The 144179-nt window shown below is 42.3% G+C and overlaps 4 protein-coding genes across 4 annotated transcripts in view; all 4 read left to right on the plus strand.

Moving 5' to 3' along the window:
- LOC139383989 (filamin-A-interacting protein 1-like) overlaps nucleotides 1–2125 on the plus strand; it is a 13346-nt gene extending 11221 nt beyond the window's left edge. Inside the window, exons 4-5 of the mRNA XM_071128619.1 lie at nucleotides 1–1464; nucleotides 1928–2125. The exon at nucleotides 1–1464 is cut by the window's left edge and continues 1396 nt beyond it. Coding sequence (XP_070984720.1) covers nucleotides 1–1464; nucleotides 1928–2125 — 1662 coding nt within the window. The remainder of the gene's footprint in view (nucleotides 1465–1927) is intronic.
- Nucleotides 2126–12218: 10093 nt separating this feature from the next.
- Nucleotides 12219–22445, plus strand: LOC139383273 (cell cycle control protein 50A-like). Its single transcript, XM_071127719.1, has 7 exons — nucleotides 12219–12725; nucleotides 12888–13007; nucleotides 19816–19923; nucleotides 20043–20130; nucleotides 20451–20594; nucleotides 20679–20888; nucleotides 21196–22445. Exons 1-7 carry the CDS (start codon nucleotides 12477–12479, stop codon nucleotides 21387–21389), a joined length of 1113 nt encoding a protein of 370 aa, XP_070983820.1. The 5' UTR covers nucleotides 12219–12476; the 3' UTR covers nucleotides 21390–22445.
- A 255-nt stretch (nucleotides 22446–22700) lies between these two features.
- On the plus strand, nucleotides 22701–34830 carry LOC139383274 (cytochrome c oxidase subunit 7A2, mitochondrial-like). The gene is made up of 4 exons (XM_071127720.1): nucleotides 22701–22859; nucleotides 25791–25880; nucleotides 34314–34398; nucleotides 34603–34830. Exons 1-4 carry the CDS (start codon nucleotides 22842–22844, stop codon nucleotides 34656–34658), a joined length of 249 nt encoding a protein of 82 aa, XP_070983821.1. The 5' UTR covers nucleotides 22701–22841; the 3' UTR covers nucleotides 34659–34830.
- A 6641-nt stretch (nucleotides 34831–41471) lies between these two features.
- LOC139383512 (collagen alpha-1(XII) chain-like) lies at nucleotides 41472–113408 on the plus strand. Its single transcript, XM_071128077.1, has 66 exons — nucleotides 41472–41666; nucleotides 42676–42784; nucleotides 49241–49357; nucleotides 49463–49606; nucleotides 49976–50032; nucleotides 51044–51307; nucleotides 51575–51739; nucleotides 51899–52072; nucleotides 52273–52563; nucleotides 52709–53311; nucleotides 54271–54549; nucleotides 54757–55032; nucleotides 55166–55441; nucleotides 66134–66403; nucleotides 69312–69578; nucleotides 69894–70086; nucleotides 71340–71461; nucleotides 75302–75451; nucleotides 75621–75740; nucleotides 76093–76257; nucleotides 76529–76675; nucleotides 77510–77649; nucleotides 78288–78417; nucleotides 79124–79269; nucleotides 79853–79982; nucleotides 80190–80326; nucleotides 82091–82220; nucleotides 82381–82520; nucleotides 82703–82835; nucleotides 82961–82984; nucleotides 83167–83306; nucleotides 84963–85092; nucleotides 85367–85506; nucleotides 85736–85865; nucleotides 87663–87805; nucleotides 89434–89563; nucleotides 89670–89812; nucleotides 89976–90105; nucleotides 90582–90701; nucleotides 90875–91021; nucleotides 91114–91230; nucleotides 91887–92039; nucleotides 92225–92299; nucleotides 92418–92557; nucleotides 92736–92859; nucleotides 93067–93210; nucleotides 93485–93649; nucleotides 93772–93810; nucleotides 93944–94082; nucleotides 95104–95246; nucleotides 95753–95862; nucleotides 101080–101238; nucleotides 101590–101667; nucleotides 102540–102626; nucleotides 103197–103250; nucleotides 103774–103869; nucleotides 104226–104279; nucleotides 105529–105582; nucleotides 106027–106080; nucleotides 106511–106582; nucleotides 106921–106956; nucleotides 107048–107114; nucleotides 107215–107397; nucleotides 107924–108001; nucleotides 109365–109535; nucleotides 109964–113408. Exons 2-66 carry the CDS (start codon nucleotides 42715–42717, stop codon nucleotides 109972–109974), a joined length of 9216 nt encoding a protein of 3071 aa, XP_070984178.1. The 5' UTR covers nucleotides 41472–41666; nucleotides 42676–42714; the 3' UTR covers nucleotides 109975–113408.
- Nucleotides 113409–144179: the final 30771 nt, after the last annotated feature.

Genomic DNA, 144179 nt, shown 5'->3' on the forward strand with positions numbered 1-144179 from the left:
AACAAGGCCCACATTCTCTCCCAGCAGGTGGAGGAGATGAAGAGTCAGATTTCCCTGAATAAAGGCATAGAGAAAGGAGAGGTAGAGAGCCAAGAAGTAGACCTACGACAGCGCTACAAGACAGAAGAGGCCAAAACCAGAGACTTGCAGAATGACATAGTAGCCCTCAAGGAGAAGATCCATGAGCTGATGATCAAAAAAGACCAGCTCTCTCAGCTCGAAATGAACTACTCCTTCCTCCAGCAGAGGTTCCTAGAGGAAAAGGAGAAGAAGAACAAGATGAGCATTGAGGTCCTCCACCTCACCAAAGAGCTGGAGGTGACCAAGCGCCACAGCCGCACTCTACGACCCAGCCTGAATGGGAGGAGGATGGTGGACATCGCAGTGGCGTCCACTGGAGTGCAGACTGATGCACTGGTCACTGAGATGGCAGAAGAGGACACCCCAGCTGTGTTCATCAGGAAGTCTGTCCAGGAAGATAATCACATCATGAGTAACCTTCGACAGAAGTGCCTCAAGAAACCCACAGAGAAAGCTGGTGGTCAAGAACACTTCTCACTGTCTGCTGCAACTGACCTCAGCATGAAGAAGTCTTGGATTCCCTCGATGCGGAAGAGGGAAAATATTCCTCAGGGTGGTAATGTGGACAGGTCTGTGGGTATCGACAGTGAATCCATGCATTCTGAGCTAACCATGTCCCAAAAGGAAGGGCAGCCTTTACGCATCAGAGTGACCCCAGACCACCAGAACAGCATGGCTACCCTGGAGATCAGCAGTCCCACTGCTGAGGACCTTTACTCCAGCTCCACCCTACAGGTCCACCAGAAGTCTCGGATTACCATCATTCCCACCCACACCACCACCTCTTCAAGGGGCAGAGCCAGCGCCAGGCCAGGGGGACCAGAGATGGCCAAGTCCCCAGTCAGCATCACCACCATCTCCAGGGCCAAGTCACCAGAGTGCAGCAGGGCCTCCTCATCTTCCTCCTCCTCTTCCTCCTCAGGCAGGCCCATGTCACCTATATCCATCATGACGGTCAGCACATCCATGCTGTCCAACATGTCCGCCTCCCCAGAGCTCCATGAGATGACAATGGCCCGGGCAATGTTCAAGGTCACCCCTGAGAAACAGATGGTCCCCACGCAGATCAGGAAGTACAACTCCAACACCAGTATCATCACCACCACAGAGGACAATAAGATCCACATCCACCTGCATGGCTCCCAGTTCCATAAGAGCCCCTCTGAGGGCCACAACAACAACGACAACACAGGCCCCAAGGTGGTGGTTAGGCCTGTCGGCGTGGCAACGGAGTGTAACAGAGAAATGACGTTATCCACGGGCACAGTGTTGCGCTCCCCTCGCCACAGCACTACAGCCCTCAAAACCACACCCAGTAAAGTGATGAGCAGCATCACTATCACTCCAGTCACGTCCACCCCTGCCAGACCAACACAAGCTGTGGTGAGTGTCCTCAGAACACAAATTCCCCTGGGTGTTATGTTAACCTGTAACTCACTTATTCAAGCTTATACATTTTGATGTTGTATTAACCCTCTTCACCCCCAATTAAAGGAAATGTATGAAATTATTATGTTTATAATAATTTTGGAAGATTGTGGACATGTACTTTCCTTTCTGTTACGTAGCATATTGATGGGCGACACAGTGGCGTCTCACTGAGCAGTCCCGTCTTTGTTGGGCGGATGGGATAGTCTGACAGAAACAGTACTCCTTCACTTGGTCTTGAAAGAAGGACTAAATATTTACAGGTCATATAGTAAATGTTCTTGAAGAGAAATGTTGTCATATATTTTCCCCCTTAGTAATTGATAATTTTCTTCTACCCTTTTCTCTGTTGTGGCCTCCTCTTCTCTGATCCTTGCCACTTTCTATCCTCTCTCTATCCTATCCCCGTATATCCCAGCCTGGGCATGATGCCCAACCATCCCGGGCAGGGCTCACCCGTATCCCCATTTCCAAGAGCCTGAAGACGGGCAAAACCATGCTGGGAGTTCTGGGGATGTTTGGAGGAATGAGAGCAGAGAGCCAGTCCATGAGGATAGAGCTTAAGAAATCCTCAATCAGCAGCACAACAGCCTTTCAAAATGGAGGGAAAAGTTGATAGAGACAGAGACACTAACAGGGAACATTAATCAAACAAGCTGCCAACCATGGTAGTGTTCTATGGGTCAGAGGTGCTCAGTGTAAAAGTTCAAATTAAGTACCCTGAGGCGGACAGAGAGAGGGGGTATATTCAGACAAGAGAAAGTCATTTGGCTCCTCTCTATTGAGCAGGAGGCTGAGTTGACCATTGTGTTTTCGTCCAACTGAAACAATATACATATCTAAACATTATACGATAAAATGTTGTACTTGAAATTATGTATATATATTTTTTTAAACAAATTCTATTCTGTTTTCATGTCGATGAAATCAACTTCACTGCTTTCTTAGATAACAATTGGCATGTGTGCATTTTTATGGGAATATAGCCCATGTGGATTGTTAGGTAATGCTGCTACTAACTGCTTTATGTACTGTATTAGTTATGTACTGCTTGTTACAGCATTTAGTACTGAGGCCAAATCATTTGGTTTGCGGCAAATGAAATGTGTCCTTTTTATGTCAAGGTTTTTGTAATGACATGCCATTTAAATAAAATACTTTTTTGAAAGATGACCAACTTCAGCATATTAAACAGATAATATTGCTATGAGCAAACATGCATTGAGTTCATAATATTTGTCACACCCTGATCAGTTTCACCTGTCTTTGTGCTTGTCTCCACCCTCCTCCAGGTGTCACCCATCTTCCCCATTATCCCCAGTGTACTTATGCCTGTTCTCTGTTTATTTGTTGCCAGTTCATTTTGTTTCGTCAAGCCTACCAGCGGTCTTCTCGTGCGTCTGTCGCTAGTGCCTGGTTTCTAGCTTTCCTGGTTTTTGACCATTCTGCCTGCCGTTCTGTACCTTGTCTCACCACCCTGGATTTACTGACCTCTGCTTGCCCTGAGCCTGCCTGCTGTTCTGTACCTTTCGGACTCTGCCTGCCCTTGACCTGTCGTTTGCCTGACGACCCCCCCCCACCACCGTTTCTGTAATTGTTACGTTCCCCCGTTTCTGTTGTAGTTTGTTTATTTGAGTGTGTATTTCAGGAAATGGCTTCCTGATATCCCCCAAGCAGCTGATTGGTTGACACCATGGCTAATTGGAGAACTGACCCTGCCCCCTCGTCAGGACGCAGCTGTCTTCAATTAGATTCCTTCTGAAGCTAAATAAGCTAGTGTTCTGTTGCTCAGAGGAGAGCTTGATTGTGATATCTAGAGAGATGATTGTGATATCTAGAGAGATGATTGTGATATCTAGAGAGATGATTGTGATATCCAGAGAGAGATGATTGTGATATCCAGAGAGAGATGATTGTGATATCCAGAGAGAGATGATTGCAGAGAGATGGATGTGGGTTATTTACTGTGTTGGTTGTTCTCAGAGGGAGATGATTAGTATGTCCTATGTTTTCGTTGTTGCGCAGAGGTATAATTTGTTGCCAGTATTTTTGCAGCTGGTCCTACTAAGGTATGTCCATGACAAAAGGCCTGTGTTTTTGATTGTGAAATTGTTTGTAAAATTCTGTTTAATTTGTTCCCAGGGGGGAAGGGGAAGGCACCTAGGGAGTGCTTCGGCAAGAGGCCCGCGGGCATACATATACACGTAGTATATTCACTGTGTTGGCACACTAGGTAAGACCTGGGCGGACCACCCCCTGTATTTTGGTTAGTGCACCAGGTGGTGCTAAATTAGGTAAGTAGTGGGTAGGCAGGTAAGATAGGAGAGGGGGCTTTGATATTTACTTTCTTTGCTTTGGTTCCGTCCAGCCCCTTTTACCCATATTACCGTGTGACGGAATAAATTCCTTGTAAACGGTACCATGCCTTTGTCATCCTTACTCACACCTACAGTCCCATACCTCTTTCACTTCACGGGAAGTTGAGTTGTAGCAGGGTGTTGCGTTCCCTCTTCACAGAGGCGTGTGTAACAGTAATAAACATTTGTTACTTCAAAACTGTCTGTCTTCTCCTGAGCCTTGACATGTTAAAGTTATCTAAAATCACTTTGGATGCATTTTATGCCCATGTGCATCAGTTGAAACAGACTGTAGCAAGTCATTCATCTCACATTCATTTACTTAATAGTCAGTGTTTGAATTGACTTGCTGTCTTATCAAATTGAAAAAATGAATCAAAACAAATGGCCATAAACAGCCATATTTGTGCTGTGATACACTAGAGACAAATGATCATGGTCATCTCGCAATTGTGGAGCGCTCACTTACATTGGCCTTTCAGAAGTTAAAAATCAACCGAGTTAACAAGCTGCCTGTGTCTACAATCACCAACCATGTGTCCTCTGAGTGAAAAAATAATATTGTTTCCAATCGAGCAGATGAGTTACATTTGCTCAATCAACCAATGACAGACAATCAAACCAGTGTCATTAGCTGTGTTTGTTGTGACTCAAAGGGTAGCGAGACTCCATGCGGAAAAGTACTATATTGAAATGTAGGAAGTGCACAAAAATATGTTTTGTAATGTCTAAAATATAAGTGTAATATATACTTGTCTGTAATGTGACGCAATTAGCTTTGTAAATGATGATAGAACACATCAAATTAATGTGAACATGAGGACACAAAGGAGAGAGAGAATTAGAGTATTTGAATAAAAGTTTTTTTTATGCAGAAAAATCCACTTCTGGATATGGGCAAATTCACTCTGGGCAAATGGCCTGTGCGACAAAAAGAAAACAGTTAACATCCCTGCTACTTCAGCCATATGCCATGTTAAAGCAAAAACTCACTTAATGATTGGATTAAGTTTGGAAGGATTTTCCAGAGTCATACAGCACCTCAATAGGATAGAGTGTCAAGTGGCACAACCATTGGTGCCATGAGGTCAAAATGTGAGGGAGAGGGCAGGCCAGAGAGCTGTTGAGGGTGTGGTCCAGGCCCCTGGCTTGGAGGCTTTGAGTTGGTCCCATCAGTGTAATGCATTGTAGGGTATCTGCTGCCCCATAGACCTGCTGGTAGGGGGAAATATGTTAGCAGGAGATCACCAGAGAAAGCAATGATTGACTGACACAGTCTTGGAGTTAAACCTCATGTAGTCTAAAACAATATTCACCTGCTTTCATGGAGAAAGAATTCCCTCCTTTGGGGCAACAGATATCTGTTACAGGTTCCAGTTTTGGGAATGGTGCAGCAGATAATAGTTCCTGTAACACAGGATAAATTATGAAACAGGAGAACGTGGCTTCACTTTCAAAGGTTCTCTGCATTATTTTATTCAACTTTCTCTCAAGTGCAAATAATATTTTTCTGTCTTTTCATTGTGTTTCAAAGTTGTTTTTATGTTTTTTATTTAAAGTGTATTTAATGTCTCATAAATCCTTGACATATTACTTCATAAACATATATAAAAATACAGATATTTACACATTAAAATGATTAAATTCCAATCTAATTTACATTTTAAAATGCATTACATTTATTCCCCAAACACATTTACTCTTAACTTGAAATAATTATAATTATGTAGTTGACTGTAGCCCACTGTAGCCCACATAGGAGACTCTAAAACATGAAAGCCTTCAAAGACTGGTATAACTCATTAGAAGGTACTTTATACTCATGCTCAAAATACATTCACCCAGTGTAAGAAGGACTAATAGAAATATAAATGTCAAAGCCCCCTCTCCCATCTAACCTGCCTACCCACTACTTACCTAATTTAGCACCACCTGGTGCACTAACCAAAATACAGGGGGTGGTCCGCCCAGGTCTTACCTAGTGTGCCTAGACAGTGAATATACTACGGGTATATGTATGCCCGCGGGCCTCTTGCCTAAGCACTCCCTAGGTGCCTTCCCCTTCCCCCCTGGGAACAAATGAAACAGAATTTTACAAACAATTGCACAATCAAAAACACAGGCCTTTTGTCATAGACATACCTTAGTAGGACCGGCTACAAAAATACTGGCAACAAATTATACCTCTGCGCAACAATGAAACATAGGACATATGACATGAATGCTAATTATTGGAAAATGACTGAACAAGCTAGCATAGCGCTAACTGAAGCTAGCAACCAACTGACCAGAGCTAGCAAACAGCTAGCCCGAGCTAGACACTTTTCTAAAGCTAACCACTTTCCTAACATTTACAGTACATCAATTACAAAGTTCTTAAACATCACAGTTACAACATAAAATTCTCTAAACCCTGAGGATATTGTCAGAAGTGTCTTTTTCAAAAATACAAATGTTCAGGAGTTAATAATTTGTTTTTTTTCTAGATCAATGGAATGCACCGCCATCATTTCATTTCACACTCGACATGCATTTTCTGTCTAGTACGAAGTTACACAATTAGTATGTTGTTCAAAACCATTACATTCACTTCAGCAGACAAGTTACAAAACTACATTGTGGTATTCAGTGCATTTTATCACTTCAACAGACAAGTTACAAAACTATATTGTGGTATTCAGTGTATTTTTGCACTTTTCTGACCTGTAACACAGGATACATGATAAAATAGGAGAAAGTGGTTTCTCTTTCAAAGGTTTTCTCAATTATAAGAACACACAGGTGCAGGATCGTATATGGCCCCAGTGTGAAGCGAACACGTCTCACTGCCCTCTACTGGACAACAGTAGTATAAATGCATCTCAATGGCAAAACCTTGGAGGACTGACCTTTCAGTAAAAGCATTCTTCCAAAATAAAAAGAAACAATACATAAACACAAATGCGACCATACATTTTGTGTGCATCACATTTCCATACACCCCCATCGGTGGAGGTGGTGGTACAAGCTTGTTCTGTAAAACACCTCAACACATTTTCAAAATTGTTAGTAACATTATCACAGTTTAAATACATTGGTCATTCACTCATTTAGATTTAATTGAAAATCTCAGCCTTGGGCTCAGTTTTGTCAACCCACTTGTGCAAAGTTGGATCCCAGACAATCTTTTTTTTGTTTTGTATTTCTTTTACCCCTTTTCCTCCCCAATTGGTAGTTACAGTCTTGTCCCATCACTGCAACTCCCCTACGGACTTGGGAGAGGCGAAGGTCGAGAGCCATTCGTCTTTCAAAACACGACCCTGCCAAGACGCACCTGCTTCTTTACACACTGCTCGGTTAACCCGGAAGCCAGCCGCACCAATGTGTCGGAGGAAACCCAGTCCAGCTGGCGACCAAAGTCAGCTTGCAGGCACCCGGCCCGCCACAAGGAGTCGCGAGAGCGAGACAATTGCATGGCATGCTTTCGCTGTAAAGCCTATTGTAAATCGGACAATGCAGTTAGATGAACAAGACTTTAAGCTTTTAACCGATAAGACACTTGTATGTACCTGAATGTTTAATATCCATCATTTTTATGATTATTTATATGAATTGCGCGCCATCCAATTTCACCGGAAGTTGTCGACAGGTGTCCCCCCAAGGCCCTTCTCCCCGATTGCTCAATTTGGCCAGGAGGCCAGCTCTAGGAAGAGTCTTGATGGTTTCAAAGTTCTTCAATTTAAGAATGATGGAGGCCACTATGTTCTCTGCCTCGACACAATACTGTCTCGGACCACTACAGGCAATTCCTTCGATCTCATGGCTTGGTTTTTTCTCTAACATGCACTGTCAACTCTGGGACCTTATTTAGACAGGTGTGTCCTTTCCAAATCATGTCCAATCATTATAATTTACCCCAGGTGGACTCCAATCAAGTTGTAGAAACATCTTAAGGATGATCAATGGAAACAGGGTGCACCTGAGCTCAATTTCGAGTCTCATAGCAAAGGGTCTGAATACTGATGTAAATAAGGTATTTCTAAAATCCTGTTTTTACTTTGTCATTATGGGGTATTGTGTGTAGGTTGATTTAATATTTAATCCATTTTAGAATAAGGCTATAACGTAATTTTGGGGGGAAAAAGTCAAGGGGTCTGAATATTTTTTGAATGCACTGTATTTGCATATGTTGTGGTCTTGTGAAGGCTGGAGGAATTCTGGCAAAGAGTATTTTCTTTAATCTCATTATGTCTACAGATTCTCCATTCTCCCTGTTTTTGTTTGCTTGGAAATGTTGATACTGGTGACTGTTATCAGAAGAAACTGTGTAACCTAGCATTTATAGTGGCTAATAAATGTATTGCCATTAATTGGAAGGATGGCTATCCTCCCACAATGTATGGAAGAAATGTCAAGTTATGTACAGTATCGCTAGATTTGTTATAAGAATAAGGGTATACTGTGCATCTTTCATAAGGTCTGGATGCCTTATATGGAATTCTGTATGACAAAAGGAGTCTGTATTGAAAACATGCCCACGTCAGGGGAGATACCTATTTAGACAATCCCTAGCTGCTGGGCTTCTCAGTCCTGGCCTTGGGGGTCAGCTGTAGTCTTGTCACTCTGGCCTTGGTCTAACACACCTGAAACCAATAATTAATGTTTCACTAAGATCCTAAAGATGAGTTGGGTTGTCTTGGGTTGGGGCGCTACAGGGCCGTGAGCCACTAAGGGCAAGACGGGGCGACCCAGCTATATTGTGTGCAAATTAAAAGAGGTCTACAGTACTATTAGGCCTATGATATGAATTATATGTAGGGTGTACTGTTCCTGTGTGTTAATGTGTAGATGCATGTGTGTTTTCATTCAACTTTTGTTTTCCAAACCTTTCCATTGAGACTGAGACATTAAAAAAAATGGTAAGGAAGTTGGTGAAAGAGTTCAGTTATTGACTAGACTGGTGGGGGTTGGCGTGAAGGCGGCTCAGGTTGGCTGGGTGGTCTGGCTGAAATTTGATATAGAGGATGTCTTAAAAACCATCAAAAGTTAATTATTTTTACTTTATTTGTAAGAGATTTGTTAGGCTATTGTTAGGCTATTGTTAGGCTATTGGTTAAAGGTTAAAGGTCTCTTACCTAGCTTGATGACTGTGGGCATTTTTGCTTACTTTTTGCTGTTCTAAATAAAGATGGCTAGAAGGGCCATGGGTCATATTAAATTGTGTAGAAATGCAGGACATGTGCTTTAGATGCCCCCAAACATGGGAGGAACCCCAGACCCTCTTCTTGTTATGTACACCTTTGCAAATTATGTACACCTTTGCAAATAGCACTGCTGGTTCATTTAAAAAGTCATAGTCAATCGATCAATAATATAATAATACTCTGAGCAATTTTTTTAAATGTAAATGTACAATATGTAGAATCTATGAGAATAGATAGGTTTAGAACTTCTGTGAAACATCACAGCTCAGTTGAAAAATATATGGCAAATAGAAATCAAAACTGGATGGTGTTCAGAGAAAGATGGGAGGGGTTGAGTGGAGCTGGGACTAAAAACAAACAAAAGATAACTATTGTAAAATATACTGTGGCTGTAAAATGTATATAGTATGTATAAACTGGAAATAGAGGCTTAAGTGTTGTTAGTTTACTCCAATTAGGGGAGAGATGATATTAGGGGAAAAGGAAAATATATATTTTTAAATATATTTACAAAGAAATATATAGGGGATTGGAAATGATGCAAACAATTACATTGATCTATCTGCAATATTGCCCCCTAAAAAATTTTAAATAAATAATAATAATAATTCTGTCCCCATCACTTCTAAAACCAAAGTTACGCCCCTGGGACAAGGTATGACAGAAATCCATAAATCTAACTTTTTAGCATTTGCGGCACAAATCCAATGCAAATCAATGATACCCATATTAGCTTTTCCGTGCTTCATATCCAAATCATCTATAAGTAATATCATTGAGTTACAAAATACATTTTTATCAGTGGAGGCTGCTGAGGGAAGTACTGCACATAATAATGGCTGGAACGAAGCGAATGGAATGGCTTCAAACACATGGAAACCAGGTTTGATGTACTGTATTTGACACCATTCCACGTATTCCGCTTTGTGCCACAAATGCTAAAAAGATTTCATTTGAAACAGTGGACAAAAAAAACAACTCGTGGATTTCTTTAATACCTTGTCCATAGATTAAATCACCTGGAACAGCGCCATCTAGGGGTAATATCAGAATGGGACATAAACCCAACAACTTCAATTACTAATTTATCTGAACAGGGGGAAAATATCATCACCAAATTCACTGAGAATACATTGCATAGGTTGAAGAAACACATACCCTGAGCCATAGCTCCATACTACTTTTCAGACATAAAAATTATACTATATAGTTGTTGTTGGGGTGTGATTGGCGTGGAGTCTGAAGGGTCCGTGGGGGGCTTTTGAACATTTATTTGGATTCCTCATGTCTAACTCACTGTTCGAAAAAAAAGTCTGATCCAAATCAGATGTTAGGTACTATATTTATTGAATATTATATGAATCCCATAAATTAAAATGGCCACATTTGGGTGCAATCAAATAGCTTAATTTCTCAGTGATCAAATTATATTTCAACAAAAGAATGTTGCAGGAATGCTAATCTTAGCCGTTTCTAACAACAGAAATGTCATAACAATTTATCTGAGATGGTGGATGACAAAATCCTCTTTCTTGTCCCTTTTGAGTGCTTACCGCCATGAAAATCTTGTCCCCTGTTATTTTGAACAACATTGTCCCACGTTTGCCCAATAGTTTCCGATTGTGATGCGCTGGCCTTAATGAAACAGTCAGGTAAACATTTCAGAGAAAGAACAATAACAATTCGACATGAGACAGTGCTTCCAGATATTCCAGAGTCAAACTCAGGGGTCCTTCTGAGGTAAGTAAATAATCTGGTGACTGACTAAATACAGGAAAGGTATCCATGATTCCAGATTAAGCTAATCCTTTATGTGATGCCCATCCTATCTGGGTCAGCAATGTAATGACTGCTACATCAGAAAAGACACGTCTCCAGGCTACAATATGTTTAGGGTCTGGAAAACATAGAAACATAATAACTATTGTGATGTATTATTGCCATGGTAATTTGTAATGTTCAGTCAATGATCATTCCCAATGGCCAAAGCTGATTTTGGACTATGATACCCTGGGCTATTTTAGAATGAGCCAGTAATAGGCATAGATATCATTGGGCTATGTATAATGCATTGCATGAGTCAGTGTCTGGGTAAATGTACCTGTCCAATGTACCTGTCCAGGTTGGCATGTAAAGTTGCAATTATGTTCAACTCAAGTAATGATTGCAAAAGTTTGTTGTTTTGACTGAGCCTTTTGAACTAAAACATTAAAAGTAGTAATTGTAGCTTAACCCATATGCCTACCTTGCACACGCTTATACAAAAGGCCCGTCCAATCCTGAATGAAGATACCGTTGGGCAGATAAAAGCACAGGGCCATTTACCTCAGACACTCTGTAAAGTGAATCATACTGATGATATCAAAGCAAACCCTTATTTATAATTTAAACTCTAAAATGCCTTTTAAGCCAATCAGAATCAAGTATTTAACAATACCGTGGGTTCCATATAATGCCACAATCATATTAGGCCACTTTACTTCACAAATTACAATCAGTGAACATGGGTAAATATAATGTAATAAAATATAATATAATATTGTAATTTCTCCCAGATGGACTTCAGGGAAGTCTGATTAGCCTACATGTATATGCACAGACTGGGGGCAGACTGACCATCTTGGCTGGTCCATTTTTTGCCAAGTGGGCCTGTCTAATTTGTTTATTTTTTGCAAAATGATAATTATCTGGATAATAATGGGAGCTTCAAGGAATAAAATGGGCCTCAAGGGAATTTTTGTTTGTTAGATATGCCAGAGGCGATTTCTGGTCCCAGTCAGCCCCTGCATGTACTGCATCACTGAAATCATATGAGGATAATCATAACAATAGTAATGTATACATCATCATGAGTAGCCTAGCTTTAGTTATGTCAACCAATAGAGGCCAAGTCTTTGAGTGCATGTATCCTCCAAAGATGGCGAGGGACAGTTCATATGATATGATGACATGTCCTGAAACACGGAGAGACACAATGAAGTGATCAATTCAAAATGATTGATTACACTGTTGTATAGGATTTATACAATCCTTGAACATTTTCTGTTCGTATGACTTCATAGTTTCGAACCTCTGCCACATTTTTTCTGATGAATTTATATGGCCTCATTGGCTAGTGAGTGTCTTTTAAAAAAATGTTGCATAAAAGGGACGTGCTACTCAACTGATCACGTGCAACACCATTGGTTTAGGAGCTTCCGGATTCAATCTCATCCTTAGCTGCCGACTTTCGCAGTAGATCGAAATCCTCTCAAAAGCGGATCCAAAATGTTTGTATGTTTTAAGTGATTACATTTAATGTTACGTAACATTATAGAGAAGATAACTTTAGTTTCTAAGGGAATCAATCAATCTGCTTTCTCGCGACATAGCCAGCTGTCACTATTGTTGACAGTGTGGATTATTTTGCTCGACGAGAACTGCAGCCATGATGGCGTCTAACTACAACGCTAAGGAAGAGGACGGGCACCAGCCTGCTGCTATTGGCCATGGAGGAGCAGGAACTGTCAAAAATAAAAAGCCGGACAACACTGCTTTCAAACAACAAAGACTGCCCGCTTGGCAACCTATTTTGACAGCCGGCACTGTTCTTCCTGCTTTCTTTGTCATTGGTCTCATCTTTATCCCAATCGGCATTGGCCTATTCGTGACATCAAACAACATCAAAGAGTTAGAGGTAACGTTAACCAACTAGCAAGCCAACACAACAGGAAGTAGCCAATTTATTGTGTATGTATGTATTAGCTCTGTTTGGCTAGCTATCTTTCAGTTCTTGTCTGTATTTAGTGTATAACACTTATTTATATACACAAGTGTCATTGATCATTTTACTTTACAGATCGATTACACTGGTGTTGACATGTCAAGTCCGTGCTATAACTGCTCTCAAAGCTACAGCTGGAACAGCACAAAGCCATGTACCTGCTCTGTTCCCTTCTCTCTGGATCAACCATTTGAGGTAAGCTGAGCAGAACCTGCAACCTTTACGGTGCCCAAACTACTGCATAATCACAGTTAAAAGTGTAGGCTAATCATTCAATAATTGATGTTAGTGTTTGCAGAGCAAATCAGTTTATTTGTCACATGTGCTGAATACAACTGGTGTAGACCTTACAGTGAAATGCTTACTTACAGGCCCTAACCAACAGTGTGATTTTTAAGTAAGAAATGGGTATTAGGTGAACAATAGATAAGTAAAGAAATAAAAACAACAGCAAAAAGACAGTGAAAAATAACAGCAGCAATGCTATATACAGGCACCGGTTAGTCGGGCTGATTTAGGTAGTATGTACATGTAGGTATGGTTAAAGTGACTATGCATATATGATAGACAGAGTAGCAGCAGTGTAAAAGAGGGGGGTGGGGGGCGGGACAATGCAAATATTCCAGGCAGCCATTTGATTACTTGTTCAGGAGTCTTATGTTTTAGGGGTAAAAACTGTCAAACTTTTGGTCCTAGACTTGGCGTTCCGGTACCGCTTGCCATGCGGTAGTAGAGCAAACATTCTATAGGCTGTCTCCTCGTTGTCGGTGGTCAGGCCTACCACTGTTGTCTTTTGCAAACTTAATGATGGTGTTGGAGTTGTGCCTGGCCAAGCAGTCGTGGGTTAACAGGGAGTACAGGAGGGGAATGAGCAACGACCCCTGAGGGGTCCTATGGTGTTGAACACTGAGCTGTAGTCAATGAATAGCATTCTCACATAGGTGTTCCTTTTGTCCAGGTGGAAAAGGGCAGTGTGGATGCAGTAGATTGCATAATCTGGATCTGTTTGGGCGGTATGCAAATTGGAGTGAGTCTAGGGTTTCTGGGGTAATGGTGTTAATGCGAGCCATTACCAGACTTTCAAAGCACTTCATGGCTGCGGACTTTAGTGCTATGGGTTTGTAGTCATTTAAGCAGGTTGCGTTAGTGTTTTTGGGCACAGGGACTATGGTGGTCTGCTTGAAACATGTTGGTATTACAGACTCAATCAGGGACATGTTGAAAATGTCAGTGAGGACACCTGCCAGTTGGTCAGCACATGGCCGGAGCACACGTCCTGGTAATCCGTCTGGCCCCACGGCCTTGTGAATGTTGACCTGTTTTAAGGTCTTACTCGCGTTGGCTACGGAGAGCGTGATCACAGTCGTCCAGAACAGCTGATGCTCTCATGCATGCCTCAGTATTGCTTGCCTCAAAGCGAGCATAGAAGGGATTTAGCTCGTCTGGTAGGCTCGTTTCACTGGGCAGCTCGCGGCTGCGCTTCCCTTTGTAGTCTGTAATAGTTTGCAAGCCCTGCCACCAATGTCCAGCCATTGTTGTTCCAAACACTCACTACCCATTGGGCATAAGACATGATGAAGTCGTCTTTACTGGTTGAAAACTGGTCAGGATGTCTTATAACCAGATCCTGTTGTTGCAGATTTCAAAGTGCTATGTGTTGTCTTCTGCAAAATTCTCTAGAGGGCAGAATTGGAAAACCTTACTGATCACACACAAATAAGGGGGGAGGAGGACTGATTTCCCCCAGTCCACAACAATGCATAAACCACATCAGGGAACCATTTTTGAGAGAATCTGAGAAATTTAGTTTTTTTTTGTATAGTTATCCTTTAACTCAGGTGTGTACCAGCCACACAGTGCACTTGTGATGATGTTCTCAAAACACATGGCTACTGGATTTATGCAAATAATCATGATTCTGCCAGGTAGGCAAATCTACTTTTAATTGCCTTTCCATCTACCTGAAAATGCTACGACCATCATTAGCATCGCTAACGACTACACAAAGTGGTAGACGTATAGGCCTTACGCGCACCTTACACAGCAGGGTTCGATATTCAGGTATATTTGCCAGTGGCACACTGGGCCAGTGCCAACTGAAAGCTACTGGCCCGGAAGGAAAAAACGAAGTATATATTCTTGACCCATCCTGCCATGGGTCAAGATCTGACAGGAAAGTGAATGATAGGTGCAGCATTTCAATAGCAGGTGGTTTATCTTTCATTTGCGGGCTGATCAAGTAGCCTATACAGGGCTACCTTTTTGTATTTTTTTATATACATTTTATATTTGTTTTAATAGCAAATACTGTTGACGAACCACATTCCGTACAAATTTGCGCAACCGCGGCATTCAAACGAGGCTGCAATGAAAACGAATGGGACTCTAGCAACTGTGTTGGCATCAAAATCTGGGGAGTGAACTACATTTCTATTCAAGCATTAATCGACATGGTAATGGCCCGATTAGTATTGGAGAAAAGTAGAATAAACTGACCCCTCCGACGCTATGCATTAAATTGTGACGTGTCATGACGTAACATATAACTCATTCTGTGTCGTACAACCTCTCTCCACCAGGTGTAGCACGTCTCTCTCAGTTTAAAAATAAGACAGGGTAAGTCATACAACTGAATGCAAGCCATCATGACTCTTAAAAAGCCGCAACAGCCGCTGTTTACTTCTGAAGATAACTTTAGCGCGCCGCCCCAAAAATCGCACTCAAATTTGAAACAACTTCAATTAGGTATGTAATGACACGTTATATAAACTCTTTATAGTGTTTTATTTACTTTTTAGACGTGAAATAGTTGGACAGATCGGGAGGAAAAAAGCTGTTTCCCCACACGGCTTATCTTTCTCTATCACGCAGCAGGATTCGCTTCCCCACCCGCCATTTTGAAAAAGCACATTGCCTTCTTCAATCATGCAGAGGCGGGCAGCGTCAAGGTCTCCTCATTGATTTTGCTGGAAAGGGGAGAAATGTTGCTTTACAATGGTAATCTTATTACAGTTGGCCTGAAAGCATTACGCTTTCTTGGGCACTAAAACAGCGCAATGTACAGAAATACGTTAGCTCACAGTATAAAGCCCTTTTTACATCAGCAGATGTCAAAGTGAAAAACACACTAATAAAGTCTGTCCTTGTGATAGCGAATCCGTCTCCCCATTTGAGATGTTGAGTTTAGGGCTGTCCCCGACCCCCCCCCCCCAAAAACTTGGTCGATCGAAAAGAAGCCATCCACCCTTGACGTCAATGTCAGATTTTTCTTTTCACTGAATATCCTTCAGGATATTGATTAGGCTACAATTAGGCTGTGGAATAATGTAGCCTAAATAAATAAGGAGTAAGCCTACTTTGCTCAATTGTGTACAGTATAGGCAAAACTTCAAACACCTGCAGAGGTTGTGAAATACAGTATGAACAGAACACTCACATGTTGCGGTTCATTTATTGTTTAATTATTCAAGGGCCCCCTTCATTTATTTTTAATGTTATAAGTAAAATGCTTGAACTAATTTAATTATTTAGAGAGAGATCGATATAGAAGTAGCAATTGAAGAGAACTCTTTGGAGATTATGGGGCATTTATCAGACCAAATGTGGACACAACAGTTCACCTGATACAAGACTAAAGTTGGAAATGTATCAATATCACAGGCCTGCTTTGCCCTAATAAAAAAAATACATCAAATGTATTATAATCCACATTATAGGTAATAATTTACATTGGAGAAAAAAAGTATTTAGTATTTTGTGCAAGTTCTCCCACTTGAAAATTACAGGCCTCATATTTTTATCATAGGTACACTTCAACTATGACAGACAAAATGAGGGAAAAAAATCCAGAAAATCACATTGTAGGATTTTTTTATGAATTTATTTGCAAATTATGGTGGAAAATAAGTATTTGGTCACCTACAAACAAGCAAGATTTCTGGCTCTCACAGACCTGTAACTTCTTCTTTTACAGGCTCCTCTGTCCTCCTCTTGTTACCTGTATTAATGGCATCTGTTTGAACTTGTTATCAGTATAAAAGACAACCTCAAACAGTCACACTCCAAACTCCACTATGGCCAAGACCAAAGAGCTGTCAAAGGACACCAGAAACAAAATTGTAGCACCTTGGTCTGAAGAAATCAACTGTGGGAGCAAATATTAGGAAATGGAAGACATACAAGACCACTGATAATCTCCCTCGATCTGGGGCTCCACGCAAGATCTCACCCCGTGGGGTCAAAATGATCACAAGAACGGCGAGCAAAAATCCCAGAACCACACGGGGGGACCTAGTGAATGACCTGCAGAGAGCTGGGACCAAAGTAACAAAGCCTACCATCAGTAACACACTACGCCGCCAGGGACTCATATCCTACAGTGCCAGACGTGTCCCCCTGCTTTAGCCAGTACATGTCCAGGCCCGTCTGACGTTTGCTAGAGAGCATTTGGATGATCCAGAAGACGATTGGGAGAATGTCATGGTCAGATGAAACCAAAATATAACTTTTTGGTAAAAACTCAACTCGTTGTGTTTGGAGGACAAAGAATGCTGAGTTGCATCCAAAGAACACCATACCTACTGTGAAGCATGGGGGTGGAAACATCATGCTTTGGGGCTGTTTTTCTGCAAAGGGACAAGGATGACTAATCCGTGTAAAGGAAAGAAGGAATGGGGCCATGTATCGTGAGATTTTGAGTGAAAACCTCCTTCCATCAGCAAGGGCATTGAAGATGAAACGTGGCTGGGTCTTTCAGCATGACAATGATCCCAAACACACCGCTCGAGTGGTATGACGGCTGCGTGGGCCCATGGTGTTTATACTTGCATACTATTGTTTGTACTATTGTTTGTACCTTCAGGCGTTAGAAAATTGCTCGCAAGGATGAACCAGACAGGTCTTGGCTGATTTCTTATGGTTTTCCCATGATGTCAAACAGAGGCACTGAGTTTGAAGGTAGGCCTTGAAGTGCATCATACAGGTACACCACCAATTGACTCAAATGATGTCATGGCTTTAGAAGCTTCTGATAGGCTAATTGACATTTTCTGGAATTTTCCAAGCTGTTTAAAGGCACAGTCAACTTAGTGTATTTAAACTTCTGACCCACTGGAATTGTGATGCAATGAATTGTAAGTGGAATAATCTGTCTAAACAATTGTTGGAAAAATTACTTGTCATGCACAAAGTAGATGTCCTAACCGACTTGCCGAAACTATAGTTTAACAAGAAATGTGTGGAATGGTTGAAAAACAGTTTAATGACTCTAACCTAAGTGTATGTAAACTTCTGACTTCAACTGTATGTTTTCAAACACTTGTTTTTCATAAGTTTAGCAGGTTGTTAACTCTATCAACGTTTCCACTCTGAGAATGGTTAACGACTGTAATTAATACGTTCATTCAATACATTGGAATACAAAGAAGCCCCTCCACCCATGATGGGCTATTAGCAGGACAATGGACTCTTGCCAAGTTGATTTCTATTTTTAGAAGAAGTTTTGAACCACCAAGACTCTTCTTAGAGCTGGCCTCCCGGCTAAACTGAGCAATCAGGGGAGAAGGGCCTTGGTCAGGGAGGTGACACCAAGATTAAACTCTTTGGCCTGAATGCCCATTATCACGTCTTGAGGAAACCTGGCACCATCCATATGGTGAAGTGTGGTGGCAGCATCATGCTGTGGGGGTGTTTTTCAGCGGCAGGGACTGGGAGACTAGTCAGGATCAAGGTAAAGATGAGAGGTCCTTGATTTAAAACCTGCTCCAGAGCACTCAGGACCTCAGACTGGGGCCACAGTTCACCTTCCCACAGGACAAAGACCCTAAGCATGCAGCCAAGACAATGCTGTAGTGACTTTGGGACAAGTCTCTGAATATCCTTGAGTGGCCCAGCCAGAGCCCGGACTTGAACCCAACCGGAAAATAGCTGTGTAGCTATGCTCCCCATTCAACCTGGTGGAGCTTGAGAGGAGAAGGAGAAACTCCCCAAGTACAGGTGTGCCAAGCTTGTAGGGTCATACCCAAGAAGGTGGTTCAACAAAGTACTGATTAAAGGGTCTGAAATGTTATGTAAATGTAATGTTTCGTAAAAAAAATATATATATAAAAATTAGCACATTTCTTAACCTGTTTTTGCTTTATCGTTATGGGGTGTTGTGTGTAGATTGAGGGGGGGTGGGGGGAATAATTGTAAAATAAGGCTGTAACCTAACAAAATGTGGAGAAGGTCGAGGTCTGAATACTGAGGCGCTGTATGTCAAGAAACGGGCCTATTTTTCTTAAATACGTTATGTCACGATTCCAAAGCTATACGATACTACAGATGGCAAGTTAATTATCTCATATCTTGGGAAATATTTGTCATGTTGTACTTCTTCTTGATGAGATTTGTGCTAATGTTGAGTTTTTGAGCTAGTGCCCAATAGACTCCTATTCACTCTTTAAAAGGGGAGTGCTCTTTGTCCCAGAATCGCTCAGAATGCACTCCTCTGTTAGGCACATCGGTCTGCAGGTTGAACAGGGTGAGAGCGTTGTAAAAATCACCTAAACAAACTGCATTCACTAGCTTCGTTACATGCTTATATTGTCTTTGGTATTATTGTGTGTAGCTATGTTTGCTTGCTAGCCAGCCAGCCCATAGAGAGAGCATTGTGGATGTTGTAGTCGTATGTATTTTTTTTCCCTCCCCAACGCTAAAATGAAAAAAAATAGTTTGTAGTGTTTTAAAAAAAAAACGGGTGTTTTTTTTTCCCCCTTTTTATTAGTCAGGCTCTTTCATCAGAATCGATCATTACTATTTAAAACATTGTGTTGAAAGTTATTTCACAAACACAGCTTTTATAGGAGGATGTTATTGATTGCAGGAATTCCTTTAGACTCACCCAACCCCCTGCTCTTTCATCTTAGGGTTGCAATGTTGCGTTGTCTTATGAAGTCCTACTCTCTCATCCGATGAATAACTAAACTAATTCATTGGTCCTTAATCTGCAATCCTTCCCCTCTAGAGCAACGTGTTCATGTACTACGGATTGTCAAACTTCTATCAGAATCACAGACGCTATGTGAAGTCCAGAGATGACAGCCAGTTGAATGGAGACAAAGCTTCTCTGAAGGTATGTTTACAGGTGCACTTAGTAGAGAGAACACAGGCCTACATCCATTCAATGTAATGGTTAATTGTTTGATTTCAACAACCTGCAGTTGCACTGAAACATCTTGACACTCTTTACAGAGCCCCAGCAAGGAATGTGAGCCGTACCGCACCAGTGACGAAAAGCCTATCGCTCCATGTGGTGCAATCGCCAACAGCCTCTTCAATGGTAAGACCAGAGGGATACATTTTCTCTTAGCAAATAGTTTTCCCATTTCCAGTACAGGATTCAAGTAAAAATAATACACACTAATGCTCAACCACAATCTTATCATATTTTCCTGTACTTACTTACAATGCTATTTAGATATGTGTCTGCCAATTTGGGCCAACTCTTGTATATGGAGTCTTGTCTGCTTTTTTTAAATAGATTTTTTTCAGGTTGAAGTGGTTTTGCTTTAGTTTACCATGTAGCACATCACTGTTGGTCTACTACTTAAGAGACCTGTCTTGCTGTTGATTGCCGTGTGGTACTGTTTTTCTCATCAGACACTCTGGAGCTGTATTACATTGACCCCAATGGCTCCAGAACTGCGATTCCTCTGGTGAAGAAGGGTATTGCATGGTGGACAGACAAGCATGTGAAGTTTAGGAACCCCGGTGGAAACGACAACCTCACTGTAGTTTTCCAAGGTGATTTGCATACCATGCAAAATGATACAACTGCCTAGTAGTAATCAAATTATCATGACTAACTAGGCCTTTTTCCTCCTTCAGGTACCAGCAAACCTGTCAACTGGAGGAAATCTGTCTATGAGCTGGACCCTTCAGACCCTGACAACAATGGCTTCATCAATGAGGATTTCATTGTGTGGATGAGGACAGCTGCCCTGCCCACCTTCCGCAAGCTGTACCGCATCATCCATAAGAAGCCCAACATGACCCCGACTCTGCCCCTAGGACAATACATCCTGGAGGTCACCTACAGTATCCTTTTGAGAACGATCGCAATAAATCACAACACAGAGGTTCATGGCAGGCATATAGGTTTGTATTGAGAGAACATTGCACATGGAAGGCATAGAGACGAGTTTGTGTTCAGTTATACACTTATTCCATTTAGGTTTACTCAATTGTAATTATATCTATGTCCAAATCCATCTTTGACAATGTTCACTATAGTTGATCTGTATAGTTTTTTTTTATAGATCACAAGTTCTACACATGATACAAAACATTCACTGACCCATCTGTATCATTCCAGATTTCCTTTCCTTTAACCATATGTACTCAGATTATCCCGTGCGGAGCTTCGAGGGCAGGAAGCGTATGATCCTGAGCACCATCTCCTGGATGGGTGGCAAGAACCCCTTCCTGGGCATCGCTTACATCACCGTGGGCTCAGTCTGCTTCTTCCTGGGCATCGTCCTCCTCATCATCCACCACAAATATGGCAACCGTAACCACAGTGCAGACATTCCCAGCTAAGTCTTCCTAGTATGGAGACCGTACCTCCTCCTCCCTCTGCATGCCTGGGTCTAGCCACCACTGGTCTGGCCCTGCTCTGCTCTGGACTGCTTGCTGATTTAGCCTGGATGCATTGGTCTTTGTTTGTGTTTTGTGTTGTAATGTTAGCTCACTCATCCCCACCTCCAGGGGAAGGCTGCAGTCTGGTGTTTGTTCAGAAGGTTGATACATTCAGCACATTCCAGATAGATATATTTTGTGTAGAACTGACACAATTGCTGATTCTGAGACTATAGTTTGTTCTAAAAAATATATTTCTAACGTTGTGCCCTCCTGAATAAGCTCAAGGTGTGTGTTGTAGAGTTAGTGACACCCTGTAAACTAATGGGATGAGACACAAGAAGGCTCTGGGAGCTTAGGATACTGTGTCTTTGTATGACATGACTGCTGAAATTGTTGCCTGTGTACCTTAAGTACATTGTGTATTTCTATTTATCCATATGTTGTCTCAAAGGAGAACATGTATATTATTTGAGCAATGCTTGTCATGATGTTTGTCATTGTCTTATATTTTTAACTTAAGTTCCACACTCTTATGTAATATGTCCTGCTGGTGAACGTACTAATGTATTTCATTTACATACATCTGAGGCGTAAATGGGGAACAAAAGCTCATAGCCATGTTGCTCTGCTTTGTTCGTAATGAGGGCCAACCATTTTAAGGGATAAAAGCAGTCATAGATTTTACCTAATGTTCACATACAGATTGTATTGACTCTCACCAATGTATAATCAAAAACATTTTTTAAACATTTTATGTGAAGGTTTTTATGGACCAATGCTACTGACTTTGTCTCTACGATGATGCTTGACTATCAATCTATTTCAAAACAAATGTATCATTTCAATGTTGACCAAATGCTATGCATTTTACAAGTGTCACATTTTGTTATGCAGTTCCTACATTTTTCATTTGGTCGTTATTTCTTTCAAAGCTAATTCTGCCTTTTTATTCTTTATGGTGTTGGCTAATTTACTGATATTACAGAAGTTAATAAAATAAATGTTATTGATTCGTTTTTGTTTCCCTCACCAATGGTGTTCAAAGTCAATTAAATGTAAGGTCCAGTCCTTGGTCTTGCCCTATAACAAAGTGTAATTTCCCACACACAGGGCTGCTCTCACAATTTACACATTTTAGATGTTTACTGCCAGCCAGCAGCCTACTGAATGTCGGACCATGCAAAACGAGCTCGCCCATTGTCACTCAATGTAAAATGTTTGCGAGCCTTGTGCAATCGAATAAAGATCAAGAGTCCAGCCTTCGCACACCAACCAATGAGCAGCCAGTGAGCATGACCGGAAATGTAGCAATTTTCTCGCCGCAAAGAATTTTGGGATATCACCGGAAGCAGTGGCTAGGTTTTCAAAGTGTCCTTGCACACTCACCTCGAAATAAACACGTTTGCCAAAATGTACAAGCAACTTATGGTAAGTGTTCAATATTATTTGTTCGAACTTTTCATGGCTAACGTTACTGCAAGTACCTGACATCTCAATTAACTAGCTAGCCTAGATAGTTACATCAGGGTAACTAGCTAGCATTCTTAGGCTGCTAATGCTAGCTATCACCGGTTAATTTAAAATGTCTTGATAAAATCAAGGTAGACTTCTGATCTGAACACACCGTATTTTATTGTTAGTTTGATTTGCTATTAACGTTAGTAGCAAATCAATCAGCTCGACATAGTAAAAGCGTGCCCCTTAATCTCAACTACAGTGAACAAGTATTTACAGAAGTGAAAAACAGTGAGGGCAAGTGTAGAGGTCGCATAGGGGGCTACTAAAAGTCGCATGAGAATAGTCACATTTCCTTGTTTTTTTTAACAATACGTTTTATTTGATCACAAGGTCATAAAGGTACAATCACTGTATGCGATATCCACATAAATAGTTAGATACATCGGTACCCCAATTCTGATATACCTTCCACCAATCGGTCCCCATCCACACCAGATCTTTTTCAGAACTGGGCCACTATTTTTTTTGAAAGTGAAAAACTGACAAGCTTTTACTTTCGTCAAAAACAACTGCATCGAAGTAGAGCGTTTGATATGACGGCCTGCATATGCGCAGTTTGGGGCGTGACGAACGTTAGACCCGATGACGTGTTTATACGCATGAGTTTTGCTCGCCGACGTTGCCATGACATCGCCTACAAGCGTGATGAGGGATTTAATTTTTTTTTTTTTATCTCACACATTTATCAAGACAACAGTCCTGGTCCTCCTTACTGCCTCTGATCTGCGGACTCACTAAATGCAAATGCTTTGTTTGTAAATTATGTCTGAGTGTTGGAGTGTGCCCCTGGCTATCCGTAAAAAAATATATAAATTAATGGTGCCGTGTGGTTTGCTTACTATAAGGCGAAATTATTTATACTTGTACTTAAGTATCAAATGTCGAAGTAAATTTGAGCAATTACATTTAATTGAGTACCTTTTCCACCACTGAGCAAAAGTAACACCTTTGTAGAGGTCATAGTAATTTCACACCATTTTGTCTCCATATATAATTTTGTCTGCAGGGGATGGTGGAAATAGATGGTTACAAACCTAAGGGGAGTAGAGAAGAATCTCTCTAAGTTCAGCCTTACATGCTGACTTCACCGGGCACGTGGATGGTGATTTTTGTCCATCCACACTAGATGCGATCAGGACACGCAGGCTGAAATATCAAAATGAACTCTGAACCAACTATACTGAACAAAAATCTAAATGCAACATGCAACAATTTCAAAGATCATATGAGGAAATCAGTCAATTGAAATATTAATTTGCCCCTAATCTATGGATTTCACGACTGGGAATACAGATATGCATCTGTTGGTCACATGTACCTTTAAAAAGATGGGCCTCAGGATCTCGTCATGTTATTTCTGTGCATTCAAATTGCTATAGATTAAAATGCAGTTGTGTTTGTTGTCCGTAGCTTATGCCTGCCCATACCACGCAACGCGGCCGGTGAGGTCAGCATGTTAGGTTATTCAATATCTTTGAGTTTGTCTGACCAGGTAATTCTTTCCAAAGGCAGTTGCAAGGGGAGAGCATACGATAGCTCTTAACGATGTGGCCATACAGGATTTGATTCTACGATTGCCCACTCTGGAGTTAGTCATGAGGATGAATCCAAAACATATTACAAATGTTTGCAGCCCCATAATATTTCTGAAAATTAAGGAGCCCCAAACCCCCTAGTTCTTTTGGTTTTTGCAGTATGGCTTTACGGAATTGTGGCTTTTTATTATTCCATATAAGCTCTGAGCTCATTGTGTCCAGCACCTTTAAAAATAGTTTTGGGTATAGCAATCGGGATACACCGGGAAAATGTAGGAATTTCAGTTGGATAAAATGTATTCGACCCATAACTGATAACTGACCATTGTATCAGGTCTTTCTTAGTCATTTCCTATTGCCGCATGAGATTTTCCTTGAGGTATGATGAGGTTGGCTTAACAGTAATTCCTAAGCATCTAAAATGATCTGTAACGACTTTAAACGGGACATTTAAGAGTAGTATTAGACAGTAGTCTTTGTAATTGGGTTCAGTTAACTTTTGCTTTAATTTAGTTTGTATCCTGAGATTAAGTAAAAATGTTAAGGACCAGTGGAATGGAAGCAACCGGTTCTGAAATTTATAAAAGCAATACTTTTACCAAAGGAAATGAAATTGCAGCCAAATCCACATTTTCATAATGTTCCAAAGCGGTAATACCATTTTTTGTAGTTGTATAAGTCCGATGGGAACCCGTCAGGTCCAGGTGACTTATTAGTTTGCGTTGATTTAATAGCTTTATTTTTTTCAATGGCACTTAGCACTTTGACAAGTGCTATCTCGAGAATCAAGAGTGTGTAATGAGTTTTTTTTAAATTTTTTTTAAGAATGATTCAATTAAAATTAAGGGAGTGTTTCCAATAGATTCTGATATAAATTAATATGTTTTTAAACGCTCTGTTTATTTCATTGTCACAGGTGGCCATACCATTACTGTCATTTATTTGTGCAATTGTATGCGATGCGGCTTATCGATGTAGTTGTTGAGCTAGTATTTCACTGGCTTTTTCTACCTGATTCGTAATGTTAATGGGTCTTTCTATAAGTAATGGGGACGTTGGGGTCAATGTTTTGAAACAAAATAAGTGAAATATATATATATATATATATATATATATATATATATATATATATATACAAATTAACCCATAACAACAACATAAGTCTAGGACTATACATCCTTTAAGCAGGGCTCATCTACTGTATCTAGCAGAAGAAGTAGCTATAGGCCACTAGTTGGTCCACATATTACTTCAGTAATCATTGACAAATATTTGTATCTTTTCCTGATCACCTGTTTTTTTTCAGGGTCTTCAGCAGCTGTCCAGACGGACTATCTCCAGTAGTGCCCGCAGACAGGTGGACAACATGGTCAAAGAGAAGCAGAAGCTGTTCCAGGTAAGACCTGGGTCGAGGCAAACGGGTGACAATGCAGCCGAAAGTTCCCCTGAAGAGCAGTAGAAATGTGGAACTGAACACCTGTCTCCCGAAGCTGAAATACTGTTTTCAGAAGTTAAAAGTAAACCAGGATAGAATTGTTATTTACCTAATTTGACAGTCAATATGTGTTGAATCTTGTTTGACCAGTATTGGTACGGTAATGCTAAGGTTAAAGTTGGCACTTTATTCCCAGGTTCTGGAAACAGAATCTTGTTTCCCCCCTTTGTAGCCTGAAAGATAAGTATGTGGTTGCTCATAACGTTCACTCATAGTTTGGGCTGGACTAACACATTTTTGCATGCAGTATGATACGTAAACAGGCATCAGCCAATGCAAAATCAGACTTATGATATTGAATGCTTTTCTGATTCTTGTCTAACCTCTATGGTGTCCACAGCTGGCACTCACTCTGCCTTAAAAATCATAGAGCTAAAGCAATGACTGCTTCTCTGCAATTTGTTGTTGAAATGCATTTTAGCCTAAGAAATTCCTGACCCTTTTAAGGGCACATGTTTATGGTATGTGTTTCCGTTTGTATTAGGTTCAGTTATAACATCTCCCAAGCAGCACCTTGCTCTCCAAGAAGTAGCTAAAACCCATTTTAGTTGTTTTAATTGGGGTTATATACAGTGGCTTTCACCCCCTTAGCATTTTTCCTATTTTGTTGCTTTACAACCTGGAATTTAAATTAATTTTGGGGGGGGTGTATCATTTTTTTTTTTTTTTTTACACAACATGCCTACCACTTTGAAGATGCAAAATATTTTTTCTGAACAAACAAGAAATAAGACAAAACTATTCAGCCCCCTCCCCGAAAGTTTATACTTTGTAGAGCCACCTTTTGCAGCAATTACAGCTGCAAGTCTCTTGGGGTATGCTTCTATAAGCTTGGCACATCTAGCCACTGGGATTTTTGCCCATTCTTCAAGGCAAAACTACTCCAGCTCCTTCAAGGTGGATGGGTTCCTTTTGGTGTACAGTAATCTTTAAGTTGTACCACAGATTCTCAATTGGATTGAGGTCTGGGCCATTCCAAGACATTTCAATGTTTTCCCTTAAACCACTCGAGTGTTGCTTCAGCAGTATGCTTAGGGTCATTATCCTGCTGGAAGGTGAACCTCCGTCCCAGTCTCAAATCTCTGGAAGACTGAAACAGGTTTCCCTCAGGAATCTCCCTGTATTTAGCACCATCCATCAGTTCTTCAATTCTGACCAGTATCCCAGTCCCTGCTGATGGAAAAACATCCCCACAGCATGATGTTGCCACCATCATGCTTCACTGTGGGGATGGTATTCTCAAGGTGATGAGAGGTGTTGGGTTTGCGCCAGACTTAGCGTTTTCCTTGCTTCCTTGTTTTCCTTGCCAAAAAGCTCAATTTTAGTCTCATCTGACCTTCTTCCATATGTTTAGGGAGGCTCCCACATTCCTTTTGGCTAACACCAAACGTGTTTGCTTATTTTTTTCTTTAAGCAAGGACTTTTCTGGCCATTCTTCCATAAAGCCCAGCTCTGTGGAGTGCTTGGCTTAAAGTGGTCCTATGGACAGATACTCCAATCTCCGTTATGGAGCTTCAGCTCCTTCAGGGTTATCTTTGGTCTCTTTGATTAATGCCCTCCTTGCCTGGTCCGAGTTTTGGTGGGCGGCCCTCTCTTGGCAGGTTTGTTGTGGTCTCAAATCAAATCAAAGTTTATTTGTCACGTGCGCCGAATACAACAGGTCCTTAGTGAAATGCTTACTTACAGGCTCTAACCAATAGTGCAAAAAATGTTAGGTGAACAATATTACATGTTATGTTAATGTTAGGTGAACAAATATTAGGTGAACAATAGGTAAGTAAAGAAATAAAACAACAGTAAAAAGACAGGCTATAAAAAGTAGCGAGGCTACATACAGGCACCGGTTAGTCAGGCTGATTGAAGTAGTATGTATATGTAGATATGGTTAAAGTGGCTATGCATATGATGAACAGAGAGTAGCAGTAGCGTAAAAGAGGGGGTGGCGGGACACAATCCAGATAGCCTGGTTAGCTAATGTGCGGGAGCACTGGTTGGCCGGCCCAATTGAGTTAGTATGTACATGAATGTATAGTTAAAGTGACTATGCATATATGATTAACAGAGAGTAGCAGCGGTGTAAAAAGAGGGGTTAGGGGAGAGGGGGCACACAATGCAAATAGTCCAGGTAGCCATTTGATTACCTGTTCAGGAGTCTTATGGCTTGTGGGTAAAAACTGTTGAGAAGCCCTTTTGTCCTAGACTTGGCACTCCGGTACTGCTTGCCATGCGGTAGTAGAGAGAACAGTCTATGACTGGGGTGGCTGGGGTCTTTGACAATTTTTAGGGCCTTCCTCTGACACCACCTGTTGTAGAGGTCCTGGATGGCGGGCAGCTTAGCCCCAGTGATGTAGTGGGCCGTACACACTACCATCTGTAGTGCCTTGTGGTCAGAGGCCGAGCAGTTGCCGTACCAGGCAGTGATGCAATCAGCCAGGATGCTCTCGATGTTGCAACTGTAGAACCTTTTCAGGATCTCAGGACCCATGCCAAATCTTTTTAGTTTCCTGAGGGGGAATAAGCTTTGTCGTGCCCTCTTCACGACTGTCTTGGTGTGTTTGGACCATTCTATTTTGTTATTGTTGTGGACGCCAAGGAACTTGAAGCTCTCAACCTGCTCCACTACAGCCCCGTCGATGAGAATGGGGGAGGGGACTGAGCATGCACCCCCGGGGAGCTCCAGTGTTGAGGATCAGCGTGGCAGATGTGTTGCTACCTACCCTCACCACCAGGGCAGCCTGTCAGGAAGTCCAGGATCAAGTTGCAGAGGGAGGTGTTTAGTCCCAGGATCCTTAGCTTATTGATGAGCATTGAGGGTACTATGGAGTTGAACAAATCAAATCAAATGTTATTTGTCACATACACATGGTTAGCAGATGTTAATGCGAGTATAGCGAAATGCTTGTGCTTCTAGTTCCGACAATGCAGTAATAACCAACAAGTAATCTAACTAACAATTCCAAAACTACTGTCTTATACACAGTGTAAGGGGATAAAGAATATGTACATAAGGATATATGAATGAGTGATGGTACAGGGCAGCATAGGCAAGATACAGTAGATGGTATCGAGTACAGTATATACATATGAGATGAGTATGTAAACAAAGTGGCATAGTTAAAGTGACTAGTGATACATGTATTAATGTGGCTGGAGTTGAGTCAGTGTCAGTGTCAATGTCAGTGTGTTGGCAGCAGCCACTCAATGTTAGTGGTGGCTTTTTAACAGTCTGATGGCCTTGAGATAGAAGCTGTTTTTCAGTCTCTCGGTCCCAGCTTTGATGCACCTGTACTGACCTCGCCTTCTGGATGATAGCGGGGTGAACAGGCAGTGGCTCGGGTGGTTGATGTCCTTGATGATCTTTATGGCCTTCCTGTAACATCGGGTGGTGTAGGTGTCCTGGAGGGCAGGTAGTTTGCCCCCGGTGATGCGTTGTGCAGACCTCACTACCCTCTGGAGAGCCTTACGGTTGAGGGCGGTTGCCGTACCAGGCGGTGATACAGCCCGCCAGGATGCTCTCGATTGTGCATCTGTAGAAGTTTGTGAGTGCTTTTGGTGACAAGCCAAATTTCTTCAGCCTCCTGAGGTTGAAGAGGCGCTGCTGCGCCTTCTTCACAATGCTGTCTGTGTGAGTGGACCAATTCAGTTTGTCTGTGATGTGTATGCCGAGGAACTTAAAACTTGCTACCCTCTCCACTACTGTTCCATCGATGTGGATAGGGGGGTGTTCCCTCTGCTGTTTCCTGAAGTCCACAATCATCTCCTTAGTTTTGTTGACGTTGAGTGTGAGGTTATTTTCCTGACACCACACTCCGAGGGCCCTCACCTCCTCCCTGTAGGCCGTCTCGTCGTTGTTGGTAATCAAGCCTACCACTGTTGTGTCGTCCGCAAACTTGATGATTGAGTTGGAGGCGTGCGTGGCCACGCAGTCGTGGGTGAACAGGGAGTACAGGAGAGGGCTCAGAACGCACCCTTGTGGGGCCCAAGTGTTGAGGATCAGCGGGGAGGAGATGTTGTTGCCTACCCTCACCACCTGGGGGCGGCCCGTCAGGAAGTCCAGTACCCAGTTGCACAGGGCGGGGTCGAGACCCAGGGTCTCGAGCTTGATGACGAGCTTGGAGGGTACTATGGTGTTGAATGCCGAGCTGTAGTTGATGAACAGCATTCTCACATAGGTATTCCTCTTGTCCAGATGGGTTAGGGCAGTGTGCAGTGTGGTTGAGATTGCATCGTCTGTGGACCTATTTGGGCGGTAAGCAAATTGGAGTGGGTCTAGGGTGTCAGGTAGGGTGGAGGTGATATGGTCCTTGACTAGTCTCTCAAAGCACTTCATGATGACGGAAGTGAGTGCTACGGGGCGGTAGTCGTTTAGCTCAGTTACCTTAGCTTTCTTGGGAACAGGAACAATGGTGGCCCTCTTGAAGCATGTGGGAACAGCAGACTGGTATTGATTGAATATGTCCGTAAACACACCGGCCAGCTGGTCTGCGCATGCTCTGAGGGCGCGGCTGGGGATGCCGTCTGGGCCTGCAGCCTTGCGAGGGTTAACACGTTTAAATGTCTTACTCACCTCGGCTGCAGTGAAGGAGAGAACGCATGTTTTCGTTGCAGGCCGTGTCAGTGGCACTGTATTGTCCTCAAAGCGGGCAAAAAAGTTATTTAGTCTGCCTGGGAGCAAGACATCCTGGTTCGTGACTGGGCTGGATTTCTTCTTGTAGTCCGTGATTGACTGTAGACCCTGCCACATGCCTCTTGTGTCTGAGCCGTTGAATTGAGATTCTACTTTGTCTCTGTACTGACGCTTAGCTTGTTTGATAGCCTTGCGGAGGGAATAGCTGCACTGTTTGTATTCGGTCATGTTACCAGACACCTTGCCCTGATTAAAAGCAGTGGTTCGCACTTTCAGTTTCACGCGAATGCTGCCATCAATCCACGGTTTCTGGTTAGGGAATGTTTTAATCGTTGCTATGGGAACGACATCTTCAACGCACGTTCTAATGAACTCGCACACCGAATCAGCGTATTCGTCAATACTGTTATCTGACGCAATACGAAACATATCCCAGTCTACGTGATGGAAGCAGTCTTGGAGTGTGGAGTCAGCTTGGTCGGACCAGCGATGGACAGACCTCAGCGTGGGAGCCTCTTGTTTTAGTTTCTGTCTGTAGGCAGGGATCAACAAAATGGAGTCGTGGTCAGCTTTTCCGAAAGGGGGGCGGGGCAGGGCCTTATATGCGTCGCGGAAGTTAGAGTAACAATGATCCAAGGTTTTACCACCCCTGGTTGCGCAATCGACATGCTGATAAAATTTAGGGAGTCTTGTTTTCAGATTAGCCTTGTTAAAATCCCCAGCTACAATGAATGCAGCCTCCGGATAAATGGTTTCCAGTTTGCAAAGAGTTAAATAAAGTTTGTTCAGAGCCATCGATGTGTCTGCTTGGGGGGGGGATATATACGGCTGTGATTATAATCGAAGAGAATTCTCTTGGTAGATAATGCGGTCTACATTTGATTGTGATGAATTCTAAATCAGGTGAACAGAATGATTTGAGTTCCTGTATTTTTCTTTCATCACACCATGTCTCGTTAGGCAACCTTGCTACGCTGAGCTACGCTGAGCTTTAGTCGATGAATAGCATTCTAGTGTTCCTTTTGTCCAGGTGAGAAAGGGCAGTGTGGAGTGCAATTGAGATTGCATCATCTGTGGATCTGTTTGGGCGGTATGCAAATTGGAGTGGGTCTAGGGTTTCTGGGATAATGGTGTTGTGAGCCATTACCAACCTTTCAAAGCACTTCATGGCTACGGACATGAGTGCTACGGGTTGTAGTCATTTAGGCAGGTTGCCTTTGTGTTCTTGGGCACAGGGACTATGGTGGTCTGCTTGAAACATGTTGGTATTAGACTCAATCAGGGACTTGTTGAAAATGTCAGTGAAGACACCTGCTAGTTGGTCAGCACATGCTCACATTACACGTCCTGGTAATCCGTCTGGACCCGCAGTCTTATGTATGTTGACCTGTTTAAAGGTCTTACTCACGTCAGCTACGTGATCACACAGTCGCCCGGAACAGCTGATGCTCTCATGCTTGCCTCTGAGCGAGCATAGAAGCGATTTAGCTCATCTGGTAGGCTCGTGTCACTGGGCAGCTCGCGGCTGTGCTTCCCTTTGTAGTCTGTAATAGTTTGCAAGCCCTGCCACATCCATCGAGCATCGGAGCCAGTGTAGTATGATTCAACCTTAGCCCTGTATTGATGCTTTGCCTGTTTGATGGTTCGTCGCAGGGCATAGCAGGATTTCTTGTAAGCTTCCGGGTTAGAGTCCCGCACCTTGAAAGCGGCAGCTCTACCCTTTAGCTCAGTGCGAATGTTGCCTGTAATCCATGACTTCTGGTTTGGGTATGTACGTACAGTCACGGAGGACGACGTCCTCGATGCACTTATTGATAAAGCCAGTCACTGATGTGGTGTACTCCTCAATGCCATCGGAAGAGTCCCGGAACATGTTCCAGTCTGTGATAGCAAAACAGTCCTGTGGTTTAGGATTTGCTTCATCTGACCACTTTTTTTTATAGACCGAGCCACTGGTGCTTCCTGCTTTAATTTTTGCTTGTTAGCAGGAATCAGAAGGGTAGAGTTGTGGTCAGATTTACCAAATGGATGGCGAGGGAGAGCTTTGTACGCGTCTCTGTGTGTGGAGTACAGGTGATCTAGAATGTTTTTCCCTCTGGTTGCACATTTAACATGTTGATAGAAATTAGGTAGAACTGATTTAAGTTTCCAGGCATTAAAGTCTCCAGCCACTAGGAGTGCTGCCTCTGGGTGAGTGATTTCCTGTTTGCTTATTTCCTTATACAGCTGACTGAGTGTGGTCTTAGTGCCAGCATCTGTCTGTGGTGGTAATTAAACAGCCACGAAAAGTGTAGCTGAAAACTCTCTAGGCAAGTAGTGGCCTCCAATTTATCACAATATGCTCTACTTCAAGCGAGCAAAATCTAGAGACTTCCTTCGATTTCTTGCACCAGCTGTTGTTTACAAATATGCACAGACCACTCCCCCCTCGTCTTACCGGAGTGTGCTGTTCAATCTTGCCGGTGCAGCGTATATCCCGCTAGTCGAATATCCATGTCGTCATTCAGCCGCGATTCCATGAAACATAGTTTTTGATGTCCCGTTGGTAGGATATTCGTGATCATACCTCGTCTAATTTATTGTCTCGCACGTTTGCGAGTAGTATTGATGGTAACGGCAGCTTTCCCTCTCGCCTTCTCCCGGTCCTGACCAGGCATCCGGCTCTTTGTTCTCTGTATCTGCGTCGCTTCCTCTTGCAAATAACGGGGATGTCAGCCCTGTGGGGTATTTGGAGAATGTCTTGTGCATCCTCCTTGTTGTAGAAAAAATCTTCATCTAATCCGAGGTGAGTGATCTCTGTCCTGATATCCAGAAGCTCTTTTCTGCCGTAAGATACGGTTGCAGAAACATTATGTACAAAATAAGTTACAAATAACGCGAAAACAACCCACGTAATAGCACAATTAGTTGGGCGCCCATAAAACTGCTGCCTTTTCTTCCGGCACCATTTTACTGCCACCACCAACAGACCTGTACCCAGGTGCCATATTCTTTCAATTTTTTTTATAATGGATTTAGTGGTGCTCCGTGGGATGTTCAAAGTTTTGGATATTTTTTTTATAACCCAACCCTGATCTGTCCTTCTCCACAACTTTGTTCCTGACCTGTTTGGAGAGCTGGGGCCTTTCAGAACAGTTGTTCTGTAATATACTGAGATCATGTGACAGATCATGTGAAACTTAAAGTCCACCTGTGTGCAATCTATTTGACTAATTATGTGACTTCTGAAGGTAATTGGTTGCACCAGATCTTTTTAGTGGCTTTATAGCAAAGGTGAATACATATGCACTCACCACTTTCCTGTTTTTAATTTTCTATAATTTTTTGAAACAAGTTATTTTTTTCATTTCACTTCACCAATTTGGACTATTTTGTGTATGTCCATTACATGAAACCAAATAAAAATCAATTAAAATTACAAGTTGTAATGCAACAAAATAGGAAAAATGCCATGGGGGATGAATACTTTTGCAAGGCATTGTATGTCCCACTGAATATTTGGGGCTTTGCCAGGTCTAATTATAGTGCTGTGCTGATGAATGAAATGCATAAACAAACATATTCAGGTGGTGCCATTTTTAAAATACCACTGCCACCACCAACAGACCTGTACCCAGGCAGAATCATTTATATTTTGGTTCATTTATGTTGCTCTAAAGGGCTTGTCAGTTTTCTGAATGCCGGATGATAATTTCCTCTTTGTGCAGGCAGATAACGGGATTCCAGTCCATCTGAAGGGAGGAGCCAAGGATGCTATTCTGTACAGGCTAACAATGGCCCTTACAGTCTTTGGTAAGTGCATTAACCTGAAATTGGGTATGTGAAATTGTACAGCCCTGATTTAACCCACCTTGATTGTAAGTGTTAATGGCATCTTTACGGAAGTAATCTTGACTAGAGTCATGTCTAACCACAAACAGTGGAGTCCAATGCCAGTTTCACACACATTTCTTGCTTTGCCTGTTATTTAAAAAAAAAAATCCTATCTCTTCACAGGAAGTGGATTTGTCGTGTATGAACTCCTCAATGCAGCCATGCCCAAGAAGGCATGAGTGCCCTTGTCCATGTCCATCCCTACATTAATGTTCTCTGTTGTGCAGATGTATGATCTGGGAGATTATTTGTCCTGTCAATAATGCCAATATGTTTCATGCCTGGGATCAATATTTATTGATTGTACAATTAATGTACCATAGATAATAAAACAACTACAATATGAAGTCATATCCATGTGTATGTCTTCATTTTAAAATCTCAATACATCTGATGTTGTCATAAACAGACAGCTTTAAAAAAAAATAATATATATATATATATATACAGTGCCTTGCGAAAGTATTCGGCCCCCTTGAACTTTAGGACCTTTTGCCACATTTCAGGCTTCAAACATAAAGATATAAAACTGTATTTTTTTGTGAAGAATCAACAACAAGTGGGACACAATCATGAAGTGGAACGACATTTATTGGATATTTCAAACTTTTTTTAACAAATCAAAAACTGAAAAATTGGGCGTGCAAAATTATTCAGCCCCTTTACTTTCAGTGCAGCAAACTCTCTCCAGAAGTTCAGTGAGGATCTCTGAATGATCCAATGTTGACCTAAATGACTAATGATGATAAATACAATCCACCTGTGTGTAATCAAGTCTCAGTATAAATGCACCTGCACTGTGATAGTCTCAGAGGTCCGTTAAAAGCGCAGAGAGCATCATGAAGAACAAGGAACACACCAGGCAGGTCCGAGATACTGTTGTGAAGAAGTTTAAAGCCGGATTTGGATACAAAAAGATTTCCCAAGCTTTAAACATCCCAAGGAGCACTGTGCAAGCGATAATATTGAAATGGAAGGAGTATCAGACCACTGCAAATCTACCAAGACCTGGCCGTCCCTCTAAACTTTCAGCTCATACAAGGAGAAGACTGATCAGAGATGCAGCCAAGAGGCCCATGATCACTCTGGATGAACTGCAGAGATCTACAACTGAGGTGGGAGACTCTGTCCATAGGACAACAATCAGTCGTATATTGCACAAATCTGGCCTTTATGGAAGAGTGGCAAGAAGAAAGACATTTCTTAAAGATATCCATAAAAAGTGTTGTTTAAAGTTTGCCACAAGCCACCTGGGAGACACACCAAACATGTGGAAGAAGGTGCTCTGGTCAGATGAAACCAAAATGTAACTTTTTGGCAACAATGCAAAACGTTATGTTTGGCGTAAAAGCAACACAGCTGAACACACCATCCCCACTGTCAAACATGGTGGTGGCAGCATCATGGTTTGGGCCTGCTTTTCTTCAGCAGGGACAGGGAAGATGGTTAAAATTGATGGGAAGATGGATGGAGCCAAATACAGGACCATTCTGGAAGAAAACCTGATGGAGTCTGCAAAAGACCTGAGACTGGGACGGAGATTTGTCTTCCAACAAGACAATGATCCAAAACATAAAGCAAAATCTACAATGGAATGGTTCAAAAATATACATATCCAGGTGTTAGAATGGCCAAGTCAAAGTCCAGACCTGAATCCAATCGAGAATCTGTGGAAAGAACTGAAAACTGCTGTTCACAAATGCTCTCCATCCAACCTCACTGAGCTCGAGCTGTTTTGCAAGGAGGAATGGGAAAAAAATTCAGTCTCTCGATGTGCAAAACTGATAGAGACATACCCCAAGCGACTTACAGCTGTAATCGCAGCAAAAGGTGGCGCTACAAAGTATTAACTTAAGGGGGCTGAATAATTTTGCACGCCCAATTTTTCAGTTTTTGATTTGTTAAAAAAGTTTGAAATATCCAATAAATGTCGTTCCACTTTATGATTGTGTCCCACTTGTTGTTGATTCTTCACAAAAAAATACAGTTTTATATCTTTATGTTTGAAGCCTGAAATGTGGCAAAAGGTCGCAAAGTTCAAGGGGGCCGAATACTTTCGCAAGGCACTGTGTATATATATATATATATTACACTGCTCAAAAAAATAAAGGGAACATTAAAATAATACATCCTAGATCTGAATGAATGAAATATTCTTATTAAATACTTTTTTCTTTACATAGTTGAATGTGCTGACAACAAAATCACACAAATTATCAATGGAAATCAAATTTATCAACCCATGGAGGTCTGGATTTGGAGTCACACTCAAAATTAAAGTGGAAAACCACACTACAGGCTGATCCAACTTTGATGTAATGTCCTTAAAACAAGTCAAAATGAGGCTCAGTAGTGTGTGCGGCCTCCACGTGCCTGTATGACCTCCCTACAACGCCTGGGCATGCTCCTGATGAGGTGGCGGATGGTCTCCTGAGGGATCTCCTCCCAGACCTGGATTAAAGCATCCGCCAAGTCCTGGACAGTCTGTGGTGCAACACAGTCTGTGGTGGTGGATGGAGCGAGACATGATGTCCCAGATGTACTCAATTGGATTCAGGTCTGGGGAACGGACGGGCCAGTCCATAGCATCAATGCCTTCCTCTTGCAGGAACTGCTGACACACTCCAGCCACATGAGGTCTTGCATTGTCTTGCATTAGGAGGAACCCAGGGCCAACCGCATCAGCATATGGTCTCACAAGGGGTCTGAGGATCTCATCTCGGTACCTAATGGCAGTCAGGCTACCTCTGGAGAGCACATGGAGGGCTGTGTGGCCCCCCAAAGAAATGCCACCCCACACCATGACTGACCCACCGCCAAACCGGTCATGCTGGAGGATGTTGCAGGCAGCAGAACGTTCTCCATGGCGTCTCCAGACTGTCACATCTGTCACGTGCTCAGTGTGAACCTGCTTTCATCTGTGAAGAGCACAGGGCGCCAGTGGCGAATTTGCCAATCTTGGTGTTCTCTGGCAAATGCCAAACGTCCTGCACAGTGTTGGGCTGTAAGCACAACCCCCACATGTGGACGTCGGGCCCTCATACCACCCTCATGGAGTCTGTTTCTGACCGTATGAGCAGACACATGCACATTTGTGGCCTGCTGGAGGTCATTTTGCAGGGCTCTGGCAGTGCTCCTTGCACAAAGGCGGAGGTAGCGGTCCTGCTGCTGGGTTGTTGCCCTCCTACGGCCTCCTCCACGTCTCCTGATGTACTGGCCTGTCTCCTGGTAGCGCCTCCATGCTCTGGACACTACGCTGACAGACACGGCAAACCTTCTTGCCACAGCTCGCATTGATGTGCCATCCTGGATGAGCTGCACTACCTGAGCCACTTGTGTGGGTTGTAGACTCCGTCTTATGCTACCACTAGAGTGAAACCACCGCCAGCATTCAAAAGTGACCAAAACATCAGCCAGGAAGCATAGGAACTGAGAAGTGGTCCGTGGTTATCACCTGCAGAACCACTCCTTTATTGGGGGTGTCTTGCTAATTGCCTATAATTTCCACCTGTTGTCTATTCCATTTGCATAACAGCATGTGACATTTTTTGTCAATCAGTGTTGCTTCCAAAGTGGACAGTTTGATTTCACAGAAGTGTGATTGACTTGGAGTTACATTGTGTTGTTTAAGTGTTCCCTTTATTTTTTTGAGCTGTGTGTGTGTGTGTGTGTGTATGTATGTGTATGTGTGTGTGTGTGTGTGTGTGTATATATATATATGTGTGTGTTTTTAGCTTTGATTGTGCACATGAACCAATAAATTAACTGTTCTATGGGAAAAACCCCTGGGCCTGTAGCCTAGTGGTCACTTCTGCACGTGGATGACTTTCAATGTGCTGTCCTATATGTATGTACTGCTTTTAAACACTAGAGGGCCTCACTGACCATGAAATGAGTGACATAATCTAGATTTGGTTTAAGGAAACTGGACTGACCATTTCTACTCCGCGAAGATCCATTCAAAACGTTTACAATGAAAGGCAACACTGCCTCAATAATACCCAAACTGTTCAAGGCTGTTCACATGGCCTACCTGACCTGTAATTACTTAATCAGCAAAGTGACAACTTTGAAGAATCTCAAATATAAAATATATTTTGATTTGTTTGACACTTTTTTCGTTACTACATGATTCCATATGTGTGATTTCATAGTGTTGATCTCTTCACTATTATTCTACAATTTAGAAAATAGTCAAAATAAAAACCCTTGAAAGAGTAGGTGTCCAAGCTTTATACTGATGCTGTATATATAGTATGTATGTATGTAAATATATATGTGTATATATAGCCTACATGTTAAGTTCCTTAGGGTTGCCCATTAGGCACTTGTAACTCATAAGATCAATGTGCCAAATGAATTCAGAAAAGAATGCAGTTTCCAGAAGTGTATTCCCACTTTGGGGGATGTTTCATATATCAAACCATTGCGAGGTTTACCAGTGGAGTTTCGTAAGAGCTTATTGTAAAATGAGAGTTGGGAACAGCCCCCTATTAAGTAAATATCCAATAAATGTCGTTCCACTTTATGATTGTGTCCCACTTGTTGTTGATTCTTCACAAAAAAATACAGTTTTATATCTTTATGTTTGAAGCCTGAAATGTGGCAAAAGGTCGCAAAGTTCAAGGGGGCCGAATACTTTCGCAAGGCACTGTGTATATATATATATATATTACACTGCTCAAAAAAATAAAGGGAACATTAAAATAATACATCCTAGATCTGAATGAATGAAATATTCTTATTAAATACTTTTTTCTTTACATAGTTGAATGTGCTGACAACAAAATCACACAAATTATCAATGGAAATCAAATTTATCAACCCATGGAGGTCTGGATTTGGAGTCACACTCAAAATTAAAGTGGAAAACCACACTACACTACACTACTATATCAAGCGAAATGGTACTAAATAAGTAATATATTTTGTTGTTTGTAATTTTCATTAAATGTTGGACTGTTAGTGTGTTTTAACATCGGTGGCTCAACTTGGTTTACTACAATTTTCAATGCGTAAAAGTTGCCTGAGTGAGCACATCTCAAGATCCACAAGAAAATCCACGGACTGATCTTTGGATGGTAAATTCAACAGATTTTTATTGATTGAACAAATACTTCAAATGAAATATAAAAATATAGTTGACACCTTTTTGACCATTATTTATTTATGTATACACTAACGTTCAAAAGTTTGGGGTCACTTAGAAATATCCTTGTTTTTGAAAGAAAAACACATTTTTGTCCATTTAAAATAACATCAAATTGATCAGAAATACAATGTAGACATTGTTAATGTTGTAAATTACTATTGTAGCTGCAATCTGCAAACTGGCTCTAACCAGAATAGAAAGAGGAGTGGGAGTCCCCGGTGCGCAACTGAGCAAGAGGACAAGTACATTAGTGTCTAGTTTGAGAAACAGATGCCTCACAAGTCCTCAACTGGCAGCTTCATTAAATAATACCTGCAAATTACCAGTTTCAATGTCAACAGTGAAGAGGTGACTCCGGGATGCTGGCCTTCTAGGCAGAGTTGCAAAAAAAAGGCCATATCTCAAACTGGCCAATAAAAAGAAAACATTAAGATGAGCACAATAACAGACGCTGGACAGAGGAACTCTGCCTAGAAGGCCAGCATCCCGGAGTTGCCTCTTCACTGTTGATAGTCCCACTAAGCGCAAACCAGATTGGATGGCATATTGCTGCAGAATGCTGTGGTAGACATCCTGGTGAGGTGTGCCTTGAATTCTAAATAAATAACTGACGGTGTCACCAGCAAAGCACCATCACACCTCCTCCATTCTTCACGGTGGGAACCACACATGCTGCGATCATCCGTTCACCTACTCACTCTGCTTCTCACAAAGACACTGCGGTTGGAACCAAAACTCTAAAATTTAGACTTGTCAAATCAAAGGACAGATGTCCACCGGTCTAATTTCCATTGCTCGTGTTTCTTGGCCCAAGCAAGTCTTTTCTTCTTATTGGTGTCCTTTAGTAGCAATTTCTTTGCAGCAATTCGACCATGGCCTGATTCACGCAGTCTCCACTGAACAGTTGGTGTCCGTTACTTGAACTCTGTGAAGCATTAGTTTGGTCTGCAATTTTCTGAGGCTGGTAACTCTAATGAACTTATCCTCTGCAGTAGATGTAACTCTGGGTCTTCCTTTCCTGTGGCGGTCCTCATGAGAGCCAGTTTCATCATAGCGCTTGATGGTTTTTGCGACTGCACTTGAAGAAACTTTCAAAGTTCTTGAAATATTCTGCATTGACTGACCTTCATGTCTTAAAGTAATGACGGACTGTCATTTCTCTTTGCTTATTTGAGCTGGTCTTGCCATAATATTGACTTGGTCTTTTACAAAATAGGGCTGTCTTCTGTATACCACCCCTACCTTGTCACAACACAATCAAATGCATTAAGAAGGAAAGAAATTCCACAAATTAACTTTTTAAAAGGCACACCTGTTAATTGAAATGCATTCCACGTGACTACCTCATGCAGCTGGTGGAGAGAATGCCAAGAGTGTGCAAAGCTGTCATCAAGGCAAAGTGACAACTTTGAAGAATCTCAAATATAAAATATATTTTGATTTGTTTGACACTTTTTTCGTTACTACATGATTCCATATGTGTGATTTCATAGTGTTGATCTCTTCACTATTATTCTACAATTTAGAAAATAGTCAAAATAAAAACCCTTGAAAGAGTAGGTGTCCAAGCTTTATACTGATGCTGTATATATAGTATGTATGTATGTAAATATATATGTGTATATATAGCCTACATGTTAAGTTCCTTAGGGTTGCCCATTAGGCACTTGTAACTCATAAGATCAATGTGCCAAATGAATTCAGAAAAGAATGGAGTTTCCAGAAGTGTATTCCCACTTTGGGGGATGTTTCATATATCAAACCATTGCGAGGTTTACCAGTGGAGTTTCGTAAGAGCTTATTGTAAAATGAGAGTTGGGAACAGCCCCCTATTAAGTAGCAGATTGTGGAAAGATTCTTCCCACTTGGAAAGAGACTTTCTTTCTGGAACACATGCTGTTGGATCTTCCAGTAGCCAGCTAGAGAGAAGTGTCCACCCAGAGCTCCTGAAAGTTCTCTATCAGTTTCTAGAAGGGGGAGTCTTCAAGGCGGGTGCACCTACATTTTTTGATTTTATTCTGTTAAGATTGACCAGGTGAGCAACATATTTTATTTTCTTCTATCTTGCTGTGGGTTAGAAATAATATAAGATTTATACAAAATAAATGGTTTTCAATTAATCAAACATTGTGCTTAGCTGTATGTGCTATATTTATGAGCTTTTTCTAATGAAAGGACTGATTTATTCTTTTTCTGTGAATAACTGCCAGACAGGTGAAAGATTTTTTTTGTGCTTGGTTAGTTCTTCAGCCTGTATTTTTCCCATAAAGGAACATATATGTTGGATTATGACGGTACCCCTGTGTGGAATCAATAAGTATACTGTATTAGAGTATGAACATTGAATTAGAATAGCCTAGCCAAAGTAACAAATAAATTAGTTGATCATTAGTCATTTGCTAATAGGCACATTGTTTAGGCAAAAGTAATTTATACTACATATACTACATTTTTTTATTTATCTATGGGCCTGATGTGTATTAAGTTGACATTCATGATAGGATATATAAGGGCCAATTCTGAGGGTCCTGGGAGCTAAATGGGATAACTGAATGAAATGTCCTTCCAGTTTCAGTAGCCCTATATGAGCTCCTGTGCCACTAGGCGGGGTGCACAACCTGTAGGACCAGTAGCCTATTTCTGATATTCCAGGCAGGTTTGCTTTTGACGAAATTCTCAACCGTTTTCAATGTCGAGCCTATACGACAGGTCGAATTATGATTAAATTATTTACTAAAAGTACGTGATTTAAAAAAAAAAAACTAATGGTTATTAACGAATAGAGTTAATATAGTTATGATAATTCTTGAGACCGTCATTGTAAATAAGAAAGTGTTATTAACTGACTTGTAAATGAAAAAATTTAAAAGACAACGCATGCATGAGGTGACAAAAATTAGGTCGTTACTTTTCACTCCTTTGAACCCAATGTTGCCTCTTCAGTCACGTTCATTTAATATATTCCCTGTCAAAGGCTCGTGACTTTTTGCCCATTCTCTTCTCAAAGCTAAACCTAATGGGTTTGAACGCAACTCTCTCCTCAGATTCATTAATGTGCTGCTGCTGACCCATAACTTCTAAAAATGAAGATAAGGCTGTCATTGGCCGTGTCGGCTTTCGTTGCAGTGTTATTCGCCTCCGTTGAAGCGCAAGGTAAATGTGCCTCCCTCCTGCCCTTTTCACATACCCCCACCCCCAACTCTGGCTCGCTTTCTCTCTCTCTCTCTCTAGTTGTTTGATATAAACCTACAGGATTTAGGGTATTTATTGTGTGAGAACCATCACATGGAAACAACCATAATGCATTGTACAGTATGATTAATAAAATGATACCCAGTTGTGTGTATTTTACTTGATATGACTTGCCCTGCACCCAGGGGCACCATGCACCCCCAAAATCTGAGGGCACAAAGTACATGTTGTAGGGGGTGGTCGGGAGAATTTAGCTGAAACATCTTCTTCCTGGAATCAAGAGACATAATCATTATGCCTAATTTGATGTAAAAAAGAGAAAATAATAAAGCTATATTTTCTGCATAGGTTATCTAAGCATACTGCCTTCACCTGTAAAATTGTAATTTTAATAAACTTGTATGCCTTTAGTACAACTGCCACATGGGTATATAGTATCATTACCCCATAATTAAAGCTATTTTATTCAATTGTGTATATATTTGTCATTAGAGTTTTGAAAATAACAATCTAAATATCTGTCAATCGTTGCATGCATAGCTCTGTCTATTAAATTCAGTGGTTACATTTCCCCAGCCCCTGCCTGCATCTTTGCTAAAATATGGGTAAAATAATAGAATATGAGTCTTATTCAGTACATTTAGTAATTGCTTGCTTTTTTAAAGTCTTGCAATTGCCAGCTAAGATAGTTAGATAAGCTAGCCAAGCTTGCTCAAACTTGATTGATAGGCTGAAATGGCTTCTTGGTAGCTCGTTATGAGGTTGGGAGATTGGTAGCCCTTTTATAGATGGGCTACCCACTTGGCTAAATCCAACTTGATAAAATTGCTAGCTACCTGGCTAGAATTACAGCAAAACATTTGTTTTATTTTGAATCAAGAGGGAATCGGCAATCAATATCTTGATCAAATTAATTTACAAACATACCTCCTGTGAGTTCTGCACACCAATAAAATCAAACTACACTATATATACAACGGAATGTGGACACCCCTTCAAATTAGTGGATTCGGCTATTTCTGCCACACCCGTTGCTGACAAATGTATAAAATCGAGCATACAGCCATGCTATCTCCATAGACACACAATGACAGTAGAATGGCATTACGGAAGAGCTCAGTAACTTTCAACGTGGCACCGTCATAGGATGCCACCTTTCCAACAAGTCAGTTCGTCAAATTTCTGCCCTGCTAGAGCTGCCCTGGTACACTGTAAGTGCTGACATTGTGAAGTGGAAACATCTAGGAGCAAGAACGGCACAGCCGCAAAGTGGTAGGCCACACAATCTCACAGAACTGGACCACCGAGTGCTGAAGCGTGCGGCGTGTCCTCGGTTGCAACACTCACTAAGAGTTCCAAACGGCCTCTGGAAGCAACGTCAGTACAATAACTGTTCATCGGGAGCTTCATGAAATGGGTTTCCATGGCCGAGCAGCCCCACACAAGCCTAAGATCACCATGTGCAATGCCAAGCGTCGGCTGGTATGGTGTAAAGCTCGCCCCCATTGGACTCTGGAGTAGGGGAAATGCGTTCTCTGGAGTGATGAATCACACTTCACCATCTGGCAGTCTGACGGACAAATCTGGGTTTAGCGGATGCCAGGAAAACACTACCTGCCCCAATGCATAGTGCCAAATGTAAAGTTTGGTGGAGGAGGAATAATTATCCGGGGCTGTTTTTCGTGGTTCGGGCTAGACCCCTTAGTTCCCTTAGCATTACAGCATACAGTGACATTCCAGAATGTTTCTGTGTTTTCAAGAAATTGACTGGCCTGCACAAAGCCTTGACCTCAACCCCGTCAAAGACCTTTGGGATGAATTGGAACAACAACTGCGAGCCAGGCCTAATCGCCCAACATCAATGCCCAACCTCACTAATGATCTTGTGGCTGAATGGAAGCAAGTCCATGCAGCAATGTTACAACATCTAGTGTAAAGTCTTCCCAGAAGAGTGGAGTCTTTTCTAGCAGCAAAGGGGGGGACCAACTCCATATTAATGCCCATGATTTTGGAATGAGATGTTCGATGAGCAGGTGTCCACATACTTTTGGCCATGTAGTGTATGTGCGTGCAGCGTGTCACTCTAGTCTACAGCAAAGATGGTGGGGAGTCTACTCATACTCAGGCTGTTTACCATTGAAAAAAAATGGTCAGTTCCGATCTACTTAAGGGGGGTGCTGTCCCATAGACACTAATGCAATAGCATCTGGGTCTGATCTACTTAGACTTCCATTGAAACAATGAATAGGTTGGTTGTTTATCAGCAAAACCGATGCTCGCGCAACCATGGGACAAAACAGACTGGGTTGGCTTAGATTGTTGACATGTAAACTATATTTAGTCTCCAATGTTTGTTGAAAACACAAATACATTTGCATAATGAGCACTTGTCTCTGAAATACATTGTTACAGTTGTTGGTTAGCTAGCTAGCATTTTTTTTTGTGCCATATTAGCGTTGACATGAAATCATTCAAAACACCTCAAAACAAGACATGACATCAAGAACAAGACGAAACTATCTGAAACAAGTCACGATTCCCCACATGGTAGTTTCTTGTCATTGTTGGTAGCTATCTGGCCATCCAGAATCACAACAACTTGCAGACTTCTGGCCGAATGAAGCGCCTGCATTGCTTTCGTGACGTTGTCAGCTAACCCATCTATAGAGAATGATAGAGAAAACATCTCTATAAAGTTCCCATTGTGGTGTATGTGAGCACATGGGCAGAGCCATTGAGGCAATCTTCATTTTGAAGTCGTATTTTTTTTTTTAAATGATTAGGTGATCCCTCCTAATGACCCGGTTGGACATGACTCCAACAGGGTCATCAGGAGGGATCAGCCAATAAAGTTGGAAGTCCCACCCAGTTGACTACATTAAAATGGTGGAAGCCCTCAATGGCGCTGCCCATGCTAAAACTGCCTTTTGGCCACTAGATGGTAAATCTTTATTAAGTTTAGTAATTCATTTATTAATGTATGTTTTTTTAGCAGGACAAATCTGAGAGGGAATGTGCCCCTGGGCATGACGCTTCTGTCTACACCTCTTCCCTTTCTCTGTGATGTAATATGATGCCCCATTCTAGGAGTCCCATTCTAGGAGTCCCATTCTAGAAGTTATTTCAGGATAATTACAATTTGATTAATTTATTTGACATTTAGTCCATCTTGGTGTGTATATATATATATATATTACACATATACTGTGTGTATATGTATATATATATTCTCAATTTGTTTTTTTAAATGTAATATCCCAAATTTTGGAAATGTTTCCAACTTTACCAATGAGAAAACTCATGTTCTCGCTGGACTGAATCCTAACTTGAGAAAACTCAAGTGACTCATGTTGTCAACTGTAACAGTTGGATCTGACTCTTACATTGATGTCAGTGTCTTCACAAGGCCAGGTAACTATGTGTTACCTTAGTCTTATTGATGTTATTGTTTGGTAGAAGAATCTAGGACCCAATAGTCGGTCCTTTAAAAATTGGATAGGATTTTTTTATTTTTATCTTTCCAGTTTTGTTTTCTCAAACAAAAATTAAGTAAAGTAAAACTACAATTATTTCATGGTTTAGCTATTCCCCTCTGTAATTATGTTGTTACATTGACGTTACGGTAGCTGTTCTAGATTTGATTGTTTCTCATATTTCAATATCCAAACAAAATTAGTGGTCTTGATCATTTGTAGAAATGTGACATCATAGTTTCAATATCCTTGATGTTCAAAAACTGGAGCATTCAATTGTTCCCTTTTTTGCCCTGAAAGCTTTTTGGGGGAGTCCAATGTCTACTCCCATATATCTTCACTAACGGAATGGAAAGATGTAATATGAGAATCGCTAATTAATGCTCAGACAGGGCAAAGACAAAGAGCCTTTTTAGGCTTTTTACGGACATTCTCAAAAACGCTGAGTTGCAATCCATATAGAAAGTTAATATGCAGAAATGTTTAATGTCAGCACATGTTGCGGAATTACTTTGGCATCTGTTCTGCCTTTTTGGGAGAGTCAGAGCTCTTTCTTTGACTGGCTGGCCTGGCAGTAGAGCAGGCCAGGATGAATGGCTGACTGGCCGCAGACTGAGGTTACTGACAGTAGCCAAAGTCTGGCCATGGGTAAGGCAGAGGTGTCTTCTGGTCGGGCAGGGTGCTGTGATATGCATCCACACCTGGCAGAGGGAACGAGTCTGAAAAGATATCTGCTAATGTTTATTCTGATTATTTAATATCTTCAATGTATTTTTTTTCAATGTCTTGTTTTAGAAAATTACATTAAAATGCAACATGAGAAGACTGAAAAGAAAATGTGTGAAGTAACAACTCTGTCATGAATGATTCCAACTACTTGCGACTTTTTGTACAACGATGATCAAACACCTTGAGTGAGGTGACACAGCTCTTTGCTCTTGTGAGTGAAGACAATCTCCCTACCCAACTTTCCTCCCCACTGCCCCTCCCAACCCCCAAGTGGGTATATTGATTCTTGTTCGAGAGACTTTGTTGGAGAGGAGGGCAGCTTACCCGGGCCCCCTAAATTGATGTGGCAGGTTGGTGATCCTCCTTTACCATGTACCAATACCAGCTTGGCTCAGGTCCTAGATGTTGTCTGCCTGTACATTCAGTGTGTCCTGAGCTGTGGCTTGTCTCAGCAGGTATTTTACAGTGATATTCTTGCATCCCATCCCAATGCCCCTCCTCAGCAGCTTGCATGCCGTCCACTCGCTGACATAGTCTGAAAGGCCAGCCTTTGTATGTATGTCTTTATCACATCCTCATCATCATCCTGGACTATAGTATGTAGCCTATGAGAAGTACATATACAGCCATAGGCTACAGGAAGAATAGAAACTCATACATCACCTGATAGATATTAAGACTTTCTTATATTCTATGCAGTTAAAGCTTGTTATGCTGTTTACCCTTAAGTACAACCTTGTCTGTCCAAAACAAAAAATAGTATTTTTTAAACACTTTGTTTCCACTCTCCTTTAACTGCACTCACATAAAGGTGAAAGGTCAGCCAACACTGATCTAAATAGGTTGCATGTGAAACCCCAGTGAGGAAGAATATCATTGTAAAATACATTTATTGTCTCTCTGTGTGGTCCCTCGTGTACATGGAAACACCTTCACCCAATTTGTCAAGTTGTTCTGAACAACTTTCTCATGTACACATGCATGGTGCCGTGGCAACCTGCTCAATGTGGACACGCGTGTTGTCGGACTGCATCTGTCGCAGTTTTTGTTTGTTTATTTTGAATGTGTACACTATTTTTCCTCTGTATCTTAACTCTCTCTTCATTTTGACTGTGTACGCAGTGTGCCTTCACCTCATGCCATCTTGTGCACTCTGTCAATGAAAAGAACATACACAACAGTCTCCTGTGACACATTGTGTATTCTTTTTGCAAGGTTTGCAATGGATCTATGCCAAAGACTTGTGCTTGAGTCTCGCTCTCTCGCTCGCTCTCTCGCTCTCTCTCTCTCTCTCCCTCCCTCTCTCTCGCTCTCTCTCTCTCTCTATATATATATATATATAAATATACATAAACACTTCATTTTGTCAAAATATGTATAAATACTCTGTATTTTTATTTATTTAAACAGGGAAATCCCATTGAGGCCTCTTTTACAAGGGTGCCCCACACACAATCATACAAATTCACAATATTTACAATTCCAACACAATAAAAGCATACAATATTTACAAGTAATTTAAGATAAGTAACTTACAAAACACCATCATGAAAAACAAACACATTCCTCAGTAAAAAAAGTAATCAACCAGCTGTCTGAACTGCTTTAGCAAAACATCCAACTTTAGAGTATATATATAACATTGGGTGTTAAATTCAGCAAATGCCACCCTCAACATTACCTGGCAATCTTGACTCCATTGTATAATCAATAACGTTGGAAGGAAAATGTTGCTGTAATTATGTGTTGTTCATGTCAACGTGTTGGTGCTGGTTGGTTGGGCATGCGTGGTAAGGACTGCACTCAGCATGTATTGGATGGTTCACTCAATGTTTGCACTCAGGGGAGTTTTGTGTGGAGTTGGTCTGTATTAATGTTGTGTACTCCAGACTTCCGGTGCTTGAGTTGCTGACTAGGGTTACCTGGTTGTGCAACTCAAACAAATGCCATTTTGTTTTCCAAAATGGCTACTCACACTTTTTAAATGTTGTTGTGTGCTTCTTTTTTTTGTCACTTTTACCATGGATGTTGGTTCTTCTTGTCTCCCTCAACAATGAACGTCTCAACTTCAGTCATGAAGTGTTTATCGTTGGGCTAAATGTGAATGCTTGATATAAAATGTCTTGCTGAAATACTTGATCAACATTTTTAAACTCATACACACGTTTTGTTATTCATGTATGCAAGTTAACATCAGTTCCTCTTTTGTTTGCAGTGGAGCCCCCCTCAGACTTGAAATTTACAATTCTAAATGAGAACACAGTGCAAATGTCATGGAGAAAGCCATCGCATAGGATACAGGGCTACAAAATACAAGTTGTATCGGATACAGGTTTGTATTTATTGATCTCATTAGTTCATTGATGTTTGCCTGACTAGTTATAGCTTTTCATGCCAACCCGAATGATCTAATAGCAACCCATTCTCTATATCCCAGATGAACCAGCCAAAGAGTTTAACCTCCCAGCCACTGCTACAAAGACATCTATTACAGACCTAACTCCTGATCTGGACTACTCAGTGTCCATCAACTCCTATGATGACACAGAGGAGAGTATACCCATCTTTGGCCAGCTCACTAGTAAGTGTTCAAGATTCTGATGCTTTTACAAGGTTAAACATAACTTTGGGAAAATCCGATGGCTTTCTCAAAAGGCGGATATGGACTGATATGAAAAGGGTTTAATCTCAGATCAGATTCTTCTGTCATAAGGAACAAAGGACCCATTACATGGTTTCAAACCTCCAGCTTGTCTGTTAGCTTCTAGCGACAAATACATCTGTTTTTAAAACTCGAATAACACTCTGTTCATCACCGATTAACCAGGACAAATATGTTTATATGTATGTGATTGAAGAGGCTTGATGATTTGTTGAATGTCTAGGATTTATTCCCCATACATGGCACACAGGATGTCATGGTAACAGTCCAAATTATTTTGTGTTTCAGTTCAGTCCAGTAACACAAGTGAAACAGAAAGGAGGCCGCAGACTTCAGATGCAATCAGTAAGTATGTTTACGTCAATGTCAACCAATCTGCACTATGCCCATTGCCTGTCCACATAGCTTTATGATCTTACCAGTCAATTTTTTTGTGTTTTTCCAATCCAATCATAATATTGTTCACTGGAATAATTTCCTCAGACTCAAATACCCCATCTGTACTGCTGAGTTGTTCATATTTGAGCAGACAGGGGGTTCCGACAGTGGCTGAGAATTAGTTTGTGATTGAAAACAGTCTTCACATCAAAATCTAAGAGTGAGAGTCTTCTGTTATGCGTATAATCCAAGGAGAGTGATGATGTCACTGTCGTGCCAGCTCTGTGCATTTCCGTCTATTTAAATGGTGAAAGAAGTGGAGAGGATTACTGCTCTGACCAGAAGTCCTTTTACTGGAGTTCTGTGCCTCTCTCTGTGAGTTCAGTCTGTGGATTGACAGGGAGACATGCTCACTTTTTCCCTCACCATGTATGCTTTGGGTGTAAATTCAACCCAAAGTTCCTGATGGTTCAAAAACCTTTGTTCCTATAAGCTATTTCTAGTGGAACGCTCATAACACTCTTTCACAATTGACCCAATTGGCCAGATAAATCCATAGAACTTGATATTTGATGTTTTGTCAAGAAATGCTCAAAAGGCGTAATAACAAGATGTGAGTAGCGTGGAAGGATATTCAGTCAAGTGGACCTACGAGAGCTAGGATTTGAGACATTCACAGAAGTCCAGCCAATCATCTTGGATGTTCCAGAGAATCTGAACTACCCACGATAAACAAACAAAAAACCACGGTGGTTTGAAAACACAAAACCAAACAATGCCACTGAAAGTTTTAGTGATTATTTGGTCTATAAAAACACATTTTTGTCATCATGTCTGTTGAAATACCTTCTGTCAGAGACCGTCTGTCAGATATACAGTATTCATTAGAGTACCGAAAAGTTGTGCCAATCTGCCAGATTGTGTCCAGACAGTTGATTGTGTTCCTGCTCTACCCCATCCCCCTCTCCACCCCTCCAGGGTGTTCAGTCAATGCCATAGCAGACCTGGTCTTCCTGGTGGATGGCTCCTGGAGCGTTGGCAGGGAAAACTTCAAGCACATCCGCAGCTTCATCAGTGCTATGGCTGGGGCCTTTGACATCGGAGAGGATAAGACCAGGGTGGCTGTGGTCCAGTACAGCACAGACACCCGCACTGAGTTCCTCCTCAACCGCCACTCCAAACGAGGAGAGCTGCTCAGAGCCATCAACACCCTGCCCTACAAGGGAGGAAACACAATGACAGGTATACATGATAGGTGGGACTAGACAGCATGGATATACAGTACTGCCGATATTTTGTAAATTCTCGCTGGACTGAATCCTAACTTGAGATCTGTGTGTGTAACTAGAACATTGGTGCAAGTCTTCCGTTGATTGAGGTACATGTTTTGGTTACGCGCTTGTTCTCAAGGTAGGATTTTGCCCACAGACAGTAAATGTTATAATAAGCAAAAATGTTTTAAGAAACGCTATTTTCTTAAAGGTTTAATATGTTACACTCTGTGTCTAGGGGACGCCTTGGACTACCTGCTGAAAAACATCTTTACGGAGGCGGCCGGCGCCAGGAAAGGCTTTCCGAAGATAGCCATGATCATCACAGATGGAAAATCCCAGGACCCAGTGGAGGAGTACGCTAAACGACTCAGGAACATTGGAGTGGAAGTATTTGCTTTAGGTACTGTGTGTTTTACCTCTGAATGCTAATCTCTCTTGAGAACATCTCTATAATGCTTTTAGTTTTTGAATGCCTGGAAATCCTGGAGATTCCGTAGTGGCTGATTTCCACAGTACTCCATTTGTCAGGCTAACTTCTGAGATGTTTTTCACCATTTAGGCATCAAAGGAGCAGATGAGGATGAACTGAAGGAAATGGCCTCAACTCCCCACAGCACACATGTCTACAACGTACCTAACTTTGATATGATCAAGGCAGTGCAGCAGAAGCTCATCATGCAGGTGTGCTCCGGTGTGGAAGACCAGCTCAACTCTCTAGTGAGCGGAGATGATGGTAAGACATTATAGATGATTCATTACATCACATTTCCGTTGATTGATTTAAATCGTCACATATTTCAAGTACATTGTCTATGGGCGGTCAGTGTAACAAATCGACAACAACTATGTAACTGTAAATGTATTGTTAAAGTGTTTCCCAACCATACTACAGTACATTCCAACCTCAACAGTGTTTATTTGTTGTGTCTCTAGTGGTGGAACCGGCCTCTAACCTCCAGGTGCTTGAGATCTCCTCAAAGTCCATGAGGGTGACTTGGGATGCCTCTCTAGGGGAGATCACGGGCTACAAGCTGACCCTGATGCCCATGATGACTGGGATGAAGCGCCAGGTTGTATATGTGGGGCCCACCCAGACCACTGTCAACATCCGGGACCTGTCCCCAGAGACCGAGTACGAGATCAGCCTGTTCGCCCTGAATGGCCTGACCCCCAGCGACGCTGTCCTGGCCATGGAGAAGACTCAGCCCGTTAAGGTGTCATTGGGTGAGATAAAGCTCTGTAACAGCATATCAGTGATCCAGTACCTCACTCACTCGCTCACTGAAATATTACATTGTTGCTTTAAAAACAAAAGCAAATCACGATGTAGACCATATACAGATGGTATCTAATGTCCTTCCCTCCCCAGAATGCTCTCTTGGAGTGGACGTACAGGCTGACGTGGTCCTGCTGGTTGATGGCTCCTACAGTATCGGATTACAAAACTTTGCCAAGGTCAGAGCTTTCCTGGAGGTCCTGGTCAACTCCTTCGACGTCGGGCTCGACAAGATCCGGCTCAGCTTAGTCCAGTACAGCAGAGACCCCCACACAGAGTTCGCCCTGAACACTTATAATGACATTGCTTCAGTGGTCAAGGCTGTCCGGACGTTCCCCTACCGAGGAGGCTCCACCAACACGGGCAAGGCCATGAACTACGTCAGAGAGAAGATCTTTATCCCCACCCGAGGATCTCGCAACAGTGTCCCGCGTGTCATGGTCCTCATCACTGACGGGAAGTCCTCTGACTCCTTCAAGGACGCTGCAACCAACCTGAGGAATATAGATGTGGAGATCTTTGCTGTGGGTGTGAAGGACGCTGTGAGGTCCGAGTTGGAAGCCATTGCTAACACCCCGGCAGCCACCCATGTGTACACTGTGGAGGACTTTGATGCTTTCCAGAGGATCTCCAAGGAGCTCACCCAGTCCATCTGCCTGAGGATCGAACAGGAGCTCCTCAACATCAAGAAGAGGAGTGAGTAGCCATTTAACATACCCTTATAACAAAAGGCCAGGGTTTTCTCGGTCTGGGCATGTGGTCAACTCCTAGGCCTACTCATAACACATACCCCTGTTTGAAGTTGAGCATGCTTACCATGGACCATACATGTGCCTGTAACTATAGCTATATAACCATACATTCTGGTTAACTTTAGTGGCAGCCGCTAAATTACCTCAAACTCCAGACAGTCTATTGTAATCAGTTATTTGCGATGTGGTACAGCAGGTCAAACTGAGCGGTGCTACTGAAATAGTGATGTCACGATGTAACTACATCTGCACAGCACAAAAAGGCTGTGTAATTATCTTCATCTCTTAATTCCCAATGCCTTGGGTCTGTTTCAGGCAGGCACAAGCGAGACATATTCATTGTTTTAACTTTCCCTGACTGATCACGCTGCCTCAAATACCACAGAACCATATGCCTGCATCTCAGGGGAGCCCGTTACACCATTTGTCTTTGTTTACTGTTTTTAAACACTATAGTAACTGACTGGATACTTTTATTCTGACCTAATTGTCCTGCTAATTCAAAGGCCACCTGTCTCTGAAAGTCAGCGGGACTGTGGATGGTTTTCAACACCATGGTAGCATGACATGAGTTTCTCCGCTGCACATATTGGTAATGATCCCCCTGTCACAAGAACACAGAACATTTAGGCATTGGCAATGTCCAGGGGTTTGTAATATAAATGTGTTGCAACCTTGTCGACTGAATGCATACTGCTAGCATACGAGGAGTGTTTTCTATGGCTAAGACACTCATGAAAAAGAAATGTTCAGAGATGGAACTGTGAACAAAGTTGAATGAGTTTTTCTGAAGGAATGAGATATATAGCTCGGCTTAATGTTACCAAAAGCCATTATGATGACATTGTCTATGAGGACAAAACAGAAACCAGCCATTTAATTGTGTTTTATCCCGCTCGTCAGGTCTGATTGCACCCAGGGACCTGGAGTTCTCTGAGGTGACGTCTAGAAGCTTCCGTGCCACCTGGGCCACCGATGCCACCAACGTCATGTCCTACCTGGTGCGTTTCCGTAAGGCCGAGGACATCACTGAGGATTACATCTCCCTGGCTGTGCCAGCCGACACCACCAGTACAATCTTGCCACACCTCACTCCCCTCACCACCTACGAGGTCAACGTGTTCGCCCAGTATGACAAAGGAGACAGTTTCCCTCTGTCGGGGGAGGAGACCACTCTGGAAGGTAAGGGGTTGAAGGCGTACACGTTCAGGGGTTTCACAGCATAAGCAAGTGAAGAGATTTATGTTTTAGTGCTTTAGTTTTTTTCACAAGAAACCTACATGGCTTCTTTAGATGCAAAATCATTCAATAGGTTATCCAGAATATTTATTCTTAAAAGTTATATTGACAAGCTACTGCTAAACAAAACCTAAACATTCTCCATTCCAGAGCAAGGGACTGTGCGGGGACTGAGTGTGTCTGAAGAGACCACGGACAGTTTCCGGGTGTCATGGCTGGCGGCGCCAGGGCCCGTGGTGAGGTACCGGTTGTCCTATGTCCCCTTGACGGGGGGAGGAGAGAGGCTGGAGGCCCAGACCAACGGACCTGACACCACCATCGTGCTCCAGGAGCTGTTCCCTATCACCACCTACCGCGTGTCTGTGTCTGCAGAGTACACCTCCGGCCTGGGAGACGAGATGCAGGTGGACGGAACCACCAAGGAAGGTCAGTAAGTTAGCCAGCATGGCTGCTAACATTTAAATTCCTTACCTGTAGCTAATGCAGTTTTTTAATTTACTATACAGTAAATAAGTGAAGATGCAGTAATTGGTTGACCTCTATGTCTTTTCCCCCTCAGTCCGTGGTTCTCCCCGTGATCTCCGCGTCTTCAACGAGACCGTGTCCAGCATGATGGTGTCATGGCGGGCCGCTCCCGGGAATGTCCTCCAGTACCGCGTGGCCTTCAAACCAGCCGACGGCACCGGGGAGAGGAAGGAAATTGCCGTGAAGGGAGACACCACCGTGGCCCTGCTGAAGAACCTCCAGCCTGCTACTGAATATGAGCTGTTTGTCAGTGCCCGCTACACCTCTGGGCTGGGAGACCCCCTCCTGGGTACAGGCACCACCCTGGAAGGTACAGGAACAACCTTCTTGTGTCTGTCTTTATTACGACTGTCTGCTCTTTGGCTGCTTTGAAGAATGGGGGTTGTGTTTCTTTGACAGCTGATGTGAGCGAGAGTGTGAAAAATAGCTTGAGGCCATCTTCAAAGTGAGTGTCTATACTGGCCATCTCTGTGTACTGCATAGTGTCCTGCTCCACTTTTAAAGACTGAAAGAAGTATAGTGCCATTAATTGTGTATGCCTCTGTTTCTTAACCTTCCATTCTTTGTAAAGGGAAAATTGTCTTCTTTTTTTAAAAATGTTCTTTGTTTTCGGAGTGCGATGTGAAAGTCTTTAGAAAAACATACTGCCCTAGAAATCCTTCCTAGATATCTCAGGATCCCTCTTCTCTGACTCAGTGTATAAGGGAAACTGTGCAAAATCTGGAATGTGGAGCTTTATGTCATTCCTGTGGCTCAGACAGAGTGTAGGTTAGTTCTGCTTTTACCGCCCATGAAGCTGGAAGAGATGGAAATGAGTAGGGGTACTCTCGTAAACCTATCAAATCTGGAACAGCCAACACATGCCATGCTAGGCTAGCTCATGCAGTTTTATACACTCCGGGGACATATGGTTTATTCAAGATTATTTTATTTGGCACATGGGGAGTTGTTTAACAATTCTTCGATATCACTTTAACGATTTGTAAACCATTTGGATTAGCAATGCTGCTGAGCAGAGACGGCTACCTCTGCTATTCTGCTAACTAAGATCCTCAACCATAGAGTTTGATGCATGCGTAGGCCTACGTCTTCAAGAATCTAAATGAACAGCATTAGCCAACATTTACCAAACCCTTTGAAGACTATACCCCTCTCTCTAACCCTAGGGGATAGTGTTAGAAAACTGACCATTATTCAGGACTGACATGTAGTGAATTAGTGTGGAGGGACATCTGTTAGTGCTATATAGGCTTTTCAGTAGGCAGCTCTGCCTAGAGGAAAACCTTCAAGCCATGGCAGCAGGGGGTTATGGTCCGGGTCACGCTAGCTTGGTTCCCAGGGCGCCCAACAACCACAAAGACCCCTGTATCCTACAAGCCAGAACTACACGCCTCCACAATCCATTCTGCTCACTGCAGCCCAATCACAGGTCTCTGGATAGCTTCATGACATTAGTGGAGTTCCATCCTGAGGGTGGTCTAGGAGAGAAAGCTCTGGGGAAGGGGGGCTCAAATAGGACTGGGGTCAGGCACTCAGGATGTATGTGCTGTGCTTTAGTTTGGTTTGGGGGTCAGTAGTATGTAGTATGTAATGTTTGGACTAGAGATATATAGTCCTTGTCACACGAATTAAAGATCACTCGAATGGAAATTAATTGAGGGCAGAGAGGAAAAAAAGATTTAGCAGTGATAGAACTTCAACCCTAACTGGCTCTGAGCAGAATCCAGCCTTCTCCCTTTAGTGTCCCCTATCTCATTCAGAGGCCAAGTTGAAAGCAGGTAGTGGATACCAAATGTGAACCATTTCAGGAAACTAGGTGTATGTCGTAGGTCACTACTTTACAGGAGAGCCGCTTGAACATAAACTTGATTTTTTTTAATAAAGGTGCATTTTTTTTGGCAGAAATGCCTTCTTGAACATGTGAACTCTCATGTGCCTTAAAACTTCTTAGGGCTGAGATCCCGCTAATGGGATCGATATGACAACAGCCAGTGAAAGTGCAGGGCACCAAATTCAAAACAACAGAAATCCCATAATCACAATTCCTCAAACATAGAAGTATTTCACACCATTTTAAAGATACACTACTTGTTAATCCCACCACAGTCTCCGATTTCAAATAGGCTTTACGGCGAAAGCACCACAAACAATTATGTTAGGTCAGAGCCAAGTCACAGAAAAACACAGCCATTTTTCCAACCAAAGAGAGGAGTCACAAAAATCCGAAATAGAGATAGAATTAATCACTAACCTTTGATGATCTTCATCAGATGACACTCATAGGACTTCATGTTACACAATACATGTATATTTTGTTCGATAAAGTTATATATATTTATATATATTTATATGTATTTATATATATATATATTTTTAAAAATTTTTATATAAAAAAAATCTCAGTATACATTGGCGCGTTATGTTCAGTAGTTCCAAATACATCCGGTGATTTTGCAGAGAGCCACATCAATTTACAGAAATTCTCATAATAAATGTTGATGAAAATACAAGTGTTATGCATGGAACTTCAAATACACTTCTCCTTAATGCAACCACTGTGTCAGATTTCAAAATAGCTTTCCGGAAACAGCAAACCATGCAATAATCTATAGACCTAAGCTCATTACCATAACGCAACGTTAACTATTCATGAAAATCGCAAATGAAATGAAATAAATATGCTATCTTCTCAGAATGCACTCCCAGGAATCCCAGCCTTTTGTTAATGTCCAAATTTATGTCCAAATAGCTACTTTTGTTAGCTGGTTTTCAAAATATGCTTTTCAAGCGCCATAGGAAAACAATCAAAAAGTTTGTTACAGTCCATAGAAACATGTCAAACGATGTATAGAACCAATCTTTAGGATGTTTTTAACATAAATCTTCAATAATGTTCCAACCAGAGAATTCCTTTGTCTGTAGAAAAGCTACCTCTCACGTGAACGAGCATCAACAGTAGCTAGCTAGCGTAGCATTTAGCGTTAGCATTAGCGTTAGCATTTAGCAGGCAACTATCACAAAAACAAGTAAAGCCTTCAAATAAAATAACTTACCTTTGAAGAACTTCAGAGTGTTTTCTATCCAAATATACTAATAATATGCGTATATTAGCAACTGGGACTGAGTAGCAGGCAGTTTACTCTGGGCACCTCTGAGCACCTTATTCATCCAAGCTACTCAATCCTGCCCCAGCCATAAGAAGTTTTAATAACAAACTTGTATGCCGTTTGTAAATATAAATAAAATTGTTAAATTACGAGCCTAGTTGGTTTAGCCAAAGAAAAATCAGCAACCTTTCTGCTAGCCATGATTGGCTGAGATAATGAGTGGGCTGGACATGCCGAAAGATGAGTTTGGATTGGTCTGCCATATAGGATGCTTCTGTCTATTTGAGCTGGTCAGTATGTCTAGGTAATTCTCTCTAACGCGGCTTTTTTAAATGTATCGTGTAGGAAAACTGCTCAAGTCTAATGTCAAGTTAAGGTGTACCGTTAGCTAGCTAATGTTATGTGTATGTTCTCCACTTTCTGGAGGACTGAGTTTTGAAATCAGTTGAATTCAAGTATGATAGCTAAGGAGATGGAGAAAACACCAGTCTAGCTTGGGTGCTTGACTGCCGTTGTGAGGTCAGAACACTTGGATCAACCCTACTCCTCAGCCAGAGCGTCCAGTGTGCGCGTAATGTTCAATGAGCTCTTCTTTCATTTGTGTCTGGAAGTAGCTAGCAAGTTAGCTTGAGTGCCTGACTGCTTTTTAATTTTTTTTGTTATTATTATTATGAACAAAACAAATACAAAACAGAAATATACAAACAAGAGTACATAAACCTAACAGACAGGGGTAGATCAGATCGAGATCCGTTTTCAATTTGTTAAAATGTTTTATGGTACGTATGGCTTTTTAATTGTTTTTGCACTTTTTAATTGTTTTACACTTACTGATACACCCACTTCATTTTATGGATAAAGAATCTGCCATGAAAAATAAACAAATTAACAATGAAAGTTAAATCAGGGTCCATTTAATTTGGATCAAAATAAAACATAATATCGGAGTCTTTCAAATTAACATTAATAGTAGTTTATTTTAAAATAAAATCTTCTAACTCACTTACATCTTCTTGCAAAAGAACAGTCCCAAAATAAATAGTCAAGAGTCTCTGGGTCACAACCACAAAATACACATTTGTCAATAGCTATTTTGAATCTGTGTATAATAAAGGTCTTTACAGGGGTGCTTGACTGCTGTTGTTAGTACAGAACGCTCGGATCAACCCTTAAAGTGATGGGTGGGGCAAAAGCTTAAGATGGTGTGAACGATGCTGAATGGGTGTAGACGAAGAAGGGCTCTCCAGTAGTAGTACCAGGCCATTTTCTCAAATGTGAGTTTATCAACTTTCAAAGCAAAACTACTTTCCAATTGTTCCTCAGCTGTAGTGTATGATATACTATGTTGTAGCTCTGAGTCTCTAATTTTATCCAATGTAAAAAACACAATTTCAAATTTTGTTACATAAGACCGATTTGAGCCTGTCACAAATGGTCTCTTCTCTTAAAAGCAGTTTGAGCCCTCTACACATCAAAGCTTATATCATTCATCATGACCAAACTGTGGAGTCCTTGTCTCTCAATGTCACCTCCTACCTAAATGACAACATGTCTAGCAGATCAAATGGCTTCTACACAAGGGAATATCAGAAGCCTTCTCGTGCACTAGAGGACAATGGAGAGGTGTCCTACTATGAAGTATCATGTAGCTATTTTCAGTTCACATGCTGAATGGTGCACATTCATTCTTTCCCCATGGGACTCTCCTGCCTGAGGCAACCTTCTCCCCCTTCTTTGACAACAAAACTGACCTCATGTGTCCACCTCTGGACCTCCAGCCTGGGAATGGTCAGAAGGTCAGAAGTCAGATGCTGAGATTCCATGACATGGTCAGTTATGCTGACTCATTAGCCTTAGCCTCCCACCAGAATAGAACCAGTGTCTGGGCTCCATGACAAAGCATTTGGTCTGGTTACAGCAGGACAGCTTGACGTCAGAAAAACAGGCCAACACTGATCTCGTTGTTTAGGGGGCCACAGACTTCCAGTCATCCACTGTGTGAGTTAGCCTATGTAGGCGGACCTGGAGAACCCGGAGGCACAGTCAGGCTGTATGGTAGAGAATGCTAACAGGATGATGGAGACAATATAGCGCCCCCTGTGGCAAGCTTCTGCCACTGCTCCAAAACCGCCATAAAAAAGCCAGACTACGGTTTGCAACTGCACATGGGGACAAAGATCGTACTACTTGGAGAAATGTCCTTTGGTCTGATGAAACAAAAATAGAACTGTTTGGCCATAATGCCCATCGTTATGTTTGGAGGAAAAAGGGGGATGCTTGCAAGACGAAGAACACCATCCCAACAGTGAAGCATGGGGGTGGCAGCATCATGTTGTGGGGGCGCTTTGCTGCAGGAGGGACTGGTGCACTTCACAAAATAGATGGCATCATGAGGAAATACAATTATGTGGATATATTGAAGCAACATCTCAAGACATCAATCAGGAAGTTAAAGCTCGGTCGCAAATGGATCTTCCAAATGGACAATGACCCCAAGCATACTTCCAAAGTTGTGGCAAAATGGCTTAAGGACAACCGAGTCAATATGTTGGAGTGGCCATCACAAAGCCCTGACCTCAATCCTATAGAACATTTGTGGGCAGAACTGAAAAAGCGTGTGCGAGCAAGGAGGCCTACAAACCTGACTTAGTTACACCAGCTCTGTCAGGAGGAATGGGCCAAAATTCACCCAACTTGTTGTGGGAAGCTTGTGGAAGGCTACCCGAAAAGTTTGACCCAAGTTAAACAATTTAAAGGCAATGCTGCCAAAAACGAATTGAGTTTATGTAAACTTCTGGGAATGTGATGAAAGAAATAAAAGCTGAAATAAATCATTCTCTCTACTATTATTCTGACATTTCACATTCTTAAAATAAAGTGGTGTTCCTAACTGACCTAAGACACAGAATCTTTACTAGGATTCAGTGTCAGGAATTGTGAAAAACTGAGTTTAAATGTATTTGGCTAAGGTGTATGTAAACTTCCGACTTCAACTGTAAACTTTTACTTATGTTTTGGGTAGGATGGCGAAAATATTTTTTCGATAAAATTATTGAAAACATGCCCTTTTAGTGTAAGAGCTGTTTGAAAAGACTGCCTGAAGTTTCAGCCTATTGAGGTGGGATGTTTTGGCCTGCCTGGTGACATCCCCAGGTGCTAAATTAGTTCATAGTCCAAGAAAAAAGAGAGTTCCTAACCTCTCTACCAATAACAGTAAGTTTAACATTTTCCTGTCCCCACTCAGACAACTCCCAGACAGTCCTCGCTAAATTATTGCTTGAGAAATTGCACTATATACAGTGAGCTCCAAAAGTATTGGGAGAGTGACAATAACTTTATTTTGTCTCTGTACTCCAGAACGTTGGATGTGAAGTGAGACAATGAGGTTAAAGCGCAGAATATCAGCTTTAATTTTAGGGTATTTTCATTCATATCGGGTGAACCGTTTAGAAATACAGCACCTTTTGTACATAGTGCCCCCATCTTATGGGACCAAAATTATTAGGACAAATTCACATACAGTGCATTCGGAAAGTATTCAAACCCCTTTGACATTTTCAACATTTTGTTACATTACAGCCTTATTCTAAAATGGATTAAAATAAACAATTTTCCTCATCAATCTACACACAATACCCCATAATGACAAAGTAAAAACAGGTCTTTAGAAACTTTTCAAAATGTATTTAAAAAAATTAATTAAAAAAAACATATTTACACAAGTATTCAGACCCTTTGCTATGATACTCGAAATTGAGCTCAGGTGCATCCTGTTTTCCATTGATCATCCCGAGATGTTTCTACGACTTGATTGGAGTCCACCTGTGGTAAATTCAATTGATTGGACATGATTTGGGAAAGGCACACACCTGTCTATATAAGGTCCCACAGCTGACAGTGCATGTACGTGCAAAAACTAAGCCATGAGGTCGAATGAATTGTCCGTACAAATCTGGGGAAGGCTACCAAAACATTTCAGCAGCATTGAAGGTCCCCAAGCACACAGTGGCCTCCATCATTCTTAATTGGAAGAAGTTTGGAACCACCAAGACTATTCCTAGAGGTGGCTGGCTAAACTGAGCAATCGTGGGAGAAGGGCATTGGTCAGGGAGGTGACCAAGAACTCGATGGTCACTCTGACAGAGCTCCAGAGATTCTCTGTGGAGATGGGAGAAGCTTCCAGTAAAGGCACATGACAGCCCGCTTGGAGTTTGCCAAAAGGCACCTTAAGGACTCTCCGAACATGAGAAATAAGATTATCTGGTCTGATGAAACGAAGATTGAACTATTTGGCCTGAATGTCAAGGATCATGTTGAGAGGAACCCTGGCACCATCCCTACAGTGAAGAATGGTGGTGGCAGCATCATGCTGTGGGGATGTTTTTCAGGGGAAGGGACTGGGAGACTAGTCAGGATCAAGGGAAAGATGAATGGAGCAAAGTGCAGTGAGATTCTTGATGAAAACCTTGCTGTTCTGTTGGAAGGTTCACCTTCCAACAGGACACAACCCTAAGCACACAACCAAGACAATGCAGGAGTGGCTTCGGGTCAAGTCTCTGAATGTCCTTGAGTGACCCAGCCAGAGCCCGGACTTGAACCCGATCGAACATCTCTGGAGAGACCTGAAAATAGCTGTGCAGCAACACTCCCCATCCAACCTGACAGAGCTTGAGAGGATCTGCAGAGAGGAATGGGAGAAACTCCCCAAATACAGGCGTGCCAAGCTTGTAGTGTCATACCCAAGAAGACTTGTGGCTGTAATCGCTGCCAAAGGTGCTTCAACAAAGTATTGAGTAAAGGGTCTGAATACTTATATAACTGTGATATTTAAATGTGAAATTAGCAAAAATGTCTAATAACCTGTTTTTGCTTTGTCATTATGGGGTATTGTGTGTAGACTATTTAATGCATTTTAGAATAAGGCTGTAATGAAACACAATGTGGAAAAACTCAAGGTGTCTGAATACTTTCCGAATGCACTGTATGTGTGTTAAGTCAAAAGTTTAATATTTGGTCCCATATTCCTAGCACACAGTGATTTCATCAAGCGTTTTACTCTATAAACTTGTTGGATGCATTTGCTGTTTGTTTTGGTTGTGTTTCAGATTATTTGGTGCCCAAACAGAAATTAATGGTAAATAATGTATTGTGTCATTTTGGAGTCACTTTTTTTGTAAACAAGACTAGAATATGTTTCTAAACACTTCTACATTAATGTGGATGCTACCATGATTACAGATAGTCCTGAATAAATCGTGAATAATGAGGAGTGAGAAAGTTGCAGATACACAAATATAAGACATGCTAACCTCTCACCATTACAATAACAGGGGAGGTTAGCATTTTTCATATAGGTTATACAAGCTTCAAAGCACAGCCATGAAAGGACATAGCTAGCTGGTGTGCAAGTAGCTGGAGAAGTAGTAAGCATTTTCAAGTAGTACGCATTTCATGGGCCACAGAGTGTGGCGTGAAACCCGGTGAATTCCAAGCCATTTGAGTTGATTTCCTTTCATGACGATCCCTTTGGAAACTGGGCTCTTGGCGGAGCGGTGGTTTGCCAGGCTCAGTGTCGCAGTGGAGCCAGTAGCGACTGTTTTCCTCCAGACGGATGGTCCTTCGAGGCGAAAGGGCAGAGCAGGGCATCCCTCACACGCAGGCGAACCCTGTGTCTTTACCATGGTCTGGCCTAGACAAATTCTAGGTGGACCAGGCTCCAGGGCAGTTACATGAAGGAACTGTAAATGGGAGTGCCAGGCCTATAATGGCACTTTGGAGGAATAGTGGGTTTGATGGATCCTCTTTAGACCAGCCATCTGGAAAGAGCTGATCTCAAACCAGACGGAACTAAACTGCTGATCTGTACATTTAAGTGAATATCTCCATTTCCAGTGGCGTTTCTTCTTCACCTGTGTGCTCAAGAAATAGAACAGTCTGTAGGCCGTTTGTCGGGCAATAAATCATGTACTGTATGAATGCAGTCAATGCATGCTATTATGTTAGATTGACAAGACCGCTATTTGAGCGTGTGAGCGGAGAGGGTGAGCTTTTCATGAATGCTCAGTCTCATAGCAGGTAGCACACATGGTGTACTTTTCCTAGCACCTGACTCATCCTCTTGACACATTCCAATTCAAGCCCAAACTCACAAGCCTTTTGGCAGTCAATTTGAAGGTTAGGTACATCAACAAACATGCCTTGGTTACAGGAAGCCCCTGGCTTGTCTACTCCTATACGTCAGTTAGTGAAGTATACAGATTAGGCTCTGTGTCTCAGTGATATAGTGAAGACCCATTGTGTTTGTCAGATCCGTTTCCTTATCGGGCTATTGGAGATTTGGGAGATTACCATGACAAATGTTTAGCCAAATTGCTGATGAATATGTGCTCTAAGTCATCCCTGGTTGATGGCTCCTTCCTCAGTACTCCCTTAATGCTTTTCTTTGGTTCGCTACACAGAGGCTAGGCCCAATTATGTAGTTACAAATCTAAGTCCTGCTAGCAATTGTTGGTTTCAAATGCAAGTTTAGCTAATTCCGACTGATCCGACTGATGAACTCAAAATGGCGCCGGCTAGCTGTCTAAGTCTGTGTTCCATGTGTTTCATTTGTGTGCTTTAGTGCTTGGTCAGACAAGGCCCTGTGACTGTGCTGTTCTCAAAGTACTGAGGGAAAGTGGGCCATTGTCTGCAGAAGCGATTATTGCGTGATGCGGTCCCTCTTGTTCAGCAGCACAGCCGGGAAAGTCAGTGGCCTCGCTCCTCAGCGCTTGACAGCAGCTCGCTGCACCCTGGATATAGGGGACTTGGCATCTACAGGGGCCACAGCACATTATCCTGGACAGGCCCTCCAAAATCTGTAATTCTCCGTTCATTCCTTGTTGAATTCAATACTCCTCATATCTGGAGCAGCTCTTTCTCTCTCTGTGCAACCCAAACTGCCTCGTTGGTGAATAGTGGTTGAATAGTGAACCCTGGGTTATTCATTTAGATTGATGACGTTTGATAACACAGAGAATCATGCTAGCTTCGTAGCCAAACCAGTCACTGAGGTGTCTCTTTACTGGCACACATTAACTACCTGATATCTGATTTGATATCTCTAGCTGTTCCCTCATTAGCAGTGTTAGGTCCAGGCTGTGTGCAGGTTACAGCAACAGCTTGGTCCTCTCCTGTCCTGTCCTGAGGTTGTGTGGGAGAGAGATGTGAGGTGGTCTTTCTCCCTGTGGTGAGTGAAATTTGTCTGCGCAGCCAGGCTGTGTTGAAGGAGCCCATCTCAGTAGGGGCGCCCAAAACAGCCAAAGATCTGTTGGCAGACAGCTGACACAGCTAACGCCACTGCAAATCCTTCTCCCGTAACTCAGCGTCTGCTACTTCCCACCCACCCCAATAGTCTCTCAGGAAAGAGAGAGATGTAGAGAAACAGAGAGCGAGAGAGAGCAACATCTGTGATTGTAGCAAACACACTTTAATGGATCAAGTTTCTTCTGTTTCGATGGAAAATGAAAGTGCTGCTAGACGCCCTAAACTGAACTGAGGGCTGGAATCGGGTGATTGGTTTCGCAGAGCTTTTTCCAAACCCTCAGATTATGAACAATGTAAATCACTGGTTTTAAAAACACCCCGAGGGGTTAAACAGAAATAGATCAGTGATTGTTGGTGGTTTATCGTTATACCAGCTCATTTATCCTGCTCAATAGAACACAGTCCCCCAGACTGCATCTGTCTGCCTTGAAATCATCAGCACCCACATGCAGACAAGCAACCACATCAACTAGCACCCCTGACACAAACTCTGCTGTGGTTCATTTGTCAAAGACTCTATGCACTAACACTGATATGTGAGATTAAGTTTCCCAGCTTCCTAAGGTTTTAACTCTGTCCCTTTCCCTTCACAGTCCTTGGCTCCCCTAAAGACCTGGTCACCAAAGACGTCACAGACAACAGCTTCGCTGTCTCTTGGACGGCGGCGCCCGGTAACGTGCGCTCATACCGGTTGAAGTGGAAGTCGCTGTACACGGAGGAGACAGGGGAGAAGTCCGTCCCCGGGGACGTAACGACCACTGTGCTTGAGGGGCTCACTCCGGAGACGCGCTACCAGGTCTCTGTGTACGCAGCCTACGGCAGGGGAGAGGGAGAGCCGCTCGTGGGTGCTGAGACCACAGATAGTAAGTCACTCCCTAATGTTTCCACCATACACACACTTACTGTGGGACCTCTCTCTATGTCTCTCTCTCTCTCTGTCTATCCCCTTCTCTCTCTCGGTCTCTCTCTCTCTCTATCTCTCTCTCTCTCTCTCTCTCTCTCTCTCTCCCTGCCGCTGTAGCTCTCTCTCTCTCTACTCTCTCTCTCTCTCTCTCACTGCCTCTGTAGCTCTCTCTCTCTCTCTCTACTCTCTCTCTCTCTCTCTCTGCCTCTGTAGCTCTCCCTCTCTCTTTCTGCCTGGGAAGATGCATTTCCGGATTTCTCGTCCCCAGGTTAACTCAGAGCTGGAAAAGGATATAAAAATACTCCATGACCGCAGAGAGTTGTATCTACAGTGCCTTCAGAAAGTATTCATACCCCTTGACTTATTCCACATTTTGTTGTTACAGCCTGAATTCAAAATTGATTAAATATAATTTTTTCTCTCACACACAATACCCCATAACGACAGTGAGAACATGTTTTTAGAAATGTGTGCAAATGTATTACAATTTAGATCCGGAAATATCTCATTTACATAAGTATTCACACCCCCGAGTCAATACTTTGTAGAAGCACCTTTGGTAGCGATTACAGCTATGAGTCTTTCTGGGTGAATCTCTAAGTGCTTTCCACACCTGGATTGTGCAACATTTGCGCATTATTCTTTGAAAAATCTTCAAGCTCTGTGAAATTGGTTGTTCATCATTGCTATAGACAACCATAACATGATGCAGCCACCATTATGCGTGAAAATATGGAGAGTGGTACTCAGTAATGTGTTGTATTGGATTAGCCCCCAACATAACAACGCCTCTTTGTTTTCCGGACAAAAAGTTAATTTCTTTGCCACATTTTTTGCAGTATTACATTAATGCCTTATTACATGATGCATGTTTTGGAGTATTTGTATTCTGTACAGGCTTCCTTCTTTTCACTGTCAATTAATGTTGTTGATCCATCCTCAGTTTTCTCCTATCACAGCCATTAAACTCTGTAACTGTTTTAAAGTCACCATTGGCCTCATGGTGAAATCCCTGAGTGGTTTCCCTCCTCTTCGGGCAACTGAGTTAGGAAGGACACCTGCATCTTTGTAGTGACTGGGTGTATTGATACACCATCCAAAGTGTAATTAATAACTTCGCCGGTCATTGGAAAACCCCCCTGGTCTTTGTGGTTGAACCTGTTTGAAATGTACTGCTCGACTGAGGGACCTTACAGATAATTGTATGTGTGGGGTACAGAGATGAGGTAGTCATTCAAAGATTATGTTAAACACTTATTGCACGCAGAGTCCATTCAACTTACTATGTGACTTGCTAAGCACATTTTTACTCCTGAACTTATTTAGGTTTGCCATAACAAATGTGTTGAATACTTATTGACTCAAGACATTTCAGTTTTTCATTTGTAATTGATATGTAAAATGACATTATGGTGTATTGTGTGTAGGCCAGTGACAGAAAAATCTGAATCGTATGAATTAATTTGAAGTTCAGCCTGTAACACAACAACATGTGGAAAAGGTGTGTGAATACTCTCTGAAGGCACTGTAGGTCATTATATAACTGGAATGTGCCTATGTAGAGCACCAGGAATGAAGACGAGGACCAGAGTGGGTCATATTTGTCTCATGACAATAAAGAGCGATAGCAAGATAGCTTCGGGGTTCACGAAATTGGATTTGGGTACAGACCTTATTTCCTTAAATAAACCATGATAATGTGGCTTTCGTAGCCCGTATAATCCACAAATAGAACTGAGACATGGTAAGAAAAAAGCATTAAATGACTTCACTCCTATCAGCCTTCAAAAGGAGTGACGCAGGCTTTAGAGTTATGCCGGAAACAAGGGTTTTGAAGGCCCAAACTTGAGCCTCATTCTTGGGCGTGATGTGGAAAAAGTGAGATAGGGTGACAGTTACGGCTCATTCTTTGAGCTTGCAGATAACGTCACCGCTTCGGGCAGTCACCTGATCCACCTAAAAGGCCACTGAAATGCTTTCGTAATCAGGGTGACGACGTGTGTATTATATAGTATATGGCCATGACGCAATACGCCACACCTGCTACCAGTTATCAGGGAGGCTGTGGATTCAGATAGACACAGGAGTAGACAGTGCTTCCCTCTCCTTGTGATACAGCAACCCATTGAAGTGAGAAAAGCACATTGACGGAAACTTGCCCCGATTGGGGAATTTATCCGCTGCTTTGCGAGACAAAATGTGCTAATGGAAAACTATGTCGCTCCATCGTTTTGCTTATTGATTCTGGCAAGCAGGACATGTGCAATTTACACCAAAAACAACCTTCAGGCACCTCCAGAGGCTTGTATGGTTTTTATCCGTGGTCACTTCGCCCTGCTGGTTCCTCCTCCAGAACCACAAGCTCTCTCTCTGTCTGTGCTAACAGGACAGGTCCATTTGGGTCTAGCCACACACTGAAAACTTGGACAGGCTGCTTTTTTTCCATCCATAAAACTCCTCCCTCTGAAGTCTAGCTGTCTGAATATTTTCCTGAGCTCGTTAAGGGTTTTGACAATTCACACTTGTCCTTCCTGCACCAAAGACATACTGGGGTCATAGTATGGAAATCTGCACAGTGGGTCTGGTCAGTGTATGTTCTGACTGGGATATAAAACAATGTTTGGGTGGATCTGTGTTCACAAGCGTATGAAAACTGAACCGATACCTCAGTAAAAATCTCAGAGCTAACCAAGCATGCCAATGTTTAGATTGCCAACAAGCCGTTATGGCTTTGCACCATTTGGAAATGTAGGCAGCAATTTGACATGCATTTCAATTCTGCTCTCTGCTCAAACTCAAACACACCACAATACCGCTATCAATCCATCAAGCATTGGTGTTTAATTTTCCTTCTTTTGCGCTCCCAGTGTCTGCAGCCGGAAAAGTTGTGGTGGTTTCCGAGGAGACGGAGAAAAGCATGAAGGTGACTTGGCAGCCTGCACCCGGAAACGTTGTCAACTACCGGGTGACGTACAAGCCAGCGTCGGGAGGGCGACAGCTGGCTGCCAAGGTGCCTGGTGGTACCACCAACACCATCTTGAGACGCTTAACGCCCATGACCACCTACGACATCACGGTGCTGCCTGTGTACAAGCAGGGAGAAGGAAAAGCAAGGCAAGGAGTAGGAACCACACGTACGTTGGTCTATCATTAACCACAACTGAACTGTGCTCTGTGCTGCTTGCGTTAGCTTAGGGGAGTCCTGTGCAGTAGCTAGTTGCTGGAGGGTTATGCAGACTTGTATCATGTACTCATCATCAATCATCATCAACTACTAAATCTACGATAGGCCAGGAGAAAATGGGTCTCCAGAGGCCGCTAAGAACTAGCATTTTACCTGTAATAATCTAATATTTAGCCTAATGTTTAGCCTAATTTTACTTCCACTTTATAGTCATCTGCTTATATAGTCATCTGCTTATATCAAATCTTCATGTTCTCTGTTCCAGTGTCACCGTACAAAGCCCCTAGAAACCTGCAGACCTCCGAGCCTGCTAGGACCAGTTTCAGAGTGACCTGGGACCCCGCTCCAGGGGAAGTCAAGGGCTACAAAGTCACTTTCCACCCCATTGGAAATGATATAGACCTGGGAGAGCTGCTGGTAGGACCCTATGACAACACTGTGGTTCTGGAGGAGCTCAGGTAGGTCTATCTTTGGAATGTAAAGTACAGTGCATTCGGAAAGTATTCAGACCCCTTGACTTTTTCCAAATTGTGTTAGGTTACAGCCTTATTCTCAAATGGATTCAATTAAACAGGTTTCGCAAATTTTAGCTAGTTATAAAAATAGAAAACTGAAATATCACATTTGTATAAGTATTCAGACCCTTTCCTCAGTACCTTTTTGAAGCACCATTGCCAGCAATTATAGTCTTGTTGGGTATGACGCTACAAGCTTGGCACACCTGTATTTGGTGAGTTTCTCCCATTCTTCTCTGCAGATCCTCTCAAAATCTTGTTTCTCATGGTCTGAGAGTCCTTTAGGTGCCTTTTGGCAAACTCCAATCAGACTGTCATGTGCCTTTTACTGAGGAATGGCTTCCTTCTGGTCATTCTACCGTAAAGGCCTGTTTGGTAGAGTGCTGCAGAGGTGGTTGTCCTTCTGGAAGGTTCTCCCATCTCCACAAAGGAACTATAGAGCTCTGTCAGAGTGACCATTGGTTATTGGTCACCTCCCTGACCAAGGCCCTTCTCGCCTGATTGCTCAGTTTGACTGGGCGGCTAGCTCTAGGAAGAGTCTTGGTGGTTCCAAACTTCTTCCATTGAAGAAGCACGGAGGCCACTGTGTTCTTGGGGACCTTCAATTTTGGCACCCTTCCCCAGATCTGTGCCTTGACACAATCTCGGAGCTCTACGAACAATTCCTTCCACCTCGTTGCTTGGTTTTTGCTCTGACATGCACTATCAACTGTGGGAGCTTGTATAGACAGGTGTGTGGCTTTCCAAATCATGTCCAATCAATTGAATTTACCACAGGTGGACTCCAAATGGAAACAGGATGAACCTGAGATCAATTTCGAGTCTTATAGCAAAGGGTCTGAATACTTATGTAAATAAGGTATTTCTGTTTTTCTAAAATGTGTTTTTGCTTTGTCATTATGGGGTATTCTGTGTAGATAGCTGAGAAATGGTTTTTATTTAATCCATTTTAGAATAAGGCTGTAAATGTAACACAAATGTGAAAAAAGTGAAGGGGTCTGAATACTTTCCGAATGCACTGTATATCAGATGGTTTGTCACAGTTACTGTATTGCCTTGCAAAGATAGAATGAACTGTGCTGCTTTTTCATTATTTAACCAGTTTGTTGGGTCCGTCTATCAGTAATTTCTCTCAGACAAACTGACAAACTTGTTGAGATGAATGAAGTGTAACTGATTTAGTTGTTTTCTCACAGGGCTGGTACCAAGTACACAGTGAGTGTGTTTGGAATGTTCGAGGGGGGAGAGAGCCAGCCATTGGCTGGTGAGGAGAAGACCACTCTCTCTGACGCCCCTGAACCACCACTGTATGATGGAGGTAATGCCTCCTCTCAAACTCCTCCTACATGATTAATCATATAGCCAGCAACACCAGCCACACAGCACTTTTTACACAAGAGACTACACTGTAAAGTACTGTATTCACTTTATGCCCAGCCAATTAATAGGCACAGCGGCCATGTTGAAAAGTAAAAGGTCATGCATAAGGTGAATATTAGTCTGTAGGAATCGTATAAACAAGCTGTGATCCATTTTATAGAGGCAAAAGTGAAACAACACATTTTCCTCAAAGAACTCAACAACCCTACCCACTGGGCACACACTGGTTGAATCAACGTTGTTTCACCGAAATGTGTCAATGTTTTGTGATGTGGAGTAAATGTGGAAAATACATTGGATCAAGTCATCAACCAGTATTGTAAACATTGAAATTATGGCTTACCTTCAACTTAAATACATTGACTCAACCTGACTAACAGGTTTGAACATGAATCTAATTTCAACATAATCATTAAAACTATGTATACATTGAAATTGAGTTGAAAATTCCTCAAAGAAATGTAAAAAAATGCTCCTATATCCTATATTCAATATACTGTATATTGGGTGGTTGAAATTATGTCGAATTTTATAGTTGGTTAGACATTTTATTTGGCCTTGTTTCAATGTTGATAGTAAAATGGTATGTTTGATTCAACGATACAGTTTTGCCTAACAGTGACTCCTACTGGTATATGAAGGGTAATGCACTTCACTGCGAACAAGTCTACCATCCAGATGCCTATCCTCTATGTACCCTGCTAAGCTTTGGAAACAAGCTGTGTTCAATTCAGCTGAACTATCATGTCAACCCGTATCATGTCAGACACCGATCAGCTCCGTACTCATTAGCGTAGACAACCTAAATAACATTGAATAGTTTGAAGTAACTCCTCTAACTTTTCTTACACAAGCTGTATGTGAAAGTAAACTGACACGGAATCCAAACCGGCTGTGCACGTGCACCATCGCGCACTATCGTGCATACATTTATTTTGTCCCCCCACACCAAACGCGATCACGACACGCAGGTTAAAATATCAAAACAAACTCTGAACCAATTACATTAATTTGGGGACAGGTCGAAAAGCATTCAACATGCATGGCAATTTAGCTAGTTAGCTTGCACTTGCTAGCTAATTTGTCCTATTTAGCTGACTTGCTGTTGCTAGCTAATTTAAGATGGGAGAGGCAGGACTTGTAGCGTGATTTGCGTCAGAAATAGGAATGACTTCTATTTTAGCCCTTGGCAGCGCAGACGCTCATTGGCGCGTGCGAGCAGTGTGGGTGCAATAATTGAATAACATGGATTTCTAAATTTACGACGCTCGTGCACGCGACGTGTCCAGTCTGGTCAACATGTGAGTGTACAAAACATCAGGAACACCTTCCTAAAATTGAGTTGCACCCACTTTTGCACTCAGAGCAGCCTTAATTCGTCGGTGCATGGACTCTACAAGGTGTCACAAGTTTTCCACAGGGATGCTGGCCCATGTGGACTTCAATGCTTCCCACAGTTGTGTCAAGTTGGCTAGATGTCCTTTGGGTGGTGGCCCATTCGTGATACATACGGGAAGCTGTTGAGCGTGAACAACCCAGCACCATTGCAGTTCTTGACACACTCAAACTGGTGCGCCTGGCACCTACTATCATTCTCCATTCAAAGGCACTTCCATTTTTTGCCTTGCCCATTCACCCTCTGAATGGCACGCAATCTGTACACAATCCGTGTCTCAATTGTCTCAAGGCTTTTTACTTGTCTCCTCCCCTTCATCTACACTGATTGAAGTGGATTTAACAGGCTATATCAGTAGGGGATCATAGCTTTCACCTGGATTCACCCGGTCAGTCGTGGTCATGGAAAGAGCTTTGTTTATTTGGAGTGAGTTTGGGGTTATGTTGGTTACATTGACATCTGATTTGCCCAACAAAGGACCCCATCGTTTCGAACCCAATGTATCTTCCACGTTAATTCCACGTCACAATACGTTGACAAATTACATTGAAACAATGTTGATTCAACCAGTGTATGTGCCCAATGGGTAATGACCAATATGATTTGAAATTCCTTTTCTAATCTCCCTCATCATACTTAAGAATTTATACAGCACATATATTATATGCTGTGACTTCTGCGGCCATAACCGAAGTGTGGGACATATATCACACTGTCCATTTTTCATTAGGAAAATACGTTCTAATCCCTCTCCCCATAAAAACAGACGAGTTGCCCTAAATGCCTTTCCTCAAAGCTAATTGTCTCACCAAATAACAGATGTAACTACTATTCCATCTGTTGGCTGCTCGCTTTTTCATCATTTCGTCACTTTGGGTTCCTTTTTATTTTTCTGGATCCAGCAGCAGCTAAGAGCAGCAGAATTGACCCAAAAATATATAATCTGTTTGCAATTATAAATGTTTTACAACCTCACGGGTGTGAGCGCGCAGCACGGCACAGGGCAGTGAGTGTTAGGTGAGGAACGAGAGAGAGGAAAATGTTATGTGTTTTAAGGAAGGCTCCAGAGGCCAGTCCTGACCCTCAGCTGCCTGGAAGGCCTCCTCTAATAGAGAGCAGATTCAGTGACAAGACCCTGTCAGTCAGTCGCCCACAATAATATAATTTAATAGAGGAGGCAGAAAACCCCTTCTCCACCCCATAACCCCCTTCTCCTCACCCAGTACTCCTCAATTTAATCCCCCATCCTGATCCTGAGGGAGGACTGAGAGTAAGAGAGAAGAGAGAAGAGGGGATTAGGTGCACTAAAAGTGCCTAAAGTAATATGTACATCAGCCTCCCTCTCCTTTGAACACATTTTACAAGAGACAGTAATGAACATTTTTGTCTCCCGGTTTCCACTTTTAAAGTTTCTTTCTTCTCCCTGTAAATAAAAGATAACCTTCTCTTGAGTGACAGATACGTATGTGCTGCAATGCACAAGTTGTAAAGCTAACTTTGAATTTATAGTGCCATTAACAGAGACTGGACGTGAATTTATTGACTTGGCGAAATGCACATTGCAGTCAAAGGGCAAACATCTGGCGTGGCCAATAAATCTTCCCATCTTGTCTCTGTCCGATAGCCTTAGATCATTTTCTTTATTACGACTAACGAAAACAGACTGTAGTCTGAACGGCCGGCGGTTCAGACACTCTCGGACCCTCACACTCCGCTGGGCATCTGTTTATCTGTGGGTCGCATGGGGAGGGAAAGAGAAGTCTGTAAATCAAACATGTAACAGTGGCAGATTGCGCAATCTGTGCGTTGCTGCCACACCTGCGGTCTTAACAGACTGCGGACTAGTCCTTCTTCTCATCATGCAGGTGTCCAGGAACACAGCGAAGAGCTGTGCCAGTGAGGAATGCACAGTAGCTCTCACCAAGGAGGCCCTCGTATATATCACATCAGGAGGGCTTATTTTTTGTTGTTCCCCGGGGAGAGGCTGAGGAGTGGCCAGAGAAGAACACTCCTCAGACAGAGATCATCTCGGAAGAAAAGAAGACAACCATTATATTGACACCTGGAAATGAAATGTGTGATGATGAAAATGGCTTGTAACCCTGAAAATGGAATAGAAATGTGTTTTTACTGCTTGCTTGTAAAGAGACAGATATAGATGTGTTTGGGAATTCTGTGTGATGTTCTGTGAATCCATGTCAACAATGTCATGTCAATGACCTCTTTTCTTTCCTACTCCTTCACTTCCCTTCTCACTCATGCATTTTGAACACCTTTGCCCTCATAACTCCAGCTGTGTTATACCTGAAACTGCATGATAATAACTAGTGCCCCATCACTGTTCTGTACTGTCTCTCTGACCTGTAACCTCTGTTCTCTCAGATGTGGTGTGTAAGACCAAAGCCCGGGCTGATATTGTCCTGCTGGTCGATGGCTCCTGGAGTATCGGCCGCCTGAACTTTAAGACCATCCGCTCTTTCATCTCTCGCATGGTGGGAGTCTTCGACATCAGCCCTGACAGGGTCCAGATTGGTAGGTTAAACCCCAGTGTGCCTGAAGTCTCACAGGACATGCGCATTCCTGCAACCTGCTGCAGATATCACTATTGTGTCTCCACTCTTTAGTCATTTTCTAGGCACGATCATGTTGGAGGGTTATACAAGGCATCTGATCTGACAGAGGCTCCGTGTGTTTCTCTTAGGTCTGGCCCAGTACAGTGGTGACCCCAAGACTGAGTGGCACCTGAACGCCCACAGGACCAGGGCTTCCCTGCTGGAAGCTGTAGCCAACCTGCCCTACAAAGGAGGCAACACCCTCACTGGTACTGTACTCAATCTACAACCACAACCTCCATTCAGAGACTGTTGTATACCGTCAGTCCCATTTAAAGGTCTATCATGTTCAAGCTTCTATTGGCTATTTAGACGGCTACTGAAAGAAGTTCCAGTTCATAAACTTCCAAATGAAAACTGTGCTTCTGCTTTGGTTGTTGGCGGTTGGGCTGTTTGTGTGATAGCCAGAAGGTGAAGGAAACTGAATTGTATGCTCCATTATGCGAATAAAACTGAGTTGTTCCTAATCTCCTTGCTCTTTAGCTGCCTTGTTGGAAAGGCCTCTGAGAAATGATTAAACCATATAATCAGTGTGAATAATTGTTTCGTCTCTCGTTGCAGGTCTCGCTTTAAACTACATCCTCCAGAACAATTTCAAGGAAAATGTTGGGATGAGACCCAACGCTCGTAAGATCGGAGTGCTGGTCACTGATGGCAAGTCTCAGGATGACATCATTGCCAACTCCCAGAACCTGCGTGACCAGGGCATTGAGCTGTATGCCATTGGTGAGTCTCAGCCATCGTCACTAGGCAGTTTTACCTTTGCTCTATTTTGAGTAGATAGGACGTCTGAAGCTCCTTGTATCTGTCTTAACTCAAATAATGGCAGTTATCTTTGTCATCTTGAAGTACAGTGTGAATGCTCAAGTTGCCCCAGAATAATTCCTTACACACCTTTTCCATTCTCCACTTATCTTCCTCATTAAATATCTGTAATGTATCCTCAACCTGCTCTGAGGGGATAGCTGACTTGATGTCCCTGTTTGACTCCTCCTAGGTGTGAAGAACGCTGATGAGAATGAGCTGAGGTCCATCGCCACTGACCCGGATGAGATCCACATGTACAACGTGGCTGACTTCTCCTTCCTGTTGGACATAGTGGACGACCTGACCAACAACCTCTGTAACAGCGTCAAGGGACCAGGTACATTCAGGCCGGCATTACTGTACATTCCCTGCCGTGACAGTTAAGGTGGCAGTCTAAATAGGCTATGTAGGTTATCCCTCAAGGCTCATATTCACAGTGTCTCAGAGTAAAAGTGCTGATCTAGGATCAGTTTTGCATTTAAAATCATAATGAATAAGGGGGGGGGGGGGCCTGGGCCCATATTCTCAAACCATTTTAGAGTAGGAGTGCTGATCTAGGATCTGTCCATATAATCTTAATCATTATGATCTAAAAGGCTAAACTGAGCCTAGATCAGCACTTTTACTTTGAGACTCTTTGTGTATACGGGGGATGATCTCTGTAGCCAGCTGTGTTGTGTGAGGCTGTAGTTATGTAAACAGGGTTTAGGTCATGGCTAGAGGAGACCCTCAGTAGAGTAGCATGTCTGGTGCACCAGGGGAGACAACACAAGGAGCTGAAGGCCAGCCAACCACTGGGAATTATTTAGAATCTAAAGCCCTCTTTCCCCACCGATAGTTTATTTTTCCTCTCTAAAATGAGAAATAGTCTGCTCCTTAATCAAATTCAAAAGATGTAACTGAATACTATGTAGGGTAAATTTTTTAGGAAAGGCTTAGACTGTCTATATGTCTGTCTCCTGGATTTTCTGCAAGGGAGTTGTTTCCAGATCCTGCGAAAGTGGAAGTGTTGTTAGTACTTCTCCTTCAATTGTTTTAAATAAAATGTACTGATACATAAAGACTATATATTTAAGTGTTTTCAGACAAATGTAATGATGTAATCTTCCTGCGAAAGATGCAATGAGATCCTATGCTTAGGGTTGTTTTGACCCCCTCTTTTCCCTGATAGGTGGTGGCCCCGATGCGCCCACTGACCTGGTGACCTCGGAGGTGACCCACTACTCGTTCCGTGCCAGCTGGACAGGCCCTGAAGGTCCGGTGGAGAAGTACCGTGTGGAGTACATGACCTTGTCTGGACGCCCTCAGAAGGTTAGTACCCCTAACGTCCACCCGAGCGGTAACCATGACTAACCTCAAACTCCTCTGCCAATCCCCCTCTATCAGCCTCCCAGACCCCTCTGTCACTCCAACCCTGGGCCAGAGGATGGAAGCAAGTTGTAGTAAAGCCTATGTTCTGTGACTTACTTGGCTGAATAAAGATGAAAGAGATTACATTAGAATTCATTGTTACCCCACACCTAACTTTGACTGCAGGGTATTGGCTCCAGTGTACTAGCATGGGGTAGGCTAGCTGCTAGATCCACTTCCAACTCCTGGGACTCCAATTTCATTTAAAAAGTGTTTTAGTCCAACTCTCATGGTTTGGTGAGGCAGTGGTCTAGTATGTGATCTAAGTTGTTTTTGTGTTTGGCTCTTATAGAAACGCACACTGGTTTGAAAACGGTAGAGTTTGGTCAGAGTTCTACAACTTAATTTGTGGTTCAATTGAAACCAGATGCATCAACACAGGAAAAACTTATAGCTGTAGTTTGTCTTGTTTGTCCGCCAATAGAAATAAACCTTTCCAATGCAAGTGAATGGGTTACGTAAAATAGACATTCCAAGTCATTCTCCATTATCATGCTGTGTTCGCCTGGTTCATGTGCACTCTTGTTGTCTGGTTGTAGATGTTTGTTGATGGCTCAGTGACCACAGCCATGCTGCCCAACCTGAACCCTCTGACTGAGTATCTGGTCAACGTCTACTCTGTCATTGGAGAGGAGAGCAGTGATCCACTGAAGGGGACTGAAACCACCTGTGAGTCCTAATCTGTTTTTCTGTGCTCTTCTTTGATCCTCTACCCCCCTCCAGCACTACACAGCTGATTCAAATAACTAACTCATCATTAAGTTTTGATTATTTGAATCAGCTCTATAGTGCTCGGGCAAAAAACAGTCCTGGGTTGCCCCAGGACTGAGTTTGAGAAGCCCTGCACTATACTGTACCTGTCCATTACTGTGCTTCAACATACCTGTGTCCCAAACGTAATCCCTGTGGGATCAACTAATGGACATCTTTGGGACTGTAAAACAAACATTCTTCCAGTATATTAAGCACACCCTGTTCCTGTGATGCTTGTGTGGTCCCTGTGTTCAACATTAAAGAAAAAACTAAACTGATTTGTTTATGGTACGATATGAGGCTTAAAGACAGCATCATTGTAATAACAAATATATATATGCGCCAACTCACTCTCTGCAGCGAGAATTAAGTGTTTCTTTAACATTGTTCTTCAGCTTTACTTTATTTGTACTCTAGAATAGCGTGATTTTATGAAGCAAGTCATTTCTCCATAAAAGCGGCCATAAAATAACTCATTGTTTAGTTCTCACCATATGAAATCTGCATGACTGCGTCTCACTGCGAACATGCCGTTTTGGATGGTATTGTGTGCGCGTGTGTGTTTGTGTGCATGTGTGTTTAGAATCTCACAGTGTTCACCTCTCCCTGTTTCCCTGTCCAGTGCCCCTCAGCGCGGTGAGGAAGATGACCATCTACGAGGAGCGTCCCACCACCATGAGGGTGAAGTGGGAGGAGGCAGTGGGCGCCACGGGCTACATGCTACTCTACAGTGCCATTAATGCCACCGAGCCCTCTGTGGACAAAGAGGTGAGAAGGCCGGGGGCCAGAGAGAGAGAGGTCTGGCTGGGACTCCAGGCCAGACCAGCTGTGGAACTGACACAGTCAAAGTCTCCACTACACACACACACACACACACACACGTACACACACACACACACGTACACACACACACACACACACACACACACACACACACACACACACACACACACACACACACACACACACACACACACACACACACACATGCTGCCAATGACCAAATACACCGGTCCCCTGCCAATTTCTCCTGACAGCATGCAGATGTCAGTTACAAAGTGAGCCGTGTTTTAACTCTCGTTTTACGGACACCGAGTCAACAAAACACACAATTATTGAGACTCAGAGGGATGCAAGGATTTATTTGCTTACTGTGACAGGATATTAGTCCCGGAGGTGTCAAATCCAGAGGGTAAGATCGTCTGTAGTATTGGCAACACTTAGATCGTTTCAGCACACTGGACACCACCAAAGATTTGTAATCTGTTCATCTAAACTGCCTGTCTGAATGACAGTAAGCCTTGTAAAGGTTTGTTCCTAAGGTTTGTTCCGTTATGGTCCTCCCCTGCAGATAAGAGTTGGAGAGGACACGACTGATGTCCAGCTGATGCAGCTGATCCCCAACACAGCTTACACTCTGTCCATCTTCGCCCTACATGGAGAGTCAGCCAGCGACCCCCTCACCAAGCAAGGAGTCACACGTACGTGCAGTGAAGAATTCCTCTACATTCACATTAATGTTCATGTTTTACTATCTGTGCTTCATGGACGGTAAAGGACGACAGGTCCTTACTCTTACAGAGTAAACCAGGGCTCCTCACTCCCAAGTTTATGGAACTGAAGTGATTAAAGGAATAAAATATGAATTTAGTAATCCTCATCTTTCTGTCCCTCTGTCCCCTCCATAGTGCCCATGCCCCCTGCTGGAGAGCTGAGGGTCAGAGACGTTACCCACAGCGCCCTGAAGATGAACTGGGACGCAGCACCCGGAGCCGTCCTCAAATACATCATCACCTACAAGCCTGACGAGGGAGAAGCCAAAGAGGTGAGACTCAATGGTCACAATACGTCTGTTGGATACAGACGGTAGTGAAAGCAATACTCAGCACCCTAGATAGATACTCCCCCTGGGACTGAGGTATAGGCCTAGCTAGCCCACCTACTGGTGACAGCAGAATCCAGCTCCTGTGCTTAGTCCGTTCTCTGTTTATGCCATAATAAGCCATGATAGTGATCCTGGATAGAGAGCTAGATACTTTTTACAGATAATTTGAGGTATGACATTAGACAGCATAATGTGAAAGGCAGCTGGTGAGAGGGGTATGCAGGGGACCTCTGGGGCTTTGCTTTTGGACCAGGTACCTGGTGGAATGATCACACCACTGTCGGCAGGAGATGGGGAGAGCAGGTCCCTGCCCCGCATCCTGGGATATAAATCACATGGCGGTACGCAAATCACATGTCCCTCCATTGGACTTAAGAGATGAAAAGCACATCTACGCGTCTGATTGGGATGCCGTGGCGGTGGTGGAGGGGAGCGGTGGCTAACCTCATGCCCAGAAAGTGGCAGCGGTCTGGGCTAGCTGATGGATGATGACGCAGGCCTGGATTAGCAGCTCCAGCACTCTTCCTGACACTGAGAAAACAGGAAGGGCTCTTCTTCTGCATCCAAGAAAGAACATTTGCTGTGGCTTTATGATCCAGAGCCCCTCGCAAAGAAGTTTCTCCCCAAACAACTCTGAATGCAAAAACAATAAGCCAAAAGAAAGACAGGGATTCCGGATTAAGGAACATTAGGAATGGTGTGGTCATGAGATTCCAGCAGTGGTGGAAAAAGTACTCAATTCTCAATTGTCATCTTAATAGAAAATGACTCAAGTAAAAGTGAAAGTCACCCAGTAAAATACTACTTGAGTTAAAGTCTAAAATTATTTGGTTTTAAATATACTTAAGTATCAAAAGTAAAACTATAAATAATTTAAAATTCCTTATATTAAGCAAACCAGACTGCACAATTATTTTTTATATTTTTTATTTATTTACAGATAGCCAGGGTCACACTCCAACACTCAGACATCATTTAAAAACAAAGCATTTGTGTTTAGTGAGTCCATCAGAGCAGAGGCAGTAGGGATGACCAGGGAAGTTCTCTTGATACGTGTGCGAATTGGACCATTTTCTATCCTGCTAAGCATTCAAAATGTAATGAGTACTTTTGGGTGTCAGGGAAAATGTATAGATTAAAAAGTACATAATTTTCTTTACCAATGCAGTGAAGTAAAAGATGTCAAAATATAAATACTAAAGTAAAGTACAGATGCCCCCAAAAAGTTGTACTTTAATGTATTTTTATTTAAGTACTTTACACCACTGGATTCCAGAGGCATGAAAAGCAATGGAGAAGTTAATGGTGCATTTTGAAGAAACAAAAACATACTACTGCTTCTACTTTGACAGAATATTTGTTTTGTTCATTGTTTATCCCTCTCCACCTCTGGATGTGCTGAGGATTTAAACATTTCCTGTGAAGGAAGTGAAGTTTACAGACTGTCTCGCCGGATGTTTACAAGGTCGCCCAGAGTTCTCTCACAGATTCTTTGGAACTCATCATCGAGACCAGAATGAGACTTTGGAAGCCTTTCAACGTGGCCTTGATGATGACATTATTACTCATTATTACTAACCCTAACCCTTCATTTACAAAAAAAAAAAAGTTGTCATTCAGCTGTAGATACAAGCACGCTTTAAAACCTAATATCTGTCACACAAAGAAGCTTGATTTTAACGAGGATGATTTCTTGGTCTGCAGCTTGAAGTGGGCGGAGGCGTGACTGCCAAATACCTGGACAACCTCATCTCTCAGACTGAGTATGACCTTGCTGTTACACCCATCTACGACGAGGGAGCTGGCAACCCCATGCTCAACACAGCCATCACAGGTACAGTACAGTTACACAGCTTAGTACTGGGTTAACACACTGGGTTTACACTCCATGGAAGTCCTACCCACTAATATATAGTTGGTAAGGCCTGACCAGGAAGAACATTATTGATGGTATGGCAATCTCACCAATATCATTTTCCCTTTATTCTGTCTAGATGTTGTTCCTGCTCCCAAGAACCTGCGTTTCTCTGAGGTGACCCAGACCAGCTTCAGAGCTCACTGGGACTATGGGGCCCCTGATGTGGCCCTCTACCGTATCGGCTGGACCAAGAAGGGAGAAACCAACTTCCAATATGTAAGAGCACTAGTATTACTGATTCTCATCTTTTAATATACAACAAAACCTGTCGAATGAGGCAAAACATTTGGCCAAAAATGTCAACAAACCCTTACAAGCAAAGCAATTGATGGCTTTGGGTAGTTTAAAGTCTTACTGGTGTTCTAGCTCCTTAAGGTCCATTGTGTTGTGTCTCCCAGGCCATCCTGAACAGTGATGAGACCAGTAATGTGTTGGAGAACCTAGAGCCAGACACTCTGTATGACGTGTCCGTCACCGCCATCTACCCTGACGAGTCTGAGAGTGAAGACCTGCTTGGCAGCCAGAGAACATGTAAGTCCATCATCTAATCTAATGCCACCGCAACACATCAATCAAGATACATAGTTGTAGATTCCCATCAATGCCCGATGAGATTTACTAATAAGAGCTCATTATATTTCTGTTTCTCTCTCCAGTGTCCAAGGTCATCATCACGCCTGGTAAGTTTGTTTGTTGCAATCAAGGAAAAACCATACAGCACTCCGAGAGAGCATGCATTTGAATCAAATACATTCCATTTTGTTCAGCAAATTTCACAATCCAGAAGGTAAAATGTGAAGATGATCTGTTTTGGTTGGATGTGTGTTTAAGTGGTTGTTTATGTTGTTGTGTTTGTTCCCAGCCCCCACAGGCCCTCCCCAGAACCTGCAGGTGTTCAATGCCACCACCACCACTCTGAACGTCAAGTGGGACCACGCCCCTGGTCGTGTCCAGAACTACAAGATCACATACGTCCCAACTGCCGGAGGCAAGACCCAGTCGGTAAGAACCAGCCAGTAGCCACATGGCTCAGCTTAAGCATCACAGTCCCAAGTCCCAAGCCTTTCATGGTGCTAATTGTTTAATTCTAACCATCCTCTGGATGATGAAAGGAAAAGGAACTCTTTGAGGATCACGTCCATGGAGGCCTTGTAGCACGACACACAATCACCTTGTTCGTGTGATAGACAGATCATATAAACCTATGAGAGTCTCCCACTGAAATACCCCCCAGTAAAACATCAAGATGACAGGGTACATTGTAGGAGCACATGTGGGTCAGGGACATTGACCAGAGCCTCAGGGGAGTGAGTGTTATCAGTGAGGAAAGAGGGAGAGGTGGAGATGGAATGCCTGGGCTCAGCCGGGTTGTGTGTGTGTGTTTCTCTGTGTGTGTGTGTGTGTGTGTGTTTATGTAACAGGACGGGAGTGTGGTACCAGGGGTCGTTGACCTCAGACTGTTACAGGGTTACACAATGCTGTCTGGCCTTGCTGCTGCTCCACTCTAGAACTGGATAGTAGTTTAGTCAGACAGGCTTTTTTCATCATGCCAGATGTTTAGGCGCTTAGAGTTTGATGTAAAGGCACACAAAGAGAGAGAGATACAGCAAATGGATGGAGGCCGTTTGAGATGTTTTCTCTCTCTTATCAGACTTGTCTGTAATGGGTCTGCCATGTTGGAGTTCAAGGGTAGCTAGCGTAATGTGAGTTTTTTGTCCATTCAGAGTTTCCATTGCAATGCGAGATGGAATGTTTTCCATTTTTTAATTAGAGGAGGGGAAACCTAGTTCTGTCCAGCGGCCATCTGTCCACCGGTCTCTGCGATGATGTCACGCGCTAAACGTTGAGGCATTGTTGAAAAGCTGGAAGCTAATGAGCCAAGCTTAGCCAAGTGTTTCTGGTTCACTGACAGCTTTTCAACAAGTATGGAGAGCTCAGGAGGCCTCGCTTTGTTTCATTTGTGACAACCGGTCTGTGTAGGAAATGGGAGACACACGCTCCATGCTTGTGTACAAGGAAAATTGTCTTGGTGCCAAATAACATGACTTCCATCATACAGTTTCCCATTGCCTGCTGATAAGCGTTTTCCCCAGGCAACACAAAGCATAACTTGAAAACCCACACTCACGCACACACACACACACAGAGTTTACTGAGTCAGCCGTCTCTGTGAGGCGAAGCAACCCAGAAGTGTTCCTTTCAATACAGTGTCTCCCTGGTAAAAAAAAAAACGATGCACTAAATTCCCACTCATACCTCTAAGACAACACATCCCACTGGAGAATTGAGTTACCTTGGCTCATACAAAAACAAAGTGCAAAAATGCTCGCTGCATCCTCGGACAAAGATGTTGACAGTCTCCTATTGCTCAACCCGAATTCTTTCGATCAAGTTGCCGACACTGACAGAAAACTGTCAAGGGAGAGAAGATAGAATCAGAGGCATCCACATCCAATGAGAAAATAAATATATTTTTTCCTGTTCATGTCTTCTGAGGCCACGCTGAAGAAATGATTTGATGCACTTGTAATCTGAAGGGAATAAAATAATCATTCATGTTTGATCCAATAATTTAAAAATGAGTCAGCCCTTAGGCCCTTAGTGCAATCATTGACCAGGTGAGAACAGTAATTTTAATCTGTCTTCATCCCCCAACAGACGCAGATCGGAGGGAAGAAGAACACGGTGCTTCTCCCCAAGCTGACCCCTGACACTCCCTACTCCATCACCGTTGCAGCCATCTACGGCAGCGGGGAGAGCAAGGACATCTCTGGCATTGGAAAGACAAGTGAGTGACCTTGCTGTGGCCTGTCGAAGGCCTTCGCGATTACATCATGTTCCCTTTTGGCCTCTCAGCTGCACCTTCCCTCCCTCAGGGAACCAGGGTTACATTTGATGCCTAGATGAAGATGTTAAAGGTTCCCTAAATACTGTCTTAGTAAAACATAGATTCACACCTACCATATGCCACGTCTGTACCTCCACGTGCATTTGAACATCAGAACCTCAGGGTTCTCATTCCACATAGTATGAATCCTATGGCCTCCCTTCTCTCTCTCCAGAGCCTCTGGGAGGAGTGAGGAACCTCCAGGTCACTGACCCCACCACCAGCACCCTGAACGTCCAATGGGAGGCTGCCGAGGGCAACGTCCGCCAGTACAAGATCTACTATGTACCTGCTGCTGGAGGAGCTGAGGATGTGGTAGGCTGAGCCACCTCTAACCAATCACTACTGAATTTCACTATGGAATGCACACACATCCGTTATCAAATCCATGATCTACTGCTAAAAGAATACTACACTGATACTTGGGATATTCACTCAGACAGTCAAACACACATGCAGAAATACTGTTCCTTAACCAGACGTTTTATATCAGATCAGCTCTGTATAGCTAATATGACTGTTGTGTGGGTATGTGTATTCACAGGCCCAGGTCTCTGGTACTACCACCAGCACTGTGCTGAAGAACCTGATGTCTGACACCCTCTACACCGTCACTGTGGTCCCTGTCTACCCCCCTGGAGAGGGCAAACGCATGTCTGAGAACGGCAAGACACGTGAGTCCACGTACAGGTTTACTGTGAGGATGGTTAATGTTCTGTAGTACAGCTTCAACAACCCTTTTCTCATGGTAATTGTCACGCTATACCATGGTCACTCTGGAATGTAACCAAGAACCGGTGTTCAATACGACATGATTGTATTTCTACCATTATTAGTTCAGAATTTCCTGAGGAGAAGATTGTACAGTATGCTAAGGCTACAATATCAGATTACGAGTTGGGAGTCTGTTTCGTCGTTCTTTGAGAGCTGGCTTATCTGTAGAGCATACACTCCCGGGCCTTGTATTGGCTTATCTGTAGAGCATACACTCCCGGGCCTTGTATTGGCTTATCTGTAGAGCATACACTCCCGGGCCTTGTATTGGCTTATCTGTAGAGCGTACACTCCCGGTCCTTGTATTGGCTTATCTGTAGAGCATACACTCCCGGGCCTTGTATTGGCTTATCTGTAGAGCATACACTCCCGGGCCTTGTATTGACTTGCTTATTCCTTATGCCAGTAAACTCTTGGATATGCCCAAAATATGTCCCAGTCTTATTGTACCTGAATTTTCCTCGTAAAATAAGCCAAACCCCTTTTATATCTGAAGGCAATGCCAAAAATATCTAACATGGTTTGCTTCTCATGTGTTTACAGCTGAAATATCCACTTCAATGCTTGATAGAGGGATTCACTGTAGACACTATATTTAGTTTATTAGCTGTTTTCACTTTCCCACAGTTATAAGGCTGGGCCTCCCCTCAGTATGACTCAGTCCTTAGTGGTCTGATTGCACAGCAAAGGAATTCCTCTGCGTTGGCAACACTAGTGGTGTCTCCAGCCTTACGGTAACGGGGTCCATTTATGGGGTGTAATGCCTGGTTGTGGTGGTGGTAGCACCACGGGGGGGAGAGGGCTGTCATGACATCTTTTTTCGACATTCAACTCAGCAGTCTTCTCTAGACTGGTTATATTTATGTCATTACTGTTACTGGAAACCTTATTCCCCCCCCCATCAGAACGTACCCCAGGGGACACCGAGCAATGACAGCGTTGAAGTTTTTGATCTCTATCAGAAGTTTGGGACTCTACATCTGCATTCTCCATTCTCAGTGGAATCTATGTCTCTTCAGGCAGTCTGACAAACGTTGTTAATCAAACTTAACAGATACATTTTACCGTGGCCTTGGGTCATCTCGTTCAATTTCAGAGATTGATGTATTGCTCTGCCGGAGGCCATCGATATGGGCTACCTGTTAATGATGTGCTTTCATGGTGAAGTCCTTTCCTTCTTTCTCCCTGGCCAATACTGTCTGGTCTCTAAGTAAAGAGGCTCGCCATATACTTCCCACTCTGTCTTTATGAGGGTACATTGCTGAGTGGTACAAAGACTGGAAACATCTGCTTTAGTTTTAAAGGCATTTCTCAGGGGGCTTCAGACCTTCTCTCCTCTTCTTCTGAGCAACCGTTAGCTACTGTAGGTACTTTAGTGTTGTTTACTGAAGGTGTACAGTGTAAAGTTGATGTATGTTTAGAGCAGAGTCTGTGTGGTATTGAAGACTGGCCAACTATGTTGTGTTTTGCTGCAGTTTTAATGGTTGAGTCAACTAGTATGTATTGTACACAGGCCCAGTGAAAGCTTTGATGGCTTCAAGGCGAACATTCCCTAGTGTCTCATTCAGGCACCAATAAATCTTTAGTCAGACTCTCTAATTTATATTTTCAGCTGCTGTTCTCAACCCAACTCTCTTATTTTCCCCCTCTCCCCTGTCCCTCTATCCGTCCCTCCATCTCTGTGTCTCTCTCTATAGTGGAGCGTATTCCAGTGAGGAACATCCAAGTCTTCGGCCCCACCACTAACACCCTGAACGTACGCTGGGAGCCCGCCTCTGGCGAGGTCGTGCAGTACAGGGTTGTCTACGCCCCCCTGAGCGGCACCAAGCCCTCCGAGTCGGTGAGTCACCACCAAGGAGACCCACAGGGCCTCTGATTGACCCCGCCCCAGGTCAGAGGTCAAATGTTAGAGTCCAGGGACTTGGGGTGTGTGCAAGGGTGGTCGAGTCCAACGCTTCAGTTAATTTGCAGCACTACAGCTCTTTGTGAAGGGACAGAACGGAGCAACATCAACCTCGCCCCTGACTTAATGTTAGTTGAAGAAAGCTCTGTCTGTCTGTGCTCCACATGGACTCTCTCTCTGGTGGCAGTTTTATTTAACTGTCTAGTACTGGTTTAAGGCGAGATGTTCATGTTTGTTCATTAAAACAGGAAACCCCATCTGGGCTTTTTCCCTCCTTATCTGGCATGGCTGTGCCCACCTCTCTGGAGTTATGAAGTATGTATGGAGAAGCCCCACAAACAACTAATAGAGCGTTACTTGACACTGCGCAAACAGCCACATCTGTGAGAAGCATTGAGACACTGAGACCCTGTTTTTATTCAAAGTCAAAGAACATTAGTTCTTTGAAGAGTGATGCCGTTCCATTTTATTGATAGCTAGAGGTGCTCTCGTTTTTTTAATAAATTCATCACATTTAGTTTCTTGGGGAATATTATGATGGACTCAGGGCTGGGCTTTTCCAGTGCCAGAGCCAGCTTTCCATGTCAGCATGTGGCCAGTGTCACGGCCTACCATCAAATTAAACACTGGGAGATTTGGTGTATGCTTTAACCAGATTAGGAAAGCAGCTTTGTAATATTGGGTTTACCTCTTGAGAGGAATATGTTGCTATTAAACCCAGAGCAGAGACCGAAGAAAGGGTTTGATGACGCTCGTCAGAAACAGTCATGTGAAACAGAGAGATAAAAAAAAGCACACATTGAGCATGATGCAATGGTGCTTTGGGTCGGAAGTGAGAGTGAAACCAGATGGCTGTGGACAGGACTCCTGTATATTTTGTATAGTATGTGACTCTAGGTGACTAGGACATGGCAGGTAGATGAGAAGAGACTAGTTTCCCTTTGAGATCATGTTGGCAAGACACAGACAAGCGGTGTCTGGTATCCAGTATGGGTGAGCTAACACAGACACATGCAGACGACTGATAGTCAGTCAGATAGGTCATAAGAGCCAGGCGGCTGTAAGGAACTGTCAGCACATTACGTTAGTTACTCAGTGTGTTATTTCCCTGACTGTCTGGATGGGTCCTACATCATTGACATCAAAGCATCATTTTGTTCCCCCTTTCAGTGAGCACTGAGCAGTGACAACACAAGAGGTTGTTGAGTGAGGTGAGGACGAGCTTGTCAGGGTTGTCACATGAAACAGCTGTCAGGCTGGGAGGGTCACAGCTGCTAGGACCATGCAGGTCATAACAGCATAATGGCATGCTTGTTGTTTTCCCCATACAGCTGACACATTTTTAAAACAGGAAGTACTCCTTCCCGATCTGGATGTTGCAGTGAAGGCTAGCTTAACTGTTCTTCTACAGATCTCCTTGATATTACTGTTCATTCTGTGGGTATGAGGGTAGTAGTTTGATTTAATCCATCCCCCTGTAAGGCCTGCTGTTTGCTTCATCCTCCCATTGGGCCCAGTCCTTCATCATTGACCCCTCTGTCTCTCTCCTCTCTGTCCCTATTCAGATCCTGGTCCCTGGGACATCCACCACCACCCTGCTAGAGCAGCTGGTCCCAGACACGTCCTACAACGTGGGAGTGGTCGCCATCTATACTGACGGAGAAGGACCGCCGGCCGAAGACAAGGGCAAAACACGTAAGACCCACTAAATCACACATAAGATCCTGTGGCCTTTACAGGTTTATCCACGTCCACCTATTCGCTTGATATCGTGCTAACTTCCTTACTATCCCGGTCCCAGTTCCCCGCAGTGGCCCAAGGAACATGCGTGTGTATGATGCCACCACCAGCTCTCTGACCGTGGCATGGGAACATGCTGAAGGTCCAGTGCAGCAGTACAAGATCACCTATGCCCCCACCACTGGAGACCCCATTGAGGAGCATGTAAGCACCCATATTGCTGATATGTCTCAGGAAATTCTCATCAAACACCACCAAAGTTTTATGTGGCCCAAGGCACGTGTGGCCCAAAGTCCTTATTTATCCTCTGTTTGAAGTACCTGTAGTTTCTAATAGTCATGCAGTGTCCTGCCTGTATGTTCTGTAGACTATGGTTCCTGGGAACAGAAATACTGTCATCCTGCCCAACCTGGATCCAGACACTCCCTATAAGATCAACGTGCAGGCCATCTACCTTGACGGACCAGGAGGAGATCTGGATGGAGATGGACACACAGGTATGCTAGCACATTGTATGCTTGGTCCTCTATGCAACGTGATAGAATAACAGACCCACACGGCGCTCACACACACACACACACACACACACACACACACACACACACACACACACACACACACACACACACACACACACACACACACACACAAAGTTAATGGAGAGAAAGAATTACCAGTAGAGGGGTTTTATAAACTCAGCCACTGATTATTATCCTAGATCTAAGAAACAATAGAAACTGCATGACTTGGCTTCAGCTCAGTCTGCCTGTTTATGCCAGAGACGTGTACTGGCTGTCCTCCAATGGGATAACTCATACGGGAGCTGCCCAATACCCAGTCTCATTTCCCCTAACAAATCACACCACATCAAAGCAAATACATAGCGTAGGATCGCATGGCTATGATATTCATGTTCAAAGCGTTTAAATATGTTGTTAATATGTTTTGAATGTCTGTGTTTCCTTCCCCACAGTTGGCATGCTGGGGCCTCAGAACCTGAGAGTGTCAGATGAGTGGTACACTCGCTTCAGAGTGTCCTGGGACCCCGCCCCCTCCAGAGTGGTGGGCTACAAACTGGTCCACTCACCTGCAGGTCAGATAGCTACTGTTCTTTTCTATTCAACCGTGAAAGAACATTGTCTGACGACAAATCACCTGACTTGCTTAATATACCTATCCTGCTAAAGAAGAAAGTCACAGATCTTTTGAAGATGTGATTGCTTGCCTGCTGTTATTGACCTGGAGTGTCCCTGTATGTGTTTGAAGGTACTGATCAGACCATGGAGACTTTCGTTGGAGATGTGACCACCTACCAGCTGCACAACCTGCAGCCAGGAACCACCTATGACCTCAAGGTGTTGGCCCAGTATGACGCTGGCCTTAGCGGACCTCTCATTGGACAAGGAACCACACGTAAGTGATTGATTGGTTGTTTGATTGTTTTGGTTGATCAAATGGTTGATTGATTGGTTAGTTGATTGATTGACTGTTCCTGTCTTTCACAGTATACCTGAACATCACTGACCTGACCACCTACAATGTTGGTTATGACACCTTCTGCATGCGATGGACCCCGCATAGGGCTGCCACTTCCTATAGACTCAAACTGAATCCCTTCGACTGTAAGTACTATTCCTGGCTGGGAGCCAGACGAGGCTGGTGGGAGGAGCTATAGGAGGACAGGTTTATTATAATGGCTGGTATGGAATAAATGGAACAGAGTCAAACATGTGGTTTCCATATGTTTATGTGTTTGATACCGTTCCATAATTCCGCTCCAGCCATTACAACAAGCCCGTCCTCCTGTTACTCCTCCCACCAGATGGATTGTTGTTATACATTGGCTCTCGTTTTATATTTATTTCAGAATGTCTGCTGTCGATCAGACATGTAGCCAAAGTTACCAACCTATCACAAAGGTGTAGTTGATAAAATGACTTATTCCCACTGATCCATCTGTTTCTTATTAACTCTCCGACGCTAGAGTTATGTAAGAGGAAAAAAGATGTGAAGAAATGTTGGAATATTTAAGTCTGTTTACAGTATGGCAGCCATTATTGATGGAAGCAGTGCACTTTGCCACATTAAGTAAATTCTTGTTTATTTGAAAGGGTATCTGTTGAATAACAGAAATCACTGTGTAAGCCCACTGGTGCCTCAGTCCAAGCGCTACAGTACCACTGGCTGTAACCCCTCTGAGGGAATACGTTTAGAGTGTATGGGGATAAATCACCCGATCCACTACCGATGTGGGTAACTCTTTCCTCTTTACCCGCAGCCTCTAACAAGGGAGCTCAGGAGACCACCATTACTGGGTCTGAGAGCCACTACTGCTGGGACGGCCTGACTCCTGACGCCCTCTACAATGCCACAGTGTACACACAGACCCCCAACCTGGAGGGGCCCGGAGTCAGCGTCAAGGAGAGGACGCGTAAGAAACCCCACTAACCATCAGTCCTGTAACATGTCACTTCCATTGTGTTCACACGCATGTATACCCCCCCCCCCCCCCCCCCTCACCACCACCACCACACTCAGGGTGTAAGAAAACACCTCAGTGTCTTTGCAGGGGGATAACATGGCAAGCTTATGTTTATGTTCTGGTCTTTGTTACAGTGATCAAGCCCACAGAGGCCCCAACTGAGCCCCCCACCCCGCCTCCACCTGCCACCATCCCCCCTGCTTTGGACGGTAAGGAGAGGCTTCAAGTCAGCAGGCTGTGGAGTGACGTGAAGCTAACACAGAGGAGAAACTCTTTAAACGTCTCCTACCTGACATGTCCGTTGACTTTGCTCAATGTGCTCCACAGTGTGCAGAGGAGCCAAGGCTGACCTGGTGTTCCTGATTGATGGTTCCTGGAGTATCGGAGACGAGAGCTTCAGTAAAGTGATCCAGTTTGTCTTCAGCATGATCGGCGCCTTCGACATCGTCCACCCTGGCGGCATGCAGGTACATCTGAGATATAACGCTTCAAAACGAAAGTGATGAGTCTCTGGTTGTTTACAGCATATTTTATTCTCCTTTCCTTTTTTTTTTAGAGTGGATTCATGTAAATGCTTTATGTTCTCTCACTCTCACTCTCCCTCTCTCTCTCCCCCCCCCCCCTCCTCTCTTCTTCTGGAAACAGGTGTCTTTTGTGCAGTTCAGTGACAGTGCCAAGACAGAGTTCAAACTGAACACTTACCAAGACAAGGGAAGGACCTTGGCTGCGCTGCAGCTCGTCCGCTACATGGGAGGAAACACCAAAACAGGTACGCCCACAGACCACTCTGACTGGCTGCCAGTCTCAATATGACTGACTGACATCCTTAACCCTCAATACATAATGTTGAGTTAATAGAAAAGTCGAGAGACATTCACTCAGCGACAATGTCATCATAGTGTCTTCATCGTGCTGGTGGAGTTGAATGAGTCCAGAGTTAAAGGTTGAGACTGATGTCCGACCCCTCTGTGTACAGGTGCTGCTCTGAAGCACGTTGGCGAGAAGGTGTTCACCTCAGACAACGGCATGAGGAAGCACGTGCCTAAGGTTCTGGTGGTCGTCACCGATGGTCGCTCCCAAGACGAGGTCCAGAAGAGTGCCTCCAACCTGATACACTCTGGTAAGTGTTCAAAGTTGGGATTTGTCCTTATAGAAGTCAGAAACTGGATATTTTCAGACTTTAAACGTCATTTTAGCGTAGCTAGCTACGTAACTTGTTCTGAGGTATAGCATTGTTTACCTCTTTTTTGGGGGGGGTTCGTTTTTTTTCAAATTGGAGTGCTGTACTGGCAGATCTAATCAGCTACTGTGAAATAGATGGAACAGCCACTAAGGCTTGATTAGGCCATGGCGTATGGATTCTAAAGGTTGTCTTTGCACTCATCTCACTCCAGGTTACAGCGTGTTTGTGGTCGGTGTGGCCGATGTGGACATGACAGAGTTGAGGAACATCGGCAGCAAGCCAAGCGAAAGACACGTCTTTGTTGTGGATGACTTTGACGCGTTCGCCAAGATCCAGGACAACCTCATCACATTCATCTGTGAAACGGCCACATCCAGTAAGAGTAGCATCGGCATGACGCAGTACCTTAAGGCACAAGTTAAACCAGATTGACGTTTGCTGTCTGTTGTCCTCTAGCCTTTAACAGCTCGTCATGTTGTTTCATTTCTCCCTCTTCAGCTTGTCCTTTGATCTACATCAACGGGTTTACGTCCCCTGGTAAGTATATATTCCGAATAAACTGACAGATACTGATAGCACCTACGGGCCAGTCAGTACTGTACAGAATCTTCCTTTGTATTGACTTGTATTTTCTCATGATTGTGTATTTGACCTGATGTGTATTCTCCAGGCTTCAGAATGCTTGAGGGCTTCAACATCACAGACAGAACCTTTGCTGCCATGAATGGCGTGTCCATGGAATCTGGCTCCTTCAACAGTTTTATAACCTACAGGCTTCACAAGGACGCATTCCTCTCTGCGCCCACAAAGTAAGTGTGTGTCCGTGCTTGCAGCCTGTTTCCTTCGTGCGCGGCCTGCTCCTCTCCTGAGTACTGTAATGCTGGCCTGTGTAATTATTTTTAATGACCTTCAAAGGCTCGGCAGCCTACGGTCCCCCCAGCGCCCATCCAGCATCTACAGAGCCCCTTGCCAGTTCTGTTTGTTGTTGCAGCTTGTAGAATATGAAGTGTTAGTAAGAGAAAATAATTTTGTTTGGAGTGTAAAGCTCCCGGGGTAGGGCCCTCTTCCACATATGTCATAGAGGGAGCAACCAAAACAGCCACAGGTCAAAAGCCCAGGTCTTTATTGAGCCCATTAAAATGTCTTCAAGCAATTGCTGAGCTGCTCAAGAATTCTGTTCTAACCTCTAAGGCACGAGCATGCTTTGTTAATTTGTCCATAATGGTTTGTATTTGTGCGTGGGTTAGCCATTGACTCAATGTGAACATGTGAAATCACTTCCAGCCGTAAAGTAGGGACAGAAAAATATTTCAATATGTCAGTCATTTTTCAAGGCTGGGCTCAAACTTGCAACCATTTTCAGGTTGTGTGGCCAACGTGACAGGGTGGATATTGTGTGTCTTTTTGGTTTATGGTGTGGTTTTTAAGGTGCCAACATTGTTGCTCTTTGTCTTTGGTCTTCCAGGAGTTACAAAGAATCTAGTGTTTCATCCTGGACAAAGGCTCTATAGGTTACAATTTGCCATCTTAATCCAAACAGGTTTTTGGGAACTCTCTCATGTTGCTCAAATATTTATGATTATCTGATGATCTATACCCACTGGGCACACACTGGTTGAGTCAACGTTTCCATGTCATTTCATTGAAATTACGTTGAATCACAGTGGAATAGACTTTTGAATTGACATCTGTGCCCACTGGGTAAACTAGTGATCAGATATTCTCAAGGCTGGTGTCTATGAAGTTGACCATCTTACAAAAGTAGAATCCTTTAGCTCCATGAAAGAGGTCTGCCATGACACCTGTATCCTGTATTTTTGTTCCTGCCAGGGAGATCCACCCAGAGGGTCTTCCTCCATCCTACACCATAATCCTGCTCTTCCGTCTCCTCCCCGACACCCCCAACCAGGCATTTGATATCTGGCAGATTGCTGACAGCAACAACAACCCTGAGGTTGGGGTCACCGTCAACCGTAAGCCCCCACCATGCTTTGTTTCTCTTATGGGGTAAAGCTGTGGCTGCCCAACAGCTGTGGTCTGATTCCCCTCCTTACTGCATCAGATAACAGTGTTTAGAAACGTAGACCAGTGTAATGACCTGTAGGCCACTACGGTCCATTGATCCTCTGTTGGTAAATGAAGGATAAAGGAGATTTAGACCTCTGAATGCAAAAGCATCAACCCCCAGACTTGGCTGTATCAAGTTCTTTCTCATGGGAAAGTGTTTTGATTTGACACTGACTTTTACGCTCTGTGCGTATTTCCAAGTCCATAAGTGTTCCCTTGTGTGCCTAAGTTTGTGATCAAGTATTGTACCTAAGTATTCGCTAGTTACGTAAGTGTTTAGTTGTTCATAAGTGTTTACTTGTGAGGGCTATCTCCCCTGTAGCTCACTCTCTGTGTCTGTTTCCATGTGTGTTGCGTGACGTCTCCCTGTAATGTATGGGGGCCATCTGAAACCATCGTTCCCTCTTTTCAGCTTCCAGCAAAACAATCACGTTCTACAACAAGGACACCAGAGGGGAGATCCAGAGAGCCACGTTTAATGAGGATCAAGTGAAGAGAGTTTTCCACGGAAGCTTCCACAAGGTAAACACCATTTCACTTGAATGACATTAAGGCTTGGCAAAGGAATCACATATCTTGGCTTATTTTTCTGGTTGAATTTCCTGAGGACATACAGATCAGCAATAATCTACAATAATTTGGGACAATTACTTCCAAAACACCAGGGTCCAAAGAAGCCTTTTCACATGAATAATGGATTTCTGTGGTAAAATTTTTAGATTAATGTTCAGGGGAGATTATCCCTGTCTGGGATGTGTACAGTTGATATGGTCACCACCTATGATAGATGTATTTGTCTGTTTCCAGTCTTTATGAGCGGTTATGTCTGTTCATAGTTGATGTTTCTGTGGATTAGTGTTTTGCCTCATTGAGTTCACCTACTGAGGTGATAATCAATTCCAAGACTAAGGTCTAGCTAGGATCTGGTTACCTACCTCTCACGACATTGAATGCGATATGGATTCGGTGCCAAAGTGGAGTTCAGGCCTTTTTACAATCTGGCGTTTAGCTTTGTTTTCGGAGACTTTAGGCAGTTATTTTGATGAATGGTTTGGAAGGACTATAAATATCTTTCCAAAGGTTGGAGGAGACTTTGGTGACCCATGGTCACCTTGCACAATGTGCAACCAGTTAGCCTAGCGATGGAGGCTTACAGTGTGCTGATTGGCCATTGTCCTGGCGGCAGTCAGGTGGGAATTCCTGAACATTCTGAGGAAGTGGGCTGTTATTGGATCAGTGTTTGTTGTGGTTTACCTCGTTTACAATAAATAAAACATGATGTATCATGTTTTATTTTGGGAAAATCACCAGGTCGTACTTTTACCACGCAAAACAGAAAGCTAGCTGCGTGTGCCCTATGAACTATTTTCAAGACTATTTGCTGCTTGAATCGAATTATCTGTTAATAACATTCATTTCCTGCTTCAACAAATGGTTTCTAAAAGTCAGAGAAAATCCTCTCACAGTATTATCACACGCCATGTTTGCAGCCTGTGGAATAAACTGAAAAAATTCAACAAGCCCAAAGAGACTTACAAACATCTGTAAACATGAATGGAGATATTTGGAGATATATTGCATCTCCTATACTTCACATCTTCCTGCCTCTGAGTCTGGATTCCCATTGCCGCCCTGTTACTTTCCTATGGTGGGATTACAATGTCAAGTCTGAGTGGGGGTCATTGAGTACATACCTACAGTCATTAGCCACTCAAGGCTTTTCAACCCTGTTGAAATAACACTACAGACAATGCCGTAATTGATTTTAAAAGCCCTTGTTTCTCTAGAATGATTTTGTCACATGCCAAGTTTTAAATTCGTCATATACAGTGTTTCTGCCACATTCTGGGTACCGCAAAGTCACAGCAGGAGTAGAGGAGCTCACATGGGACATCAAACGCTAGGCCCAACTCAAAGCAGGGCACAATGTAAAACATCCTCTGTTATGCTCAGCTATCAACAGATGAGAAGGATTTAAACAATGAACGTCAATATATTTTCATATTATTTTATGAACGGTTCAAGATGTAAGATACATCTAAGATGTAGATGTTATTGTTTCCAATGGACTTGAAGAATGTTTCAAGTGTATCCATGTTTTTGAGGGTCCTCCAAAATCACGAGGACCCTCTAGTGTAGTCTACTCTGATCTGACATCAAATGTACTTCCTAAGGTCAATGAGTCCACTCTGAACACTTAAAAGTTATGAGGGAGAATGGTTTGCCCATAGAACCTCAAATGAATGTAGTTTCAGTCAGACCACTAAGCAGAGAAGCTAATTACAGGACAGTGTTATGAATGGGACCCTGGAAAATGTTGGGTCAGGGCTATATCCGATGACGTCAGTGACATCAGCACAATGACATCATCAGAGCTCTAGTTGGGTACCAGCCTACATGTCTGTGTTTCTTGTCTATTGCTGTGGTGGTGCCTGCAGTCTGAGTGTTCTGAGTGGCTAGTATGTGGTGCTGCGGTTACTGCGCTGAGGGAATAGGAATCTATAGCGGTCTACCTACCAGATTAATTGCTGGTCTGGTGCATGTGTATACTGTCGTTACTGACTGGACTTTTTGTGTGTATTGTGGTTTCCCAATGGTTCATCCATGGGTGGTTTGGAGTGACCTCAGCGTGTGGCGCTGGAACCTATCTGACTAGTGAAGTCAGAAAGGACAGCTGGACTTAAATACAGCTGTTCCACAAATGCTCAAATGTAGCCCGTAGCATGGATAGTGTTCCCTACCTCAGAACACTTCATATCTTTTGATATGAACTCAGAATAGATTGTTATGAGACTCATAATACATTTGAGGTTTTCCCCTCCTCTCGACTATTTCACTCACAAAATGAATTGTTAATTCTAAGATTAGACATGTCCATGGGAAAATATGAGACAATAATCCAAACCAACCTTCATCTTTATTTCTAGTCTGACCCATGCTCTCATTTGAACTATAGTCCTGATGTTTGCCAAGTGTAGTAAAATGTGTAGGGTGTAGCTACTTCATATAGTTTAATAGCAGGGTAAATGCTTTTTCATCAACTCATATATTGTATGTATCATTGGTGCCATTGGGGGTTTTGCATTTTGTTGCGATCAAGTGGAAATATTAACGTTTTTAGTGGTTTTTGTCATAGCTAGATGTATTCAGTCCACCCACTCTGCAGTTTGCCCATACTTAAAGCTTCACAAATGCAGCTATTATTCTCTGAGAGGACCCAAACTCTCTCAAACTTTCCATTCAGGGATTGGGTGGTTAGGTTTTGCCAGTATTTGCAAGCACTTATTGAGAATGAGTGGGAGAAGAGAATGCTCCAAAGAACCCGAGTTGTTTAAAACGTTGGTCTTTGGTCAATCTCTAACTGATACTTTGCCATAGCCCTGACTGCCCTCTTTGTACTCTCGTTACTACAGTGTTTTCTCTGATGACTTCTTTTAAAAGCCTTCCATTCCGTGAGGTAGTCAAGCAGATTTAATGAAGCATACTACCATTCCAGCCCCAGAGGAAGCCACTCGGAAATGAAATGGTGACTTTACAACCAATGCTAAGCAAGATCCTTCGGAAGCCTGGATGGGAATATCCCATTGTCCTCCAGGACTGGACATGGAAGCATAGATGTCTGGAATGATATGGTGGCAGTAGTATACCCAAACTAGGATTTTGTCTCTTACTGAAAAAAGTTGAGACCTGTGAATGCAATTTAGCTTTGCATCAAAACATTTCATATATGTCAATCTAATGAAGGAATCCTGTCTTAGGTAGTGAGGCTGGATGTGAACTGTGATTTCATGGCGATCAGGGCTCAGGGTGGAGAAAAAGGAGGAGCCGTGAAGACACAGCCAATACTAAGAAAATGGAGTCCGATAGAAATCATGAACGTATGTCAGGGGAATCAGGGGGAAAGAAGCCAATATATGACTATATGAACTGTTTCTGTACCCTGTCTGTGGACTGGACACCTAGCTCTGATACAGCCTACATTATGGTGTCTACAGTATACCAATGGGAGAATGCTGAGAAAGAGATGTGTCCAAGATGTGTCAATGTCCAGAAGAGCTACGGGCAGAGGAAGGGAGGATTAATTGAGTGTAATTGTGACTTGGCTGGTCACGGTGGAAGTCGAGGTCTGGTCTGACTTGACTCCTGTGGTTTTTGATCCATTCAGAAGATGTTAATCATCTGTGTCAGTGTGATAGTTTTCTCAGGCTTTTGTTAGAGAATGGGACATTGTGCGATTCAATGATTGGGTTCCAATTGAATAAGCTTCCTGTTCACCAACATCAGCCTATTTCAGTTGATGGAATTCTATTTTGCTTTCAAATGATGAGAGAAAACACTGACCTTTTTATGGTAAATCCTAATTTTCCAGTAATATTTCCCAGTAATGTATAAGTTCGCATTCTTTGCACTTGCAGTACATCATTGAGCGTTATTTTTGGTAAGCCCACAAGTGCATCAAAGTATCTATGTCCATGCCAGGATCCTGAGGTATCAGACCCCTCTCCTGTGGTTGGCCAGATAGTCTGTTCTCTTGCCAAGAAAGTCCACTGTAATTTTGTGAGTGGTTGCCAAGTGCAGTTGTTATTGCTCTATAGGACAGTAATGTTAGCCTGCTCTCTCTCTGTCAGGGTGAAAGCTTGTCAGACTGTTAAAAGAAAATGCAACTGCACAGGAAAGTGTGTAAAGTGTAGTGCTTTTGATGGGTTACCGCAAACAACATCATTTCAAAGGCCCATATTCTGACAGTGTGTGTTGTTTCATATATAGCCATAGCTTGTTTAATCTTTTAGATTTTTTAATGTTCTGACATCAACTTTCTTCCAAGGGACCTACAACCAGAATGTTCTTACGTGATTCTAAGCCATTGCCTCAACCCCTTCCTCCATTTGCACACACTGTATATAGATGTTTCTATTTTGTTATTGACTGTACGTTTGTTTATCCCATGTGTAACTCTGTGTTGTTGTTTTTTGTCGCACTGCGTTTCTTTATCTTGGCCAGATCTCAGTTGTAAATGAGAACTTGTTCTCAACTGGCCTTCCTGGTTAAATAAAGGTGAAATAAAATATATATATAATAACTTAATTATAAGGAGGACTGCATAACAAATCATGTTAATAGTGGTGATTTAGTGAAATACAGTATCAGCATCTTAATAAACATCAGTTTCGACTCCACATGGGTTCAACTGGGTTCTTAGTTTCAAATCAAATCAAAAAACAACAAAAAAAGGTAGTTTATGTTACGAAACTATCGAATCGGGTTCCTTATTAGGTCTTTCCATTGTAGAGAGAGGCTCTTTTTTAATAGGGAAATGGCATGTGAAAAACTCTGGACATTCTCAGTATCTTACGCAAGCCTGGATGTCCAAACATTGTAATAAGATAATAATAATAATAACATGTTGGGTGCTTATATTTGGCCTGCTTCACTTTGGAAATGTGTTTTTTTTTTTACATTTCCCAACTCCCCCTGAGACGCCCTCTGAGTGTATAGGGTCACGGCCAGGGTCTGCCATTATCAAGGTGACCCTGGAGCAATTAGGGTTAAGTGCCTTGCTCAAGGGCACATTGACTGATTTTTCACCTTGTCGGCTCGGGGATTCAAACTAGCGTTTTTTTGGTTACTTGCCCAACGCTCTAACCGCTAGACTACCTGCCACCCGTTGCTGTCGTAGTTCATATTGGGATTAGAGTGGTCTTGACTAATAATCCTCTCCTCTTCCTCCTCCTGCTACAGCTTCACATCAGTGTTTCTCCCGAGAGGGTCAAACTGAACGTGGACTGCCAGGAGGTTGCAGAGAAACCCATCAAGGAGGCCAACAACATCTCCACAGACGGCTATGAGGTGCTGGGAAAGATGGCCAAGTCAGGAGGATCAAAAAGGGAGTCGGCAACGGTGAGTGGAAAATGTACAACACTTATTCAGACTGGAAAACCCCTAAGGAAATGCATCCGTCACTCACACACAAGCTATTGGTGTTAAGTGTGAAGTGCAATGTGCCCAGGTTTTACACCTAGCTCCTCATCTGCTGATGCTCAAGTAAGAGCTACAACTCAGCCATTGCTGGAGGAATGAAAGACGCTGCTCTCTCTCATCTCACCTGTGTTCCAGCTCTCTGTGGGTGCTGGTCTTTGTCTGGAGCCGTGCCGTGTTGAGTCCTCAGCGCTGGAGCTCAATGGAAGCCATGTGTAACGCCCATCTGTGTTCTAATCTCTCTTTTTCTCCTCTCTCTGTTCTGTTGTGCAGTTCCAGCTCCAGATGTTTGATATTGTGTGCAGCTTGAGCTGGACCAGCAGAGACAAATGTTGTGACCTCCCGGCCACGGTAAGAGCAGTTTTGCCGTGGACGGCCTTCTAGTAAAGGCCTCATACCTGTACAGTACCATCAAACCTTTGGCACTTTGACTCGCCCTCTAGCACGTACTATAAATTAAGAGAGCCATTATATTCTTCCGTGCATGCATGTGTCAGAGGTTATGTGTTATTTCTAAAGTGTGCACGTGCTGTATAGACTTTGTCTGAAGCCTAGCTGGGGAAAAGTTTCAAATGAAATGATTGCGTTGGCAGGCCTGAATAGACCATTGTATTCCTCTTTAACTGGATTAATCTGTGTACAGTTTTACAATTCCAGTCCCACCAAAACAACTGGTCCTTTTGATCATGTGGTGAACATATGAATCATAGTACTCATCTGTGATATGTTTATTACCAGATGCATGTGCACTTACTTACTTGACTGTAGCCAATTACCCATCTCTCCCTCTCTGTGTAATTTGCATGATATATTCATATATCGTGGCAAAGAATGCTGTGTTGTGTAAGATGTCATATTTCCTTCCACAAAACAGTTGGGTTTCAGTTGTCAAAGAGTATTTGTGTGTAGACCATGCATTCCACTAGTCATATTTCAGTATGCACACCAGTTTTATCAAAACTTGATCAGCTTTTCTAATGGGTTTCCTTAAGGAAAACATCAAGGCACCATTTTATGGTTTGGGTTGTCAGAGCAGTGGCACTCATTTTCAATACAGATACTCTTATCTGCACTTATCTGTATTTTGTGGGTTACCAGAAAGGCCCACAGATGTCACGTAATGCCCAATGGGTCATACTATTAATATTGTATTTTAGTAAAGTATTTTTTACATTCTCATTATCTTTCTCTCCCTCCCCCTCTCCTTCCTTTCTGTATTGCAGAGAGATGAGCTCAAGTGCCCGGCTCTTCCCCACGCATGCACATGTGCACAGGACAGTGTCGGCCCTCCGGGGCCACCCGGCCCCTCGGTAAAGACATTAACCATCCCTCCATACCTTCATCCCTCCATTTCGCCTTGTCTTGGGGCAGGGTTCTCTCTACTTCGGTCTGTCCTCGCCTGGCAGCAAAGCTCTCTGTCTACTCTCTTATATAATGATGATGATGATACCACTCTGTCTCCACTACGATGATGTGGACATATAGGAATAGTGTTACATGGGTATTCTTTTTTCTTCATAATTGTTGTCGTGCTCTAACGTTTAAGCATGTGGATATTAGAGTGGGGACATCCCTCATGTGAGTGTCTGTGTTTTTCCCATGGAAAACGAAAGAGAGGGGGATGAGATGAATGGCGTGAGATGAGGTGTGGGCTATCAGGCTTAGAGATGTGTCAAAAGATAAATGCCCATCTGACAAAATAAAAACCCAGGAAAAACCTTGAAGAGGAGTCTGGAATATGTATGCTTCACTTTGCAACCTCACTACTTCAGGGGATTCCTGAAGGCTTGGGGTTTAGGTCTGGAAGCAGCTCCTGTTGTGGGGATGGCTCTGATTCTCCGTCTCTGACTCTGTCTTTCATTCTGTCTTGACTTTCCCAGGGTGGACCAGGTACTAAAGGACCCAGAGGAGAAAGAGGAGACTCAGGCCCAACTGTAAGTCAAGATTTTTGGATCATTATCAAGCCATTTAACACACACTTGGATCCAGAGCGATTAATGAGTCATTGGATATTATGGTGTTGTGTGGTCCGAGCCACAATCAAACGTTGAATCAAGCCATATCCAACTGAGCTAACTCGGCTACAGTCCAAGGCCCAACTCATTTACAGTAAAGCAGAGTTCAGCATAATGCAGTAGGGATCTCAAAGCAGTTACCACTGAACAGTACAGTCCACCATTTGCATGCTCCATCAGACAAAACAGATTGCTCACATCTGAACTCACTTATTGAATGTACTGTATATTCTTCAGCTTGATTTGTACTGTGTATTTCTCCCCAGTTTGATTTACGGAGGCCAGTGTCGAGAGGTCTGATGAGAAATAGAACTTGTTTCTCACCAACAGTTCATTCTCATTATCTCAGCCCTGCTGTGGAGAGGTCTACAGGGAGATATGGTGTGAATAGTTTAAAAGTAATGGGACTATGTTTGGTTTTGTCATTCCTCTTCTACCATAGGGTTCAATGGGCCCCCGTGGAGAACAAGGACTTCCAGGACAATCCGGACCTCCAGGTCCACAAGGCCCTAACGGCTTGTCTCTGCCAGGAGAACCTGTAAGTAACACCCCCTTAGATTACGAGGAAAACTAAACTATGTTTAGTGAACATAAAAATGCAATTGCAACCGTCCCTGCAGCTATCCTTCATCTGGAATGTTCTGTTGGATTCACAGTGTGTGGGGACTGTACGACGTCCTCCCTGACTTATGATTTACACACACAGTCACCGAGTGTTAAGATCCTATTTATTCCAGAACGTTCTTCCTTTAGCAATTCTCCTAAAGCTGGGCTGTAAATTCACTCTCAGTTACAGACTACATGACAAAGAGAAACACCAGATCCCTGTAGTTGTTCAGGGTTGGACTTCCCTTTGTACTCATAGTTCTAATCCTCCCCTCTTCGTCTTTTCAGGGACGCCCCGGACCAAAGGGAGATCCCGGAGACTCAGGCCTGACTGGGCTGAAAGTGAGTACAGCTCTCTTTTTCATTAGCTGTGGTTTGGAACAGGAAACCGGAGGCGATTCACTGAGAGAAACATTGCTACTGGAGCCTGGAATCTGTCCACATGGCAATGCTGCAACCACTTTCAAAGTAGGAGGTAGACCATACAGTCCCCAGAGTGGGGTATACTCTCTAATCAACCTGCTGTTTGACACTCAGTGGATGGCCACCAGTTAAGATATTATGGGAAACAGAATGGTCTTGCCAATGGGAGTGGAGGATTGATATGAACTGTACATGTTGGTGTAGGCCACCATTGTAAATAAGAATTTGTTCTTAACTGACTTTCCCAGTTAAATAAAGAAATAAAAAATGTTTAAAAACAAATTACACTACTGTCCTGCAACTGCACTTACTCTAAACCCTGTAGTCAAGGCCAAAAATAGGTATTTGCAGACTATTCGTGGCTCTACTTGGGTACCACTAATTGGATTTAAATAGCTGGGAAAGAATGTGTTGAGAAGACGAACAACCTCAGCATTGGATGAGTAAATCCTTCAAGGTTGCCAATGACCACATGATTATGTTCTCAAAGTGTATGTGGAGCCTACATTGCATCAAAAGCCCAAAGAGCGATTTCTGGAGACAATGGGACTAAAGATCAAGAGTTTTCTTGGAAGATATCCTTCTTCTTCTCATAGATGGACTCCTTGCCCATCTGAGAAGGGGACCACAAGATACTGTGATAATTCTTTGGTACTGGTCCTCCACACAACATCCACCATGGCCAGGGACTTTACAAACTGAAAACTCCAGTGCCGAATGATCGGAGGGATTATTCTGTAACGTCAGTAATGAGCATCATTTACGTAGTCATTCGCGTCCCATCAAGGACGACTTTACTTTGGGAATATGAGACTCTCCTGAACCCTAATAATTACCCTGCCAAGTTATTAATACTAAAGAAACATTTTGTTGAGAGTTTCTCATTGCGTTATGATTATGGCTATAGCAGCCTTGTCTGTCAAAAGCTCCTGTTAACAACATGCATTTCAACAGCCAATACACGTATCCTAAGGTACTGGCACTAAGATGCATCAGCTAAGTGCATCATGTTCTCACTAAATCACAGGGAACCTAGAGAGAAACAGAGAGAAAACGAGTACCTTTCTGGCAATATGAAAATGCAATTATGGGCCATTTGGGACAAGTCCGATGTGGGTGTGTTATTACTGGTTATCACAGTTTGATTGAGTGTGTTGTGTTCCTGCAGGGTCCTGCTGGTGCTGCTGGTCCTATGGGTTCTGTTGGACCAGGTGGAGTGAGGGTAAGATCTGCCTCTCTGGACCTCTACACAGAGCATGCTTAGTGTACCCGCCCTGTTGAAAGGCCATGAATCGAGCCAGCACCTACTTAAGCATGTGATCACCTACTTAACTCAAAGTGTGCAGTTAAAATGTTGTGTGCTCATAGTATTCTGTTGCATGTTAATGATGTTACTACCCTTGTCAGATGACGTAGTTTGGCTCCGTAGGATGGGTGCAGTAAAATACACTACAGAGATAGGTCACTAGGGAGATCAGAGAGGTCCTGGTTTATTTCACTAAATCTTTATATACTCATCTCTTGGAACGACAACATAACTTGGAAACAACAACAACTTTATACCAACAACTTAAGGACTGCAACTAAAACTTAATGCCAACTTCTTTATAATGAAGTGTAACTTTTATTGTTGCCTGTTTGTGATTGCCCACCTTTTTTTCCCCAGGGACCACCAGGGAAGGAAGGACCCTCGGGGCCTAGAGGCCCAACGGGACCGATGGTGAGTACTGGATTTCAGTCAAGAGAAGTAAAACCTCCTGGGAGTGTATTTTAATACCTGATAGTAAGCCTGCAGCACACAGACAAACTCAGTCCTTCAGTAAGTATTGACGATCAAGCATGCATCTCATTCCCTATACTCTGGTGGAGGCCTGCCTCCAGTTAATGAATGGCCACACCATTTCAATAGGAAGAGGGCCTACTTTACCATAAGGACTGATCTGAGGACCGTTAAGCATCCTATCCCTGTTGGCAGTGTTTCCACCCATTTTAGTGTTCTTGGCACAGTATACTGTATGGTGCCTTGACTGTGGATACACAACACAATATAAGACTGGACAGTATTATACAACATGTTATTTAACAGAGACCGAGAGTGGTTGTTTGGTAAGTGGATGTAACAATAACGCTGTTATCTTTCCATCATCCAGGGAAGCCCAGGATCTCCAGGAAACACAGGAAACACAGGCAACCAAGGAAAACCAGGAGACACAGGAAACCCAGTATGTACAAATACAAGTGGTCATATGGTGATTTGCATGGGTCATCAAGGAGGCAATGGCCAAGATGTGCCAAAATAGTGCAGAATTTCCTCCCACTCCTGAAATTAAGTTTGAAACTTCATTTGTGGAAGCATGAAGGGATGGTTTGGTTAAAAACAAGGGAAACTACAACAGTTGATTACATTGTGTCTTGGATTTTACTCTGGTTCTGACTGGATGACCTTATTCGGAACATTTACCCCTGATTGCATTCGATTCAGTTGGAAAACGTTGCAAATCTCAATCAAATGAATGCCATTCCTGTTATTGAGAAAATCCATGTTTCCTCTCTTTCACAGGGATTGGCTGGAATAAAGGGAGAAAAGGGAGAGAGGGTATGTATATGTACAGTACTGTATCTTTGGACACTTCATAACGTTTCAGAGTAGCATTACCTTGTCTCACCAAAATGTGTCTGTTTTCCAGGGAGACTTTGCATCTCAAAATCTGATGCGCTCCATTGCCAGACAAGTTTGCGAACAGCTTGTGAACAGTGAGTGTCCGTTTAGAACTTCATAAGCCAGCATTGGTTGGGTACACAAACACACACTGGATTCATTGTCTGACGTCATATCTTTATTCATTCCTCTCAGGTCAGATGAGCAGAATTGATAATATGATCAACCAGATCCCCACTGGTTACCGTAGCAACAACCCGGGCCCTGCCGGCCCCGCTGGTCCTGCCGGCAACACGGGTCCCCCTGGAGAACCTGGACAGACTGGCCGAAACGGTTTCCCTGGAAACGCCGGCTTACCTGGAAACCAAGGAGAGAGAGGTGAGTGTGATATGTGTTGTTTTTTGTTTGCCTGTTGTATTACTTCCTGTCTGTTTTTGGATGGCTAGAAAGTAAATGACAAGTTCTGCAGAGATGCAGAACTTCAAGTTGTGACTTACATGTAGGACACAGTCTGTGCTCTTGTTCATCCCATGTAACCTCATAGCAAATCATCTGGAGTAGCATTGAAACTTTTACAATGATGGTATAATTAAATAATGACGAGCTCAAAGATCAAATGGCAGTTTTGATTGCAAGCGATTGTGCAAAACCCCCATCTACAGTAGGCTGAACATATAGGGTTGAAGTTGGAACCTGACATCATGCTAAGACCTGAGGGTCATCTGCCATCATGCTTCACTTCCTACAGTAAATCTGATCTATGCTACAATTTCCTCCATCCTCAAACGTGCTCATTTGTGGTTTCAAGAGCAGTTATTTTCTGTTACAGATACATTGTACCGTACAATGGGACCTTTTGTCATTAGTAATAACCCGTTCTCTGTGTCTGATTGTGTTGTTGCAGGGACGCCAGGAGAGAAGGGCGAGAGAGGATCCCCTGGAACAGGACAGAGAGGACAGAGAGGACTCAGTGGTCCGCCTGGTAAGACCTCGGACATCACTTCTCAAGTACAATAACCTATTGCACAACTATGCCTCTTCCAAGGTCCCCCCCCCCCCCATCTCACTAGAAGACATGGACCATTAATGCAAGGCCCTGACTCTGTAATTCAGCTCATGTACCTTAACAACGAGGCATGGAACATAAGAATATTCACACATATTTACTCTAAACGGTCATTTTCAACAGCTGGAGACAATATGTTTCCATTCATTAGTTCCTGATCTACAGTTCGAACCTAGTTTCACCATGGCAGCCATTTGTTCTACATCCTTTACTTGGACCTCTCTTTGTGACCTTTAGAACTCCTCCCAGTGCGATCTAAATGACAGACCTGAGGGGCAGGCCAAGATTTGCCTAGCTGTGTCTCAAGAACCTTCGTTTGGGCTGCTGTGCTTCATAAATTCTTAGTGAACAATCAAATGTATTTCCAGCAAAACACTTCTCCTTTCTAGAGATAATGTATGTTTCTTCTTCATGGGATCGGTCCGTGTTCACACGTTTTCCACGGGAATTAAAGTTCCTCTTGATCAACATACCACAAGTCTGACGATGCAAGATCGACATACAGTAATATACATCAAATGACTGAGGGCCTGGGTCTATTTCTGAATGAAGGATTTAACATGTGCTGATGCATTATAGCTGCTATTTTCTATAATCAAAACAATCTTACTCCTACCTCTAATCATTCACCAGTGATCCCAAACCCATTCTAGAAATGGCTGAGGATTAGTCTCTAATAGCCGTCTTATTCAATGTTGATATTATTCTGTCTTCATAGAAGCCCCTTTAACATAGCATTCCCCTTTAATTGAAATTCAGCATGTGAAGGGCCTGAGTCCCCAGAAGCTTTCCTATCACGGGCTAGTGGAGATATCAGGCCAGTCATTGATGTCTACTTTTCCCCTTCAGTCAAACACTGCCAAGTCTGTTTCTGTGAATGAAGTGAGACAACCTAGCAGCAGAGGGAGGAAGGTAGCTAGCAATGATTACTCATTGTTGAGTATGGAGAATCAGATTTTTGTACAATGAGCATTGCTTTGGTGGCTCCTTCATTGACAACACATGTGCTCACTTAAGAGAGCGAGAGAGAGTGGGGGGAAATTCCATCCTTGGTTTGTACTGTCTAGACAGACTGGGGCAGGGGGTAACTCCACAGTCTGACTGGCTTGCTTTTTTCAGACTTTTAATTGAGCTGTCTAAATATCTAAATTACAGTGGTAGAAACCAACCCCCCCCCACTTCCAGTTGCGATTTAAGGGTAATGTCAGTGGGGTTTCGCTCTGAGTCTGAGTATTTGTTATTTAATTCCCATACCCTACCTTCCTTTATCTAATCCCAGGGCCACCAGGTGAGGCTCGGACTGGCCCCACAGGTGCTACGGGCTCTGCTGGGCCTCGTGGCCCTCCTGGTCGCCAGGGAACCCCAGGAGTGAGGGGACCACCCGGGCCCCCTGGCTACTGTGACTCCTCCCAGTGTGTTGGCATTCCTTACAATGGACAAGGCTACCCAGGTATGTCCACGACTGACTGAATCTCTATCTGCATGGCAGGATAGCTGAATACATAGTGAATGTACGAATGTAACGTATGCACACAAATGTATATACAACTTACAGAGATACTGTACTCAACAGCCAACTTTCTGCTCTGGTTCAATGTATGGAGACCATGGGTTTCAAGGGTTTTTAACAAAAGTGCAATGTTGATATTCAGTATAAGTACCCAGTTCCTTTTGATCCAACAAATTTTATGCAAATGGAACAGTGGATGTATCTTAGTGCCCACGACAGGCTTTTCACAACATTATAAACCCTTTACTTCCAAGGTTTCAATATGTTTGTCATAGAGTTCATTTTCATAATAGCATGTAAAACAAATATAAATGGCAAATAACTTTCTCCAACAGAGAGATCTAACCCCCTGTTTGAACTGTTTCCAGGTCGGTCCTAGTAAACTTTCTAAGCCGCCTTACACTTTGAAGTCCTGTTTCTGAGATGTTAGCTCACTGGCTAATGACCCCGTAAGGATAACCATCGTGGACATAACGAATGAGCAACATTAAAACCCCAAAAACGAGAAAGAAAGGAGTGGACTGGCACTAACACCACTTCACAACTTCTATCAGACAAGCTGCAGAGATGGCAACCCTACTGGCTTGTTTGCATCTTGAGCAAAAACCCCAGCAAACCGAGAGAGAGAGAGAGAGCTTCTCTGCGCAGGAAGGAGCATGTAAAAAAACCACTTAAAAAAAAAAAAAACTACTCATAAATTGGATCTCATAACAAAAGAAAAACAGTGTTAACATGGAGACGTGATATCTGTAAATAAACTAATTGTGCCTTGTAAATTATGTTTGAACCACACAATCCACTAAAATCAGTTGGCATCTGTATTGAGCTCGTGCCTTATAACCCCGCTTCCTACTGACGTACTTCCTGCATAACCCTCTGTTTTATTATGATCCCTGAGTGATTTACACAGCTTGTACTCCCATCCAAACTGAAGCATGTGCCATTTGTACATTTAATAATGATGTTCTTTGTATGTTTGCCTAATCTATGCTAAATGGGATTTTCTAGACATTTTCTTCATTTAAAACAAAAAACATATATATATATATATATATATATATATACATCATATTAGTTCCTTTGCTGTAGAACATGTGTTTTCTAATACCTCAGTGTGTTTTAGGACTAGCAAAGGGATATAGGCAAGAGCTAGACACTAGTGGCAGTGTCGTCTTAGTGTTTTGATGCAAATTCCATCCCAGATTTATAACTCTTTATTTGGGGTATGTGTTCAATATGGCTGATAGTTGTCAATAACATTAAGTGCTAGAGTGCATGGAATCACTAACATTCTTAGAAACAGAGAATTTAACAGATAAATAACAGTTCTTAGGTTCCAGTTCTTCGGTCCATATTTAGGAGATAGTCAAAATGTTTCGGTTGTACATTGTGCATATCAAGTCTCAGACTACCAACTAAAGTCCTGTTTGATTGGCCAAACAAATATTTCTAGCCAACGGCTACGAGCTCGATCCTGAAACCTACGTAGTCCCTATACTCGAGGAAGAATCGGAAGACGGATCTGAGGCTATGCAGTCGCCTGGTTACTCACGAAACCAGAGAGGAAAGAGGTCACTATCAAGAGATGATGCAGAGAGGATATCACAATAAACAAAAACAAAACAAAGAATTGTTATCTTGAATTGATCTACGTTTTTACATGAGCGAGTATCAGTGAAACTCAGATAATAAAATCTATGGGTTTGATACCCCTAGCTTTATTGTGCATATCTTTACGCATAAACAAGCTAAGTTTAGGAAGATTAAGTGAAAAATATAAAGAATCTAGACATTATTTCATTACAAATCTGTGTGCTTGCTAACTGTTCCCTTAAGTGTCTCTGCTTGTAATATAACTGCATTAAGTGTTTATTAGAGTCCAATGTTTAATGCAATAATCATGTCAAAGTCAGCAAATACATTGGGGGAAGTATACAGTGGCAAGAAAAAGTATGTGAACCCATTGGAATTAACTGGATTTCTACATAAATTGGTCATCAAATGTGATCTGATCTTCATCTAAGTCACAACAATAGACAAACACAGTTGACTTAAACTAATAACACACAAACAACTATACGCTTTCATGTCTTTATTGAACACACCATATAAACATTCACAGTGCAGGGTGGAAAAGGATGTGAACCCTTGGATTTAATAACAGGTTGACCCTCCTTTGGCAGCAATAACCTCAACCAAAGTTTGCGGATCAGACCTGCACAACGGTCAGGAGGAATTTTGGACCATTCCTCTTTACAAAACAGTTTCAGATCAGCAATATTCTTGGGATGTCTGGTGTGAACTGTTCTTTTGAGGTCATGCCACAGCATCTCAATTGGGTTGAGGTCAGGACTCTGACTGAGCCACTCCAGAAGGCATATTTTCTTCTGTTGTTGCCCTTCTGTTGTTGATTTACTTCTGTGTTTTGGGTTGTTGTCCTGTTGCATCACCCAACTTCTGTTGATGTTCAATTTGTGAACATTCTCCTGAAAAATGTCTTGATAAACCTGGGAATTCATTTTTCTGTTGATGATAGCAAGCTGTCCCAAACTATGACACTCCCTCCACCATACTTTACAGTTGGGATGAGGTTTTGATGCTGGTGTGCTGTGCCTTTTTTCTCCACACATAGTGTTTTGTGTTCCTTCCAAACAACTCAACTTTAGTTTCATCTGTCCACAGAATATTTTGCCAGTAGCGCTGTGGAACATCCAGATGCTCTTTTGAGAACTTCAGACGTGCAGCAATGTTTTTTTTGGACAGCAGTGGCTTCTTCCGTGGTGTCCTCCCATGAACACCATTCTTGTTTAGTGTTAATGTATGGTATACTCGTCAACAGAGATGTTAGCATGTTCCAGGGATTTATTTAAGTCTAGCTGACTCTAAGATTCTTCTTAACCTCATTGAGCATTCTGTGCTGTGCTCTAGCAGTCATCTTTGCAGGACAGCCACTCCTAGGGAGAGTAGTAACAGTGCTGAACTTTCTACATTTATAGACAATTTGTCGTACCGTGGACTGATGGACATCAATGCTTTTAGAGATACTTGTGTAACCCTTTCCAGCTTTATGCAAGTCAACAATTCTTAATCTTGGGTCTTCTGAGATCTCTTTTGTTCGAGGCATGGTTCACATCAGGCAATGCTTTTTGTGAACAGCAAACCAAAATTCTGTGAGTGTTTTTTTTAGGGCAGGGCAGCTCTAACCAACATCTCCAATCTTGTCTTGATGATTGTACTCCAGGTTAGCTGACTCCTGACTCCAATTAGCTTTTGGAAGTGGTTAGCTTAGGGGTTCACATACTTTTTCCAACCTACACTGTGAGCGTTTAAATTATGTATTCAATATAGACAAGAAAAATACAGTAATTTGTCTGTTATTAGCAGACTGTTTGTTTAAGCAGACTGTTTGTCTGTTGCTGGGACTTAGATGAAGATCAGATCAAATTTTTGGACCAATTTATGCAGAAATCCAGATAATTCCAAAGGGTTCACATACTTTTTCTTGCCACTGTATGTATGTTTCTGTACTCATCCACATTACCCCTGTCCCTCACAATTCATTGTACATTTCACAATGTCAAGCGGTCTGTTCTATTGAAATCATATAGTTTGCCACCCTCCTCATCAGAAAGAGGGTTACTGGTTCCAGCTCCATTAAGGTTCTCAACGACTGGTAAATCCGGCTTTCAATTAGTTACTTTAGACCGAATGTGTGTCTGTTTTATAATACCAACTCACAGCTGATTTTTTTTACCGAAGGTGGAATTGCATGTCTGTGTTGTATATTTAGTAAAGAAAAAAAAAGAAAAAAAAGATATAGTTGTTTTGTATCAGTACCAAATGCAGTTGGAATTTGTTTGCAAGACTATGGACATAGAATTGCTTTTCTCATGTTTTAACTGCACGTTGTGAACTCCACAGCCTTATTTTCTTATTTATTTCTGAAACAGAAGAGGCATTTTTCAATAAAACTACTGAAAATGTATATTTTGTTTCAGTCTCATGTCTGTGGTGTGCACTGTAGCTGCAAACATTAGATACAGTGTGATCTCATGGCAGATGCCAATCCCTCCCAAAAATGTATTTAGTAGAGTGAGTATTAATACGCAGGTATAAGAGCAGACCCAAATCAATTTCCAAGGTTATAGCTACACATAGGCCTACAGGTACAGGAACACTTAGTATGAAAAGATCACATGGAACATGCAATTGTACAATATTAACTGCACTATTAAGATTGGCACACATACTGTACAAGGACAGGCATACCATACCACATGAGTAGAAAATGTAGTGACCATATTATAATAGCTATATCCAGAAAAGTTCCCAATGCCAGGCCGAAAATAGTTTATAAGAAATCATACAAAATGTTTTGTAATGACTCCTATGTTCAAGATGTCAAAAATATTTATTGGTCAGATGTGTGTAATGAGGAGTGTGCAGTGGCTGCACTTGATGCCTTTATGAAATTGCTTCTTCCCAGTTATTGATAAACATGCACCTATTAAGAAAATGACTGTTAGACCTGTTACAGCACCATGGATTGATGAGGAATTTAAAACATTTGTGGTTGAGAGAGATGAAGCAAAAGGAGTGGCTAATAAGTCTGGCTGTACAGCTGATTGGCAAACTTACTGTACATTGAGAAATTATGTGTCTAAACTGAAGAAAAAAAAACAAGAAACTGGATTATGAAACTAAAATAAATGCTATAAAGTACGATGGAAAAAAATCTTTGGAGTGCTTTAAATTAACTCTGTGAAGCATTTATTTGGGCTGCAATTTCTGAGGCTGGTAACTTATCCTGGGCAGCAGAGGTAACTCTGTGTCTTCCTTTCTTGTGGCGGTCTTCATGAGAGACAGTTTCATCATAGCACTTGATGGTTTTTGCAACTGCACTTGAAGAAACTTGACATTTTCCAGATTGACTGACCTTCATGTCTTAAAGTAATGATGGACTGTCATTTCTCCTTGCTTATTTGAGCTGTTCTTGCCATAATATGGACTTGGTCTTTTACCAAATAGGGCTGTCTACTGTATACCACCCCTACTTTGTTACAACACAACTGATTGTCTCAAACGCATTAAGAAGGAAAGAATTTCCACAAATAAAATTTTAAGAAGGCATGCCTGTTAATTTAAATGCATTCCAGGTGACTACCTCATGTAGCTGGTTGAGAGAATGCCAAAGGTGTGTAAAGCTGTTATCAAGGCAAAGGGTGGCTATTTGAAGAATCTCAAATACAAAATATGTTTAGATTTGGTGATTTTTTGGTTACTACATGATTCCATATGTGTTATTTCATAGTTTTGATGTATTCACTATTATTCTACAATGTATAAAATAGTAAAAATAAAGAAAAACCCTTAAATGAGTAGGTGTTCTAAAACTTTTGACCCTTAGTGTATATAAATATATTGATTGAATTATTACATTGATTGAAGCTACAATCTATCTGCAATATTAAAGCTGATCTACCCCCTAAAAAAAACTAAAACAAAACATGCAGACTTGGAACAGGGATGTACCCATCAAAGACACTTAGAATTGAAAGCAAAGTTATGAGCAGTGCTTGGGTGTGTGTTTAAACAAGGTGCTCTTTGTAGTTATTAGAGCTTACTTCAGTTTTCAAAACATTTCCCCGACACTCTTTAAATTGTGGAATGTTTAAAAGCCTTTATTATATTGGCATGAACATAAGGTTCAGGTTAAAAACTTCAAACATGGTACACTAAGAAAAACACTCTGAAATGCAACATGGGAGGCCACCAAAGGGGGCTGTCTAAAGATTAGAATGTTCAGAATGCAAGATGACCTCATTTTCTCTTAACTTAAAACGGAGGCTCTTTCAGAGTACAGCAATGGTTGATGAGTTTAATTATCAAAAATTGATTTACGTGTAGCTTAATAATAACTATTTGATAGTGATCTGGCTGTTGCTCCTATTAATGTTTGGCTCAAAGAGCACCTGGCAAATTCCTGCAGATCCCTATCCAAAGAAACCAACTCCATGTGAGTGCCTGAATAAGGTCCGAACTGTGACGTAAGGAACAACTGAGATTATTTATATTTATCATGATGAAGAGAAAATCCCTTACAGGGGGTTCTGTAGAGGAAAGGCCTGGAGAAAGAGTGGGAGAAGAGGCATTTGGAGGTCAATACTGCTACCCCAGCAGACATGGGAAACTGTTAAAAACAAAGGATCCAAGTGTTTTCACATTCTCCGCCTGGATGCAAACATCAACGACTGTAAAAACGGCTTATTAAAAACATTTTATTTGCTTCTTGGATCTTCAAATAAATTCGATACAAGCTTTTTATTTGATAGAGCCCTGCATATAACAGTGAGTGCTAAACTGCCGGCAGGTATGGTTTTGTGACCAGATGATATGTGTTAACCATGAACAATTTGAGAAAACCATATCCACTAATGTACACAGCCTAACCCTTTAGGGGTTTTGATCTTTAGCTATCAAAGGAAATATGAGAATCAGAATAGTGAAACTAAAATACCTTTGTTTATAAGATATTGTTAAGTGCAGGAAAAACTAATCCTCTCTGCTTTTAAGATGTTAACCACAGTATAAACATACAGATTTGTGTCAAAACCAACTCTTCTTTGAAGCCGATATGTACTACTGTTCTGATTAGGAAGGGAGTATACTATGGAGATAAGTAAAACAATCTATAAAAAACACCACATTCCATTCACTTCAAAGCCTGACCCCTCAGCATTTCTGAATCATGACTACTAATAGTAGACTAAACAATGACTATTTCATTATTCTTTATAAAACCATCATAACCAACCATAGCCCTAAATCATGAAATTCTATTATCTATACACAAATAAGTCCAACTCAGTTGTGGCAACATCCTGGTACTAGTCACCATGTCTGGTTACTGTCTTTTTGTTTGTCAGAATTTGCCATAACCCAACGTGCCTCTGTGATCAATTTGTGGTAAGTGTTTAAAGTGAGTTATGTCTCAGAGACTCTGGTTGTGAGAGATCTTTACTGCCTCCTTAATTCACTTCCAGTTGTCTCCCTCATTGTCAGACAATGTACAAGCTTCATATGGCTCAGACCTGCAATTATGTCAAATTTTCTCTGTAGACTACAACACAGATTTCATTGATTATACTGTATTTGTTCTGCCGGATGGGATGGCATGTCTGCCGTGCTTCCTAATGACATGGACTGTTTTATGTTCAGGAAATATAATTCCTTAAAAGACAATCTATTGTCCTCGTTGCACTTTTAAATTCCATTCAAAAAAAGTGTATTGTCCAACAACATGTACATATGTTGGAAAATTGTCTTTTGATTTGACTCATAACACTCAACACAAATTGACACTTGACCCCCGAAGATCTGACTGGGTGACCTTTCCTTCTTCTTTTTTTCACAGAGGACAACCATATGAGGACTGATAGGTACAGTATGTGGTTAGATGAACTTTCTATTGAATAAGTAACTTGATATTACATTTTATTCCAAACAGTCTACCACACTGCTTTGATGTGCCCTCTTACAATAATAATACCATCACTAAGATGCCTGCCTTTGCATGTTTCAAAGGCTTTTCTCCCTGGTGTGATATGACAGTACTAAATTCACATCGACCCCCTGAGGACAGATCCTAGTGGAGACATAATGTCAGACACATTGGCAAGTCAAAACACCCTGCCTGTCTGTGTGTATGGAGGTTCAAAGAGAGGGAACCATAACCACAGTGGTTCCCACAAGTTTCTGATTTACAATCGAACCACAGAGCTGAGTATAAGTTTAAAGAACGCTTGAGAACTTGTCTTTGTATCTTTGTTTAACAATTTACAATTAATTGTAAGCTATTACTCAAATGGTCAGATTTATAGTGATTCGTTGCATAAATCACCAGACATAGTTAAGCCAAAACAGGCTAAAATAATTGGAACATGCATGGACATTGGACAGTCCATGAGCGAAATATACCAAGTATTGAACAATTCATTAAAAGTGATTGAGAAGCAAACTCTATCTTTAAGAGGTCACTGAAAAGGCTAGTATGAGGAGTTGTTGGAATTAAGGCTCAGAAAAGGAAATTACTCATAAAAACGAACATGAGAACAGACATGTGGAAAATCTTTATATTTGATTGAAACCGTGTTAATGGTCGGTGCCTTTTGATGATATACTGTAATGTGTCACGGTTGTTGTAGGGTAAAAGAACCACAACAGATAAGAAGTGGAGAACTCTTGATTGTTTTGTTGTAAGTTGGAAAATGATGAACACTGCTCTTGTCAAAGATGTGTGGTTGGAGTTAACCACCTTAATATCACCATTGCTCTCTGAATGACTGTATTAAGAAATCTCTAGTTACGTCTGTCCATTTGTAGCACCCATATTACACTATATGCCTTACCCAACTCTGCTTTTGGTCTTGATCACTATGGGGATATCAATACGTCGTTATCTGTATCCTTATTACGTTACCACCCAGACAGCAGCTACAAGTGTCAGACTGTGTTTGTGTTTTGCTCTGGGATAGACTGACAGGCTCCAGATTTATGAAGGTTTTATATCAAATCTTTTGTCTTTTGTATTGAACCGTGCCATTTATAATTTCATACTCTGAAAACACTCTGTAAACTACAGCATATCTAACTCATGTTAGTTTTCCTCTACAATTTAGATACTAAGTACGTTAGTTTTAATTCAAGAATTTGGTTTGGCATTTATTTTAAAAACAAGACTCAAGACTGTTTCAAGACTGTGGAAATGTTAAGAAATACCCAGTAATGCATCAAATATTGGATATTGAAAGGATTCAATCTTTCTACTATTGTTTAATGTGGAGGCATTACAGAACACCATTTTCCCAGAGTAGGACAATGGAAGCACTTATTAAATTCACTTGATACCTTTGGAATGGAGGAACCAGAATGAAGTTACTGAACCGGAATTCCTCATCCACTTATACTGAGGTTACTGCTTTGTGTAAAATCTCCTTACAATCGCATTCTTTATGCAGCCTTACATCCGATGCGTTCCTGATGTCGTAACCTTTTCCATGTGTACTGTTCATCTCGACACAAATACTGTTTCTGGAAAGTTTTCACCACCAAAAACACACAAATGGCTTGACTTCATTGAAAATGGTGCAGAAAGTCTTTAATTCATAATCTGCCAAGCAACACTTCAGGAAGGAATGAAGTGGTCTTTTAGAACTAGAAGGGGGTTGTCCTCAAAGGTCAAGCATTCAGCATTCAGACACTAGTTTTCCAATGAGGTTCCAAAACCAACAGGAGAGCAGCAACACCAATTGAATGAGTACTAGGAGGACGGCCAAGAGCTCTCCAACTGACTCATTAAAGTGAAGCAGTCGGGTCCGCAGTCATGAATTAAAGCCTGTCCTCATCTGCTCCTGTCATTACCTGTCCCTCCCATGTCCCAGACACTGGGAAATAAAAACAGGAGAATACTGTACAGTGTACAGTATATGGTAATACAGTATAAAGATAACAGTAGTTCCAAGTAATTGAATGATAATGTCCTACTTTTAGTTTCCCATGTGAATAGTCACTATAATCCAGTAATAGTATCTGAGTATAGATCGTCTGTAATGTCAAGTGTTGTTTTGCCATGCTGTGGGAGGCTTAGTAACACAGATTACACTTACAGGAAGCCTTGGAATTGACAACTGATTTTAATTTACCTTTGTCATAAAAGTGTACCTCAATCGTCTAGCAGTCTGTTAATTCTCTCAGTCTTAAATCATTAGAGTGTTTTATTCTCTTGTGTACACCCGTCTTGCTCCTGCAGGTAAAGGAGGAGAGGAGTCTCCCTGTGTCCTCCATCTAGGCTCAAACAGATTCCTCTCCAGCAGGATGCACCACATGGAGTCTGAGAGACACAGCTGTGCAGATAGCTGATACTGAGCCAGCTGCTGTTTAGATTCTTCTTTCCCATAGAGGAACTGTTTATATTTGTGATACAAACGTCTGATCTTGTCTAAGTGTGTTTTCCCTGAAGTGAAAGTCTTCCTTGATTTTTTGCTATTTGTCCAGTGTTGTGTCTGGAGGGTTTTTGAGGTGAATTGTCTTGGATGGTTGTCTGTTGCAGGTATCAGCGGCTATTTTTAGAAGGGGTCAGATTTCAAATGATTGTTCATAATTCAGATTTTGCACTACATGAACAACATACATTTGAAGAACTCTATACATTTGAAGAACTCCTAAACCATCAAATCCTTGGCGTAAATGGTCAGCATCTTAGTTTTTGTCCAAAATATGAAATAGTCAAACCCCATCCATTTCAATAGTCCTCCTTGTTATCCAAAATGTTAACACGTTTATATGTTTATTATTCTTTTGTTGGAGCCTCCAAATTCCACCAGGCAGCTGTGAAATATTTTATTACTTCAAGTTATCTCCAATGTTTGCAGTTGCGGACTGGGATAAAAAATCGTCCCTGGCATTGCTAACACACAGGCCCATTATTTTCCTTGAGGCCCCCACACCGGCCCATTCTTTTCCTTTAAGCCCCCACACTGGCTCATTATTTTCCTTGAGGCCCCCATTATTAGCCAGATAATGACAATTCTGCGCAAAAAAAAATGAAATTATACAGGCCCACTGGGCAAGAAATGGACCAGCCCATCTGGCAAATGTGCAAAATGCCAGATGGACAGTTTTTGGCATGGTCCATCAGCTTCCATTAAAACATTCTAATTTCATCCCAACTTCTTACTTAGCCCATTTGACATGTTAATAATAAATGATATACATTTTATCATGGCAGATGAATTCTTACTTCAGTAGATTGAAGTTGAGTTGGGTTATGGATACACTTGATCGAGATGATCTTACAGATGATTTTACCATTAACCATTAGCCTTTAGATATGTCTTAATCGAAATTACGGAATGCCTCTTATCCGCTCATCGTTCTTTTAGTTTAGTAGCCTAAACCGATCGATGTTGCATTGAACTGGGTGAATGAATATGAATGACAGTCAACCAATATGTTGTAACTCCCAAAATAATAATCGTACTCCCTCATCTTAAGCCCGCCACTGATTTGAATGTGTGTGAAACTATAACAAGGCCGGACCACTGAGGTGACTTCTTGATATACAGGTAACTGCCGAACTAATGGAAACACTTGAGTAAATGAGGGATACAAAGTATATTGATAGCAGGTGCTTCCACACAGTTGTGGTTCCTGAGTTAATTAAGCAATTAAAATCCCATCGTGCTTTGGGTAATGTATAAAAATGCTAGGCAGGCCATTATTTTGGCTACCATGGCTGTGCCCCCATCAGATGACAATGCCCCCAGCCACAGGGCACAAGTAGTCACTGAATGGTTTGGTTAGCATGAAAATTATGTCAACCATATGCCATGGGCATCTAAGTCACCAGCCTGTGTCAGAGATGAAGGCTGTGTCTAGAGGGAAACACTGAAAAGAGAATGGATGCCTCTTCATGGATGTATTATTTTGAGGAATAAATACCATAGATTTCCATCCTGAAAGTCATTCTTCTCAATGTGAACAAGACAATTAAATATATTAGAAAATGCACATTCCTATTCAAATCACTCTGATCCAAGTAAAAAATATGTGCATGAAAAAATGCAAGAAAATCTTCAGGAAGGTTAGTTTGGTCTGAGGGAAGCTTTTACAGTGGCTTGCGAAAGTATTCACCCCTCCTTGGCATTTTTCATATTTTGTTGCCTTACAACCTGGAATTAAAATAGATTTTTCGGGGGGGGGGGGGGTTTGTATCATTTGATTTACACAACATGCCTACCACTTTAAAGATGCTAATTATTTTTTATTTTGAAACAAACAAGAAATAAGACAACAAAACTGAAAACTTGAGTGTTTAAGTCATACCACAGATTCTCAATTGGATTGAGGTCTGGGCTTTGACTAGGCCATTCCAAGACATTTAAATGTTTCCCTTTAAACCACTTGAGTGTTGCTTTAGCAGTATGCTTAGGGTCATTGTCCTGCTGGAAGGTGAACCTCCGTCCCAGTCTCAAATCTCTGGAACAGGTTTCCATCAAGATTTTCCCTGTATTTAGCACCATCCATCATTCCTTCTATTCTGACCAGTTTCCCAGTCCCTTCCAATGAAAAACATCCCCATAGCATGATGCTGCCACCACCATGCTTCATTGTGGGGATGACCAAAAAGCTCAATTTTAGTCTCATCTGACCAGAGTACCTTCTTCCATATGTTTGGGGAGTCTCCCACATGCCAAACGTATTTGCTTATTTTCTTCTTTAAGCAATGGCTTTTTCTGGTCACTCTTCTGTGGAGTGTACGGCTTAAAGTGGTCCTATGGACAGATACTCCAATCTCCGCTGTGGAGCTTTGCAGCTCCTTCAGGGTTATCTTTGGTCTCTTTGTTGCCTCTCTGGTTAATGCCCTCCTTGCCTGGTCCGTGAGGGCGGACCTTTTGGTGGGCAACCTTTTGTTTGCACCAGATCTTATTTAGGGGCTTCATAACAAAGGGGGTAAATACATATGCACGCACCACTTTTACGTTTAGAATTTTTTCAATTTTTTTGTAACACGTAATTATTTTCATTTCACTTCACCAATTTGGACTATTTTGTGTATGTCCATTGCATGAAATCCAAATAAAAATATATTTCAATTAAATGTTGCAATGCAACAAAATAGGAAAAACGGCAAGGAGGATGAATACTTTTGCAAGGCACTGTAGTATTTGCACTGGCACCATTCTGGGACTAAGGGAGAACATTTCAGTTGGTCATTTCAAACTGGGCTCATTTAGATGTAGCTGAGCTTAGTATGGGTGGTGGTGAGGGGGCCTAGAAAGTTTATGTCCGGCCAAATAAGTTAAAATGCCTCTCTCTAGAGGGCAATGAGGAGAAACACTCACTACAGTCTGGAACCAACACACCCTGAACAGCTAAACCCCAAGCTATATGATTGCTAAATAATTAGTTAAATCGTTAACCAATAGCTACCCGGACTTTCACGGCTGCTCCCGCTCTTCCTCCCCCTTGCGCTCGGGGGCGCCAGGATCCCCGGCATTATGCACTCAAGCCACCATCAGTACGCACACCAGCGATCATTGGACTTACGTGGACTCAATTACTTGTGTCATTACCTTCCCTATATCGATCTCTTCCCAAGCTCTGTTCCCTGCTTCAGGATTAATTGTCTCTTGTCCGTGTTACCTGTGTTCTGACGCTGTTCCTGTCTTGTTTCCTTGTCTGTTCCCGAATAAAGGTCTGACTCCCCTTATCTGCTTCTCCTGTCCGGCGTCGGCCCTTACACCGGACTATCTGCATTGACCCTTTTTGCACTTTTTTGACACATCACATACGCTGCTGCTACTGTTTATTATCTATCCTGTTGCCTAGTCACTTAATCCATACCTACAGTGTACAAAACATTAGGAACACCTGGTCTTTACATGACTTAGACTGATCAGGTGAATTCAGCTGAACGCTATGATCCTGGAGACAGGTTAAAGAAGGATTTTAAAGCCTTGAGACAACTGAGGCATGGATCGTGTATGTGTGCCATTCACAAGGTGAATCGGCAAGACAAAAGATTTAAGTGCCTTTGAACAGGGTAGGTGCTATGTGTACCAGTTTGAGTGCTGGGTTTTTCACGCTCAACAGTTTCCTGTGTGTATCAAGAATGGTCCACCACCCAAAGGACATCCAGCCAACTTGACACAACTGTGGGACGCATTGGAGTCAACATGGGAATGTGGAATGCTTTCGACACCTTGTAGAGTCCATGCCCAGACGAATTGAGGCTGTTCAAAGGGCAAAATGGGGTGCAACTCAATATTAGGAAGGTATTCAGTGTATGTACATATCTACCTCAATTACCTCGTACCCCTGCACATCGACTGCAACCCCGTGTATAAAGCCAAGTTATCGTTACTTACTGGGTATTCATTCCTTGTGTTATTATTTTTCTATTATTTCTCTATTTTCTTTCTCTCTGCATTGTTGGGAAGGGCCTGTAAGTAAGCATTTCACTGATAGTCTACACCTGTTGTTTACGAAGTACGTGACAAATCTTTTTTACAGAATACTATTGTCATGTGTCAAAATCCTTTCTCATTTCTCCATGATAGGCATCTAGTTCTGAGCAGCTGGTAGACTGTTGGTCATCATGTCCTGGGACCATTGGGATGTGGTAAGCAGGGGGAAACCCCCAACAGAGGAAGAGAACCATGATTACAAAGCTCCCATGAGTGTCTGTCTGGGTGAGGGGGAGGCAGTGTGGGGCTGATGAGAAACACCTGCTGTTGTTCAATGGAAAGCGAGGACTGGTCATGATGAAGAATGTTGTGTGGTGTTTTCATTCATTCTTTGCCAAAGAAATAGTGAGCTTTCCCAGATGAAGACATGTGGGTGGATGTAAATAAGATTTCAAGATTTAGGATGCAATAAACATGCTCACATGGAGTGAATGAGAGGAGTGGAATTGTGTTTGTTTTTGGTATGAAAGTATCTGTATTTTGTATCTCCACTTGTGTGGAGTTCTGGTAGAATGTGATATGCATACATTTTATTTAGCAAACTGTGAATTAATTAGATAATAGACATGATTGTCAAATGAGACCTCACATTGTTTTTCTAAGAACATGTACTCTACTGCCAATGTGAACATGTGTAGAAAACAGTTACATGTATCCCTTGCTAGTCATTCTAGGGCCTTTTCATGCTTAAATTCCTCTTGTCCTAGAGGTAATGCGAGCCAGTCACTATTTTACGGCGAGAGCACGGCTTGAAGGCACGAACACCCTCGTAACCCTTATAGTTTTTACACTGACATCGTCACCAAACGTCCCCATGGAACATATGTAGGTTTTAGGTTACGGAACATACATCAAGGTTAGGTTCCACCACTTGGTCTTTCACTCACTGCCATAAAGTGGTCAGTTATGTGGAATCCTATTATGTGGCAGAGATGGGATGTTATACCGTCTACCAGTGTGTCCCACCTTAGTGAATTTCCCAAAATACAAGGTAGTATGTCTCATGCAGTTCCCAGCATGCATTTCATAATAGATTATTATGGCTGGTATGTGTGGTTCCATAGATTATACTTATATGGCTGTTTATATGAGCTGTATGTGTGAGTAAAGTTGTCCTCATAATAAATCAATAATATGCCCCTCACAATATGACCATGTTGTATAAAATATCATGTGTGGGTGGGATATTACAAAGGGGTGATAACGGCCTTTAATAATCCCAGTTCTTGTCATTGACGATCTTCCCAGATGTCTGTTTTGGTTAGTGTACACTGTGCAGGTCCCATGCTACAGCCTAAGGTGATAAACCCCTTGAGAAAAAAACATTTCCCAAAGAACTGTTGTATCCTACTGTAGTAATGTGTATGGGCAACACATGGAGCGCCACAGAAGTGATGGTCCTGTTTTTCATTTGAGGGTGATTGAGAACATTTCAGCACGTTTGCTTTAACGTAAATCAGAGAACTGTACACGTGAGACACTGTATGCCGTGCAGCCCCCGAATACAGCACCAGTCTTCACGCTGAGATCAAAGAGGATCAAATATAAACTAGTCATGCTATTTATTGCACATAAACAATATCTTCATGACATCTAAAGTAGTCCATTGTTATGTTTACAGCAAATTAACATTTCGGTTTGATTGAAGAATTGCTGTTGGTGAAGAAATTGTTAAGATATTTTTTGGAACTCAACAATCATAGTGGCAGTATATTATATATGGTGCAGTAGCGTATATCCTGTAGAGTTGTATTTGGCTCTACACGTGTGAGCGTGAGTCATGTGTTGTAATGCATTTTCTCCTGAAATGAATGTTGATACATTGGATTCAGACCTAAAGCCTGTTACTAACTGTAACTAATGAAGGCCAGGATATATTTCAGCTCTAGGGTATTTGACCAGGTTTCCAAAATAAATTACAAACATTTGTCTTCTTCCTCATGTCTGTTTGGATTCATGTACTCTGCAAAAAAAGTGTTTATGATACCAAAAGTAAACCAACTGAATATTAACTTAAATAGCCAGACATTGCATCATACGTGTTATTTCTGACATTTCCCGGGTTTGATTGAAAAGGGTCTCATATCATATTAGGGGAAAAGCAGATTGAGTGTCTACTGTCTAGCCATGGCAAAGTTGATACAATATTTCTTTATAAGTTTAACAGTGGAGCTAAACAAAAAGGTCTAATCGTCTCTACACCTATTGGTTTCAACAGGAGTGATGAAGGAAAGTTTGTCGCACTCGATAGAAGTTGTAACGTTCTGCAACGCTTACCCAGAGAAGACAGCTGATAGACAGTCATTGGGTTCCCCCAATTGTCCACCATGTCAGGGAACAAGATATTTGAAAGTCTAGGTTCAAAATAAAATAAGTCACCAAATACTGTTCCAAAATGTTTTTCGTTTTTTTTATTAAGACCTTAAGGTGGCACTCTAAACATATGCAAATTCCCATAGGAACTCAGCCATCTTAAAAGCTCAGGGCTTGTGCAATGTGTCATGCCTTCATTTTTTGTTTTACAGGAATGATATACTGTGTATTCACACCCCTTGACTTTTACACATGTTGTTGTGTTACAGCCTGACTTTAAAAGGGACTAAATAGAGAGTTTGTGTCACTGGCCTACGGGCCTACACATAATGTCCAAATGGAATTACTGTGTGTTTTACAAATCAAAAAAATCTTCAAATTATCAAGTCACATAATAAGTTGTAGGTTCTCACTGTGTGCAATAATAGTGATTAACATGACTTTTGTATCCCACACTTACAATTATCTGTAAGGTCCCTCAGTTGAGCAGTGAATTACAAACACAGATTCAACCATAAAGAGCAGGGAGGCTTTCCAATGCTTCGCAAAGAAGGGCACCTATTGGTAGATGGGTAAATTAATTTGCCGGAGAGGAAGGAAAACACTCAGTTACAGAGTTTGGCTGTGATAGGAGAAAACTGAGGATGAACAAACAATATTAACCTAATTGACAGAGTGAAAACAAGGAAACCTGTACAGAATAAAATAAAAATAAATAAAAAGCATCCTGTTTGCAATAAGACACTTAAGTAAAACTGCAAAACAATTGCAAAGAAAATTACTTTATTTCCTGAAAACAAAGCATTATGTCCAACACAACTCAGCACTGAGTACCACTCTTCATTATTATGGGTATGCTTGTCATCTTTAAGGACTACAGAGTTTCTCAGGATGAAAAAGAAACCTAGTGGAACTAAGCACAGGCAAAATCCTAGAGGAAAACCTGGTTCAGTCTGCTTTCCACCAGACACTGGGAGACGAATCCACCCAGCAGTGAATGTTCCTGAGTGGCTGAGTTACAGTTTTGACTTAAATCTGCTTGAAAATCTATGGCAAGACCTGAAAATGAATGTCTAGCAGAGATAAACAACCAATTTGACAGAGCTTGAAGAATTTTGAAAATAATAATGGGCAAGTGTTGCTGTTAAATTTAGCATTTGACATAAGCAGAGATGGGACCAAGTTACAATTTTGCAAGTCCTAAGCAAGCCACAAACTGCGTGTCTCGAGTCAAGTCCCAAGTAATAATGAGCTAGTCTCAAGTTCCCCAGCTTAGGTCGAGTCAAGCCACACGTCCCAAAATTCGAGGTTTCGAGTCCTCAAGTCAATGTTTAAGTGTTTTATGCCAATTTCATTGCAATTGCAATGATTCAGTGATTTTGGACCCACATGTTTTACAAACTGCATCCCTTTTTCCCCCCACTACCACATACTGTAGTCCTTGAAACCAAACTCAAATATTTTTGGGTTGTCTAGCAGTGATCCACAACCAGAGTTGTGGGGCAAAAAAAAATCCCTAGGGCCCGGAGGTATTCCTAACTCTATAGGGTCTGACAGCGATTCCGTAGATGTAAAAAGCTTTTTATATGGGCAATCAGACCAGATTTACATTTGAATCATTAAGCAGACACTCTTATCCAGAGTGATTTACAGGAGCAATTAGGATTATGTGTCTTGCTCAAGGGCACACCAAAAGCTTTTTCACCTAGTAGGCTCTGGGATTCAAACCATCAACCTTTGGTTACTAGCCCAACTCTCTTAATCACTAGGCTACCTGCTGCCTAGGTATACAGATCTTTTCTAAACAGGTCACATGGTTTTTAAGAAATTCTGGGAAAACTCCTGGCCCTAGGGAGGATGAAAACCCCATCAAACTGCAGCAACCTTGTACTGAATTATATTTCAAAACGTTCCGTTACACACACAGGGCTGAGCTTGCTTTATGCAGTTTTGCACCGTGTAGACCTATGCAACTGCAATTAAAAAGTAACTCACACAGTCTATTTATGTAATCTGTGTTGTGTTGTTTGAAGCCCCACATGTCTTTTTTTGTGTGCCTGTTTTGCATGTTATTTTGGCATTAATACGTGTCACATATCAGTTTGCAAACAATGTAAAAAATAAATAAAATAATTGAGTTAATAAAGCCGCATACAAACTTGGTCTCGTTTTTGCTTTCTTGAGTAATGCAGCTCCAAAATGCAGGTATTTCAGCCTAGCTCAGTGCTTTCTGTGGTGGTGGGACAGCCAGCGGAAAATACGGATCACAGGGTTTGGTAATGTTCTCTAGTTGTGCTGTGATTGGTTCAGTGTTCTGTCACTCATGGGGACACCCCTTGGGTGCTACCAAAGAGTTACATTAGATGTGCCCATCCAAGAAGGCTCAAGGTCATTAGCCACAGATAAAAGGACATCAATTCCCGTTATATCAACAGTAGCTTTGATTGGATTGTCAACATCATACTTTCAAAATCTTAGCTAGCAAACTAGAAGTCATCATCATGAATCAAGTTGACCATCTACTGGCATATCCTGTTCATTCCTTGTCATATGAAGAGAAATAGTGAATATAAATTATAGATAAAATGTATCGGTGCTCATCGGCCATTGGACATGAACATTACACAACAAGATGGAAATTGCAAATTCAACAATGAGTGGTTTGGAAGGAATCAGCGGCTCACGGTCATCCAACTTGGAATTGCAAGTCAGGAACTCTGGGCTCTTTCTAGATCACTGACATCATCATGATTCAACCTTGTTTTTTCCGAGTTACCAGTTGTCTTGAAAGCACCATAAATCCAAAGAATGCCAGACTTTGATGACAAAATTTGCCCATGAAGGACCGCCGCGCCACCTTCCTTTTCATGTGAGCAAGGTGTCCAAAATGCTGCATAAATGATGTAATACCAGGGAGATACGTATACTGTCTGTAGCTAAGAAAGTAATACTAAGTATATGTTGTGTAGTAAGCTAGTTAGTGTGCCTCACCCTAATAATTTGGTAACTTTTCCACCTTTCACCTACTGTTCTGACTCTTTATTTTTTTTACCTTGATTTAACTAGGCAAGTCAGTTAAGAACAAATTCTTATTTTCAATGACAGCCTAGGAACAGTGGGTTAACTGCATGTTCAGGGGCAGAGTGACAGATTCGTACCTTGTCAGCTCAGGGGTTTGAACTTGCAACCTTCCGTTTACTAGTCCAATGCGCTAACCACTAGGCTACCCTGCCGCACTTGGGGGTGCACATGTAGCCTATAGCCTGTTTTAGAGAAATGTAAATCATTTAATATTGTAAGAGCTTACATTGTCTGCTTATATGACCCCATTATTTATCCTATGGTTCTGACTTGGTGTACAGGAAGAATATTGTAAGAACGGCCTATGTTCTGAATTATGTTGTTGTTTCAAAAGTGCTGAACAAATAGTTATATTGACTACGTGCGTCCTAGCTCGCTCAATAATGTCCTAATCGAAATTACGAATTGCCACGCTGCACCTTGGTCCTCACCTTCTTCCACCAACGACAATCGTTACATATGCCATAGTTTATACATCTCAATTGTCAGTAGAAACTACATTTGTTTACGCAAGTCAGCCATATCAACTTTTTTAAAAGGCAGTAAATGAGGCTGAATGAACTGTTTCGCTGCCAGACTGCGCTGATAGCCAGGTGTAGCAGGTGTAAGGTGTTGGGACTGCTGTTAGGACTCTGCTGCTGGGACAGCTTTATGTAGGCTCTAACAGTTTTTGGGCACCATTTGTCACCGTTATAGGGCAATTAATGTATTGTTTAGTGTTGTGTAGTGGCTTTGCTGGCATGCACCTAAAAAACGAATCCAAGTTAAGTCACAAGTCATAGAAGCTTAAGTCGAGTGGCAAGTGTTTTTCTTTTTGCCAAGTCTCAAGTCTCACGTGACTTGAGTCCACATCTCTGGGCATAAGTGACCACAGGTATTGTTTCCTAAAGTGACATGAAATTCAATACTTAGGGTATGAAAAGCAATTGAAAGCCAGTTGTGCATATGAGTTGATGAATAGCAGTAATATACTGTAGCTTCCCTGGTTTATAAGCACGGATATCGACTGTCAAAGTGAGAAAAAATATTTAACCTCTACGGGATCAGTTAACGTAGGCTAATGTGATTAACATGAGGTTGTGTGTAAAAAAAAAAGAAATATCCCAGGACATAGACATATCTGATATGGGCAGAAAGCTTACATTCTTGTTAATCTAACTGCACTGTCCAATTTACATTAGCTATTACAGTGAAAGAATGCCATGCTATTGTTTGAGGAGAGTGCAGGTGCGCGTATCGATGGTGACAGGTGTGCGCCATAATGAGCAGCCTGGTGACCTGGAGGCTGGAGATGGAGCACACGTCACAATTATGAACTTGAAAATGTATTAATTATCAAATTAGGCATATTTGGGCAGTCTTAATACAACATTTTGAACAGATAAGCAATGGTTCATTGGATCAGTCTAAAACTTTTAACATACACTGCTGCCATCTAGTGGCCAAAATCTAAATTGTGCCTGGGCTGGAATAATACATTATGGCCTTTTTCTTATATTTCAAAGATGATGGTTCAAAAAAAGAAGGAAAAAATAGTTTTTTTCCTTTGTATTATCTTTTACCAGATCTAATGTGTTTTATTCTCCTGCACTCATTTCACATTTCCACAAACTTCAAAGTGTTTCCATTGAAATGGTATCAAGAATATGCATATCCTTGCTTCAGGTCCTGAGCGAAAATTGAAAAAAAGGATTGGATCCTTAAGAGGTTGCATGCTCAAGTGGTAGAGTCGATATCAGCACTTATAAACCAGGGTCGCTACAATACATTCATGGACTGCATACTATAAAGATATATTTTGCCATATCCCCACTGCCTGATGGGGCAGACTTGATCTGGTGTGGTAGTTAGTCATTTATCAATACTGCAGACCCTCAGCCAGCACCAGCTATAAGCTGAGGAGAGAAACAGAAATAATTCCACAGTGGAGCATCAGTTTTCACTCTACCTTCCTCCCTCCCTCAAAATCCATCACTTTTCACTCTCGTTTTCCCAAACATTCCCATGCATTTAAGTGTAGTGGAATTTCAATTTGTGTAACTGTACTTCTAATACCAGTTGTCGATAGAATGTTTGTGTTGAAAGTCCCTTGACCAATCAGAATCAATGGAGGCAAATCCTTAATGGAGGCAACTCTTTTTCCCCTCATCAAAAAAGGGACAGAAGTAGGTAACGTTATATTAGTGTTAACCGATAGGTGAGGACTTCATGAGACACCAGAGACTCCCAGTGGAGAAGGTCATTTTCTCTTCAGCAGACTGGGTCTTTCCCTGGCCATTCCTTAGCTGGGAGGAAATTTCTATCATCCCCTGGGACGGCTCAGTTACGTCTGCCGCATCCATTCTAGAAGTTTGTTATACCGATTACAAGGAGAAAGTGGTGTGTTTCAGCCGAGAGACAGATTGTTGTGGGACTGGGATTACTACAATACTGACGGTTTGTTTGGAGATGCCGTTGTCATCAGGAGCAAACTGTTAACCAGCGGACACGTCCTCCCTGCTCAGGTCACAGGGTCTGAGACGTTTTATGGGTCTGAGCTGCTTCCTCAGCACAGTTTATTCTGTTGTTTCATTGACCCATTCCTCTTTCTAGAGCCCATGATAAGAGTTTTAAGGACCGCCTCCTACTGTACTGTTCTCACAGATCTCAAAGCATGAAAAACAATCAGGGACTAAGAGACTTTGTTGCACCCTTCCAGCTTTTCCTCTGCAAACACATCCCTTCAAAGTTGCTGCACACTGTATAGGTAATGCAAGGGAGTGGGCTCTGTAATGTGAACTTAGAGCACTGGAAGAGGTCCATGACAGGATGAATATGTAAGATGTTTCTGGTTTCATGGTTAAGTTTGATAGGGTTTTAGGAGCTCAGATGCTGCCAACATCTCTGTGCAACACAGCAAATACAGTACAATGAACAAGAGTGCCCCTTGGGTGCCACTTGTGTTGCTGTATGCAGGCCAAGATGAGCCGGAGCTGGGCCACGGAGTGATGGTGACAGCCATGGTGTTACAGTCCAACTCCCAACCCCACACTAGCTGATTCCAGTTCCATTTAAGTCTTGGAACGCGGTACTAAAAAGGTAGACATCAAGCACTTACTGCTCATAGTATCCCTTGAGCCTGTCATGTTTGCCTACCCATCTATAAAATCTCCCTCTCGCACCCATGTGGTCCAGATTAGCGCACCATCATTGAAGTATTTCACCGGTATGACTGACTGAGGGTCCGGCCAGGTTTCAACAGATGTCTTCAGTTTCATCCACCTCCCTGTTCCCTTCCCTTCCCCCCCACTGGCTTTCCTTTCCACAACAGCTTGGATTAGGATAGGAGAAATAGCTATGGATCCGTACAGTATTTCCCCCTTCTGTTTTCACTTAGGCCCCGCAAAGCCAGCTAATTATCGCTCTCTCCCCCAGATCGGATTAACAATGGGGGAAATACAGAATAATTGAAGGCTTCTAGCGTGATTCAACGTTGGGTCAGAACTAGTCCTTGTGACTTCCCCTGAAGGTAGTCCTCTCTCTCTCTCCTGGTGTGGTGGTTTCAGCTCCAGACCTACTCAGTGCTAACAGCCCCACTAACAGCCCTATGCACTATGACAAGGTGATGTCTTTTCCTGTTTCCAGACTAGGAACCCATAAAGGCAGAACCGTCTCCCTCCCACTCTCCCTAATTTCCTTCTCTATTCACAAGAGTTAACTACTTTTTGGTGGAGACTCAAGTAGCTGTCTTTTGTAGAAAGTGTTCAGACATATAACAGTAGCCTTTTTACTTTCACAAAATGTCCTATTTCTTTGTGCCTTAATAAAGCAAAATGGGGATTATTTCATTGTGGTGTTTTTTTTACTATGATGATGACTGTACTTTGGCAGATACCCAGCAGGGCCCAGCTAGATTCATTGTTCTAGGGCCATTGCATCATTCCAATACACCAATAGTGCCAAAAAAGCCATGATATACTGTGCTGTATGTTTTGAACAGAACTGTTACAACAGGCAGAGGTGATTTGTTGGTACAATAGTGATTATTTTACTTGGCTGTCAAGTTCAGAGCACAACCGCTGTTGTGTTTTTCCTTTTCTGTCTGACCCACCTTCCCTAGGCTTACACACATGCACATTTTAACACTATCTGTAAACCATGTTTCCCATATACTGTATGTCAAATGTGCTAGTTTGAAAGGCAGCCCAGCTAGCACATTTGGTTCCTTGGAAGTTGCGGGAACGTATGTATTTTGTTTCACATTGGTTGTGGGAATGAAGCCATATGTTTCCTGACCGGTAAAACTTAACATGTTTTAAACGTCCTGAGAACAGAAGTGAAGTTCCGGGAACGTTTCACTTTATGTTTCATTAAGACTTTTGAAAACACAACTAGTTTATTTTGGGTTAACTTTTTTGAAGTTCAAGCACAGAAACACATTCATTTGGCAAACACATTAATGTTTTATTGTGACACAGCATCAGTGAGATTCAAACTTACACAGTACACTCTTCTGTCTCTAACCACAGAATTAGTCCACTGTGCCACTAGGATGGAGCAAGCATGTCATGTTTTCTATGCATACAAATCTGTTCATTTTCGTCTATTCAAACAGACCCCATTTCAAAGGAAACTAGTACTCATTAAGATCAGGTGTGGCCAATTAGTGGGCACAGCCAATACACCTGAACACACTTGAGAAAAGAGAGAGTTTTGTTGATGCTGAAAACGGAATGTATATGCTTTTAAATAACATTCTCTGTTACTAAAGTTTTCTTGTGGTTTTTATGGAAAGTTTTAACATTCTCAGAACAATTTGAAACCATGACGTTAAATGGAACCAAGAGGAAAGCCTATAGGAAACGTTAAGCTGAAGTACTGAAATTCCCAAAGAAAATGGTTGCTTAATGTTCTTGGAACAATTTCAGAACATGACTTTAATTAGAACCATGAGGAAACCTGTAGGAAATGTTATGCTGAATTACTGAAATTCCCACAGAAGAACGTTGTTTCTTAACATTCTCTGAACTATTTGAGGACATTTGCGATGTCAAACCATTTGGAGAACATTCCAAGAACATTACCAATGTTGATATAAAATGTAAGCATGTTTGGAACTTTTTAGCGTTCTGTTAAAGTAATGAAATACCAACAAATATTATATAAATGTATTTTTTTCACCAAGTTCCTTAAATGTGCTGAGAACGTTCCAAAGCCAAGTAATTATCTTGAACCATTCTCAGAAAGTTGTGGGAAGGATGTATGCAAAATAACCATAGGACAACAACGCTAACATCAAGCTCTAAAAAACGTATGGTTCTCAGAACATTATATTTGCGGTAAAGGAGTCAATGGAAAGCAGATGTTCCATTGAGCAGATTGGTGCACATTCAACAAATCTGATCTAACAAAGTGGATATTTGCCAAATCCGTTATGATTGGAAATATTTGGCTGTTTTCGCTGCATAACAGGTAGAAGTTTTTCCTTTTCAGGTTAAGAAAAAGTGACCGCCAAATGCTAACTCCCGTTTGTATAAGATGGTTAGCATAGCTAGCATACAAAAATTGGTGGTGGTAGTCAAAGTCTTTCTTTAACTGTAATGCAGGTGATTGGTAACGATGACATCCATACAAGCATTATGCTCTGATTTTTACCTCAACATCGAGTGAAATACATATGTAGACAGTAGCTTAAATGGAGGCTAATTTTGCTGGGGGGTAATGAGTCGACTCGGATTCTTTCCCAAATGGCTCTTTCCACCAAGTATTTCCATGGCAATTCCATTGTTTTTGGTCGAGTTCGATTGACCTCCTTAACACATTTATGTGCTAGCTGGGAGAGCTTTATTAGTGCTCAGGTGTCTGAGTAACACAATGCCCTAGAATATTGGATAATGGGATTATTATTCATAATTGTAATGGGACTCTCATAATTTACCAGAAAAACATAACAAAATGTATGAATCATACAATTAAGTTGGATAATTCATAGTCAACGGTCAGTACACTACAGACTATTTTTTGTGTAATGAAAGGGTTTTTGGCAAACGTGTTTGTACAAAACAGTAATTCAACTAGATTAGAAGTGAGTAATGACTCACACTATAATCTTTCAGAGGTACATTGTGATCAGGAGTACATGATTGGGTGTACAGCACTATTCAGGAAGTCATGACCTTCGAGAGGGATGCTTTGACTATTACTAATATGGGTCTGCTTGCTTTGGCCGTTATCATGGACACAGAGAAAGTGAGAGATCCCCAGGTTGTGTTAGAGATCGTCCAGTGAGTCAGCCGGCCAGGCAGCCTTCCATCAGAGCATGGGGTCCTCTGGCCGTACGCCATGCTATTTGGGCCACAAGGCCAAGTTTACTATCGGACCAACACTGCTCTGCTACATTACCAACCCTGCTCTGCTACGCTATGCCTGGTTGGCTGGCTGACTAGCTATAAGAGGAGCTGCGCTGTGCTGCCTGCCAGCCTTGGGCCTACTTTAAACGTCCAGTCAGACAGACAGACTGACAGAGACAGTGAGAGACAATGTGATCTGAGTGTGATCTGATCAAACACCAGACTCCCCACCCATCACCACTGACAGCCCCCTAAGTGAGCAGGACCAATAAAAGTATCAGCTGCGCTCCCAAGCTTATATAGGCCAGACAGTCCAGAGCAATGAAATTAGAAAAAGAGGTAACCATTGGAAACATGGAGAAGACAAAATAAAACAGCCGAAAAACATTATTCGAAGGGAAAAGGTATGCACGTGCTGATGTCATTGAAAATACCGGTTTTCTTTTTCATCCGGAGTATCAATTTGGACACAGCCAATATGATTCAAAAGGTATAGAGATATAAATCTTGTTGCATTAAGTGTGTGCATGTTTGAATTGGTAGCATTCTATTTAAATTACTTTCTCATTATCATTCTGCCAAGTGTTGCTAATGTACAGTCAGCAGCATTCCACCCTGCATGCCACTGCAGGCTTCCTTCTGAAGTTAAGCAGGGTTGGTCCCTGGATGGGAGACCAGATGCTGCTGGAAGTGGTGTTGGAGGGCCAGTAGGAGGCATCTTTCGCCCGAGGCGCTGTCTTTCGGATTGGAGGTTAAACGGGTCACCTTATCATCCCCAGTTTACAATTGGCCTAATTCATCTCCCCTATAACTATTCCCCAGGTTGTTGCTGTAAATGAGAATGTGTTCTCAGTCAACTTATCAGGTTAATTAAATAAATATCCCCAGGTCTATATGTCGATATGTCCTACTAAATTATAGACGTAGGATTATGAACTGAGCCTGCTTTGTGCTAATATTTTAGTTATTAATTGTTTGATTTTTTATTGAACCTTTTTTTAACTAGGCAAGTCAGTTAAGAACAAATTCTTATTTACAATGACGGCCTACCCTGGCCAAACCCGGACGATGCTGGGCCAATTGTGCACCACCCTATGGGACTCCCAATCATGACCGGATGTGATACAGCCTGGATTCGAACCAGGGACTGTAGTGACGCCTCTTGCACTGAGATGCAGTGCCTTAGACGGCATCCATGATCAAAAGGGGTGAATGCATGCAGTGGCAACGGAAAGCTTTGGATTAGGTTGTAGTTGAAGTCAATCAAAATAAACATGATTGTGATTCAATTTTCCAATGGATCTATAAATGCATGTTCGTTTAGCCAATGATTTGTTGCAGATCACTACATTATAGACCTATATCCATCCTGCCCTGCCTTTCTAAAATCTTTGAAAGCCAAGTTAACAAAAATATCACCGACTATTGAGAATCCCACCCGTACCCGCCCGCCCAACTAGCATCACTACTCTGGACGGTTCTGACTTGGAATATGTGGCCTGGCACCTAATTCTATACCCCATTCAAAGGCACTTAAATATTTTGTCTTGCCCGTTAATCCGCTGAATGGCACACATACACAAGCCATGTCTCAAGGCTTAAAAATCCTCCTTTAGCCCGTCTCCTCCTGTCACGTTCTGACCTTAGTTCCTTTGTGATGTCTTTGTTTTAGTATGGTCAGGGCGTGAGTTGGGTGGGCAGTCTATGTTAATTTTTCTATGATTTGGTATTTCTGTGTTTGGCCTGGTATGGTTCTCAATCAGAGGCAGCTGTCAATCGTTGTCCCTGATTGAGAACCATACTTAGGCAGCCTGTTTTCACCTTTGAGTTGTGGGTGATTATATTTCCTGTTTAGTGTGTTTTGCACCTGACGGAGCTGTTTCGGTTGTGCTTTTTTTGTTTCTTTGTTTGATAGTGTTCAGTTTAAATAAATAACATGACAAGTACCACGCTGCGCTTTGGTCTTCACCGACGACCGTTACAGAATCACCCACCAAGAAAGGACCAAGCAGCGTGGTGACGAGAGGCAGCGATACCTGGAGAACTGGACTTGGGAGGAGATATTAGACGGCAAGGGACCCTGGGCACAGGCTGGGGAATATCGCCGCCCCAAGGCAGAGCTGGAGGCAGCGAAAGCCGAGAGGCGGCATTATGAGGAGCTAGCACGGCAGCGCAACAGGGACGAGAGGCAGCCCCAAAAATCTCTTGGTGGGGGCACACGGGGAGTGTGGCTAAGTCAGGTAGGAGACCTGAGCCAACTCCCCGTGCTTACCGTGGAGAGAGGTGGACCGGGCAGGCACCATGTTATGCCGTGAGGCGCACGGTGTCCCCGGTGTGCCGGCATAGCCCAGTGCGTTACATCGCAGCGCCTCGTATCTGCTGGGCTAGAGTGGGCATCGAGCCAGGTGCCATGAAGCCAGCTCAGCGCATCTGGTCTCCAGTGCGTCTCCTTGGGCCGGAGTACATGGCACCAGCCCTACGCACGGTGTCCCCGGTTCGCCAGCACAGCCCAGTGGGGTCTGTTCCACCTAGCCGCACTGGCCTGGCGAAGGGGAGTATCCAGCCAGGTAGAGTTGTGCAGGCTCGGTGCTCGAGACCTCCAGTGCGCCTCCACGGTCCGGTTTATCCGGTGCCTCCTCCACGCACCAGGCCTCCGGTGGCAGCCCCACGCACCGGGCTGTCTCTCCGTCTCCTTCCTCCAGGTGCTCCCGTCTGTCCTGAGCTGCCAGAGTCTCCCGTCTGTCCTGAGCTGCCAGAGTCTCCCGTCTGTCCTGAGCTGCCAGAGTCTCCCGTCTGTCCTGAGCTGCCAGAGTCGCCCGTCTGTCCTGAGCTGCCAGAGTCGCCCGTCTGTCCTGAGCTGCCAGAGTCGCCCGTCTGTCCTGAGCTGCCAGAGTCGCCCGTCTGTCCTGAGCTGCCAGAGTCGCCCGTCTGTCGCCCGTCTGTCCTGAGCTGCCAGAGTCGCCCGTGCAAACAATTTACAGCATCAAAAAATTGGTTATATCTAACTTCATTTTATAATTTACAGAACAGTTATTGTAAGTTGGATCTACTTCACTCTGCATTGAAGTCACAAGACCCGGGCTTTCGGGGCTTTAGCCCCTAATGATTTTGTCTCGGCCCAGAGTTCTTTGCCCTGCTGGGATGGTGTAAAACAAGCTCGGCTACACTGCATTACACACTGCAACAAATACTCCACACCCTTTAGTGCTGCCTAAAACCAGTATTTCTGTGTACACTTTAGGAGGCGGAGTCAAAGTGGTTTTCCAAATACATTTGCACCCACACTGCTCACGTACGTCACCGAGCATCTGCGTAGCCAGGCGACAAAAATATAACTTGGTTCTATTTGTGACACTCGACGCACTGCAAGTTCTGCCTCTCCCATCTCCTCATTGGTTTTTAGAAGCATATACCCACGTGCCGTGCCATCTCCTCATTTGTTTTTGGGAACATATACCCACGTGGGTGATTGAAAGATGAACTGATGTCCACATTCCAGTCCAGTCGTTTGTGGTAATGCAGCTTATATCCAACTGCCATATAAAGTCCAAGGAAGAAGATGCCTGAAGGAAGAGAGATTACTAACTCAGTTGACTGTTTTATCTGCTCATTAATTGTCCAGTAGAGGACAGGATATGGCAGGATTTCAGGTAAAATAACAACCCAATGTTTATATCCCAGAACAAATTAGCTAGCAACAGCAAGCTTGCTAGCAAAATTGACACACAATTGTTATGCTTTTCGACCTCCCCCCAAATTAATATAGTTGGATCAGAGTGTGTTTTGATATTTCAACCTGTGTGTCCTGATCACATCTGGTGTGGGGGAACAAAATCAACATGTGGGAGATGGCGCACGCAGACGCACCCACGGGTGCGGTCTGGTCACCATGTTAGTTAGCAGTATACATATATATACATACATATATATATATATATATGTATATATATATACGTATATGTATGTATGTATGTATGTATGTATGTATGTATATATATATATATATGTGTATGTATATATATATATGTATATGTATGTATATATATATGTATATATGTGTATGTATATATGTATGTATATATATATATATATATATATATATATATATATATATATGTATATGTATATGTATATGTATATGTATATATATATATATGTATATGTGTATATATATATAGATTTAAAAAAATATATATATATATGTTATTGACACCATATTGGGTGGGTTTACTGGCCACAATCCATTGTATTGATAGTAATTATTAGGCATCAGGAGAGCACAGCGCATGGAAGAAAGCAGTGAGATCTGGAACATAGCGTTATGTTTCTGCAAAATGTTCACTGCTAGCGTGCGAGGCCAAGAGTGTGGGCGCTTCTAGTGCCGTCCCTGCTCTGCACTTGTGGAGAACTGAGAAGATTTGACAGTTGTTATCAATCTGATAATAACTATACCTTGCCTCCCTAGGTGATAGTTATACCATATTATGTAGAACAATCAAATCATCTCAAGTGCGTAGTGTTTGGGGGACGATTTGGGATTGGCCCTTTGTAACATTTCCTGCCCATTTGGTTAAAGAAGTTAAATACACACAAGTCTTGGTGTGTATTGGTCCAGTTTCTCCATGAAGGTGGATTGAAAGCAGATGGTCCTGCTCCTTTGGATAATTCACCCAAATTACCAAATTATAAATAAATCATGAATAAGAGGTTGAATCGTGGTGAGATTTGAACAGATTTAAAAAGACAAAGCAGATTTTGTTAAAGCAGACAAATGAGGCAACACAATTACCCTTCAGCAGGAAAAGCCCTCTTTGCAAACTCAAAAGGCTGCCCAGTCTTTAAGTTAGAGTAAACTTTGGATTAAACATAAAGCTTTGTATTAAGCATTGAACACTTTTTCGCTGCCCAAAACATTTGAAAGATTCAAAACAATGCGCACTGGCTTGACTGAGAAATATCAGCAAACAGCAAACACAGAACATCACATCTGACTAAAGACTTAGGTTGCCTAGGCAAAAGCCCTTTCAAAATAGTTCACTTGCCATTTAGGCAAGGGTTTCCCTCAAAAAACATCCTCTCCACCTCAAAAGTATATTTCAGTTATTTGGGGTAGCTTAGTTTGTGTTGTGGAAAGAACAGCTGCTTTCCCGAGTAACATGGACTCATTACAACATGATTAAACTTTGTTGCTCCTTGTTTTAGCAAGGTTTTGTAGAAAAAAAGTATTGTTTAATGTATGCACTCGATCGATGGCTTACCAAAACAAAAATAGAACATAGTGACTTGATTAAAACTCTTGCACTTAGCCATCCGGGATCGTGAATACAGCCTCAAGCTCATTACCATAACGCAACGTTAACTATTCATGAAAATCGCAAATGAAATGAAATAAATATGCTAGCTCTCAAGCTTAGCCTTTTGTTAACAACACTGTCATCTCAGATTTTCAAAATATGCTTCTCAACCATAGGAAAACAATCATTTGTGTAACAGTATTCATAGCTAGCGTAGCATTTAGCGTTAGCATTCAGCAGGCAACATTTTTACAAAAACCAGAAAAGCATTCAAATAAAATCATTTACCTTTGAAGAACTTCAGATGTTTTCAATGAGGAGACTCTGTTAGATAGCAAATGTTCAGTTTTTCCTGAAAGATTATTTGTTTAGGAGAAAAAAAAACGAAAATCCAGTCATCAAAACGCCTAACTTTTTTCCAAATTAACTCCATAATATCGACTGAAACATGGCAAACGTTGTTTAGAACCAATCCTCAAGGTGTTTTTCACATATCTCTTCGATTATATATCGTTCGTGGAAGTGTGCTTTCTCTCCTGAATCCCAGGAGAAAATGCCCGCAGCTAAAGATTACGCACCAATTTAGACAAAGGACACCGGGCGGACCCCTGGAAAATGTAGTCTCTTATGGCCAATCTTCCAATGATATGCCTACAAATACGTCACAATGCTGCAGACACCTTGAAGAAACGACAGAAAGTGCAGGCTCATTCCTGGCGCATTCACAGCCATATAAGGAGACAATGGAAAACAGAGCCTCAAAAATTCTACTCATTTCCTGTTTAAAGTTTCATCTTGGTTTCGCCTGTAGCATGAGTTCTGTGGCACTCACAGATAATATCTTTGCAGTTTTGGAAACGTCAGACTGTTTTCTTTCCAAAGCTGTCAATTATATGCATAGTCGAGCATCTTTTCGTGACAAAATATTGCGCTTAAAACGGGCACGTTTTTTTTAACCAATAATGAAATAGCGCCCCCATAGATTCAACAAGTTAAAGAAATACCAGCAAAATGTAAACACAAAACAGCATACTGATACTGTCTCTGATTTGAGTCTTCGGTTGCCTGGGTGAAAGCTGCATCTTCAATGTTATATTCTTGCCATTTAGGCCAGCGTTTCCCAACCACTAGAGTTTATTACTGGGCCTTGTTATGACAAGTAAAATATAAAATCCCCAAACACATGGGTAGATAGTTCTAGGTGAGTAACTTGGTCCTAAGAGTTTGGATCTTGTGGGAGGCCTTCAATGTATCTATTTACAAAAAGTCTGTTTGGAACATCTCAAAGGTGTATTTCCATTTGAGGTAGCTTATGTATAAGCAATAAATAAAGCCCATAGGCAAGATACAAAAGTGCAACACTGGGACTACCAACTAGGACCTTGGCTCCTTTGATGCAGATCCCTCACCACGAATACCTTCAGCACATGCTGAGCGAGGTCCTCTTGGAGAATGTGGTCGTCAACATCCTCAGAAGTTAAAAACAATAAAGTACATAGACAAGGTCAACTAGATCTAAGCTGTGCAACATGAGGGAAGAGAGATCATACCTAAATAAATAAAGCTATGAAATGGAAAATAAGATAACCTTTACCTTGTAAACCTCGACAAGGTCCTCAACCCTTTTTCTGAGGTATATGATCAGGCCACAGTTCAACCAGTCTCTTCTTTCCTCTATGGTGTTGTCACTGTCAAAATGGTTGTATTTACTATATACAGGCAACTAAATAAATGTCATCAAATGTCATTATTGACTGTACTGTGAATGTCTCTTGACTGCATACGCTGCACTGCGCTTCCAGGATGCCCTGCAACTCTTCCTTTACAGCACCTCCTTTTGACTTATACAAGGACAACATTCCCCATGAAGGTGGACCGAAGTCAGACGGTCGTGATTCTTTGGAACTCTTCCTCTATCTGTGAGCGAGAGAACAAGAGAGGGAGAAAAAGAGAGAGACTTGTTACTCATTACCAATCTTTACATTCATGATTTACCATTATAATTCAACTGTAATTGTACCTGAATAGGCTGGAACAGCCTTTGAAGGCATTCACGTCAGGGCTCTGTACAACATCTTGTCTTCTATGTGAGAAGGTCTTGGACATTTTTCACTCACACTGTTGAAGCACATAGTCCACAAAGCTATAAGGGGTACAAATGCCTTTATCCGTTGCGTGTAATGATCAATGAGATTATGCTTCGGGATAAGTCTTTCCTGAGGGAAAACCTCCAAGAATCAATGCCTGTGCTCAGATATTTTTGTGTCAATGTATCAAATAGTATCCTCTGTGTGAAGTGGGGCAACCAAACGTTCCACAATATCTGTCGCAATATATTGGCTCCATAAACATTCCTGCTGAAAGGACAGAGGACAGATGCGTGCCTTATAAGATGGATTCCAAAATGCTCAAAATAATTATTTTCAGTTGAGAAACTGCGAGAGTTGCACACTTCATATCTAAAAGAGAAGACCTCTGCTCACCTTACTGACTGGTCAGTTAGAGGTTGTCTGGACAGATGTGACTTGAGAGTACTCCATGTTTTGAAGGAACAAAAGCAATGTTCATAGAGGCAGTGATTGACTGTGTCCATGCCTCAGCCTATAGTGCTGAAGAAGTTCAGTTTGTTTAGATACGACAAGGTCTACATCTCATTTGCTGTCTGAGCCCTACAGGAGGAAGAAAATGTGGACCGTCAAATAGGGGGAATGCTATTTTTTTTTAAAAACCTGCCTAAGCAATCATGTATTGTGTAAAATACCAAGATTCCTTGTTAATGTTGGTAGCCCTAATATGAACTACAGTGACAGACTGACATGATCTGAATATACCCACATACCATAAAATGAATTCACAATAGCATGGACAGATGGAAGCTCACAGCAGCATCCTTGAATGGGTCATCACCTGGTGAAGAAAAGTTTTGATTAAAATCCATGAGAATGTTAGGACACCGAAGTGCTCAGATAGCTAGCCACTGGTAGCTAGCTAGTTCAAATAGCTTCCTGATTTATGCTTTACTAATACTATTAGTAATAGCTAGCTAACTAACGTTAGCTTGTTCTTGTTTTCGACGTGCCCAAGCACATACATTGCAAGCTACAAGTCGCCAAATATACTCTACCGTTCAAAAGCTTGGGGTCACTTAGAAATGTCCTTGTTTTTGAAAGAAAATCTATTTTTTTGTCCATTAAAATAACATCAAATTGATCAGAAATACAATGTAGACATTGTTAATGTTGTAAATGACTATTGTAGCTGGAAACGGCATATTTTTTTATGCAATATCTGTAAAGGCCTATTATCAGCGAACATCATTCAAATGTTCCAATGACACATTGTGTTAGCTAATCCTCGTCAGTCTATTCTTGTTCTGAGAAATGAAGGCTATTCCAAGTGAGAAATTGACAAGATACTGAAGATCTTGTACAATGCTGTGTACTACTCCCTTCACAGAACAGCGCAAACTGGCTCTAACCAGAATAGAAAGAGGAGTGGGAGGCCACGGTGCACAACTGAGCAAGAAGACAAGTACATTAG

Source organism: Oncorhynchus clarkii, chromosome 25, assembly GCF_045791955.1.
Source record: "Oncorhynchus clarkii lewisi isolate Uvic-CL-2024 chromosome 25, UVic_Ocla_1.0, whole genome shotgun sequence".
Lineage (NCBI taxonomy): Eukaryota > Metazoa > Chordata > Actinopteri > Salmoniformes > Salmonidae > Oncorhynchus > Oncorhynchus clarkii.

Excerpts from the sequence above, each read along its gene's own strand:
- LOC139383273 (XM_071127719.1), top strand. The coding sequence starts at position 12,477 with ATGATGGCGTCTAACTACAACGCTAAGGAAGAGGACGGGCACCAGCCT. Across the intron at positions 20,131-20,450 it reads CGCCAACAGCCTCTTCAATG|ACACTCTGGAGCTGTATTAC; the intron begins GTAAGACCAGAG and ends TTTTCTCATCAG. Across the intron at positions 20,889-21,195 it reads CATCCTGGAGGTCACCTACA|ATTATCCCGTGCGGAGCTTC; the intron begins GTATCCTTTTGA and ends ATATGTACTCAG.
- LOC139383274 (XM_071127720.1), top strand. Across the intron at positions 25,881-34,313 it reads AGAAGCAGAAGCTGTTCCAG|GCAGATAACGGGATTCCAGT; the intron begins GTAAGACCTGGG and ends CTCTTTGTGCAG. Across the intron at positions 34,399-34,602 it reads AATGGCCCTTACAGTCTTTG|GAAGTGGATTTGTCGTGTAT; the intron begins GTAAGTGCATTA and ends ATCTCTTCACAG.
- LOC139383512 (XM_071128077.1), top strand. The coding sequence starts at position 42,715 with ATGAAGATAAGGCTGTCATTGGCCGTGTCGGCTTTCGTTGCAGTGTTA. Across the intron at positions 55,442-66,133 it reads TACAGGCACCACCCTGGAAG|TCCTTGGCTCCCCTAAAGAC; the intron begins GTACAGGAACAA and ends TTCCCTTCACAG. Across the intron at positions 70,087-71,339 it reads GTGGTTCTGGAGGAGCTCAG|GGCTGGTACCAAGTACACAG; the intron begins GTAGGTCTATCT and ends GTTTTCTCACAG.